At 44.9% G+C, this 134,294-nt stretch overlaps 1 protein-coding gene across 1 annotated transcript; it reads left to right on the forward strand.

Annotated features, from left to right (window-relative positions):
- Positions 1-48,231: 48,231 nt before the first annotated feature.
- Positions 48,232-121,653, forward strand: MUC6 (mucin 6, oligomeric mucus/gel-forming). Its single transcript, XM_084851624.1, has 36 exons — positions 48,232-48,304; positions 60,540-60,605; positions 62,118-62,171; positions 62,929-63,169; positions 65,305-65,431; positions 66,603-66,690; positions 67,473-67,579; positions 68,258-68,465; positions 73,741-73,863; positions 75,399-75,519; positions 76,705-76,843; positions 77,362-77,466; positions 85,989-86,061; positions 86,400-86,537; positions 87,632-87,793; positions 89,711-89,805; positions 93,092-93,224; positions 94,174-94,423; positions 95,451-95,503; positions 95,597-95,706; positions 97,350-97,501; positions 97,761-97,902; positions 101,289-101,399; positions 102,766-102,951; positions 104,561-104,800; positions 106,389-106,545; positions 107,918-108,061; positions 110,354-110,416; positions 111,274-111,312; positions 116,747-116,791; positions 116,903-117,334; positions 117,835-117,907; positions 118,631-118,675; positions 119,748-119,927; positions 121,246-121,290; positions 121,404-121,653. The coding sequence occupies exons 1-36, from the start codon at positions 48,232-48,234 to the stop codon at positions 121,651-121,653; spliced, it is 4,770 nt and encodes a 1,589-aa protein (XP_084707750.1).
- The last annotated feature ends 12,641 nt before the right edge of the window (positions 121,654-134,294 follow it).

Here is a 134,294-nt window from a genome sequence, read left to right on the forward strand (position 1 = left end):
TCACCGTCTGCAGTGATCTTGGAGCCCAAGAAAGTAAAATCTGTCACTGCTTCCATTTCTTCCCCTTCTATATGCCAGGAAGTGATAGGGCCAGATGCCATGATCTTCATTTTTTTAATGTTGAGTCATATCAGCTTTTGCACTCTCCACCTTCACCCTCAACAAGAGGCTCTTTAGATCCTCTTCACTTTCTGCCATTACGGTGGTATCGTCTGCGAATCTGAGGTTGTTGATAATTCTGATGATGATGATACTTATAATTATAATAATTCATTATCAGTATTTTGCCCTTTGTATAGAATTTTTCAATTTACAAATGTTTTAACATTCTGTTCTCATTCATCCTCCCTACTAGTGAATTAACAGGGCACAATAAGAAAGATAAACACTTGCAAGCCTCATTAATTTCAGTGAGAGAGAACTGGACATGGATCATGGCCTGATTACTTATAATCCACCATATCCTAAGGTCTGGAAGCAAGTAGTAAGACTAAAAACCATGATGCTATAATGCTAATGAGTAAAGCTGCATCCCTATGCACTATTACTTGCAAGTAAGCTCTATAGAACACAGTGAGACCCACTTCTGAGCAAATATACCTAGGATTCCTCTGCATAGGGATGTATGAAAGTCACTTACCTTTTCGAAGGGTGACATTCGTGGGGGGGGGGGAGGCGTTCCATCCCTCCCCCCGAAATTCTCCCCAGCCGGTTCTGCTCCATGGCAACTCCACAGAGCCGCCGGCCAGGGCCGCCCGCAGCTGGACATCAGGCCTCTGGGCAGCCTGCACAGGGACGCAAATGGCGGCCACCATAGCTGCCGCCATTTGCGTCCCTGTATTTTGTTGTGATAGGCTACGTAAATATTTTTACCTATCACATTTAGCCTATCACAGCAAAAAAAAAAAAAAAGGAATGCAAATGGCGGTGGCTACGGAAGCCGTCATTTGTATTCCCTTTTTTTTTTGCCGTGATAGGCTACATAAATATTTACGTAGCCTATTACGGCAAAAGACAGGGGCGCAAATGGAGGCCACTACGCCATTTGCGCCCCTGTCTTTTGCCGTGATAGGCTATGTAAATACTTACGTAGCCTATCACAGCTTCTGCAGGGACGCAAATGGCGTCCCTGCATTAGCTGTGATAGGCTACATAAGTATTTACGTAGCCTATGAGGGCTATAATGAAGAAGCGAATGGCGGCCGCAGACGCGGCCACCATTCGCAAAGCAGTGCAAACGGCAGCAGGTAAGTGCTCCGTTTTGCACGCCTTTCACGGGGTGGGGGGTGGGGGGCTTCGTTCCACCATGGATTTCAGGGGTGATCCGTGGCGGAATTCTCTGACATCCCTACCTCTGCACAACATTCCTTAACAGAGCAATCCAATAGTCAAGGAGGGAGAATCCAAGACAGAGGAACTGCAAAATCCAAAGCTATGCCAAGCTCATGGCAGCAGGACCAAGGATGGAAGAGAACATGGCTGGAGGGAAAATAATCCAGGGCTGGCATACTTCCAGGGATGTGTCAGAGGATGGGAGAGCATTAGATCTTGTGGAGTCAAAGCCTCCCCAAATCTTCCCCAGCACACCCCCTTTTTGCCCCTACTGCCATTAGAGCACCAACGGTAGAGTAAGAAGGGCAGTGGAGGGTTCTGTGCCCGCAACAGGGAGGCTTACACATGCAGACCTCCTTCTGTGCCCACGGACATCCTGAGTTCTTCTAAAGAGGTCCCCAACCTTCATAAGTCGGTGGGCACACTTGGAATTTTCAAAGAGTGTCGTGGGCACTTTTACAAAATGGCTCCCATGGGAGGGGACTTGCCCTTCCATAAAATGGCTACCATGGTGAGCATGCATGGTCACAGAACACCCATTTCCCAGAAGGCAAACCGGTGAGGCTAAGTGAAAAATAATTGGCCAAAAACCCAACTAAAAGGCAGAGGTGGGTTCTAAGGTCCAAAAGCACTCTTTTGACCCCAAACAAAGATGGTGCTGGTGGATAGCACTTCACTTTGTATCATGCCAGCCTCCCAGTTTAAAAATAAATGAATAAATAAAGCATTTGAAGAAATAAAATAATAATCAGGACAGGCAGGGAACCTGGCAGGTGCCAAGAGAGGTGTCCGCGGGTATATTGGTACCCATGGGCACCATGTTGAAGACTCAGCAGTAAGCACTATGGCCTCTGTGTCACCGACTCCCAGTGATCATAAGCTTGTGGCCTAACATATTAAATGCAATTTAAAAATTCCTTACACCTTCTTAACCCCAGTGTCCCTGGCCATTAAATGACAAAGAACAAATGAAGAGAAAGAGAAAGAGAGAGAGAGAGACATAATAAAACCTGCTTCTTTTCCTTCTTTTGCTGGGGTGGGGGAAGGTTCTTCTACCTTTTTTCCCATTTACTTTCAGTATATTTCTGTCAATTTGTTTGGGTTATCTGATAAAATGTTTGAATAAGCCACTGTAATGGGGGAAGTGGGGTGGGGAAAGCCTGACAAATTTACGTTCATTTCCATGTATATTCCATCTTTTCTTGTTTTACACTAGTCCTGATTTACGCTGTGCCAAGCACTGATTCTTTTTCTTTAAGAAAACCTATCAAGCACCTATCATGTTCACCTCTCACCTTCCTGCCACATCCCTGAAACCATGAGTTTTGGATTTCACCCAATGAAACAGAAAATGACTGGAACTGTGCCTATTAAAACTGACCTAGGTTGTATAAAATTGCTACTTGGCACTGATTCCACTACTGTATAGTGTAGCCTTCCCCAACCTGGTGCCCTCCAGATGTTTTGGACTTCAATTCCCATCAGCCTCAGACAGCAAGGCCAATGGGCAGGCATGCTGGCAGTTGTAGTCCGAAACATTTGGATGGCACGAGGTTGGGGAAGGCTGATATAATAACTAAAAGAAGTTTGAGTCAGGCTAGCAACTGGTCAGTAAGTTCTCTGAGTGGCCAGGTAGTCTAAAAAAGGAAGAGATAAGTGTTTCTCTGCAGATATCAAGTAGTAAAGATGGAATGTATCATGTCACCTTTTCAAATTCAAACTGCCAAAACATGTGCAACAGTCAATGTACAGATCCAGTTTTAATGTCATGCAAAGGACATGATTTAGAGTGCTCCAGATTTCCATGTGGCAATTCTTCAGATACAGATATGCAAAAACAGAAGGGCACCAAAAGCACTCTGCATTATCTTTGCATGGGGAAGCCTTGAATCCTCCTTGCTGAATGAAGCAGAGAGGAGTGATCATCACAGCAACAGGTTTCACCCTGTGGTGAAGTCCAGCCCTTGGGTGGGGCTAGAGAACAGGAATGCTGACAAAATATGGGGAGTGGGAAATGGCTGCTCTCACGGAAAGCATGAAACATGCCAATGCCATGTACACTATCTCCAGTATGGAATGCCTGTTCTGCACACCAGGTGTGCTGCACCAACTCCAGAGCTCTCAAAATAATAGTTTAAAAAGTGCCCTGCAACCTTTGCAACTCTGGCATTGCTTTCTCTGCAGTCCCACACAGGAGCTCCTGGTTTATATGCCTCTTTATATATCCCAAAGTACTTCAAAGAGAGCATTCAGGGTAAAGACACGATGAACTACTGCATTGTAAAGTGTGCACCATGAACTGGGTCATTTACAATAAACTAGTTTGAGGGCACCGTAACTTATTAACCAATTGGACATTGTTCAGTTTTGTGGTCACAGCCAGCAAGCCTGTCGAATGCAGACATTAACAGGCAGCCTGTTATATTGAAAGGCACCCCAGAGCGCTCTCCTGAAGTAACTCAGATTCACGGGAAATAGATTTTCCTTGAGCAATACTGCTGGTAACATTTTCTATTAGGGATACATCAAGTATTATTTGGACAGAAGATATCTCAATGCATTTGGGGCATCCAAAATCTCTGAACTTATTTGCAGAACCAAATTTAGCCCCAGAGCCTGTTTTGAAAGCCTCATCTGATTATGTGAATTAATAATAAACAGGGCACAATACAGCATGTCCAGAGTGTATTTTGTCACATTGAAACATGTCCAGAGTGTAGTCGGTCACTCCAACCAGCCCTCATATATCTGGGATTAGTTCCCAGGATTTCCCGTTCACAGGATATATCTTGCAGATAGATTTGAACCACAGCACCTCTCATCTTAGAAGTTAAGCACTGCCTTCTTCATGTCATCATTTCTCCATTCTTTTTCTCTTCCTCCCCTCCCCCAGCCCACCAGTTGCCTCTTATTGTATATTTTCCATCATTCTATTGGCTCCTTCCTGTAACTGGAGAGCCTAGGATGCCAAAAGGGGAACACAGAGGTGTGACCCCATGGTACAGGTGAGAAAGAAGCATTTGCTGGATCACAGTGATCTGCCATTGTGCTGGGTGCTGCATGATGGATTGCTCACCAGTGAAAAGAAATCTTCCTTATATGTGAAAACTGACATGCTGGGAAAGTTTATACCATATTCTGCATGAAACACTATTTTTCTATGTGTAAAGGGGGGGGGGTGATAGCACTCAAAACATACAGTCTTCCCCCTGCATCCTGAAATGGTACAGTCTGGAGTGGGAATCATTATTTGATTTTGCTGAGTGTATAAACAGTCCCTAAAACCCAGCATGTCATGACTGCCACATGGAACGCTCCATGTGGGGCATAGCACAATTTGAAAGCTGCTCTCCAGGTGGATTGCATAAATAGTCTCCCTGTCAGCACAGCATATTCTTGGCAGCTGCTGACAGGAAACTCCACACAATTGGGGCAACCCATGTGGTGAGTGCTTTTCAAAAGTTTTAGCCCTTGTGTAAAGCCACTGCCACACCAAGATGTTTCAAATGGCCTCCATGTTAGATTCCACTTGTGAATTAACCCCCTTAGAAACTTCACTGGGGAAAGAGTGACAAAGGGAGGGTGTTGTGGAGCCTAGGCTAGAATTTTATGAGGTATTTATATGCTGGCATGCAGTGATTCAAGGTAGGGGTGTGGAGGGGAAACACTGAGCGCTGGGAAGAGTGTAGACTATAATTATGGCTTGCAGATATATATTTATGATCAATAATTAATCTCAATAAGTTGCAAATTCATCACCAGTAGGCAAAGAAGAAGGTCCTGTGGTTTGTGCAGAAATCAGAGGTATTCCTAAATTATTCAGTTTACTAACACAGCCTTGAGATTTGACATGATATTAGGGGGCTGAGGTTAATGGCTGATGGTGCATGAGTCAACAACCATGAATTGAATAACAATGCTGTGTCTTAGCTTATTTTGTCATGATGTTGGTGGATAATATAGGTACAACCCCTCCCATCCACCCACCCAGTAATTTTTGCTAATGCTACCTGGTATTCTTGTAGCTTCCTACAAAAGTTTCACATGGGAAGGATGCTCCAAATTCGCCTGAAATTTCACATCAGATGGCAACTTAGACATGTGCAAAACTATCCAAAAAATCTCACAAATAGTGTCAAGATGCTTTTAACTTCGCTCAATGTTCCTACAGATATTTGAGTAAAAGGACCCTCCAGTTTCACCTTGAATTTGGCAGCTGTACTGGTGAGAAACGTAATGGGGGACAAATAGCAGGTAAACCATGAGATGTACTTGACATAAGGCTTACCTCCCAGTCCAGGCATTTCTGGGCTTTTTCCATGTGACGAGCCGTTTTTTTAGAAGACCAAGAGATAGAAGTTGTATTTTCTGCCTCAGAAGCTATTTTTTCCCATTACATTTTATTTTGAAATAAAGTTTTAAAAATAAAGGCAAGAAAAAGAATATATACAATAATATAACATTTATTGGGCAAGATCTGACACCTGAAGTTGCAAGACAAGATGAATCTTGTGAACAGAAGCAAGTTTTGTTGAGAAGGGATGTTGGAAATGTGGGTCCAACTCAGCTATCTTCAAAAAGAAAAGAAAAAGACGGGAGTGTCTGCATGGAAAGGGGATAGACAGAGAGAGGACTTCCAAGCTTCCTAGTTTGTCCTCTGATCTGTGCTGACCTGACCTTCCTTCTAATGCTAGATTGATATTCTTAGGGTTGCTGACCACACTTAGAATCATAGAATAGTAGGCTTGACAGGGGCCTATAAGACCATCAACTCCAACCCCCTGCTCAATGCAGGAATCCAAGTCAGAGCATCCCTGGCAGATGGCTGTCCAGCCTCGTCCTGAATGCCTCCAGCTCCAGTGTGGGAGAGCCCACTACTTCCCTAGGTAATCAATTCCACTTCCTACTTCCTGCTTCTTCATGCTCTTGCCTCTCAGAGAGGAGACATCTCTTTCGGTCTCTCTCTCCATCTTGAGTTGGGGGGGCCATCCTAAGCAACATGTATTTCCTTCAATAAATGCAAGCTTTCATATTCCTTTTGACCAAGAGTCTCCAGGGTGATTTATCCAGGGTAAAGTGTGCTCCTTCAGCTAGGATTCCACACAGCTCAGCCCTTGTCAGGTTCTCACTGTTCCTCCAACAAAACAACCTAAGTAGAAAGGAACTCACTGTCTAATGAAATAATGAAAATTCATGTTATACAGCATATAGTGTGTGCGTGTGTCTTAGTCAAAAAAATTACAGGCAACTGAACTTGGAATTTAATCAGATGTTTGGAAGGCTTCAGCATAGGAAAAAAAAATTAACCTAGTCCCGGTACCATGGGAGATGCCATACTGGAAAGTAGAGCTGTGCACAAATGTTCTCTTGAAATTCTCCACCTTACTTGTGGGCAGAGACCTTTGGGAGACAATTTCACCGAATTTTTCCAAGAGGAGGAGAAATTCTCAACAGTTTCTCCCAAGTAGGGCTCCCCATTGGCAGCTCTTGTCACACAGCTTCTTTCTTTTTTTGTTAAGGGGGGGGGCTGTGCTGCAACAGCACCAGGTGTCTTGGCAGGCTGGCCCCCAGTTTGCATCCACTGCAATGCAGGTGGGGGCAGTGTGGTGTCTAGCTCCAGGGATGACGTGGAGTTAGTGCTCTGCCAAAATCTGTCCTCCAATTTCCTGAATTTTTCTCCCCCCCACCAACAAAAAAGAGGCTTCCACTGTTCTGCCTCATTCAAGATGTTTTATAATATATTTTTGTGGTGTTTTTGAGCTTACCTAATCACAGCTAGCCTCCCAGGGTGCCTGCACGTCCTGATCTGAAAAAGCCCTATGCGAGGAATTACTCATGGTGCCTTAAACTGGGCTTTAATTGAAGTGTAGGAAGCTTAGGTGGCCACAAGTCACCAGAGAGATGATTGGACAATGACAAACAGGACACTTGTGCTCATTCGTCAGCCACCTCCTAAGTAAGGTAAGCCCGGAACCCAAACCCAACCCATGAGACTTTCTCCAACATTTCTTCACCATTGAATTTCTTTTTGAAAGCAATGTCTCTTCTATCAAATTGAATGAGGATGGTCAAAAAAATGTGGGAGAAATTTTTGGCATGGCACTAGTGGAAAATATTCTGTATAAGCTGAAACACTCTGCTACAACTACATAGTGAAGAAAGTCTTAAGGTAGGGAAAGGCACATCTGTCAGTTTTGCTTTCTCCTGCTTTTGAATTTTTAAAATCTCAAATTCTTCTTTCCTGAATATGAAGAACTTTGCCAATTTTGAATTCTTATCAAAAATGAACTGAACTGAAATTCTCACACATCTACACCAGCTGAATAGGTACAGCTATTCCAGCATGGAGAGGACCATAATGTACCTGCCTGCCATGTCACTGTTAAAGATGAGGAGCCCTTTGGGGAAAAAAAGAAGTGGCAACTCTAATTAAGCCCTAACATGGATGGATGGCTACCCAGGGATTCAAACCAAAACTTTTAGGAGCTAAACACTTAAAGCCAGGATAGAAAATCTGTCAGTTTCAGTTTCTCCCACAAGCAATTTTTTAAAAAAAATCTCAATCCTTTTCCCCAAAATATGGAGAACCTTGCAAAGTTTAGTAGATTCTTATCAAAACTAAAGAAAAGCAGAATTCTCACCCATCCCTAGTCTGAGCCCTGGCATTGAACATTGGTCCTGGGGCTGAGCTCAGGTGATCCATGTCTCAAATTAAACCCAAGGAAAAGAATCAGGAGAAGAGTAGGGATGGCGGAGAATTCCGCCACGGATTTCAGTGAGGCCGAATGCACTGGCACTGGCATTTGGCCCCCCAAAATCCGTGGCGGAACGGCCCGCCCCCCCACCCCCCCATGGATTCCCCCCGGGACGAGGCTTAACTGGGGTGGATGTTCCGGACGGCGGTGGCTCCGGCGGCAGCTCCAGCAGTGGCGGCGGCTGGTCTTTTGACCGGCTGCCGCAGCTGCCATTGTCATCCTGGTCTTTGCCGTGATAGGCTACGTAAGTATTTACATAGCCTATCACGGCAAGCTAATAAAAAAAAAAAAGGCATACGCAAACGGCGGTGGCTACGGCGGCTGCCATTTGCATTCCTTTATTTTTCATCGTTCTAGCCTACGTAAATATTTATGTAGGCTAGAATGGCGAAAAATAGGGAATGCAAATGGCGGCCACCATAGCCACTGCCATTTGCGTACGCTGGGGTTTTGGGGGGAGGGGGTTAGCCGTGATAGGCTACGTAAATACTTACATAGCCTATCACAGCAGCCTGGCTGGATGCAAATGGTGGCCGCTATGGAAGCCGCCATTTGCGTCCGCACACCAACCCAAACAGGGCTTATAGCTTCAGCCTTGTTGCGCCCTCTGGGGGCCAGAGGCCTGTTATTCCCCCGCCCCCATGCTGGGTTCTGGCGCCGGGTCTGCATGACAGAAAAGGCATTTGAAATTACATAGTCCACACTTGTCATAATGTTAATGAAATTACAGGCAGGGACACAATTACAGGATTCACTTTGTTTACAAATTAGCATAATACTTACAGCTAAAGTGGTAATCTAGTGGGGCAATGAGTGTGACACGCACCATTCTGGAGAGTAAGAACAAGAGAGTATGGCAAGCTCTCTCAGAAATGAAAGGATTCATATGTCATATCCCCTTAGCAGAACTAAGGCAACAATATTCTCACACCAAGGAGATGTGATGACTTGACATCGAGAATGATAATTCTGTTAACTGGAAGGCACAATTCCAAAGAAAGGGCAGAAGACAAAAAACTTGCCTTGCCTCAGAAGTTTCCCTAAACCAGCTTTCCCCAACCTGGTGCCCTTCAGATGTGTTGGACTACAGCTCCCAGGATGGGAGATGCTGGGAACTGTAGTCCAACACACCTGGAGGACACCAGATCAGGGAAGGCTGCCCTAAAAGTCCCAAGTGGCTTTTCCAGGAAACCTTGACTCTAACAGACACAAAACGTAATTATTAGGATCTTTTTTTCTTCCTGATAGTTTTCTATTTCATTTCATTTCATTTCATTTATTTATATTTATATTTATTTTATTTATTTTTAAATTACCTAAACTTACTAAACCCTGTACACAGATGACAAACAAAACAGTCGCTGCCCGTAGGCAACATATATAAGGGCCTTAAGGGAATGCACACTAGCATGATGAGAATCGTGGTTATTTTGTTATTCCCCTTTGAGTCATATTGCAGAGCAATGGCAGAAGCTCAATGACTGAAACAGATGCTCAGGAAACCAGCAACCCAGCATCCTGATTTGTCATTTCCTAGATCAGACATCATGGCAAATGGTGGTTTCAAGGAACTCAGAAAGCTTTGCCAAAGTCCAGCACACCAGGAGGAGGGGAGAGGAGCAGCACGGAGGGAGCAGGTGGCATGCGGCTCATTCCCAGTCCAATAAACCAGACTGCCCCCTTTTTAGCAACAGAAGGTGCTCCAGGACAGTTCCATGTCCGGAGGGGCCCTGAGCAAAAGGTCATCTAGTGGGTCCCCTCCTCTGTCAGCAGAGGAGGCAGCAGTACAAGCAGTGCTGGGCACCTGGGTCCAGCCCCTGTTTTAATGCCCCAGACCTGTGCGGTGCCCCAGATCCAGCCACCTGGCATTGCTCAGAGTTCTGGACAGGAAAAAAAGCAAGGGAGGCCCAGGATGGGTCCTGCAAGGGCCCTGGCACCTTCCTAAGGGTCAGGCAGTGACACTGTCTCCGACTGCACTTCCTAGGAGGAATGGCTAGTCTGTGTATGTGAGAGTGCCCATGGGAGGAGACCTAAATTATGCTTGCCTGGGTCCCCAAAATGCCTGACACTAATCTTGGCTGTTTACTAACATGAAATGGCTTCTAGAAACAGTTAGATTATACTATGTCAGTCTTCACTTTCTGCACAAATAGCAAGAACTCTGCCACATGTGAGGGTTACATCTGCTAAACTCAGAGAGCCAGGGCTACTGTCAATGGTAGGCCTGGTGGGGCACCTGCCGAGGGCTCACACCCGAGCAGGGGCCCACTGAGAAGAGCCCCTCGGACGGGCTCCTCCTCTTCGCCATTGCAACCTGCTTGCTCACCTACCTCTTGCTCTGGCCCAGGCTATGGTGGCGGTGGTAAGGAGGAGCAGTAAATGCCACTGCTCACTCGCTCCCTGCCTGTCAAGCAAGCAATAATGCAATACTGAGTAGCAATAATGAGAAAGCAGATGAGGAGCCATAGCAGCTGGTGACAGTGGCGGTGAGAAGGTGGAGTCACGGAGGGAGGTGGGCCCATTACGGGTCTCTTGCCCAAGAGCCCTCGAAAACCTGGAGCCGGGATTGCAGAGAGTTTTCCATCCACATGTGCAGAGAGCTTTTCATCCACAGTCTAATCAAGGGCCAGATGAGCAGTGGTACAGGACTACGATCATCTGCTTTGCATCTCAATCCAATTCTTCTCTTTTATTCAAACTGTCACAGAAGCCAGATGGCTGCTTCCACAAATCGGGACTATGAGAAATATCCTAAGCCTAGCATAAATCTATTCGTCACCTCCCCTGATTTGGGGGGGGGGGCAGGGGGTTTGTTTGTTCATAAATCAGGAAAAAGGCAACAATCATATCAAGTTGGGCCCTGATTAGATATCTTACAAAATGGAAATATACAATGCATGAGTGTAGAGAGTGGAGGCAAAAATGTCAAGCTACTGTTAGGTAAGCGGGTTTAAACGTGATTATATCTGAAGGAGATCCTGAAATGGTGAAAAGAAATGACACGCATGAAATATTAAGTATACAGTTAATGTAAAGTCTAGGCAGCGCCATTTGTTGACATTATTAATGCAGTTTACAGTTTTCTTAATGAAAAGTCCAACTTCCCAGCAACTGCCAACTGATAACAGACAAGGAATTTTATAGCCTGTGTGCTCTGTTTGGAATGCTGCCAGATAGGTATTAAACATTGCTCAAGCAAAGTACACATTAGAACATCAGTGAATGCAGTGCGATGCCTGCTGTGATCCAGCAAAAGTGATCTCTGTGAGAAACCAGTTGTGAATGATCAGCACTCTCAGCTTTGCTGATGACCTGCTACAGAAGGGAGCGGGGATGAGCACTCCACCCTGTCCCTCCTCACTGCCTAACTGGTGATGAGCATCAGAATGGGCAACACTTACCATCTGTTTGGTAAGGGAAAGGCAGCGTCCCTAAATAATAGCACCACGTGCTCAGCTTTCCACTGCACTCACTTGAACATCTCTGGATTGGGGCCACCATAGGTTGCTGCTGCCGCTGTGTTTGTTTGATTGTCTGTCTGTATAGCTCCATCTGTGTACATGGCACTTTACAAAGAACAGGTTTGACAGATTCCTACCCAAAGGAACTTATAATCGAAAATAGACAGAAGGGAACAGCAAAGGAAAACAGGGAGGGAATAACCATGGGTAAGCAGGGGACAACTATGTGATTATTTCAGTTACACATATGCTGGCTTAGTTACAATATGGTCCAAAAGTGGGCAAAGACATAGTACCTAAGCAGCCCTCTTTCGCCAGGGAATGCACTGGTTCCATCAGGGCCTCCGGCAGTGATGTAGTCAAAATCTTTATATTATTATATAGCTCATTATATAGCTGCATGCCCTTAATAACTGTGTCCAAGAATGCTGCATAGACTGCAATGCCAGTGTGGTGTAGTGTTTAGAGTGTTGGGCTGGGCCTGGGGAGACCCAGGTTCTAGTCCCCACTCAGCCATGAAGCTCACTGGGTGACTTTGGGCCAGTCATAGACTCTCAGCCTAACCTACCTCACAGGGTTGTTGTGAGGATAAAAATGGAGAAGAGGAGGATCTTGTAAGTCACCTCAAGTTCCTTGTAACAGGAAAAAAGGCGGGATATAAATGTAATAAACATAAATGTCAAAGAGTCAACAACAGCAGCAGATTTATTCTCTACTGGCAGGTGACACTGTGAAGGGAAGATTTAAGAAGTCTCAACAGGCTTCAATATTTGCTATCTTATTTAAATTTAAACCTGAAATGAAAACAATAACAGGACAGCTTCAGGGTTTGGTTAGCTTAGTTAAGCATTTAGAGATGCAATCCTATGCATCTTTAGACCAAAAAAGGGAGGCATGCTGGGAGTTATAAACCCCTTTTCTGTCTAAACATGCATAGGATTGCACCCTAAATTTAGTCTGATGCAAAATTGTATTTAAGAAAGGAGCTGTGTAGTCCACACTTATAGAATGGAATGTTATATCCTGGGAGTCATGGCTCTGGCAAGCAGTTATGTATGGAAGCAGACAACCAATTGGGTTTCAGTTTTCCAGAATGATGCTGTGAATGTATCTGAAGGAAATGGGGAAGGCATTTTAACTTATTAGTGTTGATGAGTCTGGTACCAGAAGAGTAACTATAATGTGCACAGAATATCCGTATAATTCAGCAGATAGAAACTGGTAGAGATGGCATCTCGATCTCAGATGTTTCCAAAATATGACACCTGACCCCTTGTGGCAACATTATAGCGTAGAGGCCTGGAGCAGCAGAATTTGGGAAGAATGGGATGAAAAGTCTATGGATGGGCAACATAGGCTGAATCTACACAAAGCAGTTATACCGTTATCATACTGTTATCATAACTATTGGTGCACATTATACCAATGGGCACCAATAGTTATGATAATGGTATAACTGCTATGTGTAGATTCAGCTGTAGAATCATCACACATATAAAAGTGGGAGATCTAGGTGTGTCTGATAGGATGGACTTGGACAATCTGTTTCCATGCCCTCAATAGAAAAGTGGGCCAGAACCTTTGTAAAAGTGGGGGGAGGGGGAGTGGCAAAAATAAAAGTTTGGGGAATTCTGGATCAGAATCACTAGATAGTTTTTTACAGTTGTATCATACTGTGAAAATAGACCCCAAATGAATGGAAATATAGCTAAGGATTCCAAAAAGCCCCATCCACATGTCCAAGTACTTCTGCATGTGCCCTGGAACTATCAGAATGGTTCTTCCCACCTGTAGCTCCTGTTGCTGCTCTTACTTTAAAGGACCCAGAACTGCATTTTTTTCAGGGGACACATGGTGCTGCAATGGAAAAGGGCATAGGAGGAGGCACCCACGTACAGTTAGACGTCCACACACATGGATCTTTGGAACCTGCTGAATTATTTTTGATCCATTGTCTGAAGCACTATGCATTTATTTCATATTTAGAAGTTAGGCAACAAAGACAGCAACCCCATATTCTCAGAGTAGAAGTTCTGATATTGGAAACTCCGCTCCTTCTTCAGGAGGGAGGGAGGACTTACCAGTGGAAAAATCAGGACAGAAACATTTAGCCATGATCTTGGGCATATCTACATGTTTCCTGGGGTTGGGGGCTCCCTCAGATCCTTGGCCACTTCCTCCCTGCCCACTGGAATTCCCCCCATATGCTCAGCCCCCCCCCCATGGTTGGCGTTCCAGCCTCATAAAGGAAGCCACAGTGGAAACCTCCATGGTGGTTGGGAGGAGCCAAGAGTGGGGCTCCAACATTGGGAAAAACCTGCTGAGATCATAGATCTGCCTATGGCCTCTGAAGGTTTTTTCTGAACAATCCTATGGATCCTGGGATGTGGCTTATGGGCTCTTGAATTGCTCTCTACGGCCTATTATTAAAGGAATATTTTATATGAAAATTCAAAAAGATATATCCATCAATGGTCAGTCATTGCTTTCATCTTTTGTATTATTTCTTTGGAAGAATATTCTGGAAAAGCATTACCCAAATTCCACTCTTCACAACAATGTCTTTCCAATGATTTGGAAAGGAAGTTCTGTGACATTCTTTGATTACATAACTCATTTGTAATTGCCTAAAAGGATAATTTGGTGTCAAGGTAAATGCAGCACTACACTCAATGTTGGTATATGTGCAGTGGAGCGATATTGCCATCAGATCCAACAGCCATTATGTGCACAGCTGCAGCCATTTCTCAAATCTATTTCAAATAAAACCGTAGAACTTTCTCCCATGTCAATGGAGCTCTAATAAATTAAGCCACATTAATCAATTAAGGGACAGCCATGTTGAAACAGAAGCAGGCAGGCTTCCTCAAGGATTACAATGGAGAGTTCTAGGTGGGCAATCAAGTTTAAAGAGAAGACCTGCCAAGGCACACGGATTCTCCATAGGATGAAACGGATTTCCGGTCCCATACTGAGGAGGAGCTAAATGAGAAACCTTGGCTCATGACAAGACATAAGAACACCGTGCCATGCCAGTTGTTGCATGAATTTCCACAAATCATGTTAAAGAACAGTGGAGTTTTAAATTGAAGATATACAGTTTGGACTTGCTATAATAGGCTGGTGTGTGTGTGTGTGTGTGTGTGTGTGTGTGTGTAATTTCTCTTTTGCCTAATTGGTAGATGATGCTTGTTTCCTTTTCTTTTTTCTCTTGCTGGGAAAGAGTCCTTTTAAAACACACACATACACACACACACACATCCGTAAAAGGAAATATTAATGTATCTGCATGTGCATAAACACAAGAGGCTGCAATAGACTGCAAGTTATCTAAAATATGTGCTAGACCCATAGAGTTTAGCACTTTAGACTTAGCAATTACGGACACATTAGCAAAGCTCACAGAATCTTGCCAATAGACAATGGGATTTCATCGCATTGTTGTTGCTGGGCATGTTCAATGTGTTACTGAATTGTTAGTGTGCCTCTTCCTTGGGCAATCCCTGCCTATGTGACTAGGCATCTCCTGGCACCCTCTGGCTATGTGCCTGGGCATTCATTGGTTAATACACTGACAGCTGTCAATCAAACCCACCTCCCAAAGACAGCATAAATCATGGTCTAGTACCCCTTTTCTGTTGTCCCTTCCTCATCCCTGTACAGCCATGCGCCTGACGCAAGAAGCTTCAAGAGCTACAAGGGAACCTGAGCATAAGGGAGCAATCCTATGGCCACTAGTCAGTGGCTAGATACCCATAGGATATTTTGTTTTCTGGGAACCAACCGTCTCCCCCTTCTGTACTGCCTCGCAGGCAGTGTGGAGAAGTCCCATGCTCCACACTCGCAGCGGGGCTTTCTGGGGGGGGAGGTCCCGGGGCAGGGAGTGGCTGTCTAGGCAAAAGTGGCTGTCTACTGTCTAGGCAAAAGTGGCTGTCTAGGCAAAAGTGGCTGTCTAGCCAAAAATGCAGGGCAGGAGGAACACGGAGGGAATGATCCTCTCTGTGCTTCTCCTGCCCTGCATTGGATAGGCGGTCACCTCCGAGTTCGGAGGCAGCCACCTATCTGCATAGTATTGCACCCTTACTTATTGATTGATTGATTGATTGATTGATTGATTTAAAATATTTCTTGGCCACCTTTCAGGGAGAAACCCTCCCAAGGCGACTCACAGCAATAAAACACATAAAAATAGTTAAAATATTAAAAGTGATAAAACATAAAAACACTAAAAACAACAATAAAAGCCAACAATAAAACTAGCAATGATGTTAACAGCAATAACAGCAACAATAGCAGTCATATCAAGAGAAGGCTAAGGTAAAATAATATGTTTTCAAGGCCTTCTTAAAAGTTTGCAATGGCAGGGCATGGCAGACCTCCCATGGCAGCTTGTTCCAAAGGCATGGGGCCACTGCAGACAAGGCCCTCTCATGTGTGGTCACCCACCTGACTGCTCTCACGGGTGGGCAAATGGGAAGGGCCTCTCTTTCTGATCTTTAAGTGCGGGCAGGCTGATATGGGTGAAGGCGGTCCTTCAAGTGACTTGGTCCCAAACTGTTTAAGGCTTTAAAGGTCAAAACCAGCACTTTGAACTGGGCTCGGAAACACACTGGTAATCAGTGCAGCTGGCGCTGTATAGGCATTACGTGATCGAATCGAATTGCCCCCACCAATACTCAGGTAGCCGCATTCTGCACAAGCTGGAGTTTCTAAACTGTCTTCAAAGACAGCCCCACGTATAGCGCATTACAGTAGTGACTAGTGCATGGATAACTGAGGCAAGGTCCATCCTCTCCAAATAGGGCCGCAGTTGGCGTACCAGCCCAAGCTAATAAAAAGCACTCCTGGACACTGCAGCCACCTGGGCTTCCCCAGTTAGCTCAGAGTCCAGGAGGGCTTCCAGACTGCGCACTTGGTCTTTCAGGGGGAGTACAACCCCATCTAAGACCAGTTGTAAACCTCCATCTGAAGTAGTTGGTTTTCCAACCCACAGCACCTCCATCTTGTCTGGATTAACTTTCAGCTTGTTCACCCTCATCCATCCCAAAACAGCGTCCAGACACTGGTTCAAGAGTTCCACAGCCTCCCTGGGATGTGCAGATGGAAACGAGAGGTAGAGCTGAGTATCACCTGCATACTGATGACATTTCAGCCCAAACCTCCTGATGACTTCCCCCAGTGGTTTCATGTATATGTTAAAAAGGATGGGGAACAAGATAGAACCTTGTGGCACCCCACAGACTAATGGTTATGGGGTGGAACCAAAGTCCCCCAGCACCACCTTCTCAAACCACTCCTCCAGAAAGGAGCAGAGCCACTTTAAAACTGTGCCTCCCAAGCCCAATCCAGATACACGATCCAGAAGGATACCATGATCGATGATATCGAAAGCCACTGAGAGGGCCAGAAGAACCAACAGGGTTGCACTCTCCATACACATTCCCCGATGCAAGTCATCAACCAGGGCAACCAAGGCTGTTTCCATCCCATAACCAGGCCTGAAACCTGATTGAAATGGATCTAAATAATCAGTTTCATCTAAAACGGCTTGGAGTTGTGAGGCCACCAAACGCTCCAGCACCTTGCCCAAGAATGCAAATTTGACACAGGGTGGTAATTACCTGGAACCATAGGATCTAAATTTGGTTTCTTCAGCAAGGGTCTCACCACAGCTTCTTTCAAAGCTGCGGGGACCTCACCGTCCCTCAAGGACGCATTGACCACCTCAGAAGTTACACTGATTGGCTGCTCAGGCCAGGTTCCTGGTACAGGTTTTGTTTCCTGTGTGCTGGTGTGCCTTCTTTTCCCATACCCTGTCCTTGTCTTTACTTCACTGGACTATTGGGCTACTTACACCTGCTTCATTGAACTGTTGGTCTACAGTGACTTGGACCATATTCCACCTTCCACAAAAGCGTATGCCAAAATAAATTGAAGGTGCCACAAGACCCTTGGTTATTGTTGTGCATATCCAAACATTATTTCCATGCCCATTGAACATGCACACCAATGCACCGAGGAACCAGCATCTCATGGAGTACAATTGCTTTGCTTTATCTAGTCCTTCCTGTTAGTAAGTCACCTAGACTATTTAAATAAGGGAGGAAATAAATCTTTTAAATAAAGCTTTTAAATCAGGAATGGGCAATTTCAGAGGCTCTGGGGAACCAATTCCCATCTCTTGGAACCCCCCAGGGCCACACCATCCCTGCCCAAATTGCCACTACCAAATTGCAGCCAAAATTTGGTGGCCATTCAGTGGAGCCCCCAAAGCCACATTTTCACTCTAAAACAAGGCACACGGGGAGTGCGCGTCTCGTTTTCAAGTGGAAATGGGTCTGCATTGCGGCCGCTGCCACTTCATTGCTGAAATGCAGTGGCAAGTTGGTGGCAGCAGCTTGGAGGGCAGAGGGGGCCACACACAAAAAGACACAATGGTCATGAGTTGCCTTCATTTAAATAAATGAAGTGTCCACAACCGATCCACTATCTGGATGGCAATAAATCCGGCCCCAAATAGAACACACTGAGATGGATTTAGGATGTCCACCCTTTGCAAATAACAAGCAAACTATAGCAAGTATTAAAGGGATTCATTAAATTGCCCTCTCCAACTGTCTAGGATCAAAGGCAGGTAAACATATATTTGGCAAAACGTATGCTTGGGCTGCAATCCTGAACACACTTACCTGAAAGTAACCCCCTTGAACTCAACAGGGCTCACTTCTGAGCAGACATAAGTGCACTGTTAAGCAACATTCATCATAAATGAGATAGAAGAGCCTTCAGAGTCCATGGCAATTAGAATTTTCACTTCAGTATGAAGCACATTTGGGTGAGTCCTGTATATATTTTTATTTTTGGTAAAAACGCCAAAAGCCAGGATTCCAAACATACTTTTTTTGTTCCAGTTAGCAATGTGTTTATTTAGCAAAGCTATAGACATTAAGGAAATTGAGACAAAATGTGGCCAAAACATTTGGCCCAGTCCTATGGATTGCTGTGCCATCAAAGCATCATCCACGATGAGGTGCCAGGACTACAGTGCCAGAACAACATCACAACCTATGACACTATACCAGCCCCAGCAGTATGAGTTCATCCATAAGGCAACAGGGGAGCAATAACAGGGACAACCTGGTTTCAGTTGACTATGCTCTGGTAACCTCCAAGTTAGATTACTGCAATGTGCTCTATATGGGGCTGCCCTTGAAGTTGGTTCACAAGCAGCTCATGGAAAATGCAGCAGACAGATTGATAAGAGGGACATGAAGGTCCGAACATATGACACCGATTTTGGCCCACTTGCTGGCTGCCTGTGTAATTCTGAGCCTGATTCAAGGTACTGGTTTTGACCTACAAAGTCTTACATGGCTCAGGACAACAATACCTGATGGAACATCTCTTCTTGCATGAACCAACCCGTATACTACATTCATCATCTAAGGCCAGGGAACTCCTCCAGGGAACTCTTCCAGGGGAGGCTTGGAAGGTGGCAACAAGGGAGAGGGCCTTCCTAGTGGTGGCCTCCCAACTATGGAATGAACTCCCCAGTGAGGCCTGCCTGGCACCAATGTTGTGATCTTTTTGGCACTAGGTTAAAGCCTTCCTCTTCTCTCATATGCATTTTACAGCAAATGATAGGGTTTTTTTAATCAGGTCATGGGATATTATTTGGATATATGTGTGTATATGTGTGTCTGCTGTTTATATGTTTGTAACTAAACTGTTTTTATAATATGCATAATACTGTATTAAAGTTTTTAATCTTTATAAACCTCCCAGAGAATTTTGGCTACTGGGTGATATAGAAATGAAATGAAATGAAATAGCATGAGCTAGTCCTACTGTGACAGAAGTACAGATGCAGTGTTGTGCAAAACTGAATGTAACAGAGTGTAGAACCCAGTGGAGAGCCAACATGATGAGGACAGGAACTTGGAGATGGGTGATAGGTTCAGTGTGTTGCAGCAGGGGGTGGAGAGAGATGAGTTTTACAAATTTAATACCACCCAAATGGACAAGAGAGGAGCCTTCAAGGAAGCAATTACAGTAATCTAACTGAAAAATGGATGCTGATTTTAACCATAACTATAGAAAGGAAAAGGTGAATCTTGGAAAAGACAAAATTTGGTGAAAGAATTTGGAAAGTGGCAAAATTTGATGATGCCCCCATGGGTATTGAAGACAGGTATGGAGGGGACAAAGGTAATTCCAAGGTAGCATGACTTATGGCCACAACTTTATTTGCATTTCGGCACAGAAACCTGAGCACAACATACTTATGGTTCACTTCATTTGTAAAAAAAGCCATTGTTTAAATAATGGCTTTTCTGTTTAACTATTAGGAAAGGACCAGTCCCCGTGTGTTGTCTTATGAAAAGCAGACATGCACTGTTCACAACTGATGTGAAAACTGAGTATTGTATTTGTATATCTGTGTATGTGTGTGTATATACACAGAATGTATATTCTGTATATATATATATATATTCTTATATATTATAAGAACGTATATTCTTATATACACATTATAAGAAGCACTCCTTCAAGACGTAGGAAATGACAGGAATTCCTTCAACAGAGATTGGGAAGAGAGACTTATTTATTTATTTATTTATTTATTCTTTCATTCATTTCATTTCTATACCACCCAATAGCTGAAGCTCTCTGGGCAGTTCACAAAAATTAAAACCAACAAGCACACAGTAAAATGATATAAAATATAAAAACATTAAAACCACACTATAACAACCAGAATAAAAACAGAATAAAACGTAGCAGCAATGCAGAGATTTAAAATACAAATTTAAAGCAGCAAAGCTAAAAGTCTAGAAAGCTAAAATGCTAAAATGCCTGGGAAAATAAAAAAAGGTCTTCACCTGGCTCCAGAAGGAATACAATGTAGGTGCCAGGCAAACTTCACTAGGGAGCTCATTCCACAGCTGGGTTGCCACAGCAGAAAAGGCCTTCCTCCTAGTAGCCACCCGCCTCATTTCTAGGGATGGCAGAGAATTCCGCCACGGATTTCAGTGAGGCCAAATGCACTGGCATTCGGCCCCCCGAAATCCATGGCGGAATGGCCTGCCCCCCTGCCCGCCCCCCGCGGATTCCCCCCAGGATGAAGCTTACCTGGTGCGGATGTTGCGGCGGCTCCGGCGGCAGCTCCAGCAGCGGAGGCTGGTCTTTCGACCAGCTGCCGCAGCCGCCATTTCCATCTGCCCTTTGTCGTGATAGGCTACGTATTTACGTAGCCTATCACGGCAAGCCAAACCCCCCCCCCCCCCGCGTACGCAAATGGCGGTGGCTACGGTAGCTGCCATTTGCATTCCCTTTTTTTCGCAGTTTTAGCCTACGTAAATATTTACGTAAGCTATTATGGCGAAAAGAAAGGGCAATGCAAATAGCGTAGTGGGCACTATTTGCGTTCCTTTTTTTTCTCGCCGTAATAGCTTACGTAAATATTTACGTAGGCTAAAATGGGGGGGGGGGAGGAACACAAATGGCGCCCACTACGCTATTTGCGTTCCCTTTTTTTCCCGTCGTAATAGCTTACGTAAATATTTATGTAGGCTTAAACTGCGAAAAAAAGGGAACGCAAATGGCGGCCGCCGTAGCCGCCGTCATTTGCGTACATGGGTTGTTGTTGTTGTTTTTCCGGAAGGAAGGCTGCCCAGCGGCCGGATTTCCGGCTGCGGGCGGCCCTGGCCGGTGGCTCTGTGGAATCTCTGTGGAGCGGAGCCGGCCGGAGAAGGATTTCAGGGGGAGGTGCGGAGCACCTCCTCCCCACCGCAAATCGCCTTGTCGAAAAGGTAAGTGACTTTCATACATCCCTACTCATTTCCTTTGGCAGGGGCTCAAGGAGAAGGGCCTCTGAGGATGATTTTAAGGTCCAGGCAGGCACATATGGGAAGAGGCAATCCTTCAGATAACCTGGCCCCAAGCTGTTCAGGGCTTTGAATGTTAATACCAGCACTTTGAATCGGGCCCAGAAATGGACTGGCAGCCAGTGCAGCTGGAAAAGTACTGGCATAATATGAGCTCGCAGGCCAGGCCCTATTAACAATCTTGCTGCCCTATTTTGGACCAGTGGAAGTTTCCAGACCATTTTCAAAGACAGTCCCACGTATAACGCATTGCAGTAATCCAGATGAGAAGTTAACAGAGTGTGGATAACTGTAGCTAGGCTATCTCTGTCCAGATAAGGGCGTAGTTGGTATACCAGCCTAAGCTGATAAAAGGTGCTCTGTGCCACCAAGTTCACCTGTACCTCAAGTGACAGTTAGGCGCAGGTGAAATTTGAGTTTTTCCAGGAAAACTCCCAAAGCAAAGAGCAGTAACTTCTCCCTGTTTCCATGCACGCATGTGAAACCTGGGCCCCACCCTGCCCCCTCAAGAGCATCCCACCCACCAAAGCCCAGGCTGTTTGGCCCACCAGCTTCTGTGCTAAGCGCAGGTGAAATTTGAGTTTTCCCAGGAAAACTCCCAAAGCAAAGAGCTGTAACTTCTCCCTGTTTCCACAGATGTGTGTGAAACCTGGCCTTCTCCCAGCCTCGAGAGCATCCCACCCACCAAAGTACAGGCACTTTGGCCCACTGCTTTTGTGCAAGGCGCTGGTGAAATCTGAGGTTTTCCAAGGAAACTCAGAAAGCAAAGAGCCATAACTTCTCCCTGTTTCCATGGATGTGTGTGAAACCTGGGCCGCTCCCAGCCCCCCTTGAGGGCATCCCTCTTGCCATTCCAGGCACTCTGGCCCACAAGCCACTTGGCTTATGTGCAAGGCTCATGTGAAATTTGATTTTTTCCAGGAAAACTCCCAAAGCAAAGAGCTATAACTTCTCCCCGCCTCTGCCCCTGCCAACACCCTGAAGATGCCTCATATTGGGCTGGATTGCTTTGCCACACATTGGGCTGTTATTGGAATAAGAAGGTCATTAATATAAATACTATGTGTTTTATGTTTTTTCAACACTGCCTTGAAATCTGGATGTTTAGTATTGGTGGAACTACAACCTAGCACACACACAACCTAGCACACACAAGAGCTAAGAAAAGCAGAACTACCTAAGCAAATGACGGGTGTCTTTAATTTATTGTTTTATATTTCATGTTCTTTTATAGAAGGCAGGATAACTTCAAGAAATACAGGGCGATCGCACAGGCAATTAGATAACAGCCAAATCTAACCCTAATTAAAAAATAAACCTTCTTTAATTTCTGTTTTGGGAGGATCAACACAGAGAAGACACAGAAGGTTCACTTCAGCATAGGGGTGGGGGGACAAACACTATACACAGAGGCTACCATAATATGTTGTTCTTTAAGGATTTAGAAAGAAAGAAAAAACTGAATGTTTGAATATGATTTAAGGGGGGGGGGTGCCCAGAAGTCAATGTTTGTTTTTAAAATTCTAAATAAGAGTAAAAATCTAACAGAGACACAGCTGACTGACAAAAAATGACAAGAAAATAGAATAGAGAAAGCAGAAGTAAGACTCAACGTTGCACAATGAACACAGCCTTTTCTGGAATCCAACATCAAGATAAACAAACACAGGAATGGTGGGGGAGTGGGAGTGTGGCAGCAATCTGCAAAGAAAAGCTATGTTAGTTTGAAAAAATATGGAACAGAGAGATAAATCTAATCAAATACGAATAACAAATGAGTTGCAGATACAAAGATATAGGAGAAAGCTGCTGGAAGAGGTGCTGCAAAAGACACTGTCCCAATTAGGGGTGTACGAAACCCCACTTACCTGGCTCCACTGGGGTCTGCAGGTGGGGGGAGGTGATCCGTTCCCCCCCCCCCCCGGAATCCTGCCCAGCCAGTTCCGCTCCGCTGCCAGTCCGCGGAGCTGCCAGCTGGGCCAACCCACAGCAGGGCCTCCACCCGCTGCTGGGCTGCTGCGGATTCAAATGGTGTCCTGCGTAGGGGACACCATTTGCATCCCTACGCTAGCCCATGATAGGCTACGTAAATATTTACATAGCCTATCACAGCTAAAGCAGGGACACAAATGGCGTAGGGGATGCCATTTGCGTCCCTACCTTAGCTGTGATAGGCTACGTAAATATATACATAGCCTATCATGGGCTAACATAGGGATGCAAATGGCGGCCGCTACAACGGCTGCCATTTGTGGCTGCAGCAGCCCGGCGACAGCTGGAGCCGCCACCACTTCATTCGCTGCCAGAGCCGCCGCCAGAGCTGCTGCCGCCGCCACATTCACCACCGGGTAGGTCCATCCTGGGGGGATTCCATGGGGTGGAGGGCGGGGAGGGAGGCCGTTCCACCATGGACTCCGGGGGGCCAGATTCTAAAGAATCTGGCCTCACTGGAGTCCGTGGCGGAATTCTCCGCCATCCCTAGTCCCAATGGGGATGGACGATCAGTGAATGAGAGAAGGGAATGCTCCCAGTACAACCAAGCTGTTTCCTTTTAATTTAAATTCTGAGGAAAGCCTAATGGTGATCAAACACAAAGAAATTGAAGGAACAACACCTAGAAATGCACGTGTGCACACACACACAAACGATCATCTACCCACACCAGCCCTCTCTCCCAAAGACACAGCTAGCACAATGACCGAACGCAGCCTTTCACTGAAGTATATACCCCCTTTCTCCAATGCTCTCTCTGATTGGAGACTGCTAGCGTCGGTTCTGGCTGAGGGTTCTTATTCATCAAAGCACACTCCCTCCTTCTGTGCTCGCCTTCTTACCTCCCCCCGCCTTCTCGCGTCTGCTTGCCTTCTCCCTCCCTCCCTCCCTCCCTCCTCCTCCTCACGCCCCTCCATGTGAGCGTTGAGAAGTTGATACATTTTGGGGACAGCTTGTCTGGACTGCTGAGGCATTCAGTAGAGCTCAAAATATACAAGGCGGAGGATGCGCTTTGTGGGGGGGGGCACTTCACCCCGGGGCCCCTCGGTACTGCTCTGAACCGCCTCGTATCATGAGGCTTTTGCTCTGAAACAGCCCACTTCGCCTCATTATTCGGACTTTGTAACGAGGTGGTGCACAGCCCTACTGAGCACTCTGGAAGCAAGCAATGAGGTGAGGGTATAAAAAATTTAGATCAAAGATGAGAAGAAAAATGGATCAGTAGCTAGAATTCAATAATCCTCTGATGGGAGGCATCATTATAGAAATGACTGCATATTGTCTAACAGATGTCTCCAACATTGTATCAGCATCTGCACTTTGTAGAGTTTCTGACCTCACAATTTGATATTGATATCAACATAACTTAAAATCAATAGTACATAATTGGGGCTTTTTTTATCTATGAACTAACAAACGTCAGGTCCTGGAAACTCAGTTAAAAGTAAACAGCTTCAGGTATGCTACAGTGATACATCCATAATAATACTGATTGTGAAGTCTTAATGTTCAAAATCCTGGATTTCAGATACCTTAAAAATTTATGTTACAATTAAACTTTTCTGGATTATATAAAATCCATGAAGTGAGGCTATTAAAATGTAGATAAATTAGATACAACTTTTTTAAAAAAAATCAACAACCATATCATTATCTCAGGGAACCAAAACAAAACTGAAACGCCAATAAAATGGAAATGCTGTTGGGCTTGGGACATGATCCAGTAGTTTCGCTGTTGTGGGTAGAGCTGCACATAGTTAGATCTGGCTGTATCTTAGGAAACTGAAGTGGACTCAGTGGCCTTCCCCAGGCTAAGCCTAACGCTCCAGCTATGGCCTCTCCTGAACAAAGGTAGTTTGGCCAAAGTTATCCGTTTTTGGTAACATTCTGTTGGGATTAGTGCAATGTGCCATATGTGGGCTGCCCTTGAAGAGCATTTGGAAATGGTTAGAATAGCGATGGCAGGGGATCACACCAAAAAAAGGTGCAAGCTAAGAGTGAATTTGCCCTTGGAGTTTTTAAAACAGTTATTAGTTGCAATAACAATTGTCACTCAGAGTGCAGAGCAAATTCACAGCTCTGGATGTATCAGTGAACCTTGGGTGAAAACAGGGATCACAAGGCATGGATGTTGTCTAGCAGCTAGGGGCAACCAAATAAGTTTCCTTTTAGCCTAGAATTCTTGTGTATAAAAAGACTAGCATGTTCAGTGTGTTCTGTAATACTAGTGGTGGTTTCATTCTGTTATGTATCTGGGGGGTGAGGGAGGTACTGTAGCTTAGTTATTGTTTTGAACCATAGCAGCTCCTGTAGAGATGAGAGCGGGTGGAGCTTCTGCTAAGTTCTTCACTTCTGTGTGTGATAAATAAAGAACAGTTGTGTTCGAGGCCTGCTGATTCTTACAGTCATTCCTTCTACCTATACAACATTTTGTGGTGACGAAGGTGGGATTCTGAGCAGCAAGGACTGTGAATCCATTTACACAGCCAACTGGTAAGCAGTCAGCTAGACCCACTTAAGAACTTGAGCAACTCCTGTGTTGTTGTTTTTTAAGAGAATTAAAATCAAAACAGCTGCTCTCAGACATATTGAAGAGTTTGATGTTAATCAATCTGCTTCCTGGGAGTCTTATGCAGAACAGCTTTCATTTTATCTGGAAGCAAATAAGATAGCCAATGCTGAACAAAAGCGAGCTGTGCTCTTAACTGTTTGTGGGCCACAGCCATTTGCCATAATAAGATCCCTCACTGCTCCTGTCTCACCCCAAACTAAGACATTTAATGAACTTTTAGGATTATTGCAGATACATTTCTCACCAAACCCTTCAGTTATTGTGCAGAGATTTAAATTTCACAAATGAATGCAGCAACCTGGAGAGAGCATTGCCACTTATATTGCAGGGATTTTCTAGAGGATATGTTGAGGGATCACCTTGTCTATGGGTTTTTTGATGAAGCACTGCAATGACGCCTCCTGTCCCAGCCAAACTTGACATTTGCAATGCTCAAGAAAAGGCATTAGCCAGTGAGACTGCATTACTGTATGTCACAGAACTCAAGAGAGATGCAGAGGATGTAAATGCCATTCAGAGCAAGCAGGCTGAGAATTCAGGGCAGCAAGGTCAACAGCTCCACAAAATCTGCAGATAGGCCTTGGCTTACCTATTCCTGCTCAGGTGGAGGACCACATCAGCGATCTCTGTGCAGATTCAAGGACGCTGAGTGCAGGTTTTGCAAGAAGAAGGGTCGCCTTGAGCGAGTCTGCTGTTCAAAATCTGTCAGCACAAGGCCAAGGAACTATAACGAAGAGTCGCTCCACCCAGCGTCTCATGGGGTTGATTATCCACAGGGTGATGAAACTGAACACACAGCTATATCACATTCAGAAGGTCTGTGGCAAGGAACCTCATGATTCTGTGTTGTATGCAACAGTATTGCTCAATGGCTGGAAGTGCAAAATGGAAGTGGATTCAGGGTCTGGGGTATCCATAATTAATAGAGACAGCTTTAAGCACATATTTTCTGGGACCCTTGCTCCAAAGTTTTCAAGTCCATCATGCATTCTGCATGTTTACGATGCAGAGAAGGTTGATATCATTGGATGCTGCACTGTAGATGTACAGTATGGCTCCTTCCAAGGGAAGCTTCCACTTATAATTGTAGAGGGGAAGAGGAAAAACCTCTTGGGGAGAAACTGATTCTCATCAGTAGGGATTAGCATTCAAGGAATTCATGCCCTTACTACAGGTCAGTTTGCAGCAATTGTTAATAAATTTCCAAGGGTATTTTCTGAAGAAATGGGAGAATAAAAAGAGAAGCCAGTGTCTCTCCATCTGGATCCATCTATTGCACCAATTTGCATGAAAGCTAGGAATGTGCCTTTTGCATTGTAGGAACAATTTGAAGAAGAGCTTGAGCGTCTCATCAAGCAAGGTGTGCTAGAAGCAGTTACACAGAGTGGGCTACGCCCACTGTGCCAGTATTAAAGCCTAATGGGAAGGTGAGGCTGTGTGGGGATTACAAGTGCACTGTGAATAAGGCACTTAAGCAGCACCAATACCCAGTGCCTGCTGTCAATCAATTCCTCACTATTCTTGGCGGAGGGAAGGTCTTTGCTAAACTTGATCTGGCCCAAGCATATCAACAGTTGGTCGTCGATGATTCTACAGCAGATGCCCAAACAATAATCACTCATCGAGGGGCATTCTGAGTAAAGCGTCTGCAATTCAAGGGAGGTACTGTGGCTTAGTTATTGTTTTGAACCTTGGCAACTCCTGTAGAGTTGGGAGTAGCAACAGTGGGTGGAGCTTCTGCTAAGTTCTTCACTTCTGTGTGTGATAAATAAAGAACAGTTGTGTTTGAGGCCTGCTGATTCTTACAGTCATTCCTTCTACCTATACAACACATTCCATAGTAATAGTAGTGGCAGTTTCATTCTGTTAGAAGCCTGGCCTGATTTGCTTTGCTGCTTAGCCAGGAGACTTTGCCCTTAAATTTTATTTACAGAAGTCTTATTGTTACAGTTTTGCTTGACTCAGTAAAGTTTCCCAAGCCCTTCACTTTCTGGATTCAGTCTTCTCCGGTCAGCCACTTCTGCTAACAGAAACTACAGTTAGTATAAACATGGCAGCTAGGTTATTATCTGGGATTGAATCCATGGATCACATCTCACTAGTCTTTGAACAGCTGCATTGTCTCCCAGTCCATTTCCAGGCTCAGATCTCAGTGCTGGTCTTAGCCTTTAAAGCCCTAAATTGCTTGGGATCAGGATAATTTAAGGACCATCTTCTCCCACATGAACCTGCCTGGTTACAAAGATCTTCCTAAGAAGCCTTTCTTTGAGTTCCCCTGTCTTCAGAAGTATGTGGCTGGTGATCCATGTAAGGCAGGGGTTCAGAAGCTCAGGTCCAGGGGCCAAATCCAGACCTCCAGGAGTCTCAATTCTGCCTTCCGGAGTTCCCCAGATGGCCATATTCCCTTTCCCCTGACCACTGAGTGTTTTGCAATTTCTCCAGATTTAGTGTAGTCCATCCCCCCATTCTAAAGGGTTGAGATGCCTCCCCTAAAGCTTAGTTACTGGCAATAGCAGCTTGAAGCTAAAATATGCTGGTATTTTTGGTATTTTGGCCCTGCCCTTTTTCCCTTTGGCCCTGGCCAACATTGGAATGCGGCCCCTGAGAACCTCTCTGTAATGGAATTCAGCCCTTGGCTGAAAGAGGTTCGGCACTCCTGATGTAAGGGCATTTTCAGTTGTTGTGCCCCAACTTTGGGCATCTCTACACCAGCCTAAAATCTCACATTTAAAACAGGGCTTTCTGCTTCCATTGTATATGGAGGATCATTACGGACTCCCTTGACATGTGCTTCCTTTTCCCCCACCCCTTTCCTCTTTCTTCTCCCCCTTATCTGAGTCTTCCACGCGTTTCATTGATCTAGCTCTGCTTCTTGCAGTTTTTCCTTTTCTATAGAGGGTACTCAAGCAGAACACAAGTGGGCTAATTTGATACCTCATTATCTCTGATCTATTTTAAAATGGAATAAAGGTCATTTAGTGCAGGAGACACCCTAGAGGTTCACGTCGTCATCTAGAGGGCCCACAAACTTACATGAGTGAGCAATCTCAATAGCAGGATAAAAGCTCCGTGTGAAGGAGTCCTTTGCTCTCCACAGCATCAAGTCTGTTACCCTCTGGGTATCTGGTGAAGACTTTTATTTTTATTTCCCAAACCTTTTAAATATCGAGTCCTAAGGTGTTTATATTTTCTGCTGCTGGAGTTTTTCCGCTGTTTCCATGTAATTGTTTCTCTATTTATTGTAGCTCTTTATTTAAATTGTTAACCACTCTGGGAGGTTTCCACCTGAAGGCCAGGGTAAAAATCTTCTAAATACTATAAACTGTTTTTAAGAATCATCTCAGTGCGCTACAAAAGTAAGAACCATTTTAGAGAACTTCCCATCTTGGCTTCATGGGACTTGTTCCAATAGTCATGTAATGAAAATTGTACTCTCCGTTGTTGCTAACCTGGCTGTAAGCTCCCTGGAGCAAGAATTAGTCCTTTTTGCTTTGATTACTCTGAGGGCCATATTCCTAGTTAGTTAGTTAGTTAGTTAGTTAGTTAGTTAGTTAATTAAGGCTTTCTGGGGGCTGCATACCAGATGTAACAATGTGAAATAACTGTTTGATTCAAACTGAGTGGGTTGTGCTTCCTGGGGGGAACCAGGAAGTGGCTGGGGATAACACCCACTGCTTCTGGCCTGAGGAGAGAGAGGCCACAGCCTGAGAGAGCTCTGTGGAAATGGCTTTGCTTAAATAAAACCTAGGTTTGTTTGGAAGGCAGAGTCTGTTGGAGTCTGTAGGGTGCAGTCCACCAACTTTGAAACACCAGCAGTGGGCAGGGACAAAGCAAAACATAGATGGGATCAGGCTAGAGTAGGTGGGGACACACCTCTCTCTCTCTCTCTCTCCCTCACACACACACACACACACACGATGGATGAGAATTTTATTTCAGTTCAGTTTTGATAAGAATTTTCCAACGTTTGCAAATTTCTGCACATTTGGGGCAAAAAGAACTTGAGATTTTAAGATAAAACAAATGTGGGAGAAACTGAAACTGGCAGATTCGTCCATCCAGGCCCAGGGCTTTGAGTGCCTTGCTCTTGAAACTCTTGGTTTCAATTCGTGTATATTCAACCATGTTGGGGCTTAATTAGGGTTTCCACCATATTTAACAGCTATATGGCAGACAGCATGGTCCTCTTCATGTGGAGAATAGCTGTATCTATTGAATTTGGCTGGTGCAGATGGGTGACAATTAGGGATGTACAAGAATTTCATTACTGCTTGCAAAACATTCGAAGAAGCCCCCATCACAATGCCAACTGCAAATGTGCATGCATTTTTGTAGAAAATGTTCGCTCATTTCCAGACTTGCGAGCCTACTAAAAAATATGCATTTTTTAAAGAAATGTGCATTTCTGGAAAATGTGCAGTGTTCGCACTTTACTGAATGGAGGGAAGTGCACATTTTGGGTATGCACTTTTAAAAATGTGCATTTTTCCTGATAAGGGGGAAAAAAGATGCTTGCAAATGAGGTGAACTAAGCTTCAAGGAGGAATTTGTTGAGAACCTTGACAAGCTCAAACATTGCACGTTCATCCAGCCCTAGTGTGAATTTCTTTCAGTTCATTTTTGATGAGAATTTACCAACATTTGCTAAGTTCTTCATAGGTGGGAGAGAAAGAATGTGAGATTGAACAAATTTGAATATGGGAGAAAGTGAAATTAACAGATTCATCCATCCCTAATACTCACACACCCATGTTCTCATTCTCTCTCACTCACATATGCCCTGAAATACACAGCAATTTGGGTTGAAAAAACCTCCCCACTGAAGTCAATTGGACACGGGAGGCTGGTGGATTCAATTCTGGTGGGGTGGAAATTCTAGGTTTTACTTACAACCAGCCAGGGGTCTAAAGGAGCTATCCAAGGTGCTGGACTCTTTCGGGGATAGGGTCCAGCACCTTGGATAGGTCCCTTAGTCTTCTGGCTGGTTGTAAGTAAAACCCAGAATGAATTCTCTGCCTCACTGAAATCGGATCTACCAGCCTTCCCCTGCAATTGGAGACTTCTTTCAAGCCTAATTTCTGGGCAAGGATAACTTGTGTGTGTGTGCGGGGGGGGGGGAGTTACAGCACACGTGGAGCACGGTTAATCCTTCCTTCTCTAGCTATGACCCCCCCCCATTGCCTCCATGTGCAGCAATTAGGCTTTTTAACATGCTTCCATTGGTACCAATGGACTTTTAAACACACACACCCCTAATTGCAGGATGGGGGGGGCTGTTGAGGAGGGAAATTTGCCAGCCAGATGGTTTCAAACAGGAGTCTTTTCCAGCTAACTTTGGAGATGCTGGGCAGTGGAGGCTGGTGGCTCCGATTTCAGTGGGGCTGTGGATCCATTCTGGGTTTCACTCAGAATCAGCCAGAACTCTAATGGAGCTATCCAAGGTAGTGAACCTATTTTGGGGCTAGAGTCCACCACCTTGGATAGCTCTCTTAGAGTTCTGTCTGGTTCTGAATGAAACCCAGAAGGGATTCACAGTCCCACTGAAATCAGAGCTACCAGCCTCTACTGATGCCAGGGATTGAATCTGTGATCTTTTGGTTGCAAAGCACATGCTTTACTTATCACCGATCTGTGGCCCTTCCTCAACAATAACACTGGAGAACTTTTTCTGTTTTCATTCAGTGAAAAGAGATACATTTTTCTTCCTTATTAGAATCCAGGGTCACCCCATGAAGCTGATTGATTGGTGGGAGATTCAGGAAAGATAAAAGGAAGGACTTCTTCACAAAGAGCATAGTTAAACTATGGAATTTGCTACCACAAGGTGTGGTGATGGCCACCAGTTTGGATGGCTTTAAAAGGGGGCTAGACAAATTCCTGGAGGAAAAGGCTATCAGTGGCTACTAGGCTTGAGGGATGGGTGAGTATTTCATTTGGTTTGTTTTTTGGTAAGAACATACTAAAATCTGCAAATTTCTCCATAAACAGGACAGAAAGAACTTGTGATTTTTTAAAAAACTGAATTTGGCTGGTGCAGAAGGATGAGAATTCTGTTTCGTTTTGTTTTTGTTAAGAATTTACCAAAATCGCAGATTTCTTCATACAGTCAGGACAGAAGGAAGATGAGATTTAAACAATATGAATGTGGCAGACAGTGAAGCTTATTCATCCAATCCTGCCAGTCATGATGGCTGCAAGCTACCTCCAGGATCACCCCCTGAATATCAGTGACTGGGGATGGAACAGCAGTAGGAGAGGGCTGTCACACTCATGTCCTGCTTGTGGGCTTCCCAGGGTCACCTGGTTGGCCATTTTAGGACACACTGGGCCTTTGGTCTGATGTAGCAGGGCTCTTCTTCCATTTTTATGTTCTTACATGTTTTTCCTCTTCATCTCAGTTTACCTGAGGTCAGTGGAATGAGTGGAAGGAAATGGGCTTGAAGTACAGCAAAAGGCTGGCACTGCTTTGTTGACTGGGCAAAGCAAAAGGCTGGGTTCATACTGCTTATATCAGGCCTGGCCAATCCAGGGGCTTCATACTGCTTACCACTGCAGAGCGGGTTCTGCGTATTCCTCTTCCTTTGGATGCCTAAAGAGAGCACTGAGGCCTGAGCATAGGATAGTTCATTAGGTATGTCCCAGTCCCAGCCCCAGGCACCAAGGTTACCAGTTCAAGACCTGGAATCTCTGACAAGCATTTGGATCCTGCATTGAACAGGAAGTTGGACTCGATGGTCTTGTAGGCCCCTTCCAACCCTACTATTCTATGATTCTGATCCATTGGTAGTGCTGCCAACAAACCAGAGGTCGGCTGGTCATTTTTGTCTTGTTTGCTTTGAAGGTAGGTTGCAGAAAAGCAAGGGGAGTTTTTTTCCCACCTTGGGTTTTTTCTTTTTCTTTTTTTTTTCAAAGCTATACCATTTATGTGAATACTCAACATTTGTGTGTGTCGGGCTTTGACCTGAGCCTAGCCAGAACAACTAGACTCCAACCCATGCCCTCCCCAAACCTACAATCTCAGCCTCTGCACCTGCCAGAAACTGCTGGGCTCTCCCTCATGTCTCCATCCCCAGACACACTTGCAGTATTTCACCCCTTCCCACAGATCCCACCATATACCGAAAATGGAGTCCTTGAAAGCACTGACGTTGGTACTTATTACATAATCCTATTATTTTCCCATCAGCAGGAGAAATGCTATCTATAATATGTTGAACCCCCTCCCGCAAAGTAAAAGCATAATGCAGATATTTAATCACTAGCTTCTTGTTACTAGCTCTTAGTATTGTGTAAACATCCTTGTTATTTCCTCCCACGGAAGTGCAGAATCTTGACTTAAATGTAATGAAGCCACAGTTCATAGGACCTGTTTGCTTTGTGTTCTGTGTGACGTATTCTGGTCTGGCATGCTCAGAACAGTGACATATGGAAACACAGGGGTTGAGCTCCTCAGAATAGGGCAAGCCCCAGGTTTGAGGGGACCCTCAGCAAGGTGCAAGTGTTGGGCTTCATTCTATATCGATAGGCCTCTTAGGGCGCAATCCTATGCATGTTTATTTTATATTATTTTTTTCATTTCTATGCCACCCAATAGCTGAAGCTGTCTGGGTGGTTCACAAAAATTAAAACCAAAAAGCTGTGGGATAGGTTTTTCCCACCTTGAGGAGCCAGCAATGCAAGCTGGGGCATGCTGGGAGTTGTAGGCCTTTTCTCTGTCTAAACATGCATAGGGTTGTGCCCTTAAGGATTGCAGGGGGGCGGGCTCACCTTCCAGCATGGCAGAGCAGCAGGCGTTCCCCCCCTTTTCTTCTTTCCCTGTAAGGTGTGCCAAAGCTTCTGGGACACAGCCGCCTGGTAGTCACCCTTTTATTTATCCCACAGTGCACTGGACTGACACAACATTTGGTACATGGGAGAAAAGCAAAATGGTAGCTTCAAGTTGAATTGTGGCCAACAAGGCGCAATCCTATATGAAGTTAAGATTGTTGTCTCCTGGGATCACGGCTTTTTCTGTGATGTCCCCAGAGTAACAAAGACTCTTTTGTTTCACCACACATTTAGAATTCATTGGAGATATTTAGTTTTGTTTGTATATAGTTTCAAACTACCATTTTATACTATTCTAATTAAGGTTTATACTTGTATTTTATATTTTACAAGTATTTTATACTTGTAAAACTAGTGAAGTACTCTTCAATATATATAATTGATGTTACAGCCATGTTTTTTTCTGTTTGGATTCTTACTGTGTACTTAAACTTCTGTTTAAGTTCACGTTCCTTCCTTTTTTCTTCTCAATTTTGTTTGTATTCTTCAATTTGAATTTAATTTTTTTAAAAGGAATGGAAGAAAATACATACAAAAATTAAAATGTTTCATTTCATTCCACCCTGCCCTGTTGTAATGACTTGGAGAACAGATATAATATTGTCCTGATGGGGCAGTATTGTATGATTCCCTTTTCCTGGCAGCAGAAACCAATAATATAAGATTGCAGTAGGGAAACACAGTACCATAATGACATAGGTAAGTTGTTGTAGACATTACAGGGTTGGATTGAGGAATTAAACACATGGGGTTGGATCCAGATTTCGTCATTCTTAGTGTAGACCCACTGGGCAAAATCCAGTGTTGCATGACCAGATTCCCACTTGCACATGGGATTTTCCCTTTCTATCCCTATATTTCCCTGTCCCTCCCCCCAACCTGCTCTGGAGAGTACCTCAACCTTCCAGGGCAGATCCTAAGGATGCAGGGGGGCCTGCAGGTAGTGGGGAAATCACCCCATCCCCACTCCACTAATGGAAGCTATTCCATCTGCATGAGAGATACTACCCATTGAAATCAATGAGACTTAAGTCATGACTAATGTAAGTCCCATTGATTTCAATGAGTCTATTCTAAGCATGGCTAAGTCTGGATCCAATCCATGGTTTCCATTTTCTGCAGTGGCCACACATTTATTGTAATGTGCAGTTCTGGCTTTCTCCTTCAGAACAAAAAAAGAACATGTCAGCCAGTAGGAGTTTGAGAAACACTGGCAAAGTGCTTTACAAGCATAACATAAACCAATTGCTGTCCCAAGGCACACAGTCAAAAATATAAGGAAATATATATTGGCAGAGAATTATTGTGGGAATGAATAAAATACAAGAATTGATTATCAATGTGATTCATAATGTTCAAAGAAATATTGCAGAAATGTCTTCTGAAAATGTTTTGATTGATGCTGGTCGCTATCCCTGTGAACGTGTTCTCTTGCTCAGTGGACCTGCAGCATCTACAAACATCTCTTTCCCTGGGCTGTGGGAGAGGACAAGGTGTGGCTGACACATGTAGTTCCAGCCTCAGAGGTCTAACGCCTATGGAAACGGAGAGATTACAGGCACAGGGCCAACATAGTGAGGCATGAGGCCATTGTCCCTAGGAATTATTTTCAAAATAACCATTAAGTCCCATGCAGGGTAGAGTTCTTCTACAACCAAATGAGAAAAGAAATAAATTCAGCCTGTTAAGCAGTGTAAATTGTTCAGGCATCTTATTATTCACAAATCAGTTAAGCCGGAGCACAGGTGCCTCTGCGACAGCGGGCCAGTCCTAACCCGGGCAACTAAGAGGAAAGTGTGACAGAGCTGTTCTGATTCACAGCACCTGTGTGACCTGTCAGGGGATTTGAACCAGGGATTTTAGAATCAGGTGTGTGTTGCCAGAGAAGACAAACTCAGTTCCATTTTGTCCCCACACTCCCACATTGGTTTCTCAGCCTACATCTTGACTTTAACATTTAGCTAGCAACTGAGGGCAGGATGTGTTTGCAGGACCAGTAGCCACCCTCTATCAACATGGAAAAGGAAGCAGCTGAGCCTCTATGCCTTGGGCTATGGAATTCATGAATGTGCAGAATCAGAAGTTCCTCACATCCTAATCCAATCAGGGCAACCATCTTCCATTCCTTTAACTGATCACTGGAGGCCAAGTTTCACATTACTTTGAAGACATAGCCAGCAACTATGTCTTTCTTTCTCTCTTACTGTAATGTAAGCACAGGGACCTGATCCAGATTGGGACTCCATCATGGAAGGGGAGGGGGCTTTAACCTTTTGCCCCCACTGTGGTCCCAATCCAGACCTGTGCCAGTAATTTTCATTGACGAAAAGTAATCCTATTACTTTAATGGCATGAGGGGCAATCCAGATTGTACCACAGTAGGAGACAAAAGGTTAAAGCCCCCTACCCTCCATATGTGGTCCTGTTCCAGATTGGGTCTCCTGCACTTCTTTTAGAATTAAAAAATAAAGTTAAGAGTTGCTAGCGATATCTTCAAAGTAACACGAATTCTTCTGTGACCTTCCAGCTGGTACCTAAACACACCCACCTTGCATAAAATACCCTCTATTCAGAATGAGCTCAAATGACCGTCCTGTAAAATCCTTGTTCTGCATGAAAATCCTTTTCAATTGTTACTCTGTTTTGGTTTTGGTTTTTTAGAAGACTGCAACTGGTTGAGGACCTCTGACTCTGTGCTCTTCTTTTGAGAGAGGCCCTGCTGGCATTCATGTTTCCCACAGCGCTCTCGCTATCTTTCCCTCCCCTTAAGCTCTCAGCCAAGACATACACACTACATCTCTATTTTTGGACTTTTTGAGTTTTGGAGTGGGTGGGAGTGGTCCAGCAAGCTGAATCCATGGAAGCCCCCATTTGGTGTCTACTTGCACTGCTATACCTTGCCTAGTAAAGCTTTGCCATGACCTGGGAAAGCCTGCTCCCCCTACCTTTAGATTCACTCTCCCACTGGGAATCCCCACCCTTTTTCAGATCCTAATGGAAGGATAGGTAAGCTCTCTTGTCTCTCTTTCACTCCCAGCCTCTCTTTCTTATGGTGCTTTTCTACATGATGCATTTATTGTGCGCTTGTCATTCCCCACTCACAGTTGTTTACAGATTCTTTAGACAATGTTGTGGCCCTCCAGTTTCACTTCTGTTTTTTTAGAGCAGGGAAAATGGAGTATTATTTTTGAAAGCAAAAGAAAATGTTTTTCCCACTTGTGTAATATTGTGCTATTCCACTATAGGACAGTGCCACCTAGAGGTTATGTAGCAGAAAAGCAGGAAAGGAAATGCTTGTATACTGCTCAGATCTCAGTTTTGTAACGAAACCAAAAGTAGATACAGTGGATTAATAGCCTCATGTAAAAAAAGGTCATTGTCAACACTCCTAGTTTATCCCCTCTCCTTCCTCTGCACGCTGAATTATTTTTCGGCCAAGCATTACTATGCAGCTACCTTGAGGGTCCTACCCTTAAAGGTGGCCTAAAAATAATAATAAATAAATAAATAAATAAATAAATACATTTTCCTCCTCTCTAATCTCTCCCCCACCCCCACCTGCAAGAGCCTTTGGTGGATACCTTATAACTTGCCTTTTCTTGTGCTTTATCAATAAACCCTTTTTCTGGAAAAGCTTTCATCTGAGGGCACTCCTTGGCCTAGAGCAGTGGTTCCCAAACTCTTCTTTTTGCAGATGACTTGAAAATTTCTGTGGGTCTCTGCAGACCACTACATAAGCTTTTGTTGTTGCTCTACAGATCAAAGCACATGTGTAACTCATTTTTTTAATAACATGTGTGTTTTTCTTCAGCGCCGGCATCATTGTGGACACAAGCACACACCAGCACCATATTTAAAGATGCTTGAGGAATTTGATGTTTGTGAATTCTGATGTGAGCTGACCTGATCTGCATCTCCAGGACTAATGAGCCGATCAAAATGTAATTATCCTTTGGATTTCGCACTTCTCCAAGTTTTGTGATGCAGTCTCAGCCAAACAATCTACTGAAATGCACTTAAGCAGACATATTTATAAATACTTATTTTGTGGCAACCTATGTTCAAAACTATGTATTTAAACAAGTATTCAAATTTGAATTTTCATGCATATTGTTTCACCACAGATTAATGTGGAAACAGGACAGAATGGACTTATAAATGAATGAACACATGCAAAATTGACAAGGACTGGAAAAAGTATGACCTATCCATCCCTAGCCATGTTATGAAAACCACAGGTATCATTAGACACTAGTGCTAGTCTCCAAGGGGCCATCGACATGGCACCACTTTCAATGTTCACTCCATAGTAACTGCGCAGCATTGCAGCTGCGAATTAGCTTCTGCTGCGGTACATGCATGATTTACTGCAGACTTCTCCAAGGGAAAAATCTGCTGTGCCCTGACGTATGGCCACTAAAGTGAAGTAAACTGCAGCAGTCATGCTACTCTATTTTTTTTACCATTAATTTTAAATGCGCAGCTGCGCAGCCACATGAGGGTGGGGGTGTGACACCGGGGTTTAGTGGCTGTTTTGTACTTAGGGCTTCTTTTGTGTCTGTCCGTTCCTCTTCATTTCTAATGAAGTCTGCTCCTTCATTAGCATGCCCACTGTTTGTATGCAGTCACAGCAGCAATTCTCCAGCCCCACACTCTCGCGATGGTTCGCATATGAGAAGGGGTGTGCCCACGTGAGAGGGATGTGCCTACCCATCATTCCAAAATGAATACCTCTCTGTTTCTGTGCAGCTGCAAAGAAACAGGGAGGAATGGGGAGGAGTAAAAAGGCATCACAGAGTGACGCAATCACTCAGCACGCCTACCCCATGCCCACTGCAAACTGAAGCCAGTTCGAGGAAGGGACAAGACAGCAACCACGGTAAATCCGCAGCAAGCTAAAAAAAAAAAAATTGCAGCAAAACGCCTCTGCAGAAATCCCTGTGAAAAATGTTCAGGCTGCGAAGTGGCGACTGCATTGTATGTCCTGAAGGTCCTCGGATTGCAGCAGCCCTGGAGTAAATGGCTCATGTAGATGGGGAGAGAATTCAGCTTTATCTTTAAAATGTAACCTGCCTCCACTATATGAGTCAATGAGAAAACAAGAAATTGGAGACAGATCTTCTATGATATTTATTAGCATTGGGTGCAACTCTCATTTACAAGAATTAAAACAACTTCCCTTTGGAAAGAGTTTCTTCTCCTAAATGCCAGGCAGTTCACAAATTGTTACATTAAAGTTTCTCCAAAGGGGTAGGGCTGTTTACTCAGTAACTGCAGTTAAGAGATGAGAAGGCTCAGAGTAAAAACAGAAAAAAATGTTGATGGAATCCCTGGGGAAAAATGGGAGGGGAGTCCATTTTTTTCTTGATTTCTCCCCCCTTTCTCACACACAGACACACACATTTTTCTGTTGTTGTTTTTTCCCCATCCTTCACATCTCTAATTGCAGGCACAAACTGTGATTAATAAGAAGCACCATGGAGATTATGTACTGGAGCATTTCCACATTCTTTTCCACAGGCTTCCACAGGGATACCCTGATCCACCTTGGAGGCTGCTTCTGGGCTTCCAAGGCAGGCCCAATCTGCTTTGGGCCAATTTGGGGGGGCTGACTTGCTTCAGCCCCCAGAGTCGAAGTGGGATTCAGGTGTCTGAATCCTGCTTCGGGCTGCCACCATCACACCACGCAAACCCCCAGCTCAGAACGCGCACTGGCAGCCATCTTCTTCCAGGGAGTCACTGTGGCCACCGCCAGCTCTTTACCTTTGAGACACCAAGCAACCATCTCCTTGTTCTGAGGAGCAGGGGCGTACTTAGGAAAGGGCCTACCTGGGCACGGGCCCCAGATCTTTTTGAGCTGTCCCAATTGCCATTTTTTTTTACATTTTCCCATTGACTTTCATTGGAAAACAAAAACGGCCATAACTTTTTTAGTTTGTAGGATAAATATATGGAATTTGGAGGCTTGATAGCCCCCACGGAGCTGCTTGAATATGCCAAATTTCAGGCAGTTAGGTCCAGTGGCCTTTGTGCTAGTCACAGGTAACATTTGCTATTTTCAAGCAAATCTGTCAAAGCAAGGAGCTATAATTTTTTTGTGCTTCCGCATACATGCATGGAATTTGGGGACCTGGCAGCCCCCATAGAGCTCACTGAGCCTGCCAAATTTCAGGCAGGTAGGCTTAGTGACATTTGTGCTAGCCACAGGTAAAATTTGCTTTTTTCAAGAAAATGTGTCAAAGCATAGTGCTATACTTTCTTTGTTCTTCCACATAAGTGTATGGAATTTGGAAATCTGGCAGCCCCCATGGAGCTGATGGACCTGCCAAATTTCAGGCAGTTATGTTCACTGACTTTTGTGCTAGTCACAGGTAAAGTTTGCTTTTTTCAAGAAAATGCATCAAAGCAAAGAGTTATATATATTTTTTGTGCTTCCACATATGTGCATGGAGTTTGGGGACCTGGCAGCCCCTGTAGAGATGACTGAGCCTGCCAAAGTTCAGACAGGTCTAGTGGGTTTTGTCCTAGCCACAGGTAAAATTTATCTATCGAGTGTGTCAAATGACAGCTTCTCGTATAACCTTTTAGACGTGGAACGACTTCTGCTTGTCATTCCCATGCAACAGATGTGCACACATGTATCATCTGAATCAGGGTATGTCTTAGTTTGATTGTTCTTATGTAGCGATGTCAGAACTCACCCTAGTTCAGTTCTCCGTGCACTTGCCAAAGCAGTGTCCCTGCTCGCTTCCCCCCCGAACCTGTGCTCGAGCCACCCACAAGTTCAGTGAATTCCCCAGTGCTCACCATGAACCCGTTTGGTGAGCACCACTATTTTTGTGCCTTTGCTTTCTAGGAAAAACAGGAAGTTTAAAAAATGCGCTTGTTCAAATATGTGCGGTTTGGAGCTGGGAAAGCTAAATAAGCGCAATATTAGAGGGATTATACCTTTAATATTGTGTTTATTTAGCTTTCCCAGCTCCAAACTGCACATATTTGACTATGCGCATTTTTTAAACTTCCTGTTTTTCCTAGAAAGCAAAGGTGCGAAAATGGTGGAGCTCACTGAACAGGTTTGCAGTGAGTACTTCGGAGCGTGAGCAGGCACGAGAGGGGGCAAACAAGGACAGCGTCTTGGACAGCACAGTTCGGGGGGCGTGGGTGGGGGTTGCTCAATGAATTCCCGAACCCCGAACTGTGCTCACAACTTCCCTATTCTTACGTCCCCAAACCCCTTGAAGAAATGGTTGAACGAAGCCCATATTGTCCTGTTCCTACCAGATGACAGGGATATGCATACTGTTGGCTGGAGAGGGTTTGAAAAGATCCATGAATAGTATTTCCATTGCCTTGTTCCCTTCCCCTGTTGACATTCTGCTTTCTTTTCTCTTATTATCTTTTCTCCTTTCTCAGATGCTGCCTCCAGTATCAGAGGCAATATGCCTATATATACCAGTTGCTGGTACAGGTGTCTCAGGAGTCAAAGAGGGGAGGGGACTCCAGCAGACTCCATCCCTCCCGCTCAGCCTCCTAGACTCCAGTCCACAGACTGCCGCCATTTACCTAGCCCTGTTCAGCTCCCTGGCTGAGCTGCCAGACAGTACACTGGCGCCCAACAAGCGGCCACCTGACCCCTCAGCGAGCCACCATTTTGTGTAAAAATGGTGGCTTGTTTTTTTGACATAAAAGGCCTTTTATGTAAATAGTGGCCATAATAAAGCGGCCATTTGTGCGAGATTACAGGCGTGAATGGACCATATGAGTTTATTGCAGAGATATCATTTCAAAGAAATGCACCAGTAGCCTTGTCCATGTTTCCGGTGAATAGAGATCCTCTTGCTCAGAAATGAGGTCTCTTTTCAAATGCCCAAGTGGTATGTGGTGATGCCTGTGGCTTGGAACTGTCCAGTAACATTAGCTGATTGGTTGGCTGATTCAGGGTTTGAATTCTCATAGCAGAGGATACTGTGGGTATAACTATGCTGCAAATGTATATAAATCTTACACGAATTTAACTGTCATGACTTCCCTCAAAGAATCCTGGGAATTATAGTTTTGGTGAGGATGCTGAGAATTCTGTGGCAGAGGTCCCTAGCCCTCTGCCCCTCTCACAGAACTACAGTTCCCAGGGTTCCTTGAAGAGAGGGAATTACTGTTCAACAAATGTGACTTTGTAATATAGTAGAGGTGGGCAACTTGTGGCCCTCCAAATGTTTTGGCCTACAACTTCCATCAGCCCCAGCCAGCATAGCCAATAGTGAAGGAGCATGGGAGTTGTAGGCCAAAGCATCTGGAGGGCTACAGATTGCCCATCACATCCTGTAACGACATGACAGAATGTTCCATATGGGATCCACATGGCTAATTTTTCAACAGCGGAACATCCTTTGAAAACAAATGGGTATTGTTATGATTTCTGAATTTAATAGATCTGACACGACAGAAATAGTAGATATTTTCGACAGCACAATAAAAAGGCTTCGTATTGAGAAAAATATAGTTCCTTTTTAGCAGCAACTCTTAAAACAGCACCCAGAGGCCGACTTACGCCTGACATTTTTGCCTTAATCTATGAGTTACCTATATTTCGTTTGCCTATTTAGTTTCATTAATTTTTGACAGTAGTTATTTAGAAGGCGAACAGTCCAGTCCAGTGCATGTTTACTCAGAAATGAGTTCCACTGCATCCAATAGGGGGCTTAGTGCCAGGTAAGTTGTGCACAGGGTTACAATGCAGCCCATCTCACAGGTGCCACTGGCAGCCTCCACACAGTTACCTCAGCCATGCGAGATTGCTGTCAGGCATGTGGTCAAGCTGTGCTCATCTGGAGGCAGCATTTGTGGGAACTGATGCCTGAGTGCCATGGTGGTATCAATAGTGATGTCACCAGTGGTAGTAGCTCTGAAAAGTGCCTCTGTGCTATCGTGAACATCACGGTGGCCACCAGCACAGTACTTACTTGGAGATGACGGCTCATACTACTAGAGCCTCCTCATAACCGCGAGCCTGCCATGAGGCCAACAGCATTCCTATGGGATCACATCAGGGTTACTATCATGTGTGAACTGGGCTCTAAGTAAACAGTCCAGTGAATGAAATGCATGTGTAGAAACAGATTTATGTACATAGATCTCCTGCATGTAGATGCAAAGTTATGGAGAAATGCTTCATAAGCATGGAACAGAAAAGGCCTCTATGTCATATATCGTATTACTGTTTCAAATGTATTTTCAACTCTCCCTTGAGCCAATTTTTTATCTGAAGAGGAGTAAATATCCTTTGCACTGATCCCAGGATCTGAATAAGTTATTCACCACAGTATAAGTGATGTAGGCTCTAGCATTAGAAACAAAAAATACTTTCAAAATCCTACCTCTCTGCAAGTAAAATAGTAGAAAGAAATGTTCTAGCCAAGCCTGCTCCCTACTGTGCTAGATTTCTACTTGCAGGGAAGTTTCTCATAGGGAAGTTCCAAAAATATGATCCCTGACTTGCAACATGAAGTACGTTTTACACATAAAATACCATCTTAGTGCCAAACTAAACGTTCTGCTAATCACACATACTGCAGCTCTGTGTGATAGTTTTCCTTACTCTTGTGTAAGTGCATGCAGCCCTGATTTGGATAGGGACCATGGGGCTCCAGAAGGGGGATTAAGCTTCCCCCCACCTATTCCCCCCCCCCAAATTCCACACACACCTGAAGCAGGGGTGGGGAGGGAGGAAGTCTCAATTGACTACAATGGATACCCTTGAAAAGTCAAATTTCAGGGAAGAATGGGTGGGGGAGGTTTAACACCCCCGCTCCTGGAGTGCTGTGATCCCAGTCCAAATCAGGGGCCCACACACTTACATAAGAGGAAGGAAAAGTATCATGTGAGCAACACTATGTGTGATTAGCAGAACGTTTAGTTTGTCCCCAGAGAGACGTCTAGAGTGTTCTAGAACCTCAGGAGAGCACAATCCACTGCAAAATTATCCTGCTCAGCCCCACTGAAATTAATGTGAGCTGCACAATAATACACTGCCTCTTCATTTCCATGGGACTTAGATAGGAGAACTTCATGTGGTGGCTTGTGTCCAGGCCTGGTATAATGAAATTGCATTCAAATGGTATTTTTATTACAGCTCTGTAAACTGAAGTACATTCCCCACAATTCTGTTTGTCCAGCCCAACTCCAGGAAACAAAAATCATTGCTCAGAGCTGAAAAAAATGTTTCTTCCCACTATGGGTGAAAGCATAAACACTGATGAAAAGAATGAGATGTTTAAAGGAGATAAGGAACAGTTAATCATAAAGTTCTCAAAGCAGCATGAGCCTTGCCTATTTTATTCTCTCTCTCATTCTCTTTCTCTGGCCTTATTGCCTGCTCATACAGCACTGCAGGACTGCCAACTGTAGGGGTGTTTGGGGATTTCGTTCTGTCTGTATTTTTAAGCAAACCAACAACATTTGCAGTGCACTTCCAGGACTAATGCACAAACCAGAATTCTTTGGTTTTCACCCTTCTCCAAATTTTGCAATACAGTTCCCATTTCAAACAAGGTACTGAAATGTGTATAAAAATGGGTTGTTGTTGTTGTTCAGTCGTTCAGTCGTGTCTGACTCTTCGTGACCCCATGGACCATAGCACGCCAGGCCTTCCTGTCCTGCGCTCTCTCCTGGAGCATGCTCAAGTCCATATTATTGGACACCTTCCGACCTGAGGGGCTCATCTTCCGGCGTCATCTCTTTTAGCCTTGTGATACATTCCATGGGGTTTTCTGGGCTAGAATACTGGAGTGGGTTGCCATTTCCTTCTCCAGTGGACCACATTTTATCAGAACTCTCTGCCATGACCTGTCTGTCTTGGGTGGCCCTGCACGGCATAGCTTATGGCTTCACTGAGTTACGCAAGCCCCTTCGCCACAACAAGGCAGTGATCCATGAAGGGGATAAAAATGGGTATTTAAGGCTAAAATGCCCACAAAAATGCATGTTTGGGTTTTCTTTTAATGTTCTAAAATAATGCACATTTTATGTGGTTTTTAAAAGAGACATCACAGACTGATGTGGAAATGGGACAGAATGGACTTGGGAATGAACACATGCAAAACCGACACAGCCTGTAAATAGACTGATCCGTCCATCCCTAGCCAATAGACTATGGGTAAAATGCAATATAAGTCCTACTTAGAGTATTCCCATTGAAATGAATGGGATTTAAGTTAGGCATGGCTAACTTAAGTCCCATTCCTTTCAAGGGATCTTAGGGTGGATTTTACCCTCTGTGTTACATGCTATCTTATTAGGAGCTGTCAGGTCTTGTACATAACTGATCTGCATATCTTTTGGACTCAGTGTTATACTTTTAAAGTAAATATAGGTACATGGGGTTGCACACCAGATCCATTCAACTTGCTGTGGAAAAGTGATAATGAAGCGAAGGAAGTGGGTGTGTGTTTTCTTTCCTTAATGGCACTGAAGTATGCTGAACCTGATAAAGTGAAGATCCTGTTTGGCGGCTACTTCACTTTGCCCAGCTGTGGCCATCTCAGAAAGTGCATGGGAATAAGGGAGGGCCTTGCAGTGCTATATATAAAGCATCCAAGCTTGAAAAGGTGAGGCTAAAAAGTGGCAGCTGCAGCACTGCCCATTTTGAGCTGATGGGGAGGAGGAGAGGTCTAGGGGGGAAAGACTCTCCATTCAGGGTGGACACCATGCTTTGGGCAGTACTGGTTCTCCTGTGCAGCATCCTGCACTGCTCAGGTAAGACTAAAAGCAAGACTAGAATGAATAGATGCAAGGGATTGCTTTCAATTGATCACTTTTCTAAACCAGGAGTCAAAGCATTCAATGACATACATGAATAGGAGGCAGTGGTGTTATTATTATAGAGGATTCTATTGATAAGTTACCTGGTAAATCCATCACATTGTTTTTGACACTTTCTGGCTGGAATGCCCAGTAAATATTATTTTCCAGAAAGAAGGAAAGGAAAGGAAAGGAACACAATGTGATTACACAGTGGCAATGGGTGGTTTGAAATACAGTCTATTAAGGCAAAATTGAATGGTTTGATCTTTCTGTCCTTGTCTGTTGCACTTTGCAGTACTTCTTGGGTCCATGGTTCCTTACTTTCCATGCCACTGTTCCTGACTTGGTTCCCTACTTTTCATGGCACTGTTGACCAGACAATCTCTTTCTTGATGTATAGAACCTTAAACTGAATACATTTTCGTCTCTGTGAACTGCAAACAAAACAAAATGCCAACTTGCAGTGATCCTAGGGGCAGGTCCCCTCCTTACATCATCCTCAACATTCTTGCATGAAACTCTTCTAGGCTGGAGCCCAACTCAGTAATGAAACTTTTTTTTTTTAATGTTGCACATTTCCCTTTAAAGATGCTTCTATGTAAAACTATAAATTCTTCAACTGTAGTCAATTTGAAAATTAAATATGTTCCATGAAGTTTTTGAAGGACATACAAATTGTCTCGCTGGATCAGTCCAAAGGTCCATGTAGTTCAGGATTCCAAGAGTGCATAGATGGATTCCTGTAGAAGCCCATGAGAAGGTCATGAAGGTGATGACCCTGTAGTTTCTCCCTAGAATCACAGGTATACTGCCTCTGAACACAGAGGCTCTATTTACTTATCATTGCTACTAGCCATTGATACATTATGATACTCCATGAAGATAGACAGTTATACTAACTCTTCTGGCTTCAAAATATATTTTTCATATTCTACCTTGAAAGTTCTTGTTTCATAAATGACTTTTTTCTTATTTCTCAGATCAGAACCATTTGAGTCCTTCAGGCAACTTAGTAGGTAAGTCTATGGAACATGTATTATTCTGCCTACTTACCAAAAGTATGCAGTGCATTATCTGACTCTCTTGTGGTGCATATTTCGGTTCTTCTAGGTTGTGGTTTCTTATTTGTCCTTTTTATTTTCCACCTGTAATTATTTGCTGTTACAATTGCTCCCAAGGCTGCCAAAACCATTTGAAGCACATAGTTTAGGTTAAAAAAAAACAACAACACTTAGTCTGAACAGTCCTAAATTTGTTCCTTTTGTATTGTCTGCTGCACCTAATGACCCATTTGACAATAACCACACAAGAGAACGTATCCTTGGAAGATGAATTTGTAGAACAACTCTGTAAAGAAATATGTACAATTAAAGTTTTCATTTAAACTTCACAGGCTAATTTGTAGCCCTGTTTACAGCACAATCCTATACACATCTACTCAGAAGTAAGTGCCACTCAAGGGGACTTACTTCTGAGTAGACACATATTGGATTGCGTTGTAAGACATGGCAAAGGGACTGTATCAATATATCCAATATAAGAATCTGGCTACAGAATCACAAAATTAACTGTGATACTGTGTTTTGCTATGAAAGTTGCTGCTAAATAACTTTTCAGCCTCATATCCAGTAGTAGTTTTGGGTTCCATAAAAAGCTACAGGCAAAAATGTAAACAAGAAGGTAATGAATCTTAAAATATCCATCCTGTATGTCTTGCCAATGGCTTCTTTGAGCTTAAGTATGTATTGGCCCTTTCCCAAGAGGTACAGGTGTTCATTGTTCACTGTTCATGATGAAAAAGATGTGGATAAACTAAGAATAACACAAATCGTCATGTCTGTTTCTCAGATTACAAACCAGCTTATACAGAAGCCCTACACAGGAGTTCACCTGTAACACGAGTGCAGCTAGGCTAGGATCAGGATGGGACACGGGCAAGCACACAAGCCCCGCCCACCCCCAAACACACCCAGCTGCATTAAAGGCAATACACTGAGAGTGGAGATCTGAACAGGGGGTTGTAAGCGCATTCGGCTGAACGGGTTTGCAGGTTTTGTAATCACAAGAACTTCGTCTTTCCAATTCCAGAAGCTTTGTAGCTGCATCCAACTGTGAAAGCAGCGAACGTGCTTACAAACCCCTGTTCAGACCTTTGTGTTCAATGCTCAAAGATCTTTAACTCAGCCAGGGACATTCCCGGCTGGGGCTTACATGCTGACCCAGGTCCCATCCCACTTTCATTGTACGTGCGTTGCAGGCCAATGCTTCCATTGCCCTATAACAGGGGTAGGTAACTTCTGACCCTCCAAAAGTTTTGGCCTACAACTCCCCTCAGGCCTAGACAGCATAGCCAGTGGTGTGGGATGATGGGAGTTGTAACTTCTGGCACGTCAGATGTTTTTGCCTACATCTAAAATCTTCATGTTAGGGCTACATGATGCTTAAATGCACTGAGATGATAGATGATAGACAGACAGACAGACTTTAAATTGCAGTCACCGGGTCAGGGACTGATCACAACCAGAACCACAGAGCGTGGGGGGGAATAAGCATTTAACCCACTCCTCCTGGAGTGCAGTCCCAATGAACCCTCCCCTTCAGTTGCTATGTGGCTGAAGAAGGAAGCTCCTATTGACACCAATGAGAACTTCCCTCCTCAACCAAATAGGAGCTGGGCAGGTAATTTTCCTCAAGACCATGGCATGGCTCATCCTGATTGGGCCTCCCCACGTCTGGAAGTTAAAGTGAAAAAGCAATACAGGAAACCTCAAGTGATGAGTTTAGCATCAGCTGTATTTTGGTCTAAATATGTATTTGTCAGGTGTTGGAGCTTTGAAAATCTCATAATTCTCCTTTGTGAATTATGATGTCAAATATTCTTCAGACCTTCTCTTTTTCCTCAAATATCTGAATATTCAGCAAATATTCACCACTGCATTTTCCACCCAATGATATTTGATTTCAGCATTTAATATTTCAGTTAACATTCTGCGGCATTTGATTGTTGACAGGCCATGCCATTAAGAATGGAACAGAATTGACAGCTGGTATGGGATAGTACGTCACTGTGGTTTTCAGACTTTCTACCTTTAGGGAACTCTTACCACACTGACATCTACCAAGACACGTCCACATGTCTGCACTTCAGCACTGCAGAGGACTCTGGTCATGTTCTAGGACAGCCTTCCCTCACCTGGTGCCTTCCAGATGTGTCAGACTACAAGCCCCATCATCCCCAGCTGGCATTTTGTCCAACACATCTGGAGGTCACCAGAAGGAAGGCTGTTCTAGGATGCCAATTCAGTTTGTGTGGGGCACTTTGGGGCTTCACCATTGCCTATTGTGAACTGACAGCATGTCCTAGAACATGGCCAGCATTCTCCAGTGGCTGCACACTGCAGCAGCAGATCAGTTCAGATCAGGCTTGAGCTCTAATAGCATTGAGTGCTTGTTCCGGGAACATGCCTTTGCAGAACTGAAATATGCACTAAAAGTGATGTTTTCTACCTAGTCTTAAGGTCTGCCAGGACAGAACAGGCATACAGACTAGAATAGAACGTATCAGCAGCTCTAGTTCTGCAGCATCAACAAATCTGATGTTACACCCAACACTGAAATAGAAGTAGGCCAGCCTCACAAGGAGATATATTTGCACCACAGTTTAGGGTTGATGTGTTTTAGCTCACTCAATAAAACTGGAAACAGAATAGGTGAATTGAATCCCTTTTGTGCCCTTTTAAGTGAACTGTGGTGCTGCGAATGTAATTGCTACTGTTGTTGTTGTTGTTCAGTCGTGTCTGACTCTTCGTGACCCCATGGACCATAGCACGCCAGGCCTTCCTGTCCTGCGCTCTCCTCCGGAGTGTGCTCAAGTTCATATTCATTGCATCGGTGATGCTATCTAGCCATCTCATCCTCTGTCGTCCCCTTCTCTTTTTGCCTTCAGTCTTTCCCAGCATCAGGGTCTTTTCCAGAGAGTTTTCTCTTCGCATTAGGTGGCCAAAATATTTGAGCTTCAGCTTCAGTATCTGTCCTTCCAATGAGCAGTCAGGGTTGATTTCCTCTAGGATTGACTGATTTGACCTCCTTGCAGTCCAGGGGACTCGTAAGAGTCTTCTCCAGCACCACAGTTCGAAAGCATCAATTCTTCGGTGCTCAGCCTTCCTTATAGTCCAGCTCTCACAGCCATACATTACTTCTGGGAAAACCATAGCTTTGATTAGACGGACCTTTGTCGGCAAGGTGATGTCTCTGCTTCTGACTATGCTGTCTAGGTTTGCCATAGCTTTCCTCCCAAGGAGCAAGCGTCTTTTAATTTCATGGCTACAGTCACCGTCTGCAGTGATCTTGGAGCCCAAGAAAGTAAAATCTGTCACTGCTTCCATTTCTTCCCCTTCTATATGCCAGGAAGTGATGGGGCCAGATGCCATGATCTTAGTTTTTTTAATGTTGAGTTTCAAACCAGCTTTTGCACTCTCCTCTTTCACCTTCAACAAGAGGCTCTTTAGATCCTCTTCGCTTTCTGCCATTAGGGTGGTATCGTCTGCATATCAGAGGTTGTTGATAATTCTCCCGGAAATCTTAATTCTGACCTGTGATTCATCCAACCCAGCGTTTCTCATGATGTACTCTGCATATAAGTTAAATAAGCAGGGTGACAATATGCAGCCTTGTCGTACTCCTTTCCCAATTTTGAACCACTCGGTTGTTCCATGTCTGGTTCTTACTGTTGCTTCTTGACCCTGGTACAGGTTTCTCAGGAGACAGGTAAGGTGGTCTGGTACTCCCATCACTTTAAGAATTTGCCACAGTTTGTTGTGATCCACACAATCAAAGGCTTTAGCGTAGTCAATGAAGCAGAAATAGACGTTTTTCTGGAATTCTCTTGCTTTCTCCATGATGCAGCGAACATTGGTGATTTGATCTCTAGTTCCTCTGCCTCTTCGAAACCCAGCTTGTACTTCCGGTAGTTCTCGGTTTGCATACTGCTGAAGCCTAGCTTGTAGGATTTTGAACATAACCTTGCTGGCATGTGGAATGAGCGCAATTGTGCGGTAGTTTGAACACTCTCTGGCGTTGCCCTTCTTTGGAATTGGAATGTAAACTGATCTTTTGCAGTCTTGCGGCCATTGTTGAGTGTTCCAAATTTGTTGGCATATTGAGTGCAGCACTTTAACAGCATCACCTTTTAGGATTTTAAATTGCTCAGCTGGAAGACTGTCATCTCCGCTAGCTTTGTTACTAATGCTTCCTAAGGCCCACTTGACTTCACTCTCGAGGATGTCCGGCTCAAGTTCAGTGACCGCACTATCATGGCTATCAGGGACATTCAGATCTTTCCTGTATAGTTCTTCTGTGTATTCTTGCCACCTCTTCTTAATCTCATCTGCTTCTGTTAGGTCCCTGCCTTCTTTGTCCTTTATCATGCCCATCTTTGCACAAAACGTTCCCTTGAGATCTCCGATTTTCTTGAAGAGATCTCTAGTCTTTCCCATTCTGTTGTTTTCCTCCATTTCTTTGCATTGTTCATTTAAGAAGGCCTTCTTGTCTCTCCTTGCTCTTCTCTGGAACTCTGCATTCAGTTGGGTATATCTTCCCCTTTCTCCCTTGCTTTTCACTTCCCTTCTTTCCTCAGCTACTTGTAAAGCCTCATCAGACAGCCACTTGGCTTTCTTGCATTTCTTTTTCTTTGGGATGGATTGAGTTGCTGCCTCCTGAACAATGTTACGGACCTCTGTCCATAGTTCCTCAGGCACTCTGTCTATCAGGTCTAATCCCTTAAATCTATTCCTCATCTCCACTGTATATTCATAAGGGATATGATTTAGGTCATACCGGAATGGTTTAGTGGTTTTCCCTATGTTCTTCAATTTAAGCTGAAATTTTGCAACAAGAAGCTCATGATCTGAGCCACAGTCAGCTCCAGGTCTTGTTTTGACTGACTGTATAGAGCTTCTCCATCTTTGGCTGCAAAGGACATAATCCATCTGATTTCGATATTGACCATCTGGTGATGTCCATGTGTAGAGTCGCCTCTTGTGCTGTTGGAAAAGAGTGTTTGCCATGATCAGCGTGTTCTCTTGGCAAAATTCTAGTAGCCTTTGTCCTGCTTCATTTTGTACACCAAGGCCATGCTTGCCTGTTATCCCGGTGATTTCTTGACTTCCTACTTTAGCATTCCAATCCCCTATGATGAAGAGGATATCTTTTTTTGGTGTTAGTTCTAGAAGGTGTTGTAGGTCTTCATAGAACCGATCAACCTCAGCTTCTTCGGCATCAGTGGTTGGGGCATAGACTTGAATTACTGTGATGTTGAATGGTTTGCCTTGGATTCGTACTGAGATCATTCTATCATTTTTAAGATTGTACCCCAGTACTGCTTTTCCCACCCTTTTGTTGACTATGAGTGCTACTCCATTTCTTAGACAGGATTCTTGCCCACATTAGTAGATACGATAGTCACCTGAATTAAATTCGCCCGTGCCTGTCCATTTTAGTTCACTGATTCCCAAGATGTCGATGTTCAATCTTGCCATCTCATGTTTGGCCACCTCCAGCTTTGATTCATTGATCTGACATTCCAGGTTCCTAAACAATATTGTTCTTTACAGCATCGGATTTTCTTTTCACCACCAGACACATCCACAGCTGAGTGTCCTTTCGGCTTTGGCCCAGCCGCTTCACTCTTTCTGGCGCTACTTGGAAATACCCTCTGCTCTTCCCCAGTAGTATATTGGACACCTTCCGACCTGAGGGGCTCATCTTCTGGCGTCATCTCTTTTAGCCTTGTGATACGTTCCATGGGGTTTTCTTGGCAAGAATACTGGAGTGGGTTGCCATTTCCTTCTCCAGTGGACCACATTTTGTCAGAACTCTCTGCCATGACCTGTCCGTCTTGGGTGGCCCTGCACGGCATAGCTTATGGCTTCACTGAGTTACGCAAGCCCCTTGGCCACAACAAGGCAGTGATCCATGAAGGGGAATTGCTACTGTAGAGCCCCATAATACTATAAATATTTTTTTGTCTTGTGAACATAACACTTCTGGCTCATCACATATGATGGACACCGTCTCTATATTACTGCAACGTTTCACCGCTCTTTCTGTGCTAGAAAAGTATCTTCTATAAGAAAGATATAAGAAAGCCTGAGCTGCCAAGCGATTAGGCAAATTGTGTTAAACTCATAAATTGAGTATTTTTAAATTCCAGAGGGGTTGCTGGTGCGTTAGGCTGCTGCAACAAAAACAACAGAGTGTCTTGCGGCACCTGGAAGCCTAACGGATTTACTGTGGTGGCATAAGCTTTCATAGTCTAGAGTCCAGATCATCAGAGGCATGTTGTGTTCTCCTCACCCAGCAGTTATATACAAACATGCAGGGGTATTGAGAAAACAGTTGTAAACCATGGGCTCAAACAGCCATGAAATGCAAGAGGTACACACCTTATTCAAGCATTATCTTCTCATATGATGATTGACACGTGAGGGGAACAGTGGGGCTGTGCCATCATGACCCCTGCTGGCCCCACCACTTGCCATCCACATGTTGGAGGGAAGGTCTGAACTCGGAGCAGGCCTGAAATGATAGGAGCTGTAGTCCAGGTTGGAGAAGGCTGCTCTGCTCCATGGAAGCTTATTGCATGATCAGTTTCCTAAGGTGCCACAAGATTCTTTGCTGTTCTTGTGTTTTTAATTTACGTTTAAGTGTACTGCAATATTCCACATTCACAATGACCACAGTCCAGCATAGAGCTATGTACATTTAAATGCAATACTTTCAATGGGAATTAAACATTCATTACTGTACATTGGATTATGGCCAACGTCTATTCAAATATCCAACTAGATTTAGTAATAAAAAGATTTATTTTGAACGGTCATTATGGTATGCAACCACGGAGATTTCAGATTTTGTTTGGCATGTAGCTATGCCAAGGAAGCTGAGCTAGATAATCTTAAGATCAAAGTTTATACAATCACAAAGTAACCTGTTTAAAAACCTTATAATAATTATTATAATAATTTTACATGTCAGCTTGTGTTGTGTTAGTTTATATTATGCTGTACTGTACAATCCTATACATGTCTGCTTAGAAATAAGCGCAACTCTAGACAAATCAGGAGCAAACCTATCACTGGCAACTGTGCAGCTCATGTGAGTTAAAGTTAACCTAAACCATTATTGGTTTTAGGTTAAATGTGGTTTTGAATTTGGCTTTAAGGGTTTTTTTAGTTTTAGTTTTTATTTTAGTTTTTCACAGTTCCCTATGGGATTAGCAACTTTTATCTGATGCTTTCTAGTCTTTAAATGGCAGCTGGTAACTCTTTCATTCATTTGAAAAGACTGGGAGGCAGCAAGCAGACATAGCACAGAGAGATGCTATCACTGGCAGTCAGCAAAGAGTTAGAGGCCAGTAATCCCATGTCCTAAAAAGCACTGGTGGGGAGTGGAACCTGCCTATCTGCCTGGGGAGTGGTTGCATTTGAAAGGACAGGAGAGAAAGTTAAAAGAAAGAAAAAAAAAACCCTCTTTTGGTCCAGAATGCAAAGGGAACATTTCTCATTAAAGTACTGGCAACATATGGGCATAGGTTTTAGGGTCCCTCCTTCAGGTGAGCAGCAGCTGTGGGAGAACACATTGTCTAGTTTTTCACTCCTTCAGTTGGGCAACATCAGCATGAGGTTCCAATGGCCAGTCTCTCTCCTTCAGGCAGGCAGCATCAGCATGAGGCCACGATGATTAGTCATCATTAGGCAAGGAGCATCAGCATGAGGTCTCAATGGCCAGTCTTTCTCCTCCAGTTGGGCAGCATCAGCATGAGGTCCCAATGGCCAGTCTCTCTCCTTCAGTTGGGCAGCATCAGCATGAGGTCCCAATGGCCAGTCTCTCTCCTTCAGTTGGGCAGCATCAGCATGAGGTCCCAATGGCCAGTCTCTCTCCTTCAGTTGGGCAGCATCAGCATGAAGTCACAATGTCCAGTCTCTCTCCTTCAGGCAGGCAGTATCAGCATGAGGTCCCAATGGCCAGTCTCTCTCCTTCAGATGGGCAGCATCAGCATGAAGTCACAATGTCCAGTCTCTCTCCTTCAGGCAGGCAGTATCAGCATGAGGTCCCAATGGCCAGTCTCTCTCCTTCAGATGGGCAGCATCAGCATGAGGTCCCAATGGCCAGTCTCTCTCCTTCAGTTGGGCAGCATCAACATGAAGTCACAATGTCCAGTCTCTCTCCTTCAGGCAGGCAGCATCAGCATGAGGCCACAATGATTAGTCGTCATTAGGCACAGAGCATCAGCATGAGGTCCCAATGGCCAGTCTCTCTCCTTCAGTTGGGCAGCATCAGCATGAAGTTCCAATGGCCAGTTTCTCTTATCCAAGAAAGCAGCATCAGCATGAGGTCCCAATGGGCAACATCTCTCCTTCATGCAGGCAGCTTCGGCATGTGGTCACAACGGCCTGTCTCTCTTTCATGGAAGTAAACATCTGCAGCAATATATAGGCACAGTGGCCACATGTGTCTCTGTCATTGGAATGGGCACCAACATGTGAGCAGGGTAGTGGTGAGCAAAGAAAGGAGGAGAGTCAGCAAGAAGTCATGTGAGCTATTACAGAGCTTCTATTTACAATTAGCATATCCTGGCACAAAAAGACAAAAAGGTGGACAGAGGAACATTGGCAGAACCTCAGATATAACAGGGCAACAACTTGCAGCAGCTGCCACAGCTGGGTACGGCGTCAGTGACAAATTGGCAGCTGCAGGCCCGCAGAAGAACTGTCATGGCACCCCAGATACAATAGGGCTTCGCCTTTTGGTGGCTGCAGTACAGGAGGCAGATTAGAAGAGAGACCAGAAGGCAGTAGGTGGAGTAGGAGTACTGGGCAGGGGTAGACATTGGCACCCCAAATACAGTGGGACTCAACTTGCAGGACCTGCTTGCAGGGAGGCAGGTGAGAGAGAGAACAGCTGGCAATTCATTGACACAAGAGCAGTAGAATAGAGAGAAGAGAAGGAAGAAGTAGGCAGGCTACGGAGCTACGAGCAACAGGTTATGAGAGGTTATCTGGGGAGGGCACTTCACGACTGGGAATATGTGTACTACTCCCCCCCTCCCAAGTCTCAATGGAGGGTTAACCTTCAGGAACACCTACTGCTAGGGAAGGGAAAGGATTAGAAATAACTGAGAGTAGGGGAATGCACACAGACAAAGAGAATGAGACCAGGATGAAATCAGTTATGCCAAGAATTATCTCTGTATGTTTCAGGCCTTGCCTTATGTAGTTTGCATGGCAACTGGCCAGCAGGGATGTCCCCCTTACAGTACAGACTTGGTCAAAGGAGTGAACGCAGGCCTCTATCCACTTCTTCCATACTTGTTAGTGTGCCTCAAGGTTTTTATGGGGTACTACATCCTAGTTATTTACAGCCATAACAAGGCTCGCGGAGGGCCTCTACTTTGGCATGGATGATGAGCAATAAAATGTGGAATAGGGACTTTGGTTTCACCGTTTGGTTTGGTTGTTTGGATGAGAGAGCACTGGCAATTTATCATGTCCTGGTAATATTTGTTTATGTAGCAACAAGCAGGCCATAATGGAAGCAATACTTCCAATGACATACCTGCAGAAGACAACAGAACAGCTAATCCTCCACCAAATGCCCAAAGAGCACAGCCCACCCCACTCAGGCAGCTTCTAGTCCAAACTGAACTCACTGCTCTCTGCTTCTGCTCCACGCTCTCTCGAGATGCAGACAATTTACAGTGTTTCTCTGCTTCTCCCACTAGCTCTGATGTCACATTCCAAAAGCAGAGGCAAGAAATTCCCAGACCTTTAATAAAAAAAAACACAAAACCATCCTCAGTTATTAAAAAATATTTACTTTCTTTTGTCAAGTCCTGGAGTATCCATTAGTCTGTTGGATAAAACTATAGCAATAAGCCCATTCTTGCTAATCAAGACAGCAAAACTTATCTTCTTATCTTCGTGTGTGTGTGTGTGTGTGTATGATCATATTATAGTCAGGGCCAGAAATATTGGAACAAGGACAACTGTTTTGGCAGCTGGCCTCTGTACACCACCACATTGAAGTTGAAGGGAAACACACCCAGATGGGAGCGAAGTCAGGACTTTCAGCTGTAATTCAAGGGGTTTGACAAAAGTGGGGCACTAACCATTCAGGAAGGACAGCCAGTGGCATACACACACACCCATCGTTGGTGGCTCATAAGTAATGGAACAAACCAACATCATTTCAAACTTAAGGATCGCCTTTAATATCTGGATGAAAATCCTTTGCAGTCAATGACTGCCTGAAGCCTGGAACCCATGGAAATGACCAAATGCGGAGTTTCCTCCCTCGAGATGCTTTGCCAGGCCTTCACTGCAGCTGCCTTCAGCTGCTGCTTGTTTGTGGGTCTTTCTGCCTTCAGTCTTGTCTTCAGTAAGTGAAAAGCATGCTCTATTGGGTTGAGATCAGGTGACTGACTTGGCCATTGAAGAACATCCCACTTCTTTGCCTTGAGAAACTCTTGGGTAGCTTTTGCTGTATGTTTTGGGTCATTATCCATCTGCAATATGAAGCGCCGTCCTATCAGTTTGGCAGCATTCTCCTGAATCTGAGCAGAAAGTATAGCCCTGTACACTTCAGAATTCATCCTGCTGCTTTGATCAGCAGTCAGGTCATCAGTAAACACCAGTGACCTGGTTCCATTGGCAGCCATACATGCCCATGCCATAACACTGCCTCCACCATGTTTGACAGATGATGTGGTATGCTTTGGATCATGAGCTGTTCCTTTCCTTCTCCATACTTTTCTCCTCCCATCATTCTGGTACAAGTTAATCTTGGTTTCATCAGTCCAAAGAAACTTATTCCAGAACTGGGCAGGCTTTTTTAAGTGTTTGGTGGCAAAGGCTAATCTGCCCTGTCTGTTCTTGAGCATTACCAGTGGTTTGCATTCATAAAGCCGTCTCTTGACTGTAGATGTTGACAATGACATGCCTACCTCCTCAAGAGCGTTCTTGACCTGGCTAGATGTTGTGAAAGGGTTCCTCTTCACCATGAGCAGAATTCTGCAGTCATCCACTTTAGTTGCCTTCCGTGGTCTTCCAGGCCTTTTGCTGTTGCTGAGCTTGCCAGTTAATTCCTTCTTTTTCAGGATGTTCCAAACTGTTGTGTTGGCCACTCCCAATGTTTTTGCTATCTCTCTGATGGGTCTATGTTGTTTCCTCAGCCTAATGATGGCCTCCTTCACTCGCATAGACACCTCTTTGGACCTTATGTTGGGAGTTCCAGTGAACAGCTACCAAATGCAAATGTAACACTCAGAACCACCCGCAGGCCTTTTATCTGCTTGATTGGTCATGGAGTACCCAGGAAACAGGCCACACCTGGCCATGCAGCTGCTTGTCAGCCATTCGTTCCATTATGAGCCACCAATGATGGGGGGGGTGTATGCCACTGGCTGTACTTCTTGAATGGTTAGTGCCCCCCTTTTGTCACACCCCTTGAATTACAGCTGGAAGTCCTGACTTTGCTCCCATCTGGTTGTGTTTCCTTTCAACATCAATGTGGTGGTGTACAGAGGCCAACCGCCAAAACAGTTATCCTTGTTCCAATATTTCTGGCCCTGACTGTATATTGTATTCTATTATATATAAACAGAAGTTGTTTGTATGTCCTCAGTGGACTTGAAAATCGTACATACTATTGTTATGAAATGTTCGTTATACCTCTATCTGGGATGGTTTTAGGCATAGTGAAACTTTCATCTGCCATCTTGAAACAAAATGGTGGCCAATCAAAATGTTTAAAGATTTACTGCATCAATATCATTTGACCGATTTCAGCCAAACTTCGCATGCTGATTTAGCACTGCAGAGAACAACTTTTAACCATACATATTAACCATATGATTATCTATAATCATAAAAGAGGATGTGTCTCTGTCTGTCTGTCTGTCATCACCATAGCTGCAGGACTGTAAAAGTTAGACACCTGGAATGTGGCATGTACACTAGGGAGACTGTAGGAATTTGCACTTCAGGGTTGTTTTGTTTTTAAAATGCATTAATTTTAATTTATGTGTGTCTGTGTGGTTGAAGCCTGAGGTTAGATTTTCAGCCACTAGGGGCAGACTTCACTAACTAGCACGTAGCTTTGCACTCCATACAGTTTGAAGCCACAACTGATTCATAGGTTGAGGGACTCAGTTATACACCTGACTGTCTCCCTGCTATGGGGCAGCCTCTCTCAAGAACAGAGCCCTTCCTCAGGGGGCTTTAGGGGTACACTATGGCGGGGACTGTGCTTAGGTATGTCAGTGGGCGTGGCTTCACTCATATGTGGTGGGTACAATGTGTCCAACTCTGTCAGCTGTGTAAGTTTCCTTGAAGGCTTCAGTGTATCAACATAAAGGCTATTCCCACCCATGTGACCTGGGTCCATTCATTAGAAATAGTATGACCCTTGCTCCGAAACTCTTTTCTGTTGCTTATGTTTTTAAAAGGAATTTGAGGAATAGCTAACCACAGAACTTGCTGATGCTACAAGCACAAACTCTTAAACTTACAAAAGTGTTATTTAGTTGAGTCAACAATCTCAAAATGGATTCAAATGAATCCCTCTCCCCTGCGCCCATTGTACAATTACAGGACAGGGCATGGAACTATGTTGTCTGAAAGTGTCCTGGCCCACGATAAACTCAGATGACACCATGGTTATGACAAACTGCTAAAAATTACTTTCTGAAGACATGATGGTTTCAAAGTCCGTCACATGAAACAATCCAGTTCCACATGAATGTCAACATGATTCAAAACAGGAACACCCAGGTCATCTCTGAAATCACCCTCAGCACAACTCCATTTACTTCCAGGCATCTCGGAATCCCAGGAATAAAATGTAAAATGCGCATTATTTCCTTCACAGGGACGTTGAAACAATAAAGATGTTATTTATGAAGTATTTCACAACAGATTATTGTTATATTCATCTGGCTTCGCCTCCAGGAAGTATTTGAAGACTGAAGTACTTTTCCGGTAGTACCTGCATACAGGAAAATAGTACACCCCACTTAGCCAGGTTAAAATGTCAAGTCACTTCTTGTAGTGAAATGGTTGATGCATGCTGGATGTATCAATGGCAAAACCAATACCGTTGGCAAATGTAGTAGGAAATGAGCAAACTCAGTCCTCAGACCAGCCCTTCTCAATCACCAGGACTGCCAGATTTAATACAGGGCAGGGTTCTTGTATAAATTAAGTTAATAAATTAAAAGATATTTGTTGCATGAAATGGAAAACATTGACAGATGCCACTTCTGTTGTTGCAACATTGCAATAGGAAAAATTGCTGCATCTTTGATGCAGCTGTTAAAGAAGTGTGAGACTGCTTCATCACAAACCTAGAAACCCTACCACTGGACTCAGAAGATTCTGGTGCTCCTTTTCTCCCTCCTGGTCATTCCGAGTGGAGCTTCACTGCAGCTTCCTGCTACATTTCTGTCCTCCACACCTCCTGTCCTTCCTATTGACAGAGTCATGGTTCCCAGAGTGATGGGCTTCCTTATATTTGGCCTTTGGGATAATGGGGTAAATGAATTTGCCAAAATTTAGCTCATTATAGGTAGGCTGTGATATCTCTCTTTGTAGATTATCTGTGTGAGTGACATTTAGACATTGTAGATCTTTGATTTACTAGCAACAATTTTGGGAGTAAGCTATCAAGAAGTAATATAGTTTAAATGCAGACAATATGAACTTGGCCAACTTTTTTTTAAAAAAACAACAACTCCTAAGTAATTCTTGGATTCATGCGTTTGTTTAAAATCTGAATGATTCCAACACTATTTGAAAAAAGTTGTGAATTTCAGCTAATTTAATATTTATTGTGTCTTCGATTTCCATTTTCCCCAAAGGTTTTCACAAGGAAGCCTCTTTGGCACAACAGATTTTGCAAAGGCGGGAGGTAGCCCCAGAAAAAGGTAAACATGCATATTGAACATGGATTTATCCTGGTTCTTATGTGACAAGGGTGGTGTGTTTGCTTTTTCACCCTTTAAAATAAAACAAAACACTATGCACTGTTTTCTTGCAGCATTCCACCAGTGGGATTTACAATTCAGTGATGGGGTTCAGCAATAAATTACAAGGTGTTTTAATATTATTCCTATATACATGTCAGATATTATTAAATATATATACATATATTTGCTTCTCTTTAGACAAAACGAGTGCTGAATGGCTTAATTTGGGTGAGTATTTCTTTTCCTGCCAGTAGAACCAACAAAGACTATATTTGCTAATCAAGAGAATAGAAAAATATGTTCCTTTCTGTTCCCCCATTTGAAAAATGTTCATACTTTTCAAAAATGTGCACAAATATGCTTTAATCAATAGGACAAGAATGCATACATTTCAAAGATGCACACAATTGATGTGTACATTTGGAAAAATATGCACAAAAAATACACGGATTTTCATGAAAAAAAAAAGCTTGCAATCTGATATGGATTCGAGTCAGAATGAGCTTTACAATGGAATTTGAAGAACATCAGCAAGCTCAAGTTTTGCTGATTCACACATCCCCAATATAGACATTTTAATTAAGGCTGCAATCCTATACATATTTATGTAGGAGTATGTTTCATTGAATTCAGTGAGCCTTACTTCTGAGTAGACGCATATAGGATTATATTATAAAGTATTGCGGTAGTAAATAGAACTTAAATACATGAAAACACTTTTTCATTCCTGTGTCATAGCAAACATAACCTTAGGGAATCTGGTCCCCAGGACCTAGAGAATGAAAAATACAACACACCCACCCTGATTAACCCACCCATGTTATTAGGACAATGCATGGTTTGATTTGAAGGTGAATCCTGAGGTAAATTTGATCATGTAAAAATAATTCCATCGCTAGTAATGTTACTGTTGGATTGCAGTTAAAATTAATACCATGAGGGCCATTGGTAATATCTATACCGCTCAAATCTTTCTAAACCACATACTTTGTTTTCTAGGATTTCCCCATCTCCTGATAATGAGATATTTCAGTAGCCATTATGGGGCATTCCAGAGAACTGATCTGAAATATAGAATGTTATGGGACGGGGCAGCCCTAGAGTTAGGCAGAGTGAAGCAGCTGCCTCAGGTGACAGATGCTGACGGGCAGTGAGATATTGGAGGACAGAGCTGTGTGTGCCACTTGGCCTACCCTGCTCCCCCTAAGCTAGCCTGCTGCCTTGAGATGGAGTGGAGAACACTGTCCCATTGCCAGGGGCTCAACTCCTAGTCTGGTTGACTTCTGTATGTGGAATGGGGAGGCGCCATCTTGCCTTTGCCTCAACTAGTAAAATGTCTTGGGCCAGCCCTGTTCTGGGATCATAGTTTCAACATGACAATGCAGTTGCTTTGATTGCAGAATTGTGGAACATAGTAACATCTTGTGAACATATGCAAACTTGACAAATGTACCTTTTGCTATTTTCTAGAAACCCATTCTGATGAGCTGAGAAGTCTAGATGATCCCAGTCTTCATCATACAGGTATTTTTGCCCTAGTTTCAATAAAATACCATGATAACAGGTTTACAGTACTTCAAAAGGCAGATATATACAGAGGATTGTGAACTTTATGTTGAAAAATAATAATAACATTCTTCACTCACACAGTCCAAATTTGCACCAAGCAAAGCTGAATTCTGTGACCTGTATACATTATGGAAATTGTGTACATTTGCACGATTTCTTTTGTTTTGTATCATTTATTCTGACTTTCATAGTTATGGGGAAATGCTATGCAAAGCACTGATGCCTTACTTCCACACATAAGTGGAAATCTTATTCAGCCTACCTTCTTGGCTTCTTGAGATTTCAGCACACATTATTCACACTACAGACAGGCATTTATTCACACTGTGAGGTCTAGAAACTTTAAAAAGAAAAGAAAAAAGGAGGTGCTTGGGAAGCTGAATTCTACATTCTGGGCTACATTCTGTGTTTCACTACATTCACGTCTCTTTCTTTCAATAAGTTTTCCTTTCAGCAAGAGAAACTCAGTGCATCAAACTGTGGGGGAGTTTAAAAAGCAGTTGGGATTCGTAGGGGGCATCTGCTGCAGATGGAAACTCTCAGAAGAATTGTTATTGGCACACAGAGAGTGCATGTGCGTGCTTCTGAATCATGGGGAACAAATCAGCTGTAGCATTTGTAAACTAAAGTATATAAAACAGCATTTACAATGGTCAACAGATGCATTAAAGACCAACAGAACCTCACTATGCCTTTGTGTACTTTCTTTTAGCTGTGAACAAGGGCTCCTGTTCCACCTGGGGCACTGGGCATTTCTCAACCTTTGACAGCTACTTGTATGATTCCTCTGGGATTTGCAATTACGTCTTTGCCACAGTGTGCAATGACATCTCCCCAGATTTCAACATACAGTTCCGTCGTGGTCTGAACAAAACCATTACAAGAATCATCATCTCAATAGGACCTAATTTGATCACCAATGAAAATGGTGTCATATCAATCAAAGATGTCGGGTAAGCCTCTGATGGGAAAGTGCTTTACATCAATTATATCTCAGCTGCAGGCTGAAAGATTTTCCGTAAAGAAGGGAGAACCTGGCAAGCATCTCCCAATGATTTGTGACTTCAAGGATCAGCTATATCCACATGCTTGACATGGGACTCCTCTTAAAGTATTGGGAAGGTGGTGCTGGAGCTGAAGGCAGCACCCCCGTTGCATCCCTTTCAATGGGATGTGCATCCAAAAATGCATCCCAACCCACATTCTGTCTCAACTGATTATTCCGAACTATGGGTAATTAGAGTTAGAACGGGACGAATGTCTTGCTATGTATCGATAGTGTTGGCAATGAAACTGCCAACATAGCACAAGGAATTTTCCTTCCCCTGAATTTAGTGGTTCTGATTGATCTTGTCTTGATCCCAGAGCAGCACCAGTGGCTTTGGATTCTGCTATTCTTCCAACTTGGCCTTCCAGGATTTGTAAAAACCATGGTGCAGTTTGACCCATACTTTCCAATCCTTTTTCCCCATGTACATTTTTCCCATTTGAGGTAGTCCAGCACAGGAACACTAATTTGCTTTAAGGAAGCAATCCTATCGACACTTACCTGGAAGTAAATCTTACTGAACTAAGTGGGGCTTACGCCTGAATAGACATGTATGCAATTGTGCTGCAAACCACTTACATTTGAATTTGCATTTTAAATCACCTTTTCTTACATTTCAGCTTCCTCATTGTCATTATTTATTTGTATGCCGCTTCTCCACAAAATTGTGCCCGAAGCGGCTCACAACATAACAAATGAATAACAGTAAATATAATTTATAAAATATCAAATGGCAATATATATAACAATATCCAAAAATACAATAGAAACAATTACAAATAACCATAATGTTGGCAGGTAAATACAATTTCTGCCTTTTCACTGCTATTTGTTTAGCAGTGTTCTACCCAGGGCTCAGTTTCACAGTGCAGTTAACTTTTCCCTGCTTAGATTGAGACGCTGACCGCTTAGCTACTGGCCGACACATCCCATCATTACTATCTCTCCACCCCTGTTACTACTGCCACCCTCAGTATTACTGGGGGCTTAATTTCTCCAGGGCTCAGCCAGGATTTAACCTGGGGCGGGGGGGAGAGAGAAGCTATAATGAAGAGTACTTTTGAGCATGTGCAGAGTGCATTTCTAATCCTTTTGGATAAGTATGTGGAGTGGGAAATAATTGCACTTAAAAAAAAATTTTATATTCCTATATTGTCCTTCAATACGCTTATCCAGAAATACAATTCCAGGGAATTAAGCCTGTGAATAAGGAAATAAATGGGTCGGTAGAAAGCCCCCAAAATTTTAGGCTTGCGTAACGCAGGGGACAGCCTGAGGAGGTTGCCCATCCAGCCTGAAGAGCTTGGGCTCCCTCCATGGACCTCGCCTCCTCCGTTCCCCAAGCCCTGCCCCCTGCCCAAGCTCTGCCCCCTGGCCTGAAGGTGACCAGAAGCTTTATGTGGAGGTGGGGAGAGGAATCCACTTCTTATCTCCGTCTGTGATCAGAGGTAACAAGGGGATTCCCCTGCACGCTACTCCCCCTTGCAATGGAGGGCGAGCAGAGCAGCACACAGGGGAATCCCCTTGTTATGTTTGATCACAGATCAGAGATAACAAGGGAAAATTGGGGGAGTGGTAGTTTCGCCTGCCCCGTGTCCTCTCCCCAGTGGGAGAAGCTGTGGGGCAGGTGAAGTGGCTTCCCTGTGCGTGGGTCTTGCACTGGGAAAATGTGCCTGCTGGGGACCAGATGACATCAGTGGTCATCATTCAGCTCATATGCAGCCCCCCGCCCCATTCTGTTTGCCTGCCCCTGGCCAAGCAGGTAAAAGCAGCATCAGGTAGATTGATCCCTATCATACGTTCAACAGAAAATAAGTAGAGATACCCCAAAGCCCTACATGTTGTTCCACTTGGTGAGCCCAGGGGGTGATGGCTCAGAGAATGAGAGAGCTGTGAGATGTGACATGGTATGCTGGCTAAGCCATCTGTAACATATAGAGCGAAAGGACAGCTTTTTGTCTTTGAAGAGGAAGCTTATGGGTTCCTTGGAGTGTCTAAGTTTGTGTGTTTTCCCCACCCTGCTCCCCACTACTGCCATAGTATAATCAAATTGCCGTACACCCGAAATGGAATTCAGATTGCACCTTTTGGACACACCATCCGCCTAGTGGCCAAGTTGATGGAGATTGAGCTTGCTGTTTTCTGGAACAACAATGACTACCTCATGGTGAGTAAAGTCTTGTGGGGGGGGGGGTTCCTATTGATCATATTTTTGGAATTCTGAAAATCCCACACCCTTGTGAAGAGAATTATTTTGCATGTATCCTTCAGTCTGGTTACAACTTCGCAGCATGGAAAATGGCAAAGTAAAAAAAGGATAATGATTTCATTGGTCAACGTTGTGATGATGGGATGAGTTAAGGCACATTGCGCACTCAGCTGGGGCAAGGTTACTAAGCTGCAGCTTAACATGGGAAGCATGGCAGAAACAGCACTCAAAAGTAGTATGTGAGATGGTGTGGTGACTGGATGTGCCTAAAGTACCTCTTTGGATCCTTGACTCAGATCCCCAAAATCAGACAACTGCAATCATCTTACGGCTGAAAGTAAACTTTCGAAAATTTGCTCTGGAGCAGATGGGGGGGGGCACTTGTGCTGCTGCAGGGGGAATCTGTTCTACCAGCAGTTTCCATTCTGCTGGCAGATGGCCAGTATTGGATACAACACAAGCTGTTTTACAGCATGCTGTGAGTTGGCTTTTATCAACCTCCCTGCACCTATAGGAAAGTTAGGGATAAATGGCATAATGTCTGGCTGACTCTGGCACCATATGACAAACTCTACGCCTGATTAGACCTGCCAGATAGACCATGTTCAAGCAGTAACCACATGGTAAGTGGTCATCTGTCTTCACCCAAAGGAAACCTGATTAGGAGGAAACATTTACATTCCTTATGATGACAAATTCCACAGGGAGGGCCCTGTTGGCTTGTTATAGTGAGAACAAAAAGGAGTCTTGTTGTGGCACCTTCAAGACCAGCAGATTTATTGTGGAATAAATCTGTCAACATTTATGGTGCCACAACAGGACTCCTGTTTAAATTCCTCGTCAAATTGAGGATAGTCTCACAATTAATACTGTAACATGGGTCAATCTGACCTGGACTGCAGCCCATGGAGTAGTTCACAGACATTTTGCTGAGCATGCTGCTGTAGTAATTCTGGTCAGTGCTGACCCGAGTGTGCACTCCACTGGCAAAGATGGCACAACACTGTGTTTTATTGTGTTGTGCACACAGTCATGGAGCGAGCTGGACAAATACCATGGGGTATTTTACCAAGCTATCATATCATAGTTATTTTCCAGTTAACTTGATTTTTTTTATTATTTTTTTTAGGTTTTGATTGAGCAGAAGTACATGGGCAGAACATGTGGGCTGTGTGGGAACTTTGATGGGCAAGAATTAAATGAGTTTCTGAGTGATGGTAAGTTTTTCCTCTACAGAAATAAACGGCACAGAGACTACTGTCAAGGCTTGGGGTTTCATGACATCTGGAAGAAACTAGACACTAAGCCAATTAAAAAAAAATAACCTTCTAAGCTTCTGTTTTGGTCCTTGAAATCAGTGACACCATGTGATGAAGTGCTAACATCCTAGTATTTTATCTACCTCTGGGGAATGCTTCCTCACACATGGCAGCCAGGCCCTATGTTCTTATCTTCAATCACTCTTCTATGATGATATAGGGTAGTATCCTATTGTACCCATGAGCTCATGGGACCCACCGCTCATGCAACAGGGCTTTGGCACTTCTACAAGCAACCCAAAAAGAACAGAAATGCTCATTTCTGGAATGGGACAGGTCAGTAGAGCTACCAAAAGGAATCTACAGTGACATGTCCCAGTCCAGAAATGAGCATTTCTGCTCATTTCTGAGGTTATTTTTTAGAAGTGCCAAGGCCCCATTGTGCAATGGAACCATTGGAGGCGAATCGGCCCCATTGGATACTGTCCACAATAAGAACATAAACACATAATTCAACAACATTTCTTCTTCTCATGTTATATTTGTCCAGACATTGATGACTCCCACAATCTTCTTGTCTGTCTTCACACATGCACAGTTGTCGTGTATGAAAAATGAATCCAGCACACAACTGGATTACAGAAGATCCTGCATACCCAAAGGACTCTTGCAATTTATAGGTCCCTCTAGACTGGACTCTTTACTAACAAGCTCAATTTAATGTCTACTTCAATTAATAGGTAAAGTTCTGGACCCGTACAAATATGCTGCCTTACAAAAAATTGATGATCCTGCAGAGATCTGTCCATTTGAGCTGGCAGCTCCTAACGTTCCCCACAAGAAATATGTAAGCACCATATCATTTCTCTGTGTTTGTCTCCCTTTTGAATACCTTGGGGTAGAGAGAGTGATTGAGAAAACATTGCCATAATTGATGGAACAAAAGTAGATAATCTCAGCAAATCTGAAAAGGTCTTGGGAGGAACAGATGGGATGTGCATACTTTTTACAGTCTTTTAAAATTAAGTTTTCCAAAAATGGGATTCTCAGCAGTGCAAGACTTTGGCTTCGGGAGAGCTGCATCTTCCCCCACCCCTTGGTTAGTTCTCCACTTCTGCCATACTCCAACTTCAGCAGGATGAAATGGTAATATTACAGCAGCCTTCCCCAACCTGATGCCTTCCAGATGGTTTGGACCATGATCCCTGATCATTGCTCATGCTGGCCAGGGTGTATTGGTGAACTCCAAAACATTTGGAGGGCACTAGGTTGGCTACTCCTGCAACCTAACCTATATGATGATACTGTGAGGCTAAATGAGCAACTATAGGGGCACATGTTTACTCAGTACTTGTAGCCTGGGTATTATTATTATTATTAGGTGTACTACAGAATGGAAGTCTCTATGGGATTTTTGTGGTAATGTAAAGTTGTTAGTACAGTTCAGTTTGTAGCACAATCCCATCCTGTCTCAAAACGTATCACATACACAGAAATTACCTTTATTGTTGTTTTTCCCCTCTAGGCCAAGATCTGCTCCCAACTTCTAAGTATTGTGTCTCCATCTTGCAATATCTCAAGGAAAGGGTTTGTCATGCGTTGTCAACTTGACATGCAAGAGTGTCGCTATCCAGGGCAGAACAACTGTACTTGTGCTACCCTTTCAGAATATTCCAGACAGTGTGCTATGTTCCTTCAGGAAGTGTCTGATTGGAGGAGCAGTGAATTCTGCTGTAAGTTGCAACACTCCAGATCATAATGATACATGTTGAGCTTAAACTACACAGTGACCAACAGCTGTAAAGCTCAGCTTTAATGTCCTAAAATGAACTGGGCTTACTTGTTAAATAGCACTTCACCCACTGACATGTCTTGAGAAAGGGGATACGAGTGAGGACAGGAGGCAAGTATGCTCTCCTGTTAATGGTTCTTCTGCGCTTTCTTTCTTGCTGCTGCTCCTTACTCCCCTGGTAGCTGCTCCCCATGGCTTCTGCCTCCTGACCGCTTCCTGCCTCTTTGAGATACTTCTTTCATTCCCATCTGTCCCCACTTCCACAAAAGCAGTAGCAGCATTTGGGCACAATCTCACTCTTACATAGGGATGTTGGAGGAATCTATTTGGAGGGTGGAGCTCAACGAGTTTTGTTGGCTCAGCCCTCCAAGACTTCAATTTCTTTTCTGCTAACTGACCCAACTCAGTATGCAGCGAGACAGGCCAGTCAGAGGATTTTCAGTGGGTTTTTTTTAAAAAAAATTGTGCAAATTATAGTTTATGCAAAATGCACAAAGTACAGCTGCAGTTTGTGCCAGCGATGCAAACTGCTGTTGAAATTTGTGCAAATCTCTATTAGCGCAAATTGTGGCCTGACCCCAAAAATCAAAAATATGGGGAAAGTCTCCAAATTTGGGGAAAACCTGTGGCTGAACTCGCAAATGCGAGCTGAGTCAGGCAGGCAGTGGAAGTTTGTTGAGCCCCAAAACGGTTGGATTTCCAAGCAACAGAATCCCTATTCTCACATGCACACACAGAGTTGGCAGGAACAGGACCATATGAGCACAGGGCTTTTTTCATTGAGACAACATATGCAAAGAAGATTTGGGTGCAGTTTTGCTTTTTCAGGTAGACAAGGGTAGCATCATAGCAGCCACAAATGTCTCTCACTGAAACAGGCAGCAAAGTGTAGGCAGAGCAGCAGCAGATAAGGAGGAGATTCAGCAGGCATTCTATCTATGACGCAACATCTTCTTACAGAAAATATCCCATGATGGCCTGGGATACACTGTGGCCATATATTTTACTGCAGTAATAAGGAAGCAGTTTTCCTCTTAAAATTTGGCTGAAACACTGACACTTAGCTAATACAATTAACAGGCTCATTGTCTTATAAGATGTCATGCTGACCACAAGGAAGTCACAAGTGGGTTAAAATATTAGCTGGTTTTTTATATGGGCTTGGATCCTAACTTTCAGCTCCGTGAACAGAAGGAGTTCCCAAGAATGGAAGGAGAGTTGCGCTCATAGAAGAGGCCCTTCCTGAGCACCTATCTCCTTCCATTCGCAGAGCTAAAAGTTAGGAACTGGGCCACAATAAATTACTAAAGATGACAACATATTCCCCCAAAGAGCTCCTTCAGAATGACACTCATTACATCAAACTGTTCTATTCTCCTAAGTTGTTGTTGTTCAGTCGTTAAGTCGTGTCCGACTCTTCGTGACCCCATGGACCATAGCACGCCAGGCCTTCCTGTCCTCCGCTCTCTCCCGGAGTGTGCTCAAGTTCGTATTCATTGTAGCAGCGATGCTATCTAGCCATCTCATCCTCTGCCATCCCCTTCTCCTTTTGCCTTCAATCTTTCCCAGCATCAGGGTCTTTTCCAGGGAGTTTTCTCTTCGCATTAGGTGGCCAAAATATTTGAGCTTCAGCTTCAGTATCTGTCCTTCCAATGAGCAGTCAGGGTTGATTTCCTTTAGGATGGACTGATTTGACCTCCTAGCAGTCCAGGGGACTTGTAAGAGTCTTCTCCAGCACCACAGTTAGAAAGCATCAATTCTTCGGCGCTCAGCCTTCCTTATGGTCCCGCTCTCACAGCCATACGTTGCTACTGGGAAAACCATAGCTTTGAGTATACGGACCTTTGTCGGCAAGGTGATGTCTCTGCTTCTTACTATGCTGTCTAGGTGTGCCATAGCTTTCCTCCCAAGGAGCAAGCGTCTTTTAATTTCATGGCTACAGTCACCGTCTGCGGTGATCTTGGAGCCCAAGAAAATAACATCTGTCACTGCTTCCATTTCTTCCCCTTCTATATGCCAGGAAGTGATGGGGCCAGATGCCATGATCTTAGTTTTTTTAATGTTGCATTTCAAACCAGCTTTTGCACTCTCCACTTTCACCCTCAACAAGAGGCTCTTAGATCCTCTTCGCTTTCTGCCATTATTCTCCTAAGTACCTTTATTTAATTCCACTGGTGGCTAACAGGTGGAATAAGGTGATTTTACAAGAGCAGCCTTGTCCACTTCCCCCCTTGGTATACTTCTGCACTGCATGGCTTCCTTAACTTCCATAATTTCAGTATTTTATATTCCTGTCTTCTTTGGCATCCCCTGTTTATCACTAATTCCATATGCTGCTGTCTGATAGTATCATCCTGCTCTGCATGAACCTCTGTTCTCAAATGTGGCTGTGCTTTTTTGGTCTTCTTCCAGCCGTCATGCTCTGCTGCTCTCCATCTCATGCATCCAAAGTCATGCCTCTTTCAACCATCAAAACATTTTGTGTGGGGGTGGTTGTTGATTTTGCCAAGTCCCTCTGCTTTTTGTGTCTTCAATTGCGATTTCTTCAATTAGTTGCTTTCCTTTCCTCACCAACAGCCCCTCTCCATTTTGAGCAATTTGCATTTCTGTTTCCTTATCTCTATATTTGTACAATTCCCACAGTGAGACTTTAAATATACTTCAATGGAAGTTAGATTTATATCACAACTTCAATGCTGACAGCTTTTTCTCATTGTTTTAATTATTTTATGGATGTCTCTGCATACTGGAATACTTCTAGGTGTTACCAAAAAAAAAAAAAAGATCACTATAGATGTTGGTGCATTTAGTAATCGGTAGAATACAAACAATTAAATGAAGCATATGGCATCTCGGTAACCCACAAATATATGATTGCAATCTTATGGGGGCTGGAATTTGTAGGATTCGTTACTACAACCTTATCCAAAGAATCGTAGTTCTGTGACTCCCTGGGAAAACAAGAGCTCTGATGTGCATGTGAAGCTTTCACATGAGCAATGGCTTTTCAATATATTGTAGTGTCTTGATTGAACAGCTTTGTACACAGCAAACACAAAGCTGTCATCAGTACTGAAGAGAGCAGAAAGTCCTTTTTCACTCAAAAAAAAGGTGTACACATCAAAGCAGCCACAGATCTTTGGATCAGCCTGATGGTGTTGAATTATAATTTTGTTGTGCTAAAACCTCAACCTTTTTTTTTTTTCAAGGTAGATTTTCATTTACACCCTGATCCTAACATTTTTGCCTGGAATATCTGTTTTCTTTGTGGTACTATGGGAGTTATATCAATGGCAATGTAAAATCATGGGGCAGTATCCAATACTGCCGCTGCACCTCCGCTGGTTCTATTGCACTCGCAGGACTCAGTGCGAGTGCAAGAGGAACTAACTTTTCCTAAGAAAACCCCAAATGCTTGTTTCCAGAATAGGACAGGTCAGTGGAGCTCTCTTCTGTAAGCTCCGCTGACCTGCGCCATTCCAAAAATGAGCATTTCTGCTTGTTTCCCGTTAATTTGGGAAACGCTAGGTTCTCATTGCACTAGCAGTAAATCCCACTAGTGCAGGCCATATTGGCTAATGCCCACGACTGGAGACATTACAGTAGCATAGTTGTAGATATGCCCATCCTAAAGTATTAACTGCTGTTGCAATGAGTACTTGTACTAATGGACCATTAGTTATGCATATAAAATTTATATGCATAACTAAAGGTCCATTATTATTAGTGCTCATTGCAACAGCAGTTAATGCTTCGGATGGGCATATCTGCAACTATGCCACTGTGTTAGAAGATGTTAAAAGCTGGAACAATTCTAAGGACATGTGCTAAGATGGGAGTCTCATTGAACTCAGTGGGACATACTTCCAAATAAATATGCTGTTGGGGCCCAAATCAAAAAAGTGCAAGGGAAGAATTTACACATGCATCAGGACCTTATTTCATCTTTTCTAAACATTAGCATCTTGCATTGCCTTGCAAGATGCTTTTAAATTAAAAAGAGGTTCCAATTCAGAACAAGAAAGCTTCTGTTCAGGAAAAGTAAATAGACGTCCTGCTGCATTTACACAAACCCTAGCAGAAAAGGAGTTTGCTGGACTGAAGCCCAAATCTGTATACAATATCAGATTTAATAGATGTGACTTTTTAAAAAGAAAGAAAAGAGAAAGTGAAGAACTATAGACCTAGGGTGCCTAAAAAAACTATAAGCCTAACTGCAATATAGTGAGCTGCAAGCACTATATTTTAAATAAATTGTTTAAAAGACATTTGGAATAGTGCAATTGTTTTAGAATGGAATAGCACAGCTAATATTTTTTTAAAACTGGACACATTTGTGCATTTTTTTTACTGGAGCACATGAGTGGCAGCAAAAGTTGAATGATGTCTCCTGCCCAGGATTTGAGCAAGCAGGATGGTGTTTTAGTCCATCAGGAACTGTTAGCTTCAGGAGGAATGAGCACATTGCCTGGCTTCAGTCCTTTGCTCCTGTGGGATGTCTGGCTACGTTATAGCATTTAGGCGGGGGGATTCTCCCGATGAGGCATTTACAGGTGAAACTGATGGGACTTACATTCCATCATAAACATGTTTACTTGGAAGTAAGGCTGCTTCAAACTGTCAGAAGAAGGGAGTATATGGCAACCATGGTTGAGTGGGGAAAGGGGAGTGGACAACAATGCCCACTCGTCCTGCCCACTGTGTGGACGAACATAGTGCAATGGACGAACATAGTGCAATGCACACACCAAAAAAGCGCTAGACCTCCTAAGTGGACAGCTTACAGCTGAAAAGCAATTATTTTGTAGTGCAAAGAGCCTCCCATCTGGAATCACCATTGAAGTTAAAATGTTCCTGAAGGTTAAAATATTATAATCTAAGACATCTACTTCTCATGGTTGGACATGATGCCTAAGTGGGGCAGTAAATGTGGATGCAGATTCTCATATTCTAGCAGGCAGTGACAAATCCTAATACGTTTAAAAGAGATTGTGAACTGCAATGACCTCTGGCCGTCACGACTGGCTAGAGGTGATTAACGGTTAGTTTTAAAGGAATAGGAAAACGGCATGAGATAATGTGTATTTTTTTTGATGAACACAATTGATACATTAGGGCTGAGACAGACTCATCTCAAAATTGTACCATAATTCCAGTGCTGTATTTTGTCCAAATATAAAACGCAATGAAGCTCTCTGAACCATTATGTTCTGCAGCTCTTGGAAGATGTCCAGCTAACCAAATCTACAAAGAATGTGGTTCTCCCTGTCTCAGAACATGTTCCAATCCGGAATACAGCTGCTCCAGCTACTGTACATATGGCTGCTTCTGTCCAGAAGGTAAATGGACATAAAAAATATACTATTGCCTTGCTATGAGTATATCTATGCTGCCATGGATTTGTTTGAGATACATATTTGTTTGAGATACATATCCCTGTAGTAGAGGCTTTTTAATCAAAGCACTAACATGGGGTAATGGACACATTTGATATCACAGCAGTTTGGGCATCATCTCTAGGAATAACTCCTTCACCCATTCCCAAGTATAATATGTAATGAATGATTTTATAGAATCATAGAATAGTAGGGTTGGAAGGGGCCTAGAAGACCATCAAGTCCAACCCCCTGCTCAATGCAGGAATCCAAGTCAGAGCACCCCTGACAGATGACTGTCCAGCCTCTTCTTGAATGCCTCCCATGTGGGAGAGCCCACCACTTCCCTAGGTACTTGGCTCCATTGTTGTATTGGTCTAACAGTCAGGACATTTTTCCTGATGTTCAGCCGGAATATAATGTCTATTTTAATTTTCCTGTAATGCACACTATAACAGTGCATTCATCTTATAAGCAACTATTACCGTGTAGCAGTGCATAGGACTATAAAGCTCTTACAACCCACTAAAATCCAGATGTTTCTGCCACGTAACATGGTGACTCTAATGAGACATTGCAGCAGATCTCATTAGGATCACTACATTACATGTTAGAAATGTCTGGATTTTAGTGGGTTGTAAGAACTTTATGGGCCAGTCCTATGTGCTGTTACACAGCAGCAGTAGTTAAGTGATGGATCCCAATATGATTAAAATAATTTGTACATAGACCCAGACTCAATTTGAGAAGCAGCAGCCCACAGGCTCTAGTGTGCTATTAGTTTACTCCTGGGGCAAGCAAAGCTAGCTAGTTGCTCTTTACACAGAATCCTGAGCACCATTACAAAGGCCCCCATACCCCTTGCAACAGCAAACTCCGTTATCATGTGTTTTCTATTGAAAGGGACTCTGGGTTTTCTCATGGGCTAATGGGACAGAAATGCATGGTTCTGCTCCACTTGAGGCTAGGGCATCACTTTACTTGCATCAGCACTAATCACTATTTGTGATCCTAAAGCTAAGCCAGGTTCTTAGGACAAGAGCTTTTGTTGTTGTTGTTCAGTTGTTAAGTCATGTCCGACTCTACATGACCCCATGGACCATAGCACACCAGGCCTTCCTGTCCTCCGCTCTCTCCCGGAGTGTGCTCAAGTTCATATTCATTGCATCGGTGGTGAACTGTGTCAAGTAAATATGTGTACCGTGCACTTTACATTTATTTGATCACCTACAGTTTCTGGTCTCTGTTGGAATTTCACTATGTGGTTAATGAATGATCCCCACATAAACAGTGATAATATCTATTTTTATTGCTATTAAAATTGGAACACAAAGAAGGGATTTGTCCATGACATCAGCATCACTTACATGAATTACCCAATCCTGAATTTATTCAAGAAAAATAACTTATGAAGTTCTGAAGCTTCGTGTGCTGTTTATTCAAGATGAATTAAAATGCCCACCTTTTATTTCCTTCCCCCTGTTTTCTTAACTTGACAGGTACTGTTTTGGATAACATTTCAAGAAACCAAACATGTGTTCCTGTTGAACAGTGTCCATGCACACTGAATGGGGAAAAATATACTCCTGGTGATGTGATGAAAGCAACATGCAGAAGCTGGTGAGTACTGAATTATCCAAATTAAAGAATAGATCATCAAGAAGGTTAAGAAGCCTGGCACCCATCTACACTAAAAGCCATAATTAAAATTCCTGTAATGGCTTCATATTTTATATGAGGTGAAACTGATATTCTTTTACTAGTAGAGAGTTATTACATTCCAGGTGCTGTGTGAGATAACCTGTAAACATAAGCATTCCACAATGGATGTGTTTCCATCCATATGCAATTCATTTTTCTCAATTGACATGAACTCCATGTCTCCTACTTACAGAAAAGGGCATGTGGAAACTGTAAATATCACCAAACTACGTGCCCAGAACACATCCTCACACTGTAGGTTTTGAGTTTGCTTGCACCGGCAGGAGTGTCCCTGAGCTGAGTTCTGCTCACAGAACACTCCCACCAGAGGAATAGAGGGAGGCGACTTTCACCATTTTTCCCCTTCCCCCTGTAGCCTCTGGTACCCCTTCAAAAACTGTTCTGAAGGTTTGGGGGGACCCTTTGGGACAGTGGAGGGGGGCTACAGGGGGGAGGGGAATCAGAAGACATTGCTTCCCACCCTTCCATCATTGGGATTCTCCACTGGATTTCAGTTCCATCCATGAACAGGAGCTGCCCTTCCATTTGTGGAAGCTGACTTAGTATCCAAGCTATTGAACAGTAGCTGTGTTTTGAAACTTCACATTTGAACTCTGTGCGTGAGAGGATGGAAGATTCCACTCCAGCTGGGGATACTGGTGTTCCAGTGGGAGCTGGCAGGTCCTCCAGAAAATTGGGGGGGGGGACTGCAAAGAAAACAATGGTGGCCACAAGACCTTTGAAGAGACAGCAACAATTTATACAGGTTCTAGTTTGATAAGCCAAGAAGATTTAGACAACCCTACTGGCAGCTTTTCTGACCATTTCAGGAAACATTCCTCTTAATATTTAGGTGAAATAGGATGATGATGTGATGAAGCACCTATGACAACACACAGATAGGCATGCATATATATCAGCATATGACATTTGTTTTCATTGCCTTCAGAAGTCTACTTTGGCTTTTCATGCTTAACGTTCATTGACTTCAAAATCTTGTTGCATAAAATTGGAGAGAAAGAGGCATACTGCATTAAGACAATCAACATATGAAGTCATCTACTTTTCTGGTTAACAGCTGACATGTACATTTCTTTCCACCAGTACATGTATAATGGGTCAGTGGAGCTGTAGAGAACTACCATGTCCTGGCAGATGTTCCCTGGAGGGAGGTTCATTTGTCACCACCTTTGATTCTAGGCGATACCGTTTCCATGGAGTTTGCACCTACATTCTTCTGAAGGTATTCTACATAAAGACCACTGTGATCCATGTTTGTACAGGGGTCTTGATTTTCCCCTTCTGAAAGCTAAATATCTGCTGTAGGCCAGCATTTATCTTACATTATTAACAGAGGACTGGATCACACTACTAACCATGACATCTAACTCTATATTAATCTATTTTACACCATATGCAAGGGTTAAAAGCTTAGAAACAAGAGGTGTTGGGGGTGAGGCTTCAAACAAGTAGGAGATGTACATTTTATACCCTATCCATTATACTCTCCTCCCCCATGCTGTTTTGTTGTTCTTCTCTGCTGCTTATATGTGTACTATTTCTTAATGATTTGTGGATACTTTCTCCTTCAGAATTCTAGTCCAGTATTTGTGTGTGGAATCCCATCCTTTTAAGAAAATAGGATGAAACCCAAACTTTTGGTACAGCATGTACACATTCTACAATGATGACAAAAGGGGATGTGGGGAAAAATATTCCTTCCACAGATTTTGCATTGTTTTGCTTTCTCTTTCCTTCTAGAGTCCCATGTTACCACACAATGGAACCCTGATGGCTGTGTATGAACAGTCTGGTTATTCCACTTCAGAGACATCACTGACAGCTATCATTTATAGCTCAGAAAAGGTAAGTGTTCACCCCATAGAAACATAGCTGATGGCATACTACAAAAATAATCAAGCAAAGCAGGCAGAATCCAGCACAGAATTAGGTGCACTTCAAAGCCCCATTGATTTCATTTGAATTCAAATCTGTGCACTTGATTGTGGGCAATTAGAAATAAGCAAACAAGCATACAACTATAAATAGGTCAAGTAATAATAATATACTTTTATAACAATATGAACACACAATGAACGTAATGGGTGTTAGTGGTCTATTTAAAACAGATTGTTGTTGGAACAATATAATTATACATATGAAAACAATATGAATACAATTGTACATACATATATTGGAAGATAACAGAAGCATCTATATCACAGGTATATACATATAAATAGGAAAGGAAGGCCTGGCGTGCTATGGTCCATGGGGTCACGAAGAGTCGGACACGACTGAACAACAACAATACATATAAATATTATAATTGGTTCAAGGATCTCAAAGTCCGTCCAAAAAGTCTTACAGGAATCAGGTGTAATCCTGTGTCGCATATTAGTTGCTTCTTCTGATAAATAATAACTGTGAAGATATTCAGATCTATAATCATATATATATAGGCACACACCTGTGTGTGCATGCATATGCCCATACGTACATACACAGTATTTGTTGCATTTATATTCACACTAGTTGTCAGTTATTATCCTAATATATACATGTACAAAAACATTATTTCAAATAAACACAAACGTTCTTGTTAGGAATGGTTGCCATAATCTTATCAAAAATTATTTACATGAAAGCGGGGCTGTACTTTATAAACAAGGAAATTATTTCAAATCACTGTCCTTAGACGCAACAAAAAACGCTGTGTCAGTACTGTAATCTGAATAGTTTTTCGAAAGAAGCCACTTAAACTGCTGGCATAGCTTGCATTTTATCTTGATGCGTTGAGTCAGCAGCTGTGAGCACACCAATTCGTAGCAGGTTTTAAATACCCAGTGTTGAAAAAAAGGGCTAAGACATCCACATTACTATTAAAGGTATAGTGTTGGCTTCACATGCCATCAGGAAAATATCCCCAATACAAATGCCTTTATATGTTACACAAAAGATGCCAGATCCAGAGAAGCATTCAAACCTTTAGGGATCACAGACCATAATTTGAAAATCCACTCCGCCTTCTTACATAGCAGTAAGTTATTATAATCTGTCCAATTTGTGGAATTAACATCCATAGTTACCAAGACAGCCTCTGGAGGAATTTCCATGGCCTCCACCTTATTAATAAAGGCCCTGGTGTCTTTCAAATATGAAGGAATCTTGATGACCAAAGGACATAGAAAATAGTCCAGATACTGTGATACAGGTTCCAAAATGGAATTAGAACCCGAGACAATCAGGTGACCGGGAGGTGGAAAATCAGGCTTTTTAATTTTAGGAAGGGTATAGATTACAGGAATACGTGGATACGGGTTCTGAAGGAATTTGGAGGTTTTTTTTCATTAATCAGCCCCAAAAGCATTGCTTCAGTTACCCTAGTAGTAATGATAAAAAAAAAAAATGTTTGGTAGGGTCATAGGAAATAGGTTTATAACAAGAAGAATCTTGTAATTGTCTATGAACCTCTTGCATGTAATCTTCCTTGTTAAGCACCACAATGGCACCACCTTTGTCTGCGTCCTTGATCACTATAGACTGATCCTTAGCCAATTCTTTCAAAATGTTCTGATCCTTCCTTGATAGATTATACCATCTTTTCATGGGCCTATGTTCAATATGTTCTATATCCCCAAGGACCAACTGTTCAAAAACTTGAATATGGGGATGAGTGATAGCTGGTATAAATCTCGACCTGTGTTGGAAGCAAGAAGATCTTGACTGTTCACTTTCACTGAAGAACTCCCTCAATTTTAATTGTCATATAAGTCGAAAAAAATCAACACGGGTATGAAAGGCATTATATTCGGGTGTGGGAACAAAACTCAAACCCAAATTCAGAAGTCTAAATTCATCCTGCAATAACTCCCACGATGATAAATTAACAACTAAATCCTGTTGCGTACCTTGCGTTGTGGACGAACAGAGGAAAAATTACTTCTAGATGGACGTGATCTTACCAACTGAATGCTTCTGCTGGGACCCTCATCACCCAAGGTTGCAGATGATTCCTCACCTGCTTCACTGGCATCTAAATCCATGGGGACATTCGAAAGATCTTGCCAAGAAACCCACTTTTTATTTTTCTGAAAATGTTCTTTAGATAACCATTTTTAAACATTAGATTCTGAGTAATCCCATTCATCCCTAGAAAATTTCTTAATTTTTGTGAATTTTAATTCAGATAGAAACAAATTGAGTTCTTTCTCTAAAGCTTGACATTTATTGGTAATCTCATCGGTGGAAAATTGTTCCTTAAATTTAGATTCAAAATTGTCAATATGCATGTTAACTTTTTCTGTTTCTTGTTGAGCTTGTATAATTAACAACATTAAATCAAACGAGCATTTATTTAATATGAATGCCCATTTCATCTTAAAATCCATATCATCCAAGAACATCATTGGAGCTTTGTCGATTCTTAGACCCCTCGGGATTCTCTGGGATCTACAGTAATCCATTAAGGAAGTAGTATGTAAATCATCAACATTTTGAATTACATCATTTTTCCAATTGTGCAACCAAGCAAGTTATTTATGTTATTATTTGCCCATGTGGGTTATTGTATGTAGGAAAAACCTCTCGTACCATTCAAACTAGGATTATTGAACATCGGTCCAAATTAAGAAACTGCATTTTGGATGCTCCCTTGGGGCAACATTTTGCAGAACAGGCTCATATGCACGAGGACTTTTAAGTTCCTAGTTATAGATAGAATTTATTCTCACAAACACAACTGGACAGATTATAATAACTTACTGCTGTGTAAGGAGGTGGAGTGGGTTTTCAAATTACAGTCTGTGATCCCTAAAGGTTTGAGTGCTTCTCTGGATCTGGCATCTTTTGTGTAATATATAAAGGCATTTGTATTGGGGATATTTTTCTGATGGCATGTGAAACCAACACTATACCTTTAACAGTAATGTGGATGACTTAGCCCTTTTTTTTCAACACTGGGTATTTAAAACTTGCTATGAATTCTTGTGCTCACAGCTGCTGACTCAACTCATCGACTTTAGAGCAGGAGAAATTATCAGCTTGTGGCTTGAGGTTTGTTTGGTTACTTTGTGTCTCATTTCAAAGCAATTTTTTTCGGTAATGTACCGATATTACCCCCTTCATGCATCACTGCCTTGTTGTGGCCAAGGGGCTTGCATAATTCAGTGAAGCCATAAGCTATGCCGTGCAGGGCCACCCAAGACGGACAAGTCATGGTGGAGAGTTCTGACAAAATGTGGTCCACTGGAGAAGGAAATGGCAACCCACTCCAGTATTCTTGCCAAGAAAACCCCATGGAACGTATCACAAGGCTAAAAGATATGACGCTGGAAGATGAGCCTCTCAGGTCGGAAGGTGTCCAATATACTACTGGGGAAGAGCAGAGGGTATTTCCAAGTAGTGCCAGAAAGAGTGAAGTGGCTGGGCCAAAGCCGAAAGGACACTCAGCTGTGGATGTGTCTGGTGGTGAAAAGAAAATCCGATGCTGTAAAGAACAATATTGTTTAGGAACTTGGAATGTCAGATCAATTAATCAAGGTAAGCTGGAGGTGGTCAAACATGAGATGGCAAGATTGAACATCGGCATCTTGGGAATCAGCGAACTACAACGGACAAGCATGGGCGAATTTAATTCAGGTGACCATCATATCTACTACTGTGGGCAAGAATCCCTCAGAAGAAATGGAGTAGCTCTCATAGTCAATAAAAGGGTGGGAAAAGCAGTACTGGGGTACAATCTCAAAAATGATAGAATGATCTCAGTACGAATCCAAGGCAAACTATTCAACATCACAGTAATTCAAATCTATGCCCCAACCACTGAGGCCAAAGAAGCTGAGGTTGATCGGTTCTATGAAGACCTACAACACCTTCTAGAACTAACACCAAAAAAAGATGTCCTCTTCATCATAGGGGATTGGAATGCTAAAGTAGGAAGTCAAGAAATCACCGGGATAACAGGCAAGCATGGCCTTGGTGTACAAAATGAAGCAGGACAAAGGCTACTAGAATTTTGCCAAGAGAACACGCTGATCATGGCAAACACTCTTTTCCAACAACACAAGAGGTGACTCTACACATGGACATCACCAGATGGTCAATATCGAAATCAGATTGATTATGTCCTTTGCAGCCAAAGATGGAGAAGCTCCATACAGTCAGTCAAAACAAGACCTGGAGCTGACTGTGGCTCAGATCATGAGCTGCTTGTTGCAAAATTTTGGCTTAAATTGAAGAACGTGGGGAAAACCACTAAACCATTCAGGTATGACCTAAATCATATCCCTTATGAATATACAGTGGAGGTGACGAATAGATTTCAGGGATTAGACCTGATAGACAGAGTGCCTGAGGAACTATGGACGGAGGTCCGTAACATTGTTCAGGAAGCAGCAACTCAATCCATCCCAAAGAAAAAGAAATGCAAGAAAGCCAAGTGGCTGTCTGAGGAGGCTTTACAAGTAGCTGAGGAAAGAAGGGAAGCGAAAAGCAAGGGAGAAAGGGGAAGATATATCCAACTGAATACAGATTTCCAGAGAATAGCAAGGAGAAACAAGAAGGCCTTCTTAAATGCACAATGCAAAGAAATTGAGGAAAACAGTAGAATGGGAAAGACTAGAGATCTTTTCAAGAAAATCGGAGATCTCAAGGGAAGGTTTTGTGCAAAGACGGGCATGATAAAGGACAAAGAAGGCAGGGACCTCACAGAAGCAGATGAGATTAAGAAGAGGTGGAAAGAATACACAGAAGAACTATACAGGAAAGATCTGAATGTCCCTGATAGCCATGACAGTGCGGTCACTGAACTTGAGCCGGACATCCTCGAGAGTGAAGTCAAGTGGGCCTTAGGAAGCATTACTAACAACAAAGCTAGTGGAGATGACAGTATTCCAGCTGAGCTATTTAAAATCCTAAAAGATGATGCTGTCAAAGTGCTGTACTCAATATGCCAACAAATTTGGAACACTCAACAGTTGCCACAAGATTGGAAAAGGTCAGTTTACATTGCAATTCCAAAGAAGGGCAATGCCAAAGAGTGTTCAAACTACCGTGCAATTGCGCCCATTTCACATGCCAGCAAGGTGATGCTCAAAATCCTACAAGCTAGGCTTCAGCAGTATGCGAACCGAGAACTACCGGAAGTACAAGCTGGGTTTCGAAGAGGCAGAGGAACTAGAGATCAAATCACCAGATTCGCTGGAGCACGGAGAAAGCAAGAGAATTCCAGAAAAATGTCTATTTCTGCTTCATTGACTATGCTAAAGCCTTTGATTGTGTGGATCACAACAAACTGTGGCAAATCCTTAAAGAGATGGGAGTAGGGGTGGACAAAAGTCACTTACCTTTTGTCGAAGCTTGTTCGCAGTGGGGGGGAGGCGCTTCGCTGCTCCCCCCGCGAAATTCAGGCCGGGGGGGGAGGCTTCCCGCCTCGCCCCGGCCGCGAACTCGAAAGTTTTTTTTTTTTTAACGCCCCCGTGATAGGCTACGTGATGATTAACGTAGCCTATCACGGCTAGATCTGCAAAGTCAGCCGTGATAGGCTACTTAATCGTCACGTAGCCTATCACGGGTGACTTTAAAAAAAAAAAAAGCACGTACGCTAATGGCGGCCCCCATAGGGAGCCGCCATTCGCGTTCCTCATTTGGTCGCTGTAGTCTACGTAAATCTTTATGTAGACTACAGCGACCAAATAAGGAACGGGAATGGCGGCTCCCTATGGGGGCCGCCATTATCCGTACGCGCTTTTTTTTTTTTTTTAAGTCACCCGTGATAGGCTATGTGACGATTAACGTAGCCTATCACGGCTGACTTTGCAAATCTAGCCGTGATAGGCTACGTTAATCGTCACGTAGCCTATCACGGGGGCGTTTTTTTTTTTTTCTTTTATTGGAACGGCGGCAGCGGCAGCCGCTCGAAAGTCCGGCTGCCGCTCCCGCCCCGCACGAACACCCGCCGAACTGCCGGCCGGACCCGCCACCAGGAGGGACATTCGGCGAAGGTAAGTCCCGTCCCGGGGGGGGTGCGGGGGGCAGGGGGGGCGGAGGATTTCTCCCCGAAACTTGTTCAGGGGGCCGAACACGTTGGTGCTTGGCCCCCCGAAGTTTCGGGGAGAAATTCTCCGCCATCCCTAGATGGGAGTACCAGACGACCTTACCTGTCTCCTGAGAAACCTGTACGAGGGTCAAGAAGCAACAGTAAGAACCAGACATGGAACAACCGAGTGGTTCAAAACTGGGAAAGGAGTATGACAAGGCTGCATATTGTCTCTCTGCTTATTTAACTTATATGCAGAGTACATCATGAGAAATGCCAGGTTGGATGAATCACAGGTTGGATGAATTAAGATTGCTGGGAGAATTATCAACATCCTCAGATACGCAGACGATACCACCCTAATGGCAGAAAGCGAAGAGGATCTAAAGAGCCTCTTGTTGAGGGTGAAAGAGGAGAGTGCAAAAGCTGGTTTGAAACTCAACATTAAAAAAACTAAGATCATGGCATCTGGCCCCATCACTTCCTGGCATATAGAAGGGGAAGAAATGGAAGCAGTGACAGATGTTATTTTCTTGGGCTCCAAGATCACCGCAGACGGTGACTGTAGCCATGAAATTAAAAGATGCTTGCTCCTTGGGAGGAAAGCTATGGCAAACCTAGACAGCATAGTAAGAAGCAGAGACATCACCTTGCCGACAAAGGTCCGTATAATCAAAGCTATGGTTTTCCCAGTAGTAATGTATGGCTGTGAGAGCTGGACTGTAAGGAAGGCTGAGCGCCGAAGAACTGATGCTTTCGAACTGTGGTGCTGGAGAAGACTCTTTCGAGTCCCCTGGACTGCAAGGAGGTCAAACCAGTCCATACTAAAGGAAATCAACCCTGACTGCTCATTGGAAGGACAGATACTGAAACTGAAGCTCAAATATTTTGGCCACCTAATGCGAAGAGAAAAGTCCCTGGAAAAGACCCTGATGCTGGGAAAGATTGAAGGCAAAAGGAGAAGGGGACGGCAGAGGATGAGATGGCTAGATAGCATCACCGATGCAATGAATATGAACTTGAACACACTCCAGGGGAGAGCGGAGGACAGGAAGGCCTGGTGTGCTATGGTCCATGGGGTCACGAAGAGTCGGACACGACTTAACGACTGAACAACAACAACCGATATTACATGCTGAAAGTGTTGTTCTTTCTTAGCTCTGGCCTCTGGGAAGTTCTGTGAGATAAAATGCAAGCTATGCCAGCAGTTTAAGCAGCTTCTTTCAAAAAACTATTCAGATTATAATACTGACACAGCATTTTTTGTTGAGTCTAAGGATGGTGAGTTGAAACAATTTCCTTGTTTATAAAGTACAGCCCTGCTTTCATGTAAATAATTTTTGATAAGGTTATGGCAACAATTCCTAACAAGAACGTTTGTATTCATTTGAATGTTTTTTGTACATGTATATATTAGGATAATAACTGACAACTAGTGTGAATATAAATGCAACAAATACTGTGTATGTACGTATGTGCATATGCATGCACACACAGGTGTGTGCCTGTGTATGCATACGTGTGCATACATATATATATATATATATATATATATATATGATTATAGATCTGAATATATTTACAGTTAGCATTTATCTGAAGAAGCAACTCATATGCAGAACAGGATTACACCGTATTCCTGTAAAACTTTTTGGACGGACTTTGAGATCCTTGAACCAATTATAATATTTATATGTATATACCTGTGATACAGATGCTTCTGTTATCTTCCAATATATGTATGTACAATTGTATTCATATTGTTTTCATATGTATAATTATATTGTTGCAACAACAATCTATTTTAAATAAACCACTAGCACCCACTACGTTCATTGTGTGTTCATATTGTTATAACATTATAGTATTACTTGACCTATTTACAGTTGTGTGCTTGTTTGCTTATTTCTAATTGGTTTTTGCAACTGTGGCCCTTTTTTGTATTTAGTATACACTTGATTGTGGGCAACATCTTCAGATACTAGTACATCAGAATGGACCAGACTGGAAGGTGAGAAAAGTACCTGGATGCAATAGCCACAATATGAAAAGTTCCTCCTGAAAGTCAGTGTTTTTAATTTCCTGTGAGATGTCAACTCTCACACAGTTTTAACCTCTAGAACAGGGGTGGGGAACATGTGGCCTTCCAGATGTTTTGGCCTGCAACTCCCATCATCCCTCACCACTGGCTATGCTGGCTAGGGCTGATGGTAGCTGTAGGCCAAAATATCTGGAGGGCCACTTGTTGTCTACCCCCATTCTATATCTATCCTGATTCATGGAAAGGTTTTCTTTAGCCCAGGTTGGAGTCTAACCCAGCTCTCCATTGAGGATTCTCTTTTCCACACAGGGCAAACTTAAGATTTCAAAAGAGGGCACTTTAACTGATGAAGATAAATTGAAGTGGTTACCTTATAAAGCAGGTAAGATAAGAAGGGAGAATATAGACCTTGCACTCACTAAATGGACAATCTTGACAATGTTGCATACGTTCTATATATTTTATATTATCTGTGTTAAAATATGTTGTTACCCAACCTATGTTTTTGGGACAGGTGGCATACAAATTTAAATAAATAAACAACCATCCATCCATCCTATCATAGTAGCAAAAGTGTGATCACGAGATAATGCAACATTTTAAGTACAAAATAGTCTACGTACAGGAATGTGTACGTGTGTCTGTATGTGTGTGTGTCAATATATTAATTTAAAGAGATAAGCCATAGTCAACAGTTTTGAATTATTTAATTTCTTTTAGGGGACATCGCCATCTTCAAACAGTCATCTACTCACATTCAAATGCACACAGCCTTTGGCTTGGATTTGGTAATTCAAACTGCTCCAGTGTTTCAAGCTTATATTAAAGTTGGACTTAACTTCAAAGGCAGAACCCAAGGTAAACCAGATTCCATTGATCCTTGGCTTCAGGGATTGAAGGCTGTGAGTCTTTTATCAAAAAATAAACATAACAAGGAATGGATCCCATCCCCACCCACCAGCCTTGTTTTCTCCTTCCACTGCAATTAGAGGTGATCTGTACTTGTTTAGACTTTCCATAGATTTGACGTTGGACTTGGATAAATGTCATTTATTGTTAATAAATGATAATAAATGACAATGCCATTTATTGTTAATACTCTTCCAAGTTAGTTCATTAGTATGAACTAATTAGCTCCCATCCAGGAAGGAAGAAACACATGTGGAAGCAGACTTCTACACAGGGGTGATTGAATCAGAAATTGCCAGTGCCACACAGAATTGATGCAGCTGCACATCTGGATTCACACCCAGAAACAAGGCATCAAATGTGATTGCCATCTGTACTGCAATATACATCATCTTGGGACGCTTGTTGTACACAGCTAGTTCTGGAATTCTGTCCTAAGGATGAAGTGCTTGGTTGAAGGTGGAGCTTAGTTATATCCATCATATGGTTGTTATTTCTATTTCATAGAAGCACATCCCTGTAATGATATATGCTGCCAAATTCCTCATGAACTAGATCTCCGGCTAGGTTCTGGATGGAGTCGACTGAATTCTTGGATCTGTTCCAAATCTGACCTGGAAATTGTGTGAGATGAAAACTAGCATGGCCTGGGGACATCTTCAGATTGTGATAGGCTTCTCCATATTGGAACAAAGGCCTTTGGTGCAGTGGAAGGGTCAAATATATCACTGACTTGCTCTGCCATGGAGGCTTTCTAGACTACTAGGGATTGGAGGCACACTGCATGCCTCTGCACTTTGGCAGAGGCTATTTCAGATATATAAGTATCTGCAAAAACCATTTTGGGAAGACCAGAATGTGTTTGCTCCAGGCTCCACAAAACCTTTATGGAGCAGAAACCTGCACATTGCTTCTTGTAGTGGTTGTGTATGGTACAGGTGTAGTGCACTGGCCTAACACAGAATTAACAAGACACTTTTCATTGTTACTATAAGAATCTGTCCCTTGCTTTTCATTCCACCCATGTCTTTCCATGTCACCAGGGCTGTGTGGTAACTACAATAGAGAAACCACAGATGACTTCATGACCAGCATGAATATTATTGAAGGAACAGCACCACTCTTTGTGGATTCTTGGAGATCAGGGCATTGCAACCCTGCCATCGAAAGAGATACAGATCCTTGTTCTATGAGTCAACTGAATAGTAAGCAAAATGGCCTCCCTTTATCAGATCTCTCTTTGGGGAGGGGGGGGTGATGATCATGATAACATACATACAAAAGCAGGACAACATCCTGAAGATTAGCTGAGTAGCAACAAGTTTGCTTCTGCTTTCAGTTTGTGGGGAACAGAAGGAATAATTGTCAGTGGGAGATGCTGTGATTAGCATCTCCTGCTGTATTGGTTTTACTGATTAGCATCTCCATGGGGCTACTTTGAGGATCAAAGGAGTGGTGATTTTGAGAGTGCTTAACACTTTCCTCCTATGCCCTTTCCCCAATCTAATTCTTTCTACCACCACTACCAAAATAGCAATAAGCTTTGTGGGTTACCGATGCTGTACATATCTATTTTGGCCTTCAATCTTCTCTCTCACACAAGCCAGTGCTAAGAGACTGGGGCTGTCTTCACATTAAAGAAAAAATCCACAGTCCTACCATTGTGGAGCCTTTCCACATTCACAGCAGGCTCCCAGACAGCGACCACGTGATTGCTGAGAGGGGAAGCTTTCAGTTTTCAAGGTTCCATAGAACTCAATGAAACAGCACCATCTAGTGGCTGTTTTACTAGCAAAACAATCCAAGTTTTTTTGAGACCTCATTTTCTCCGGATCTTTTAAACATGGAATAACCAGGAAATACCTCTGGATGTGCCCTGGAGGTTGACAACTTCATGAAAATGACCTGCACGCTTCCGTGAGTGAGCAATCTCAATAGCAGGATAAAAGCTCCGTGTGAAGAAGCCTCAGGAGTCCCAGCTTATCTGTTGGGCTATTTAGTGACTTTTGCCTCTAGGTGCTGGATAACCTCAAACAGTGTACTCTTCTTTTCTTTTTAACTGAGATTGCTCCATGTGCAGGAGAGAAACGGTTTAACTGCTGTGTACTTTTCATCACCACAACAACCATTTCTTATTTATACAAGCATTTAAAATATGCTGGGCACTGAACACAAACAGTGTGATCCTATATACAATATGTCTATTTAGTAGTAACTTCCACTGAATTCAGTGGGGCTTGCTCCCAGGAAAGTGGATATAGGATTGCAGCCTAAAATGCACAGGTCCCTGCCCAAAGGCTCACATTTTTTATATCACCACCACCCCGCTCAAAGAACAAGGATGTTCAGACTGCTTCATCTATAGATCAGTTCTGCATCAGTTCAGAATTTGCATCTATAAATGCCACAGACAAGATATCTCTGTAAACATATAAATCGCTCTAATAAATTTGCATTCCGTTTGACAGTCCCTTCAACCTCACTGTGATACTGAGTAGAACGCCCCTTTTTCATTTCTTCTGTGCAGATCAGTCGTAATAGCAATTGGCTTTTCTAACCTTACTGTGTTTGAAGAATACTTTTCTACATACATCTCACTTGAACCTTTTAAATTGTCTCAGTAACATACAAGGACATCCCCACTTACTGATGGTCCCAGACCTATGATATAATTAATATTTTGTTAATCCTCTTATGAACAAGTCCAATAAGTTAAAACGGAACAAATTCCACATCCTTTGAAAAGTCATTGTGGGCTGTATCTTCAGAGATGCCTCTGAAAGTAAGCTTTCAGATCTGATGGCCATGAAAGAGGCTGCAGATTTGCTTCAGGTAGAGTCAAAATGTACACAATATATAAATATAAATGTTGCCTGAAAAAGCAGACATTTTATACTTAAATGCAAATTAAATTGGAATTGGATATCCATGAAAAGCATAGCAAAATTATAACCTTGTCATGAGTACTCAAGAAAATAAGCCAAGCAGGCCAGAAACTTGGCTATAAATGTAATTATATTTGTATTATCTCTGAAGTTCTTTTAATACATCTTGTCCATTTTAAGGTTGGCCCAGGAATACATGAAATTGTCTAATACCATTGATTGTATCTTGTTGCCTAGAAATGTGTGCAGAGACCCACTGCTCCAATCTTATAAAGACAGGTACAATATTTGAGAAATGTCATCCTGTAGTGAATCCTGCTCCCTTTTACAAGGTAGGTATTTCTTGCAAAGCAGCTAGACATTCATTTGTGTCTGATATGGTTCTGTAGCAATCATTATTTGGAACCTGATGACTTCACTCTTTCTTTTAAGTAATGAAATTTTAGCATCAGGTAAAGTTTCAAAATCCATCTAACTTAGCTCATATGATATGAGGAGGCAGGGTGAATTAGAGAAGGAAGAATAAGAATTGAGCGAAAGAGGAAAGACTCAACGCTATTATATAGAGAAGCCCAAGTACTCAGTCCCAATCCATCAAAGAAGAGGTTGCAGGAAATGTATTCAAATTCCTGGTAAAGGAAACATAATGAGCTGGAACCCACACAGACCTATTTCCTAACCTTTGTGCTATGATAACATCAGACATTTTTGCTGGGTTCTCTGAAGCATGTTCTGATTTCCAAATGTTAAGCAAAAAGGGGACAAAAAACGCCTTTCCTATGTTAACTGGCCAACCGCACCAGCAAGTTCTATCCATAATAGCAGAAGGACATGGGATAAAAAGGGTCAGGCTATGCCTTCTTTCTTCATGCCTGTCCCCACAGATGTTCACTGTAAAGCATCTCCAACTTGACCCATGACTTCTGTGCAATTCAAGTCAGCCTCAATTACAAACACCCTCTTTTTTCTACCCATTAAGCCAGGGTTTAATGGCTTAACCCTGGGCTGCTTCATAACAACTCCTATCAACAAGAATGGATCATGTTTCATTATTTAAGTTTTTTCATCTGGTCACCTCAGCCAGACCATATTCCTCAACTTCCCCAGTTTAAGAAAAATTTGTTGTTGTTCAGTCATTCAGTCATGTCCGACTCTTCGTGACCCCATGTACCATAGCACGCCAGGCCTTCCTGTCCTGCGTTCTCTCCCGGAGCGTGCTCAAGTCCATATTCATTGCATCGGTGATGCTATCTAACCATCTCATCCTCTGCCGTCCCCTTCTCCTTTTGCCTTCAGTCTTTCCCAGCATCAGGGTCTTTTCCAGAGAGTTTTCTCTTCGCATTAGGTGGCCAAAACATTTGAGCTTCAGCTTCAGTATCTGTCCTTCCAATGAGCTCTCAGGGTTGATTTCCGTTAGTATGGACTGGTTTGACCTCCTTATGACCCGGTGCTTGCACAGGAGGAAACTTTCCTTTCCTTTAAGAAAAATAGCAATGAGCAAAATCCTCTTAGTTCAGTTCATAATTAAGTCATTGTGAACATCATTGGAAACCACTTCAAAAAGCATTCTGCACAAGAATTCTCTAATATCAGTTGCAATATTTCATATTGACATAACATTTCTCGTGTGCGTGCGTGCGTGTGTGTGTGTATAGTCCCAGAGAAAAGGAAAAGTACCAATGAGGTTTTGATCTATAGGGAGAACTTGGTTCCCCCCCCCCCCACTTTTCATGGTTCACATTCAGAGCAGTTACTGCTGCCGTTACTGGGAAACATAGCCACGAAAAGCAGGGGAGAGCCAAGATCTCCCCTATCTGGACTTTCTGGAGACTCAGGGAAGTGCTGAATGGAAGCAGGATATGAACAAGTGTCAGTTCAGCACTTAAAAGGGAGAAAATAACCTTGCTAAGTGGGTGATATGGTCCCCCGTCTTTTGTGCACCTACTTCTCCTGATCATTCTCCCTTTTTCAGAGCTGTCACTGACAAGTGTGCGCAAATTAGTCTCACCATGTCAATTTCTTTGATTCTCTACTGCACTTCGCTTCCTTTGACTGCTGAAACTTACAAGGACGTTGATAAGGCAAAGCCACACATATCGGACAGCTGTAAGTGTGCGCTTGCAAAAGACCAACAACAAGAAGAATTTTAAAATTAAAAAATTATACTCCATTTGCACAAATTTCTGTGGCTGGATTTTTAAAAAATATATTATGGTGCCATTTGCGCAAATTTCTGAGGCTTAAAAAAGTGCCAGGGAACAAAAGGGCGTAGCAATTGGAACAGAGAGGGGGATGGGATGGGCAGATAAGATGGATTTTGGTGTGAAGTTCACTGGCATACCAGCTGGAGGACTGAGGGGGAAGGAGGGGTAGAACAACCCACAGTGAACCCAATTGTCTAACGGTTTAGGATTGGAACCTTAAACTAAAAGCACGTTCTATGCATGGCCTGAATCTCACTTGACATTCTGAGCTGTAGAAGAATTTCTCAGGGCAATGATGCTGTATCTGTTCAAACATACAAACAAGGCAAATTCATATTCTGAATCAGATAATTACAAAGTTTGGCAGGATCACTACAAGAATACTACAGGGTTGTTGTTGTTTTCAAATGATCTAGACCAGAGGCTGATGAAGAGCTTGTGTTGAAGACAGTGACCCAATTTGAAGTGATCATCCATGATTTATATTTTTAAATTACTTGACTTTATTATTGTATATGTTTAGGACATATAATAGTTAGATTCCAATAGAAGTACAATTGAAAGTAGGCTATTTTGTTTCAATGTTTTGATAAACGTTCCCTCACCAAAAAACCCCAAAATGATTCTAGGCCATGGTTTCACTTTTCTGGTCACAGCACTCAAATAGTATGCCTACCAACTATATTGTATCTTTTTCATAGGCACAATGCCTACTTCTTCATTGTGTATGCATATTGCTGGTTTATACTGCATTTGTAACCAATACTGCAGATTTCCTTCCTGAATAAATTTTGGGTGGCATAATATTGGCTGTCAGAAGCTGTATCTCACAAACTTGCTAGAGAATTTGAAGTCTTCAATATTTTAATGTTGTCAAGATATCTGTTATGATCATGAAAAATCGCTTAAGTCATGACATCTAAATGCCAAAATGTGCTCTCTTAGATTATAAGGAACTGTATATTTTGGAGCTAATATTTCAAAAAGTCTTTGTCTTGACACATGCCACCAGAACTTCGAGAAGCAAGCATCACACCTTGTTTATTTGGAATACAAATGTACCTTTGTTCTTCTGTCAAATGTTGACTGGTATGATGATAAAGAACCACTGCTTTATATGGTGTTTTCCCAACAGTTTTGTTTATGCACTAGCAAAAGGCTATTTCACCATGCGCATTTACTGTTTGATAACCGCATTTTCAAATGGCAGTGTGTGTGTGTATGTGGGTGCACGCACATGTGAATGAACCATCACAGATCAAAGACCAAAGATGGAACATTCATATCAACTCAAATGCAGTGCTTTTCAATGGAATCAAGTGATGTACATGCATGTACGGACCAGCTCATGTGCTCTATCAGTCCACATTTCTGATCTGTTATTAACAAAAAGCATCCTACATATTCATTTCAGAGATGTATATACCAAGCTTGTAACTATGAAGAAACTTTTCCTCATATTTGTTCTGCCCTGGGATCATATGCCCGTGTGTGTGCTTCAATGGGACTGTTTCTTGGGGATTGGCGGAGTACAGTCAACAACTGCAGTAAGTAATCTCGAACTGATTGTTAAATATTTGAAGATACCATACCGTCATTAGTCTTGCTTTAAACATTTGTAGAAGCTGACACAGCAGAGGCTGGTGGCTCCGATGTCAGTGGGGCAGTGAATCTGCTCCGGGTTTCAGTCAGAACCAGTCAGAATTCTAAAAGAGCCATCCAAGGTGCGAAATCTGGAGCAAATTCACTTCCCCACTGACACCAGCCTCCACTGAGCTGACATTTCTACCAGTGCAGCTCAGATTAGATGTACATTATCTTATTGTCCTTCCTTGGGTTTGGGGGCTCAAGCCTCAGCACAAGGGCAAAACTATGGCCCCATCTTAAACACTGCCCCATGATAAATGATAGAACTGTGTTCGAAAGATTACCATTGGAATACTCAAAGCCAGTGCACAGAAATTCTTCCATGCATGATACATCCTTGCTGAACCCAAGAAGCATTCATTTAAGAACATGATGTGTGGTGTGGCCTATACAATGGATATCCTCATAAATATCCACAGATATTCAATTCAGTTTCTTTAACATTGAACACATGTAGTCTAGCGAGCAGTGAAATTCTCAGTTTTCCACTTTGCAGAAGGGTGAACTCATGTGAGTTTCCTGCTCTTGCATTATCTATGTTGCTCAAATGATCAAATGATTTGTGGAAGGGAGTGGCTGGCTGATCACTGGAAGAATTAGACAAGTTTCACTGAGGACTTCCTGCAGATCTTCTAGCTACTGCACGATCCATAGTTCACTTGGTAAAAGAACAGGAAGAGTTGTTTCCCACTTATGCTTTTGGTAGCTCATTTAACTGAGCTGCCTGCTATTTAGTTCCTGGTCCCCTGCATGATAGAGAAGTGAGAGAGGGAAAGACTGTTTGAGTTAAGGATCACTTGAAGGTTCTTGAGGAGCAAAACCTAATGACCCTCCTTCTTCTATTGGCAGCCATTTATTGTACTGGAAATCAGACATTCAGCTATAACACTCAAGCCTGTGACCGGACATGCCTGTCTCTTTCCATGCGAGAACTAGAGTGCCACCCCACTGACATCCCCATCGATGGCTGCAATTGTCCAAAAGGAACCTACCTGAACCACAAAAACGAGTGTGTCCGTAAATCCCAGTGTCCTTGCTACTTGAATGACAGGCAGCTCATTCAGGCAGATCAGTCAACCGTCATTGGTGGAATTACCTGGTAAGCATCTATTACAGCAAACTAAGATGCTGCATGGATTTTGTTAGCCTATTAAGGTTTCCCTGAATACATGTTCTTTCCAGATCTTGTTAAAAAAGTAAACATTGATGGATCTTTTTATTTTTGAAAATGTTATGATTGCAAAGGGTGTCAAAAGAACTTGAAACCACTTGCAGCACAATCCTAAGCATATTTACTCAGAAATAAGTCCCACTTACTTCTCAATGGGGCTTACTCCCTAGTAAATGTGCTTAGGATGGCAACCTTCGTTATGTCCCATTCTTGTCCAAGTTTGAAAAGGTACACATTGTAGGTACATGCATTGCATCCCAAATTTAAATAGCACAACTAGGTTGCAGAGTATGGCCTCTGGTCTGAAGGCACACGATGCACCAGTCTTGCTGAAGCTAAGCAGGTCTAGATCTGTTCAGTTACTATATGGGAGATCTAAGATCTATATGGGAGATCTAAGAATATACTCTTGAGTTCTATCATGGAAGAAAAGTGAGATATAAATGTAATAAATAAAAATACCTATAATAAGGAAAGGGGGAATTTGGAGCACAATTTTTAAATAATATTCTTGTGGAACCAATCAAGAAGGAAAACTGAAGGAGTAAAGATCTTTTACCTCTCCCCTTTCATTAATCATTTACTGTTCCCCACCTACTCCATTTCTGCCTTTGTCTTCTCCATCTAATTTTGATTGTCAGTTCATTCACAAAATCATGTTTCTATATTGTGTATAGTATCTCTTGCATACAACTGATGCTATATTTATTTTCCTATTCAATTTCTATCCCGCTCCTTCCCAAGTATTTGGGACAGGTAACAACAATAAAACAAAATACCCAATTAAGTTGATGCTATTCCCTGTCAGCTTAGCCCTGGCTGTTAAACGCCAGCCAACCCAAAGAAGAAAGTTGTACAGGTATTCCAGAAATTATTCAGGCACAGACTTGGAGTAAGAATACTTGATCCTATGCACTTCCTTGGTGTATTCTAATGTATATATATTCTATTCTAGCTATTGCATTAATGGGAATCTGAGTTGTACTGGCAAACCTGTAGACCCTGCAGGTATGGATCTCATTATATTTTCTTTTCAAGAGTACCTGTTTTCCCTATGTTGCAAACATATCACTTTGCAATTGTCTATTTCCTTTCTCCTAGAAAACTGCAGGTCTCCCAAAGAGTATATTTCATGCTCAGAACCCTCAGAAAGCAAATATGGAGCTGCCTGTGCACCAACCTGCCAGATGTTGGCCACTGGAACTGAATGTGTGAGCTCAATACTTTTGCAACAATTATTGTGATATCAAAAGCATGCAATAAATTGCAGCATTTGTCATTCATGACATGTTCTCATTCTTTGCAGAGCGGGCCGTGTGTCACCATTAAATGAAACCTTGACAGTGCACCAACAAGATTAACATATAGCTATGAAAACTATTTATATTCCTTTTTTACAAAAACAAAATAATGCTAAATAGAAAAAAATAGCAGTAATAATTCACAACTACCTTAATGCCAGGGAGGCAGGGTGGGGAGGGCATGTCACTCCAGGCTATTTCTGCTGCTGCTGCAGAGCTAAATTAGAGCTGCCCCTCCCTGCCTGCTCGTGGAGGGTTATGAAAGTGAGGCTTTCATAAGTAAGGGAGACAATAGCCTTCCTCCCAGCCGATAACTTGTATTCATTCATCATTTAATTTGTATCTGCCTTTCCACTAAAAATAGTGCTCACCCATGGGAGAAGCTATGGAATTGCTCACTTTGGGGCTGCAACCTTGCCACCACAAGCAAGGGAGACAACAAAAGCTCTCTTCCCAACCCCCATCCTATCAGCCATAGACTGCAATAGCAGCTTAGTGAATGAAAGGCAGGCCTAGAGCAGGAGGGCTACAGTAGTCCATTAGTACAGCTCAAATTTGAATTGAAGACTCCAGCTGTTAGGCTGCAATCCTATACCCACTTATCTGGGAGTTCACATACCACTCCTGGTGGGGTTCCAATTCTATTGCAAAGAGCCATGAGATCAGTCCTCACTATAATATTAGTCATTGAGGCTGCAGACCTATACCCATTCAATTGGGAGTAAACCCCGTTGAACTCAGTGGGTCTTCTGTGTAAACATGTAGAGCATTGTGCTGTTGTTCATGTACAGTGCCATGTACATTTTCCCAGCCATGTGGAGCTGTTCAGAGCCCCCCACACAACTGGGAAGATATTTAAACAGCACCTTCCTTTGAAGTATTTCTATGATAATCTGCTTCCCCAGTAACATCAGAGCTGCATTTACTTCCAAGAAATGAAGGGATGTTGTCTTGATCAATCACTTTTTTAAAAAATCAGGTTGTTACAACAGATTCTGATAAACCACATTTTAAATCAACATTGGGGTGGGTGTGGGGTGTATGCATGTACTTTTTAATTTCACAAACTCCGGCACAGCACTAACCTACCATAGAATCTCCAAAGTGATTTGTAAAATCTGTAACTTGTAATAAATATAGAGTAACTGCTTGACTGAATGTGATCAAGTATTCAGGTTTTCTATTGTTTTCTCTGGGTTTTTTTTTTTCTAAATTAAACTCACCTAGAGGTCAATCCTATTGCTATTTGGACGGGGGGGGGGGGGGAATCCTACAACCCCTAGCATGGCTGACTGGGGAATGTTGGGAGTTGTAGGACTTTTTTCTTTCTAAACATGCATAGGATTGCACCCCAAATGCCCACACTTCATTATTTTTTTAATAGGACTGTTATTTAAAGTTGCCACATAACAGCTTAGAAACCTTATCATAGGCAGATGGTAGGCTGGACATGGCTAATACAGAAGCCAGGTGTATCCATGCCAGAGACATTCAGCTTTCTACATGCATCTCATTTTTAGTGACTGAGTTTGGAATTGGCTGATATTTTCCAGGTCCCCAGCAAGTGTGAATCAGGGTGTGTTTGTGCTGCTGGACTATATGAGAAACTAGATGGTACATGTGTGACCCCTGATGAGTGCCCTTGTGAATATGGTGGCATTTCGTATGCAAAAGGAGAGGAGATTCACACCGACTGCAAGACCTGGTAAGGCTTTCTCTTTCCATCCGTTAGTATTCTTGGCTAAACTATGCAAGTATGCCATCCAAATACTTATTAATAAACCTAAAAAAGCCAGAATTCACACAGTTCTGTTACATTACATTTGCACTGAAACATAGCCAAACTGAATATGTGACTTCAGGAAACTGTGAATATCACATGAAGGCATCAAAGAAGTTGGTAGCACAACTACAGTGTGCTAGCTTTATGTGCATTTTCTGACAATTTTTTTGTGCTTTGTCAGCACCTGCACAAGAGGAAAATGGAAATGCATCCAAAGTTCCAAGTGCTCTTCAACATGCAGCCTGTACGGGGAAGGTCATGTCACTACTTTTGATGGACAGCGCTTTGTGTTTGATGGCAACTGTGAATACGTACTGGCTACGGTAATATCACTTTTATTGCACTTTGCATACCTATGGACAATGTCCTTGAAAATGTGATACTGCTAGTTAATATAAACGTATTTGAATCAATATTACACTTCAAATCAAGCCCCATAGTCCAAAGAATGTCTTGAAGCAAATACAACCAAAGGCTTAAAATAGGCAGTGGGAGAACCTTTATATCACTTGTTCCCTTAATTCCACTTCTGGATTTCAAAAGTAGCCTTCTGTGCAACCAGATCTTCCCTGCAAAAAATGTTAAATAAATAAATAAATAAAATACTTCCCAACATAGCCCATAGGAGCAGTATCCTCCTAACTCAAGTATCTTTGCATGGCTCTCACTGCACAAGATGCATTGCACTGTCATTGCTGGAGTGTCATTCCTTAAAAAAACAAAATATGTGGTCAATGGTTCTTCAACAAATAATGTAATCTAAGAATATAACACTCTGGCAATTCTTTCCCCTAGCAAATGGCATGATGGACGGGATAATAAATATATTTGAACTGTCACAGGAAACAATGTCTTTGGGACTTCTGCATAAAAAAATATTCTGCACTGATTTGGTGTGGCATTGCATTTTAAAAGGCAGAATGAACTGCACAGTCCTTTTAACTGAGAGGACCCCTGTACTGTATTTAGGTTGTTGTCTAACACTAGGAGGCAGCTCTCTGAAGTCACATCTTATACACCACTTCTAATTTGTAAAAGTGCTTTCCAACCATATTCAGCTGAACTGAGAGAGGAAATAATGTCTAGAGAACACGTGACTAAACAATCCAATGAATACATACGGAGGATCTACATTGTGTCTGCTAGCGCATTGAATTCGGTAGACTGGCAAGTTAAATGCCATCACGTTAAAACGTTATTCACACTCACCCTGTTTCTCCATTCCAGTACTTCATCAAATGCACAAGCATGGTTCATGCTCGAGCGCTGTGCTGTTTTCCTGCTCTTAAAGAAGGCGGATCTCATTGGAGGAGCAGAAACCCTTCCTGTTTCTGATTCCCCGCCCACCGTCCCTCTCTTCCTCTATCCCGTGTGTGTGTAGGGATGGCGCGAGCATCCTGTTGGGGCTCAAAGCCCGGCGAGAAGTTACCACTCCACCCCCTCCTCAGACATCAGTTCCCTCAGCAAGAAAAGAAGAAGGCAGCGCCTCTCGTCCTCCCCACATGATTGCTACAGCAGCAGTGGTGTGGGGGAGGCTGGTCATTTTCTGTAAGTTCTCCTGGCCCTAGGGAAAATGACCAGTTTTTCCCTTGCCGTCACTGCTGTAGCAGATGGGGGTGGAGGGAAGAAGGAAGCACCTATCCTCTTCTCCCCCCCCCACCTGCTGGAGGTCAGGACGAGAGGCTGGGGGTGTCTCCCAATGCTCTTTTCCCCGCGCCAGCCCTTGACAGCAGGCGTGAGGAAGAGGGGCAGTGGCGACAGCACCCAGCACTCAGGTTTCGGGCGGGACTGCTAGCGTCTTCGAAGCTTCAAAGACTGCCCTGTTTTTGTCCGCTGCTCATGACGTTAAAATTGTCCATGGACATTTTTATTCATGTTAGTCAGTGAATAGTGTTGATTATCTGCCTGGATATGTGTGTGTCTTTCTTTCCATGCTGTGAGCATGGAGGGGACTGTGAAAAAAATTATGCTCGCCTGGGCTTGCCCAGGCAAGTGTGCAGAGAAATCGGGCTGGAGTAGCTACGATTCTTCAAAGATTTCAAGATTTGAAGATAGTGCCTTAATTTAAAAAAAAAAAAAAAAAGGGAAAAAAGCCAAAGGAGAGGATAGAAGGAGGTAAAACTTAGTGTCATTTGAAGGGATAGAACAACCCCCTGCTCAATGCAGGAAGCCTGATTCCCAGGCGGTCTCCCATCCAAGTACTGACCAAGGCTGACCCTGTTGAGCTTCTGAGATCAGACAAGCACGCGCATATCCAGCCCTTTGCTTGTTGGTGATGAAATGAGTGCTGAGGAAGCTATGCAATCAGTAGCCCAAAGTCCGCATGGGGGTGTTGAGAGCTGTGATTGGACAGGAGAGAAATACAAACACCGCCATATATGGGCAGGTGTGGGAGGGGATTACGACCTTATACAGTGATGAACACAGAAGAGCAGAGCACATGAATGGGAAATACCGGAATATTAGGGTATTGAAAGTGGTAGTAGGGAAGCTGGAAATTGCGGTTCCAATACGAATCAGGGATGGCGTATTGTGAAAGACGGGGGGCGAAACCTCATTGGAAACGTAAAAAACCATAAGTGTAGATCAGCCCATAATTAATGGCTCTCTTGGTATTTTTTCATCTGCCTTAAACTTCTGCACTAGGGGGGAAGGAGGAGGGAGAACCAAGATAATCTATGATGAGCACTACAATGGCCACTTCAGCATTGCCAGAAAAGAGGACACAGATTTGCCCGAAGTGTGCCTATGCTAATTTACACGTATAGACGCAAATCTAGAAATAATTACTATAGTTTAAATAGGAACACAATACACTTTACCACAGTGGGGAAGACAATGGCCAAGTGACCTGTGTGGCTGCTTGGTCTGCTGTCCAGGTGGTAGCTGTTGATGAGCCCCTCCTCTGCCTTCTGATGGTTCTTTGACTTTAAACCAGACTTGGACCGGACAGCCCTTTAAACAGAGGATGCAATCAAATACAGGGCCATCCTCTGACAGCCCTTCAAATAAATGACTGTCCTCTGTAAAGTAGGCCATCCTCGCTGAGCCTCAACCAAAGGACACCCGAGGGGCCTCCAATGTCAAGGCCTCATTAATATCATGCTTGGACCAAATGCCCTCCCATTTGTTTTGCTCCAGCCTTCGGGAAACCTAGGCGGTTTCCTAGGTTTGAATCCTAGGTTTAAATCCTAACATACTGTTACACTCCTGCACCCCACTTCTGAAGAGGTGGGAAGCTTCAGGGGCTTCAGCACTTACTCAGACTTCATTTTCCTGAGAAGGAGAACACTGGAGACTTGTGGTGTTTCTTTCATAAAAGGTTTATTTATCTTGTGCTCAAGATGAGGGTCCACAACAGTAGCAGTCCAACAGCTTCCTGCTCCCACTCAGCTGGTAGGGATCTACTGCAGAGAGCCAAAATCAGCTCTCTCCTCTATCTTAGAGCCACTCTCCACCAGCCTGACTTTCTCCTACTCCACAAGCCTCACTTGGCCCCTCCCCTTGGCCTATTAGAACAAACGTTACCAGTTTAAGAGCGTTAGAGTTGGGGAGAATCCTCAATCTCTTGATAATGAGAGGCACTGAGTTGTGAGGGAACCCTAGAAGGCAATTTAGACTGACCCCAAGCACACAACAATACATTTTGCTACCCTGCATTCTGCTAATTACGCTGCTTATCATTCTGTGCCTGTGCTTCTCTCCTTAGGATGGTTGTGGCATTGGTGGCTCTCCCCACACTTTTAAAATAGTGACTGAGAATGTTGTCTGTGGAAATACCGGGGTCACATGTTCCCGAGCAATCAAGATCCAGCTTTGGGTAAGGATAATATGTAGTTATTGTGTTACCATACACAGGTGAGATGCCCTCACATGCACCACAGTAGAATGTGAGGAAACAAGCCAAGACTTGATGCAAATGCTGTCAGTTAGTAAGGGAGCTGATCAGGGATATTGGGCAGTATCCAAAGGAGAGGCCCAAGCCTTCTGGCTCCGGTGCTTGTGCGGCCAGCCCTGCCAGTGGCGGTGTGCACACAACCCCACCCACTGGCGGCCACGATGTGGCACTTCCAGGGGAAAGCGCCGCAACGAGCAGAAGCGCTCATTTCTGGAAGGGGCAAGCTGCGCCCCTTCCAGAAATGAGCATTTCCACTCGTTGCAATGCTTCCCCCTGGAAGCGCTACACTGTGGCTGCCAACAGTAGGGGCTGCATGTGCACCGGGGCCAGTGGGCTTGGCCTACCCATGCTAGGGCTCACTTGGATACTACCCTAGGTATACAGCCTGTTTTGGATAGGATTGCACTCCTCTTGAAAATGGGTTCACATGTTCGTAGTGCTCTTGGATCCAGCAATGTTCCTGGATGCCCATGTGGTAGCTGTGGTCAAGCGTGCTTTTGTACAGCTTAGGCTGGTGTGCCAGATGCAGTCTTCTCTAGAGAAGACAGACCTGGCATACCAGCTCACAAGCAGAGGCCTTCCCCAACATTGTGTTTTAACCGGTGATACCATGGATTGAATCCGGGTTCTTCAGTATGCAAAGCCTGTACTCTTCCACTGAGCTAGGGTCCCTCTCTTCATGCCCAGTCACATCCAGGTTGGATTATTGCAATGTACTCTATGTGGGTCTGCTGTTGAAATGGGATTGAATGTTTCCGCTAGTACAAAATGAGCAGCAAGAGCTGTGGCCCGGGCTGGCTTTTTAGATCATGTGACTCCACTGTTGTATCATCTGCATTGGCTCCTGCCTTGTTTCTGAGCCCATTTTAAGGTCCTATTGATTACCTTCAAAGTCCTAAATGATTTGAGACCATGGTACCTGAAGGACTGCCTCTCCGCTCCATGGGTCTTCCCACACATAGGTCTTTGGCAGAGGCCTGCTGTGTTGCACCACAGCTACGACTTGGTGGGTGCATATGTGGGACACAGACTTCTCTGTAGTGGCACTCTTTACCCCAGGTGGCCAAGCTATTCCTGACAATGGCAGTGATTCAACACCTCATAAAAGCAATCTTATTTCACCATGGCTACAGACCTGACATTGCTATTTTGTTATGCTGCTTTATTATTTTGTTGTGTGTGTTTTTATTATTGCATTGTGTACAAGAAAATAAGTCACTCTTAGCAGACTTTATAGTTGGAGGTTCTGTTAGATAGCTCTTCTAATGGCGTGTCATTTTCCTTTCAGAATACGACTATCACTTTGGCAGACAGAACATACACCATCTCTGGTGAGAATACTCTGACAAAATTCTTCATAGAAGAGAACGCCCTCCACTTGATTATTGAGATCACAATCCCTGGGAAATATGATATGAAGCTTATCTGGAACAGGCACATGAACCTATTCATCAAGATATTCAGAGACACAAAGGTAACGTGGCATAGATTCCTAGTAGGTGTTTCTTTGCCTTCCCTAGGGAATGCATTTCTGACAGCATACACATTAAATTGAATAGGTAGTCACAGGGCCATGGTATCAGATTGTAAGCAGAGATCTTCTAGCAGGAAGTATTGATCTGGGGTTCTGATTCTGTCAAGTCCCAGTCAAAGTAAATTTGTTTGATTACCAAGATAAAACGAAGCCACCTGTGCAAAAGGATGGCAGCTTGTTGTTAGAAAATGGATGCAGAATAGATATGCAAAGAAAGCTCACACCTCTCTTCAGTTGACAAAGCAGCTCTCTGCCACACTGTTTGTATTCTGGGGGGGCCCCAAGAGAGTACAAGCAGTCATTCCCCCAGGACTGGCAAAAGTCCTCTAAGCTGGTAGTGAGCATATTGCCCCTTGGAGTGAGACCAAAGCGCAAAGCCTGTGGATCGGATCTTATAAGCTTTTCCACTAGATGCCCACCTCTAGCTCATGAGCTGACAGGCAACCCCTCTCCCCCTCTCAGGAGCTAGCAGCCAAGCACACACACATTCAGGAGAAGGGGGGCTTCCCCTCCCCAAAGGCATTCGAAGCATCGCAGGCTGGGAAATCAATCAACCCTTCTCTGAGACCAGGGCCTCAACATTCCAGCTCCTGGGAGGGGGAAGTCCCCCAGCTCTTCTGTGTGAGAATCCAGGCACGACACACTTATCTCTTTCACTTCATGAGATAATTGGGCAAGGCTTAACAATGTACAGTTGTTGACATATGGGGCTGTACTTGCTTGGAATCAGTTAAGGCCTGGTGTAAATGGCCTACTTACTTAACCACAAAGCTGCACATTAAGCCAAACTACAAAGTCTCAGATAGCATATAGGAATGCTGCGAAGTCCACTTTTTTGCTTACTAACCAACTCACTACAGTGGACTAAAAACTCACTCATCTCCACAGAGCAGAGGTAAGGCTTGCAGTTCCATGATCACTTTTCCAGGGTTTATTTTTGAAAGCAAAACATCTGTGGTGTCTTCAGACTGAGCAGATAATGGGGGGACGACGACGACAGTTTCCTTGCCAGCCCTTTCTATGCTCAAACCCCCCCAAAGGAGAGAAATGTCTCAGGATGCAAAGATTTTATTAAGGGAAAGCTCAACATGTTTTGGCCTCTTGTTTTGACTTTGAGGCTTTCTTCAAGTGACTGTAGCAGTACTATTACAGCCCCTTGAAGAATGCCTCAGAATAGGAAAAGAGGCCAAAATGTGTCAAGCTTTCCATTAATAAAATCTCTGCATCCTGAAATATTTATCTCCTTTTGGGGGGGGCGTACTTTGGATGCTCACCAGCCTTTGTATTCCCTCCATGGTTTTCTCCATGAGAAGGGAACAGCCCCTACCCCCATATCTTCACCCCATGTGGGAAAGCAATTTAGGGGAGAACAAATGGCTGGCAAAGAAAGGGTTAAACAGCTTCTCCTGTCCTCTCCCCTCCCCCCCAGTTGCTGGCCATCCACTCAACTTGCAGTTTCCCGTGGCTCCTTTGTGCTTTTCCCCCCTCAAACCAATGTTTTATGGACTGATATTATTTCCATGACTTATTTTATTTTATTTTAATCTAGGATCACCTCTGTGGTTTATGTGGTAATTACAATGGGAATATACAAGATGATTTTGAAACCCGAAGTAGATATGTGGCATCCAGTGAACTGGAGTTTGTGAATTCCTGGAAAGAGAATCCCCTTTGTGGGGATGTGATGTCCTTGGCTGATCCATGTAGCAAAAATCCCTATCGCAAAGCATGGGCAGAGAAGAAGTGTGCCATTATCATCAGTAATGTATTTGCTGAATGCCACAGCAAGGTAAAAGCATGGATTCAGTCCCTCTTTAGTATATCCTGTGCTTCAGTACCTGATATTAGCACAAGAAATTACTATTTTCCCTACACATGCTTTCAAATTCCAGCTTCTCCTTCTCCTTCTTCTTACTATTATTATTTTCAATGTTAACAAATCATTCAGACCTTGACTTTTGAAACTAGCCAACACAGAAAGGCAGGATCTTCAAATTTGGTCAATAAAATCTATTCCATTAACATGTGGCCACTTTACTGTTCAGTATTGTTTAGTACTATCAATATTTTCATTATCAAAATGTTTATATTGGGAGTGTATATTGGATTCAAATGAATCCAGAGTCAAATTGGGCACTTCAGAGAGTTTTGTTGGCTCTCCATGGATAAGTAGGATTCCCTCTTAAGCAATAAGAATAAATCTGGACCTTCTTGAAACATTGAGACCATTTTTGCAGTTTGGAGGGATGCAGAAAGGCAGACATTTGCCTGGTTCTCACACATGAAAGTGGTTAATAAGCCACGGTGGCTTATTAATCACTCCTGCTCATGCCAGTCATGTGCCAGCTCATTTCCCTAATTACCCTTGCCAGATATGGGTTGTCATGACGTCCAAACCCGGCAAGGGTGGCTTGTTGAGGTGGTTAGCAAACTGCCCAGAATCAGTGGCCTGTTGTAGGGTTGTGGGATGGTTTCCTAACCACCCAAACAAGCCACCCTCGCCAAGTTCAGACATCACGAGATGTTGCAGTGGGTGAATCAGCAACTTGGCACCCACGGATACCACAACCCACCATGGCTTAAATAAGGCTTAAATAAACCATGGTGGGCTGCAGTGATCGTGTGAACCAGGTCACTGTGTCTGCAAAATTTTCCTGGTTTGCTTTCACTTTTCCATATATGGAAAATGCCAGGGTGAAGAGAGTGGGAGAAAGAAGAGCTGAGTGACTGACAGGTCTACCTTCTCCTCATACGGAACGGTTTGGCAGAGCTTTCCAAGCACAGTGCTTTGTGGAAGGGATGTTGAGTCTTATATAATGCTTTCCCCCAAATCTCCTCTGAAGTCTTTGTTATTTATTTACAATATTGTAAATAAACACTGTAAATAAACTAACAATATTGTTAGTTCTGTCTCATCTAAGCAGGGATGTTTAAAGAGCTTTGGAGCAGTAAGAGAAGAGTTGTTTGTGGCTTTTGTACCTTCCTGATTTCTTATCCTTCCAACCAATCCTCATTTTTTCAACCAAACCTTATTCTAGCTTTCTAGTTCTTTTCCTAAATACTCCCTTTTCCATTCCAATCCATTTATTCACATCTGCCTGATTCTTCCTCTAAAAGTGAAGTTTCATTTATTGTTGCTTTTTCTTGCTGAAAAATAGCAAGCAACTATTTTGGAAAATAGTTTGGTTTGCCAAGCCCAATTCCAGATTAACCCAAGGTGAGTTCAACCATCACTACCTGTTAATTCAGCAGATTAATACAAAAGGCCGTTTTGTTTGATTAGTGGGTATCACTTGTTTGGTCCCAATGAAAGTGTACAAAATGGAACATTTTACTTACACATACTTTCTGCTTTAATTCTTCTATCCCTGCTATAGGTATACCACACACCTTATTATGAAACTTGTGTCCGCGATGCATGTGGATGTGACACTGGCGGTGACTGTGAATGCATGTGTGATGCTGTTGCAGTGTATGCGAAAGCTTGCATAGATGCTGGCGTATGCATCGACTGGAGAACCCCAGACTTCTGTCGTACGTTCCTTAATATTGCTTTTAAAAAACATGATCTTTTAAAAGTATGTTGGCAATTTTAGATGTTAATGTAATAATACACAGAATTGGATTATACTTTTTCAGTTTACAAAACTAATAGAGAAGGAAGCTTTACATCTGTTGAGGAGCTTTTTCAAACTATATTCCTAGGAACCCAAACATCCCTCAGAAGCTTATCAGGGCTCCCCAATGAGAGGATCAGTAATGGGTGGGCAGATTCCGCTACAGACAGCTTGTCCTCTGTAGCAATCTGTCCTTGCCATGTGGAGCCACAGGAGAGAACCGAATGCCTTCTATGTGTAACTGCATCCACCAGAGAATGGCAAGCACATTTTGTGTGCAATTCCAGGCACAGCATAGGTGGGGAACTGGTTTTTTTTTGGGGGGAGATGACCCCCCCAATGAGCCCTCCAGGGCCTGGATGATGTCAAGGGGCAGGAGCATGCCCCCTGAAATAATCCGGCTGCTGGCCAAAGTGCTGGTTGTAGAAAACCAGCTATTATCGCTGATCACTGATTGAAGATAACAGTGGGGGTTCTTCATACTACCCTTTAGGGGCAGGGCTACGGGGAGGGGCCTCACCTGGGCCCCGTAGTCTGACCTGGCAGGCCAAATTTGGCTCATGGGCCAGAGGTTCCCCATTCCTGAGCTAGAGGGAGAATGTTGGTCATGCTGTAATGAGGCTAATCAAGCCTGCCCCTTAGAACAGGGATGGGCAGAAAATAGCTATCAAAATGTTTTAGATTTCAATTTTCAGCATTCATGACCATTGGCCATGCTGGCAAGTCCAAAACACCTGGAGATCTTCCTTCTGCCCGGCCCTGCCTTGGAGCATGTCCCAGAGTTCTTTGCCATGGGCAGAAATTCCTCAGTATCCAAATTGATTTGCAATGGGTTCCCTGGGTTTAGGAAGCTTAACATCCACTGTCTTAGTGCACTGTTAAAAATAGAATTCTACACAGATTTCTGTACACCTCAAGTCAAACCACAGCCAAAGCTACCTGGCGAATTGGAGAAGATATGGCTAAGACTTCATTCATTTTTTAAAGAAACAATGGCCATGCTGACTCCCTTGACCCTGTGGGGAGCAGCTATCCATTTGCGGCTACACCTGGTTTCATCAAGGTAGACTATGGGTAGTAATCCAGTGTGTGAACAGGTGACATACGCCCACAACCTCCATGGGTATAATCAAGTATATGTACTTTCTCATCATAAAACAAAAATTAATAAAGCTGTTTCACTAGATACTTTGCCACAGGGGAAAGCAAAGCCTTTTTCTCTCTAACACTTTTCTTTGGGGAATGTAATTCGATAAATTTAATAACAATTACCTTCTCCCCTATTTTAGCTGTCTACTGTGACTATTGGAACAGCCATCCGAACAGTGGCATGAAGGGTGCCTATAACCCTGCCAAGGAATACAATTGCACCTGGCATTATCGCCCCTGTAAATGTCTAAACATGCCAACACCGACTGATGTCAACACTGAAGGTAACATTCTTTGCCGTTTAAAAATAGAAACAGTGTTACCCAATGATATAGCAAGTGTGTTGCACAAAAGGCTGCCAGTCAAGTTTCTTTTGCCTGCACACAGGTGACATGTGTCACTACCATTCTCAGACATATCACCATTCACTAATAACTACAGGCACCAGTTCAAATTTGTTTAGAGGTTCAAGTACTCTAAAGTACTGTTTGTCTCAGTGTTCTTTCTTTTCTTTTTACCTAATGTATTAATTTTATATCCCAATGTCCGTCCCATTGTGCATGCCAAAAGTCTTTATAATGGGCTTTATAAGATGGAATGCATGTAATTGCTTCTTCCTTTAACTCCATTCCACCCCATGCTTGATGGAAGTGAGGAAGGCTATTCAAGTCACTTATTTGTCCAGAATCAAACAGTAATCACTGGCAAAGATATGGTTTCCATGAAACATGCAGAAAAAGAGTAAACCAAAGGCATTGAAGTCCCACCAAGTTTCAAAGAGGCCAGGTAGCACACAGATAACAGAAAGTGGCCATGAGGGTTCAGTGGTCAAATCTGTCAGTGGCAGCTTGTCAACTCCAAGAGCAGTGGCTTGTCAACTCCAAGAGTACAGAACATTCATATTTTCCATTGAGGAGATACCTCACTGAGATAAAGGGGGGTGTCAAAGAGGCCACACTGGGCATGCTCCATCCCACTGCTTTGGTGCCAGGATGGATTGTTGAAATGCTGCTATGTGCAGGAGGTGCCCCTTACTGTTGTCATGGGCAGTCAAAGACGTGGATGGCTACCCAAGCCTTTAGTCTTTCACATTTCTTGGCATCCCCAAGGAGCAGACAAGGTGAAGCTAAGGTAATCCTGTGGATAGTTGTCTCAGCTATAGCAGTGGGGTTTCAGGAAGGGAGGGTCTGGTACAGTTGTTTCTCCAAGTTAATGCCTCTCAGAGAAAAGGACAGGGCCTTTTGATCTCCCCCTAGGTCCCAGGCCCATGTCTATGCCCCAAAGTGGTATAAAATGGGGATATAAGTAATGATGTAGGCTTACATGTCAAAGTCAAATCATGATTTTTCTTGTTGTTCAGTTGTAATTCAAGTCCAGCTATGTCTAGAATTGTCTCAGTGTGTTTCTGTTCAGGGCAATAATATTAGCACAAATAGGTTCCATGTCACCTCATGTGATTAATTTCAATATGATTCACATTATCACACTGATTTCCAGAGTGAGTTAGAGAAAGTAAATCAGCTGAATTTGTCTAACCCAGCCTTCATCAAACTGGTGCCTTCCAGATGTCCTAGACTGCAACTACCATAATTCCAATGGCCATGCTGACTGGGAATGATGGGAACTGTAGTCCATCACATCTGGAGAGCACCAGATTGGAGAAGGCAGGTCTAATCTCTAATTTCTTGGGACTACTCAGCTAGTCCCAATCCCTGGACTTAAGGGATCCTTCTTATCTAACCACCACAGATGTAATTTTTCTGTAACCCTTAGTTAACACTGTTTAACAAACAACTGCCTATATGATGGCCCTTAGATCAAAAGTTAGAGATGAAAGGTTTCAGCAGTGACATGAACAGCTACAAGGACTAGCTGAGCATCATAGCATGGCAGAGAAATCCTGTCTTCTTATCTTTCCTTCACCAGACATTTGTCCTTGCAGGCTGCCAGAGTGGACACCATCATTAAAGCAGCAGGTCTCTATCTCACTTAGTGCTTTCCAGAGCATGGAAGCCTGGCCAAACCCCAAATGTACTTAAAAAAAACTTCTTGAATATTAATGTGCTCATGTCCTTCTGCATCAGTCAACTCCTGATTATGAACAGTAACCTGTGTTTTGTTATAGTTGTTTTATTTGATCTGATTCAACAGACATTTTCAAATAATACTTCAGAATCTATTCCAGCTTGAGGAAAATTAAGGTGCATTGTATTCAGCTTCAGTCTTGACACCCTGCCACCCATATCCTCCTTGCTAATTATTAGCACAACTGCAATATTTTTTGAAACATTAAATTTCCAAGGGTTACATTATCAGGAGACTGTCCCACCAGAATATCAATAGGAAGCTTGCAGAAAGTAGGGTATAAATCCTTTTGTAAACTTTTTACAAAATGTTTTGTAGAAAATAATAGGCCTGAATTCTCATGTTTGGAAATTTGGATCAATACTTCATTCTCTGAGACTTCTTTGCAAATGACAATAATTCTTTCTCAAACCTTTTCTAAGGCCGGAGTTTACCTAAAATGTTTGCTGCATGCATGATGAACAATATATTTCTTTGTCCTTTGCTCCTAGGCTGTTACAACTGTTCACGGGATGAATACTATGATCATAAGCTGCAAGCCTGTGTCCCTTGTGGTAAGGAAAGAAACCCACTTTCAAATACCTTGTTCACAACAGTTCCAGTATTACGAAAAGCCATTTTCAAGGCAATCCTATGCATTTCATTGGGATTTCTCCCTAAAAAATGTGTGTAGGATGTAATCAGTTTATTTCCAGAGGTCTTCTTTTGATCCTAAAAGCTGTCATTGAATGTTAACTCTTTGTTCATCCATCTATTGTGCTTAATTTTAAGAAATGTACCATCTACTATGATTTAGGTGATTTAGACAATAGCTGTATACATTGGCTGATGGACATATAGGTTTTTTTTAAAAAGCTATTAAACAATTCTTGAATTTGATGAAAAGATATCGAGATGTAACTGCTGGGCATTTTCTAGTAACCTACCACTTCTAAAACTATATAAATCTTGGAATTCTAGCTTGTACTTTCACTATAGAAATAGAAAAGGAATATGCTTTGCATCAAATCCTCATTATGGAAAAGTATACAGCTATTATATATTATATAATTATTACTATTATTATTATTATTTAACCATTTCTTATCATAACATCAACAATGAGTTACTTCATATTTAATTATTTTTCTATATGGATGTAACTTCCATGTAGGAAAACCACATGTACACAAGTCTATATCTACGTTGACTACAATTTGCTGAATCTTTGCAAATCACATACACTACTTGGTGAAAAAGGACACATGTGTTTGCTGCATATGATGCATTCACATGGGGTCCTGCCACTTAGGTTATATGCATGGACAGAGTCAAAATGAAGCATACTGGTGTCCACAAAAATCTGAAGCCCCTTGATTATATAAAGCATGTTATATTCTACATTATGCTCTCATGTTTGTCTTTTCACCAGGAACCCAACCCATAACTACTCCATCACCATTAACAACAGGTGAGTATAATTTTTTTAAGTGTATTTTTTAAAGTATATGACCCTGAGTTTAATTAAGAGGGTTGGATCCCAACTTAGCCTTCCACAAATGGAGAGGCTCCTTCTGTCCATGGAAGACTGTTGATACAGTGGAAGATCCCACTGGAGGAATGGGAGAGGAGGTAATTTCACTGCTTCCCCCCACAGCCCTCCCACACTATCCCAGAAGGTGTCCTGTCCAGCTTGGTACAAGGCACCCAGAAGGGATGTCTGAGAATTCCGCCTGGATTTTAAATGGGCTCGAATTCTGACAAATCTGGTCTGTGGAATCCTCCTTGGAACAGGGTGGCCAGGTCGACCCGGACTGGAGCTCATGTGGACCCAATTTTTTTTTCTCTGCCAAAGGGCGGATTTTTGGAAAATAATTACGGAAATAAAAATGTAAATCGGAAATGGAGGAAGAAAGACCGCGAGCGGCTTTACCCTTTTTATGAGGCATTTTCCAGAAGCTTTCTTTCGCTGGGGCTGAGTCGTCCATGGAAATCCTCCCATCTTTTCTGTTTATTGTCTGTGGAGGTGAGGTGAGGTCAGGTCAGGTGAGGTCAGGGCAGCTCCAGTGAGGTCAGGGCAGCTCCGGTGAGGTCAGGTAACCAGAAGTTACACGGGGAATTCCCGCGAAGGGCTTTACTCTTACGGAGACTGAGGGTGCGCGGAAAGGATTTTTTGGCAGGAATTACAAAGGTATTTATGTAAGTTCCGGAGCCGGAAAAAAAACAGGGGCGGGGAATCCGGGGCAGGCAGATGGCGGAACGGGGCAGCCCTCGGCTCTGCGGCATCCTCGCAGAGTGGAGCTGCTCTGCGAGGATTCCAGAGGGGAGGAACGGATCGCCTCCCCCCCACCACAGATTCCCCACCGGAACGGATGGTGGGGAATCTCTACATCCCTACCCAGAGGTGCTGAAACCAGCAAGGAATATACAAGAAAGGAGGGTCTACACAATACCCCCATCAGGGCAAGTCTGGTCACATCCAATCAGGTCAGGTCAAGTGGGATCAAATCCCATGGTGTCAGGTCAGGTCAAGTCAGTTTGGTGTGCTGAATAGCAAGGCAAGGTTAGACTGGGCTGGGTCTTTCAGGAGCTTGGCCAGCTCCAAGTTAGCTGCCTGAGACTCAGCAACAGTCAAAGGTTTTCTGAAGCCTTATAAAGGCCAGCAGCTCAAGACCTGCAATTAGCTCCACCACTTCAGTGAAGCAGTTTGTTTCTTAAAGGGCTTCTGACTGAGTTATAGCAGCTGGCTCCTGAGGAGTGGGAGTGCTGAAAGTTGTAATGGGGAAATGTCCTCTGCATCTGAGGAGTCAGGTAGAGGCACATCCTCTGGCCTGGAAGGCCCTGGCGTAGCAGGAGCTGGGTTGATGGAGGGAGTCTCCTCTGCCTCTGAGTCCTCTTCAGAGCCAGAGAATGGGTCAAGGCTGGGGAACATGCCAGAAGGTCCCCCAACCCTCCAGAGCAGATTTTCAGAGAGCACAATGGGCTGTACAGGGAAGGAGGACTGGGTTCCTCTTCCCCTTCTGCTGGCGAGAGTGTTCCCTGAGTGGAACTCTGCTCAGGGGATGGTGCTGCTGGTGGGATCAAAGTTTGGATCCAAGCCACAGTGAAGGTAAAGTATCTATTTACTGGTATTGTCTAATAATAATAAAGATCAGAAGATAAATATATGTGTCCTATGATGTGGATTGGAATGTTATCCTCTTGTTACTAGTTGTGCATAATTGAGCATGTGTCAACACTAGGGATGATGGAGAATTCCGCCACGGATTTCAGTGAGGCCGAATGCACTGGCATTCGGCCCCCCAAAACCCATGGTGGAACAGCCACCCCCCCGCCCCCCCGCGGAATCCCCCCCGGGATGAAGCTTATGTGGGGCAGATGTTCTGGTGGCAGTGGCAGCAGCTCCGGCGGCGGCAGCGGTAGCAGCTGGTCTCTTGGCCAGCTGCTGCGGACTCAAATGGCGGCCACTGTAGTGGCCACCATTTGCGTCCAGCCAGGCTGCCATGATAGGCTATGTAAGTATTTACGTAGCCTATCATGGCAAAGGCAGCCATGCAAATGGCCACCACGCCATTTGCATAGCTGCCTTTGCCGTGATAGGCTACGTAAATACTTACGTAGCCTATAATGGCAAGCTAAAAAAAAAAAACACAGCGTACACAAATGGCGGCAGCTACAGCGGCCGCCATTTGCGTTCCCTTTTTTTCGCTGTTTTAGCCTACATAAATATTTACGTAGGCTAAAATGGTGGGGGGAAAAGGAATGCAAATAGCGCCCACTACGCTATTTGTGTTCCCCTTTTTTTCGCTGTAATAGCTTACGTAAATATTTACATAGGCTAAAACAGCGAAAAAAAGGGAACACAAATGGCGGCCACCGTAGCCGCCGCCATTTGCGTACGTTGTTGTTGTTTTTTTCTGGAAGGCTGCCCAGTGGCCGGATGTCTGACTGTGGGCAGCCCCGGCCGGCAGCTCCGCGGAAACTCTGCGGAGTGGAGCCGGCCAGATTAGGATTTCGGGGGGAGGTGCAGAGCGCCTCCCCCCCACCGCGAATCACCCCGTCGAAAAGGTGACTTTCGTACATCCCCAGTCAACACCCTATTGCATGCAACTATCTCTGGGCTGGAGCCAGAAGGGCATTTCATATATAATGTTCAAAGTGAGTAAACAGTGGTGCTAGTCCAATCTTTTGAAAGGCGAAGAGTTTAGTCCAAATTTAGGGGAGGGTTCAATGGTGAAAGAAGGGGTGAAAACATCTCCCTTCTTTTCCAGGAGCCTGTCAGCCATTTTAGATTTCCCAGAATGCTTATATAGCGCCACAAAAAATGGCAGTCCTTCACTGCGCCTCCGCCCGCCATTCCAAGGAAATCCTAGAAAATCTAAAATGGCGTCCTCCATCCCAGTGGAGATTTTAAGCATTTTATTTATTTATTTAAAACATTTTTATACTGCTTAGTATTTTTAAAAGAATCTCAAAGAGGTTCAAAACATTCCTTGCTTTGTCGCTAGTGATTAGTAGGGATGTACGAAAGTCACTTACCTTTTCGCAGCTTGGCTTCGCGGTGGGGGGGAGGTGCTTCGCTTTTGCCCCCGAAGTACAGGCGAAGGGGGGGAGGCTTCCCGCCTCGCCTGGCTGAAATTCAAGCCAGGGGGGAGGCTTCCCGCAAATAGCGTGCCCTTATTTTCGCCATAGTCTACGTAAATGTTTACGTAGACTAGACGTGCCAAAATAAGGAACGCAAATGGCGGTGCCCATGGGCCGCCGCCATTTGCGTACGCGCTTTTTTTTTTCCCCAAAGTCACCCGTCATAGGCTACGTGACGATTTACGTAGCCTATCACGGCTGACTTTGGAAATCTAGCCGTGATAGGCTACGTAAATCGTTACGTAGACTATGCACGGGTGTTTTGGTTTTTTTTTACTTTAGTTTTTTTTTTTTGCAATGGCGGCGGCGGCAGCCTGTCTGGAGACTGGCCGCCGCCCCCGCCCGCGACAAAACACCACCGAAATGCCGCCGGGACCCGCAGCTGGGAGGGACATTCGCCAAAGGTAAGTCCCGTCCCGGGGGGGCGGGGGGGCGGAGAATTTCATTGCCGATTTCGGGGGGCCGAATGCGTTGGCGCTCGGCCCCCCGAAGATTCAGGGAGAAATTCTCCGCCATCCCTAGTGATTAGTATCTGAAAGAGTCATAAAGGAATAAAGTCTCGGAAAGAATTCCTCATCGTTTGTGTCCTGAGTTGGCTATTGGTGGGGACTGCAAAAGGCAGCTGGGGTGCTCCTGACAATTTTTTCTGATAGAAAATGCAATTTTGATAAGTTTTTTAAATGTCAAAAGAAAACATATCTAAAGAGTTCAAACACAGTATCTTAATGTGCCAGTGCAAATCTACTCTTGAAATTCAAACTAGAAAGAATTACGATTTTAGCCACACCCGTATCAATGAAATTGTATTTTGGTACTTGGTGCTATTTATTTATTATACAAAGTTAGCCACAATAACTTTGAAAACAACTACAGAAAAAAAGAAGCCCAACTAATACGATTGCAGTGGCAAAAGAATGGCAACTTCAAAACTACAAACCCCTCAAAATTGACAAAATACTAACAAGTAAAGAGTCTTTGACTGCAGTCCTATGCATACTTACGTTGAAGTAAGCTTTGTGGAACTGAATAGTTCTTACTTCTGAGTACACAAGGATTGGATTATGATACTTTTCTGCCCAAGGACTGTGCCACCTCACAGCAGGGGTGGGGAACTTGTAGTACTCCAGATGTTTTGGCCTACAACTCCCATCAGCCCTAGGTGGCATAGCTAATGGGGAGGGGTGATGGGCATTGTAGACCAAACAACTGGAGGACTTCAACTTGTCCATTTCAGGGAACCTTGCAGAAAGAGCATGCCAGAGATGGGTGACCACCCGCTGCAAAATGTGAACGGAGTCAAAACTAAAGTGGGTGGGGCCACCTTTATGCTCTGTCTCATCCATACATAACACACACAACACAAATCCTTTAATTCACACACAAACATCAATATTCACACATAGCATACACACATATTCACACGTAACACACATTCATACACATGACCTTCTCTCTTCTCTTCCCATCAAAACCACCACTCTCACACACATAACACACACTTGCATATAACACACACACACACACACACACACTCAAAAAGATCCCACAACCCCATCCCATCCCAGTACTACAGTTAGGCTTGAGAAAAGTCTTCTACTGAAGTCAAGGGGAGGCTTTTTCTAATTCCAACTGAAGCATGGAGAAAGGATTAAGGTTTTGCAGCTTATGAGGAGGGAAGGCTTCAAAGTACACTCCCAAGTTGCAAAACCCTAAACCCCCTCGCCCAGCTCTGCAATTAAACTTGGAAAAAGCCTTCCATTGCCTGTGAACACACCTACTGGTTCCAAGCCAATGAAGACAACCACAGGTTACCTCACTACACAAACTGCACCATCATTGGTGCCTCCATTTCCACAATCACTCCAACTAGAACAGCCATCACCACAGGTCTCACAGTCACAACTACTACCTATAACATCAAAGAAAATACACTAATGCACCTGCTACAACCTTTGTGTCTATAACCATCAAAACCACCAGTAATATGGTTTTGCACATCACCTTTTAATGCCATTCAAGTCAACAAATTTCTTCCTCCTCTGAAAAGTTCCTGCACAATACACAGACCCCAAGGACTACCTGGGATGACAGTTCACATTCCCTAACAGGAAACTTTTCTACAAAATGGGGAAGTTCATTTTAAGTATGACTGCAGGTTCCCCCTCATTTGCTCAGGTGGCAACCAAGAGCTCACAGACTTGTTTCTTTTCTCTTTTCCAGTGGAAACAAACATTATTTTATTGTACTCTTCTGTCTTACAGCAACACTAACGACCACAACTCCAGTCTCGACATCAATATCAACAGGTAAGCACATGAATCATATGGCTCAATGGTTTGTTAATCAGCTTTCCTTATCTCAGGTTACCATTCCAAATCCTCTGCAAGCCTCTTCATTCGCTAACTTTCCGTTTCCAGCAACCAGCACTCCAGCAACGCCACCTCCCAGAAGCACACGAAAAACAACAGCAACCAGTTCGATCTCCACAATCTCAAGAACCACTACATCAACAGAACCACCCATGACCAGCACACCTAAGACGACTCCAATGACTACAACGCCAAAGACCACCACCACAATCTCTACACACTCCATCAGTACACCAGTAACCACAGCAACTACTACAGTAGTCCCCACAATTACCACCACTGAATCAACAACATTCAGCAAACATAGCCCAAAAACAATGACCCGAATGACCTCCACCACACCTACCACTTCCTCAAGTTTGAAGACAACCAGCCCAGTCTCCTCTACACCGATGACACCATTAACAAGTATCACAACAGAAACTACCACTACTCTGCCCAAAAGCACACCTGTAACAACCACAGTTGTAACCACCACTGGTAAGTTTACCTCACCGCCTTCAACAGGTTGATATACAAAAGTACAGAAATGAAATAAAGAAATACATAGCTAAACCCTCAATAAGAGTCCGCATCCACCAAAACAGGCTTCAATGACGTCCATTGTCCAGTAAAAATTGGAATCCGGACTACAAATCCCTGATAGGAAAACGCTCACAAAAACACAGAAGCCAGCACGGTTAGGAAGCGTGCAGACTGATCCCCTATTGCTCAAGAAAGTGGTTCACTTATCAACCCACACTTCATGTGCTGACTGGCTGCTTTCCTTGCTCCTTTGGCATGGGTACCAATTTTCCATTTCTCTCCCCTTCGGTTTTGCAGCACCACCAACGTCCACCGTTACGGTTCCAGTCCCAAGCTCGACAGGTAAGCAGCTCCATCGTAAGGCATAACCGACTTTGCTACGTACCCCTTTTTTTCTTGGCCCACCATTCCTTTGCCACTTTAACCCTATGGTTTGTCTTTCTATTCATTTGCAGTCAACACTGCGACACCAACGCCAGCACCCAGCAGCACACGGAAAACGAATATGACCACTTCCCTCTCCACAACGTCGAGAACCAGTGTATCAATAGAGTCATCCACAACCACCACGCCCAAGACCACTCCCACCCCCGGGCCCCCCATGACCACCACCATGATCCCGACCCACTCCATCAGTACACCAGTAACCAAAGTCACCACTACAACCGCCCCCACCACGACCTCCATGGAATCCACTTCAGTTAGCACACACACCCCAACAACGGCACGCACGCACTCGAGCACACACACCACTTCCAAGACAACCACCCCGGTATACACAACAACCCCACAAACGCCAACAGTATGCTGCACTATGAGTTCAACAACGACCTCAATTCCAACCACACACCCCACCACCACTCTCACTACTACTACCCCTGCCACAACTGAAACTACCACTACTCCGGTCACAACCACACCTGCGACCACCACCGTCGTAAGCACCACTGGTGAGTTGGGCTCATCGCTCTTACATGGCTAGCCCCTCAAAAAGGGTCTCGGTCCTCCAACCACGGCCTTGCCTAATACACAGGCTCACGAGAAAGGCGCATTCCCACCTCCATATCCCTGATGGCACAACCCACACTGAGGCAGGAAAGCTGTCCCGCTGAGTATGCCAGCAGTCTTCTCCCTGTTTGCTCAAGCAAGGGGTTCACTTCTCAACCACCACTTCATGTGCTGACTGGCTGCTTTCCTTCCTCCTTTGGCATGGGTACCAATTTTCCATTTCTCTCCCCTTCGGTTTTGCAGCACCACCAACGTCCACCGCTACGGTTCCAGTCCCAAGCTCGACAGGTGAGCAGCTCCATCGTAAGGCACAACCGACTTTGCTACGTACCTAGGGGTGTCAAAGAATTTCTCGCTGAAACTTCGGGGGGGCAAGTGCCAAAGTGTTCGGCCCCCAAAGTAGTTTCAGGGAGAAATTCTCCGCACCCCCCCCCCAGGATGGGACTTACCTTTCCCGAATGTCGCTCCCGGTGGCGGGTCGCAGCGGCAGTTCGGCAGGGCTTCGACAGGGGCGGGGGCGGCAGCCGGTATTTCGACCGGATGCCGCCACTGCCATTCCAAGAAAAGTAAAAAAAAGTAAAAAAAAAACCGTGATAGGCTATGTGACGATTTAGGTAGCCTATCACGGCTAGATCTGCAAAGTCAGCCGTGATAGGCTATGTTAATCGTCACATAGCCTATCACGGGTGACTTAAAAAAAAAAAAAAGCGCGTACGCAAATGGCGGCCCCCATAGGGAGCCGCCATTCGCATTCCTTATTTGGTCGCTGTAGTCTACGTAAAGATTTACGTAGACTACGGCGAAAATAAGGGCAATGCAAATAGTGTTGCCCTTATTTTCGCCGTAGTCTAAGTAATCTTTACGTAGACTACAGCGACCAAATAAGGAAGGCGAATGGCGGCTCCCTATGAGGGCCGCCATTAGCCATATGTGCTTTTTTTTTTTTTTTAAGTCACCCGTGATAGGCTACGTGACGATTTACGTAGCCTATCACGACTGACCTTGCAAATCTAGCCGTGATAGGCTACGTTAATCGTCACGTAGCCTATCACGGTGGCATTTTTTTTTTTTTCCGTTGAAGTTCGCGGCTGGGGAGACGGGCGCTTCTCCCCGGCCTGAATTTCGGCCGAGCGAGGCGGGAAACCACCCCCCCGGCCTGAATTTCAGCCGGGCGAGGCGGGAAGCCGCCCTCCCGGCCTGAACTTCTGGGGCAAAAGCGAAGCACCTCCCCCCCACCGCGGAGCAAGCTGAGAGACCAGGCAAGTGACTTTCGTAAATCCCTATACGTACCCCTTTTCCTCTCGGCCCACCATTCCTTTGCCACTGCAACCCTATGGTTCGTCTTTCGTTTCATTTCCAGTCAGCACTGCGACACCAACGCCAGCCCCCAGCAGCACACAGAAAACGACGACAACCACATCCCTCTCCACAACGTCGAGAACCAGTGTATCAACAGAGTCGTCTGCGACCAGCACGCCCAAGACCACTCCCACCCCCGTGCCCCCCACGACCACCACCACGATCTCTACCCACTCCATCAGTACACCAGTAACCAAAGTCACCACTACAACCGCCCCCACCACGACCTCCACGGAATCCACTACAGTTAGCACACACACCCCAACAACAATGGCACCCACACACTCCAGCACACACACCACTTCCACCACCTCCAAGACAACCGTCCCGGTCTCCTCTAGCCCGGTGACACCACGAAGTCCTGTCAGCACGACCGCTCCTCCGACTACGCCCCCCACCACCACTCTGACGACTACTACCCCTGCCACAACTGAAACTACCACTACTCCAGTCACAACCACACCTGCGACCACCACCGTCGTAAGCACCACCGGTACGTTGGGCTCATTGCCCTTCCATGGCTCAGCCCTCGAAAAAGGTCTCGGTCCTCCAACCACGGGCTTGCCTAATACACAGGCTCATGAGAAAGGCACATTCCCACCTCCATATCCCCAACGGCACAACCCACACTGAGGCGGGAAAGCTGTCCCGCTGAGTATGCCGACACTCTTCTCCCCATTTGTTCAAGAAAGTGGTTCACTTCTCAACCCACACTTCATGTGCTGACTGGCTGCTTTCCTTCCCCCTTTGGCATGGTTACCAATTTTCAAGGGATGGAGGAGAATTGCTCCCCGAAACATCGGGGGGCCGAGTGTCAACGCATTCGGTCCTCCGAAGGTTGTTCGGGGAGAACTTCTCCGCCCCCCCGCCCCCCCCGGGATGGGACTTAACTTTCACGAATGTCCCTCCCGGCGGCGGATCCCGGCGGCGGTTCGGCAGGTCTTCGTCAGGGGCGGGGGCGGCAGCCAGTCTTTCGACCGGCTGCCGCCGCCATTACAAGCAAAGGAAAAAAACAAAAAAAAAACGCAAATAGCGTTGCCCTTATTTTCGCCATAGTCTACGTAAATCTTTACATAGACTACAGGGACCAAAAAAGGAACGCGAATGACACCTCCCTATAGGGGCCGCCATTTCCGTACGTGCTTTTTTTTTTTTTTTTCCTAAGTCACCCGTGATAGGCAACGTGACGATTAACATAGCCTATCATGGCTGACTTTGCAGATCTAGCCATGATAGGCTACGTTAATCGTCACGTAGCCTATCACAGGGGCGGATTTTGTGTTTTTTTTTTACTTTTTATTTCGCAGCCGGGCGAGGCGAGGCGCCTCCTCCCCGGCCTGAATTTCGGCCGGGCGAGGAGGGAAGCCTCCCCCCCCGGACTGAACTTTGGGGGCAGCAGCGAAGCGCCTCCCCCCCACCGCGAAGCAAGCTGCGAGACCAAGTAAGTGACTTTCGTGCACCCCTACAATTTTTCATTTCTCTCCCCTTCGGTTTTGCAGCACCACCAACGTCCACCGCTACGGTTCCAGTCCCAAGCTCGACAGGTAGGCAGCTCCATCGTAAGGCACAACCGACTTTGCTACGTATCCCGTTTTCTCTCGGCCCACCATTCCTTTGCCACTGCAACCCTATGGTTCGTATTTCTTTGCATTTGCAGTCAGCACTGCGACACCAACGCCAGCCCCCAGCAGCACACGGAAAACGACAACAACCACATCCCTCTCCACAACGTCGAGAACCAGTCTATCAACAGAGTCGTCTGCGACCAGCACGCCCAAGACCACTCCCACCCCCGTGCCCGCCACTACCGCCACCACGATCTCTACCCACTCCATCAGTACACCAGTAACCAAAGTCACCACTACAACCGCCCCCACCACGACCTCCACGGAATCCACTACAGTTAGCACACACACCCCAACAACAATGGCACCCACACACTCCAGCACACACACCACTTCTACCACCTCCAAGACAACCGTCCCAGTCTCCTCTAGCCCGGTGACACCACGAAGTCCTGTCAGCACGACCGCTCCTCCCACTACGCCCCCCACCACCACTCTCACGACTACTACCCCTGCCACAACTGAAACAACCACTACTCCGGTCACAACCACACCTGCGACCACCACCGTCGTAAGCACCACCGGTAAGTTGGGCTCGTCGCCCTTCCACGGCTCGCCCCTTGAAAAGAATCCCGGTCCTCCAACCACGGGCTTGCCTAATACACAGGCTCATGAGAAAGGCGCATTCCCACCTCCATATCCCCGATGGCACAACCCACAGTGAGGCAGGGAAACTTTCACGCTGAGTATGCCGGCGGTCTTTTCCCATTTGCGCAAACAAGTGTTTCACTTCTCAACCCACACTTCATGTGCTGACTGGCTGCTTACCTTGCTCCTTTGGCATGGGTACCAATTTTCCATTTCTCTCCCCTTCGGTTTTGCAGCACCACCAACGTCCACCGCTACGGTTCCAGTCCCAAGCTCGACAGGTAAGCAGCTCCATCGTAAGGCACAACCGACTTTGCTACGTACCCCTTTTGCTCTCGGCACACCATTCCTTTGCCACTGCAACCCTATGGTTTGTCTTTCTTTGCATTTGCAGTCAGCACTGCGACACCAACGCCAGCCCCCAGCAGCACACGGAAAACGACGACAACCACATCCCTCTCCACAACGTCGAGAACCAGTGTATCAACAGAGTCATCTGCCACCAGCACGCCCAAGACTACTCCCACCCCTGTGCCTCCCACGACCACCACCACCATGATCCCAACCCACTCCATCAGTACACCAGTAACCAAAGTCACCACTACAACCGCCCCCACCACGACCTCCACAGAATCCACTACAGTTAGCACACACACCCCAACAACAATGGCACCCACGCACTCCAGCACACACACCACTTCCACCACCTCCAAGACAACTGCCCCGGTCTCCTCTAGCCCAGTGACGCCACGAAGTCCTGTCACCACGACCGCTCCTCCGACTACGCCCCCCACCACCACTCTCACGACTACTACCCCTGCCACAACTGAAACTACCACTACTCCGGTCACAACCACACCTGCGACCACCACCTTCGTAAGCACCACCGGTAAGTTGGGCTCATTGCCCTTCCATGGCTCACCCCTCGAAAAAGGTCACGGTCCTCCAACCACGGGCTTGCCTAATACACAGGCTCACAAGAAAGGCGCCTTCCCACCTCCATATCCCCAACGGCACAACCCACACTGAGGCGGGAAAGCTGTCCCGCTGAGTATACCGGCAGTCTTCTCCCCATTTGCTCAAGCAAGTGGTTCACTTCTCAACCCACACTTCATGTGCTGACTGGCTGCTTACCTTCCTCCTTTGCGTTGTGTACCAATTTCCCATTTCTCTCCCCTTCGGTTTTGCAGCACCACCAACGTCCACCGCTACGGTTCCAGTCCCAAGCTCGACAGGTAAGCAGCTCCATCGTAAGGCACAACCGACTTTGCTACGTAACCCTTTTGCTCTCGGCACACTATTCCTTTGCCACTGCAACCCTATGGTTCGTCTTTCTTTTCATTTGCAGTCAGCACTGCGACACCAACGCCAGCCCCCAGCAGCACACGGAAAACGACGACAACCACATCCCTCTCCACAACGTCGAGAACCAGTGTATCAACAGAGTCATCTGCGACCAGCACGCCCAAGACTACTCCCACCCCTGTGCCTCCCACGACCACCACCACCACGATCCCAACCCACTCCATCAGTACACCAGTAACCAAAGTCACCACTACAACCGCCCCCACCACGACCTCCACAGAATCCACTACAGTTAGCACACACACCCCAACAACAATGGCACCCACGCACTCCAGCACACACACCACTTCCACCACCTCCAAGACAACTGCCCCGGTCTCCTCTAGCCCAGTGACGCCACGAAGTCCTGTCACCACGACCGCTCCTCCGACTACGCCCCCCACCACCACTCTCACGACTACTACCCCTGCCACAACTGAAACTACCACTACTCCGGTCACAACCACACCTGCGACCACCACCTTCGTAAGCACCACCGGTAAGTTGGGCTCATTGCCCTTCCATGGCTCACCCCTCGAAAAAGGTCACGGTCCTCCAACCACGGGCTTGCCTAATACACAGGCTCACAAGAAAGGCGCCTTCCCACCTCCATATCCCCAACGGCACAACCCACACTGAGGCGGGAAAGCTGTCCCGCTGAGTATACCGGCAGTCTTCTCCCCATTTGCTCAAGCAAGTGGTTCACTTCTCAACCCACACTTCATGTGCTGACTGGCTGCTTACCTTCCTCCTTTGCGTTGTGTACCAATTTCCCATTTCTCTCCCCTTCGGTTTTGCAGCACCACCAACGTCCACCGCTACGGTTCCAGTCCCAAGCTTGACAGGTAAGCAGCTCCATCGTAAGGCACAACCGACTTTGCTACGTAACCCTTTTGCTCTCGGCACACTATTCCTTTGCCACTGCAACCCTATGGTTCGTCTTTCTTTTCATTTGCAGTCAGCACTGCGACACCAACGCCAGCCCCCAGCAGCACACGGAAAACGACGACAACCACATCCCTCTCCACAACGTCGAGAACCAGTGTATCAACAGAGTCATCTGCGACCAGCACGCCCAAGACTACTCCCACCCCTGTGCCTCCCACGACCACCACCACCACGATCCCAACCCACTCCATCAGTACACCAGTAACCAAAGTCACCACTACAACCGCCCCCACCACGACCTCCACAGAATCCACTACAGTTAGCACACACACCCCAACAACAATGGCACCCACGCACTCCAGCACACACACCACTTACACCACCTCAAAGACAACTGCCCCGGTCTCCTCTAGCCCAGTGACGCCACGAAGTCCTGTCACCACGACCGCTCCTCTGACTACGCCCCCCACCACCACTCTCACGACTACTACCCCTGCCACAACTGAAACTACTACTACTCCGGTCACAACCACACCTGCGACCACCACCGTCGTAAGCACCACCGGTAAGTGCGCTCATCGCCCTTCCACGGCTCGCCCCTTGAAAAGAATCCCGGTCCTCCAACCACGGGCTTGCCTAATACACAGGCTCACGGGAAAGGCGCATTCCCACCTCCATATCCCCAACGGCACAACCCACAGTGAGGCAGGGAAACTTTCCCGCTGAGTATGCCGGCAGTCTTCTCCCCATTTGCTCAAGCAAGTGGTTCACTTCCCAACCCACACTTCATGTGCTGACTGGCTGCTTACCTTGCTCCTTTGCATTGTGTACCAATTTTCCATTTCTCTCCCCTTCGGTTTTGCAGCACCACCAACGTCCACCGCTACGGTTCCAGTCCCAAGCTCGACAGGTAGGCAGCTCCATCGTAAGGCACAACTGACTTTGCTACGTATCCCGTTTTCTCTCGGCCCACCATTCCTTTGCCACTGCAACCCTATGGTTCGTCTTTCTTTGCATTTGCAGTCAGCACTGCGACACCAACGCCAGCCCCCAGCAGCACACGGAAAACGACGACAACCACATCCCTCTCCACAACGTCGAGAACCAGTGTATCAACAGAGTCATCTGCGACCAGCACGCCCAAGACCACTCCCACCCCTGTGCCTCCCACGACCACCACCACCACGATCCCAACCCACTCCATCAGTACACCAGTAACCAAAGTCACCACTACAACCGCCCCCACCACGACCTCCACGGAATCCACTACAGTTAGCACACACACCCCAACAACAATGGCACCCACACACTCCAGCACACACACCACTTCCACCACCTCCAAGACAACCGTCCCGGTCTCCTCTAGCCCGGTGACACCACGAAGTCCTGTCAGCACGACCGCTCCTCCGACTACGCCCCCCACCACCACTCTGACGACTACTACCCCTGCCACAACTGAAACTACCACTACTCCAGTCACAACCACACCTGCGACCACCACCGTCGTAAGCACCACCGGTACGTTGGGCTCATTGCCCTTCCATGGCTCAGCCCTCGAAAAAGGTCTCGGTCCTCCAACCACGGGCTTGCCTAATACACAGGCTCATGAGAAAGGCACATTCCCACCTCCATATCCCCAACGGCACAACCCACACTGAGGCGGGAAAGCTGTCCCGCTGAGTATGCCGACACTCTTCTCCCCATTTGTTCAAGAAAGTGGTTCACTTCTCAACCCACACTTCATGTGCTGACTGGCTGCTTTCCTTCCCCCTTTGGCATGGTTACCAATTTTCAAGGGATGGAGGAGAATTGCTCCCCGAAACATCGGGGGGCCGAGTGTCAACGCATTCGGTCCTCCGAAGGTTGTTCGGGGAGAACTTCTCCGCCCCCCCGCCCCCCCCGGGATGGGACTTAACTTTCACGAATGTCCCTCCCGGCGGCGGATCCCGGCGGCGGTTCGGCAGGTCTTCGTCAGGGGCGGGGGCGGCAGCCAGTCTTTCGACCGGCTGCCGCCGCCATTACAAGCAAAGGAAAAAAACAAAAAAAAAACGCAAATAGCGTTGCCCTTATTTTCGCCATAGTCTACGTAAATCTTTACATAGACTACAGGGACCAAAAAAGGAACGCGAATGACACCTCCCTATAGGGGCCGCCATTTCCGTACGTGCTTTTTTTTTTTTTTTTCCTAAGTCACCCGTGATAGGCAACGTGACGATTAACATAGCCTATCATGGCTGACTTTGCAGATCTAGCCATGATAGGCTACGTTAATCGTCACGTAGCCTATCACAGGGGCGGATTTTGTGTTTTTTTTTTACTTTTTATTTCGCAGCCGGGCGAGGCGAGGCGCCTCCTCCCCGGCCTGAATTTCGGCCGGGCGAGGAGGGAAGCCTCCCCCCCCGGCCTGAACTTTGGGGGCAGCAGCGAAGCGCCTCCCCCCCACCGCGAAGCAAGCTGCGAGACCAAGTAAGTGACTTTCGTGCACCCCTACAATTTTTCATTTCTCTCCCCTTCGGTTTTGCAGCACCACCAACGTCCACCGCTACGGTTCCAGTCCCAAGCTCGACAGGTAGGCAGCTCCATCGTAAGGCACAACCGACTTTGCTACGTATCCCGTTTTCTCTCGGCCCACCATTCCTTTGCCACTGCAACCCTATGGTTCGTATTTCTTTGCATTTGCAGTCAGCACTGCGACACCAACGCCAGCCCCCAGCAGCACACGGAAAACGACAACAACGACATCCCTCTCCACAACGTCGAGAACCAGTGTATCAACAGAGTCGTCTGCGACCAGCACGCCCAAGACCACTCCCACCCCCGTGCCCGCCACTACCGCCACCACGATCTCTACCCACTCCATCAGTACACCAGTAACCAAAGTCACCACTACAACCGCCCCCACCACGACCTCCACGGAATCCACTACAGTTAGCACACACACCCCAACAACAATGGCACCCACACACTCCAGCACACACACCACTTCTACCACCTCCAAGACAACCGTCCCAGTCTCCTCTAGCCCGGTGACACCACGAAGTCCTGACAGCACGACCGCTCCTCCCACTACGCCCCCCACCACCACTCTCACGACTACTACCCCTGCCACAACTGAAACAACCACTACTCCGGTCACAACCACACCTGCGACCACCACCGTCGTAAGCACCACCGGTAAGTTGGGCTCGTCGCCCTTCCACGGCTCGCCCCTTGAAAAGAATCCCGGTCCTCCAACCACGGGCTTGCCTAATACACAGGCTCATGAGAAAGGCGCATTCCCACCTCCATATCCCCGATGGCACAACCCACAGTGAGGCAGGGAAACTTTCACGCTGAGTATGCCGGCGGTCTTTTCCCATTTGCGCAAACAAGTGTTTCACTTCTCAACCCACACTTCATGTGCTGACTGGCTGCTTACCTTGCTCCTTTGGCATGGGTACCAATTTTCCATTTCTCTCCCCTTCGGTTTTGCAGCACCACCAACGTCCACCGCTACGGTTCCAGTCCCAAGCTCGACAGGTAAGCAGCTCCATCGTAAGGCACAACCGACTTTGCTACGTAACCCTTTTGCTCTCGGCACACTATTCCTTTGCCACTGCAACCCTATGGTTCGTCTTTCTTTTCATTTGCAGTCAGCACTGCGACACCAACGCCAGCCCCCAGCAGCACACGGAAAACGACGACAACCACATCCCTCTCCACAACGTCGAGAACCAGTGTATCAACAGAGTCATCTGCGACCAGCACGCCCAAGACTACTCCCACCCCTGTGCCTCCCACGACCACCACCACCACGATCCCAACCCACTCCATCAGTACACCAGTAACCAAAGTCACCACTACAACCGCCCCCACCACGACCTCCACAGAATCCACTACAGTTAGCACACACACCCCAACAACAATGGCACCCACGCACTCCAGCACACACACCACTTACACCACCTCCAAGACAACTGCCCCGGTCTCCTCTAGCCCAGTGACGCCACGAAGTCCTGTCACCACGACCGCTCCTCTGACTACGCCCCCCACCACCACTCTCACGACTACTACCCCTGCCACAACTGAAACTACTACTACTCCGGTCACAACCACACCTGCGACCACCACCGTCGTAAGCACCACCGGTAAGTGCGCTCATCGCCCTTCCACGGCTCGCCCCTTGAAAAGAATCCCGGTCCTCCAACCACGGGCTTGCCTAATACACAGGCTCACGGGAAAGGCGCATTCCCACCTCCATATCCCCAACGGCACAACCCACAGTGAGGCAGGGAAACTTTCCCGCTGAGTATGCCGGCAGTCTTCTCCCCATTTGCTCAAGCAAGTGGTTCACTTCCCAACCCACACTTCATGTGCTGACTGGCTGCTTACCTTGCTCCTTTGCATTGTGTACCAATTTTCCATTTCTCTCCCCTTCGGTTTTGCAGCACCACCAACGTCCACCGCTACGGTTCCAGTCCCAAGCTCGACAGGTAGGCAGCTCCATCGTAAGGCACAACTGACTTTGCTACGTATCCCGTTTTCTCTCGGCCCACCATTCCTTTGCCACTGCAACCCTATGGTTCGTCTTTCTTTGCATTTGCAGTCAGCACTGCGACACCAACGCCAGCCCCCAGCAGCACACGGAAAACGACGACAACCACATCCCTCTCCACAACGTCGAGAACCAGTGTATCAACAGAGTCATCTGCGACCAGCACGCCCAAGACTACTCCCACCCCTGTGCCTCCCACGACCACCACCACCACGATCCCAACCCACTCCATCAGTACACCAGTAACCAAAGTCACCACTACAACCGCCCCCACCACGACCTCCACAGAATCCACTACAGTTAGCCCACACACCCCAACAACAATGGCACCCACGCACTCCAGCACACACACCACTTCCACCACCTCCAAGACAACTGCCCCGGTCTCCTCTAGCCCAGTGACGCCACGAAGTCCTGTCAGCACGACCGCTCCTCCCACTACGCCCCCCACCACCACTCTCACGACTACTACCCCTGCCACAACTGAAACTACCACTACTCCGGTCACAACCACACCTGCGACCACCACCGTCGTAAGCACCACCGGTAAGTGCGCTCATCGCCCTTCCACGGCTCGCCCCTTGAAAAGAATCCTGGTCCTCCAACCACGGGCTTGCCTAATACACAGGCTCACGAGAAAGGCGCATTCCCACCTCCATATCCCCAACGGCACAACCCACAGTGAGGCAGGGAAACTTTCCCGCTGAGTATGCCGGCGGTCTTTTCCCATTTGCGCAAACAAGTGTTTCACTTCTCAACCCACACTTCATGTGCTGACTGGCTGCTTTCCTTGCTCCTTTGGCATGGGTACCAATTTTCCATTTCTCTCCCCTTCGGTTTTGCAGCACCACCAACGTCCACTGCTACGGTTCCAGTCCCAAGCTCGACAGGTAAGGAGCACCATTGTAAGGCACAACCGACTTTGCTACGTACCCCGTTTTCCCTTGGCCCACCATTCCTTTGCCACTGCAACCCTATGGTTCGTCTTTCGTTTCATTTGCAGTCAGCACTGCGACACCAACGCCAGCCCCCAGCAGCACACGGAAAACGACAACAACCACATCCCTCTCCACAACGTCGAGAACCAGTGTATCAACAGAGTCGTCTGCGACCAGCACGCCCAAGACCACTCCCACCCCCGTGCCCCCCACGACCACCACCACGATCTCTACCCACTCCATCAGTACACCAGTAACCAAAGTCACCACTACAACCGCCCCCACCACGACCTCCACGGAATCCACTACAGTTAGCCCACACACCCCAACAACAATGGTACCCACACACTCCAGCACACACACCACTTCCACCACCTCCAAGACAACCGTCCCGGTCTCCTCTAGCCCGGTGACACCACGAAGTCCTGTCAGCACGACCGCTCTTCCCACTACGCCCCCCACCACCACTCTCACGACTACTACCCCTGCCACAACTAAAACTACCACTACTCCGGTCACAACCACACCTGCGACCACCACCGTCGTAAGCACCACTGGTACGTTGGGCTTATTGCCCTTCCACGGCTCGCCCCTTGAAAAGAATCCCGGTCCTCCAACCACGGGCTTGCCTAATACACAGGCTCACGAGAAAGGCGCATTCTCACCTCCATATCCCCAACGGCACAACCCACAGTGAGGCAGGGAAACTTTCCCGCTTAGTATGCCGGCAGTCTTCTCCCCATTTGCTCAAGCAAGTGGTTCACTTCCCAACCCACACTTCATGTGCTGACTGGCTGCTTACCTTGCTCCTTTGCATTGTGTACCAATTTTCCATTTCTCTCCCCTTCGGTTTTGCAGCACCACCAACGTCCACCGCTACGGTTCCAATCCCAAGCTCGACAGGTAAGGAGCACCATTGTAAGGCACAACCGACTTTGCTACATACCCCGTTTTCCCTTGGCCCACCATTCCTTTGCCACTGCAACCCTATGGTTCGTCTTTCGTTTCATTTGCAGTCAGCACTGCGACACCAACGCCAGCCCCCAGCAGCACACGGAAAACGACGACAACCACATCCCTCTCCACAACGTCGAGAACCAGTGTATCAACAGAGTCGTCTGCGACCAGCACGCCCAAGACCACTCCCACCCCCGTGCCCGCCACTACCGCCACCACGATCTCTACCCACTCCATCAGTACACCAGTAACCAAAGTCACCACTACAACCGCCCCCACCACGACCTCCACGGAATCCACTACAGTCAGCACACACACCCCAACAACAATGGCACCCACACACTCCAGCACACACACCACTTCCACCACCTCCAAGACAACCGTCCCGGTCTCCTCTAGCCCGGTGACACCACGAAGTCCTGTCAGCACGACCGCTCCTCCCACTACGCCCCCCACCACCACTCTCACGACTACTACCCCTGCCACAACTGAAACTACCACTACTCCGGTCACAACCACACCTGCGACCACCACCGTCGTAAGCACCACCGGTAAGTTGAGCTCATCGCCCTTCCACGGCTCGCCCCTTGAAAAGAATCCCGGTCCTCCAACCACGGGCTTGCCTAATACACAGGCTCACGAGAAAGGCGCATTCCCAACTTCATATCCCCAACGGCACAACCCACAGTGAGGCAGGGAAACTTTCCCGCTGAGTATGCCGGCAGTCTTCTCCCCATTTGCTCAAGCAAGTGGTTCACTTCCCAACCCACACTTCATGTGCTGACTGGCTGCTTACCTTGCTCCTTTGCATTGTGTACCAATTTTCCATTTCTCTCCCCTTCGGTTTTGCAGCACCACCAACGTCCACCGCTACGGTTCCAGTCCCAAGCTCGACAGGTAGGCAGCTCCATAGTAAGGCACAACCGACTTTGCTACGTATCCCGTTTTCTCTCGGCCCACCATTCCTTTGCCACTGCAACCCTATGGTTCGTCTTTCTTTGCATTTGCAGTCAGCACTGCGACACCAACGCCAGCTCCCAGCAGCACACGGAAAACGACGACAGCCACATCCCTCTCCACAACGTCGAGAACCAGTGTATCAACAGAGTCGTCTGCGACCAGCACGCCCAAGACCACTCCCACCCCCGTGCCCGCCACTACCGCCACCACGATCTCTACCCACTCCATCAGTACACCAGTAACCAAAGTCACCACTACAACCGCCCCCACCACGACCTCCACGGAATCCACTACAGTTAGCACACACACCCCAACAACAATGGCACCCACACACTCCAGCACACACACCACTTCCACCACCTCCAAGACAACCGTCCCGGTCTCCTCTAGCCCGGTGACACCGCGAAGTCCTGTCAGCACGACCGCTCCTCCCACTACGCCCCCCACCACCACTCTCACGACTACTACCCCTGCCACAACTGAAACTACTACTACTCCGGTCACAACCACACCTGCGACCACCACCGTCGTAAGCACTACCGGTAAGTTGGGCTCATCGCCCTTCCACGGCTCGCCCCTTGAAAAGAATCCCGGTCCTCCAACCACGGGCTTGCCTAATACACAGGCTCACGAGAAAGGCGCATTCCCACCTCCATATCCCCGATGGCACAACCCACAGTGAGGCAGGGAAACTTTCCCGCTGAGTATGCCGGCAGTCTTCTCCCCATTTGCTCAAGCAAGTGGTTCACTTCCCAACCCACACTTCATGTGCTGACTGGCTGCTTACCTTGCTCCTTTGCATTGTGTACCAATTTTCCATTTCTCTCCCCTTCGGTTTTGCAGCACCACCAACGTCCACCGCTACGGTTCCAGTCCCAAGCTCGACAGGTAAGGAGCACCATTGTAAGGCACAACCGACTTTGCTACATACCCCGTTTTCCCTTGGCCCACCATTCCTTTGCCACTGCAACCCTATGGTTCGTCTTTCGTTTCATTTGCAGTCAGCACTGCGACACCAACGCCAGCCCCCAGCAGCACACGGAAAACGACGACAACCACATCCCTCTCCACAACGTCGAGAACCAGTGTATCAACAGAGTCGTCTGCGACCAGCACGCCCAAGACCACTCCCACCCCCATGCCCGCCACTACCGCCACCACGATCTCTACCCACTCCATCAGTACACCAGTAACCAAAGTCACCACTACAACCGCCCCCACCACGACCTCCACGGAATCCACTACAGTCAGCACACACACCCCAACAACAATGGCACCCACACACTCCAGCACACACACCACTTCCACCACCTCCAAGACAACCGTCCCGGTCTCCTCTAGCCCGGTGACACCACGAAGTCCTGTCAGCACGACCGCTCCTCCCACTACGCCCCCCACCACCACTCTCACGACTACTACCCCTGCCACAACTGAAACTACCACTACTCCGGTCACAACCACACCTGCGACCACCACCGTCGTAAGCACCACCGGTAAGTTGAGCTCATCGCCCTTCCACGGCTCGCCCCTTGAAAAGAATCCCGGTCCTCCAACTACGGGCTTGCCTAATACACAGGCTCACGAGAAAGGCACATTCCCAACTCCATATCCCCAATGGCACAACCCACAGTGAGGCAGGGAAACTTTCCCGCTGAGTATGCCGGCGGTCTTTTCCCATTTGCGCAAACAAGTGTTTCACTTCTCAACCCACACTTCATGTGCTGACTGGCTGCTTTCCTTGCTCCTTTGGCATGGGTACCAATTTTCCATTTCTCTCCCCTTCGGTTTTGCAGCACCACCAACGTCCACTGCTACGGTTCCAGTCCCAAGCTCGACAGGTAAGGAGCACCATTGTAAGGCACAACCGACTTTGCTACGTACCCCGTTTTCCCTTGGCCCACCATTCCTTTGCCACTGCAACCCTATGGTTCGTCTTTCGTTTCATTTGCAGTCAGCACTGCGACACCAACGCCAGCCCCCAGCAGCACACGGAAAACGACGACAACCACATCCCTCTCCACAACGTCGAGAACCAGTGTATCAACAGAGTCGTCTGCGACCAGCACGCCCAAGACCACTCCCACCCCCGTGCCCCCCACGACTACCACCACGATCTCTACCCACTCCATCAGTACACCAGTAACCAAAGTCACCACTACAACCGCCCCCACCACGACCTCCACGGAATCCACTACAGTTAGCACACACACCCCAACAACAATGGCACCCACACACTCCAGCACACACACCACTTCCACCACCTCCAAGACAACCGTCCCGGTCTCCTCTAGCCCGGTGACACCACGAAGTCCTGTCAGCACGACCGCTCTTCCCACTACGCCCCCCACCACCACTCTCACGACTACTACCCCTGCCACAACTAAAACTACCACTACTCCGGTCACAACCACACCTGCGACCACCACCGTCGTAAGCACCACTGGTACGTTGGGCTTATTGCCCTTCCACGGCTCGCCCCTTGAAAAGAATCCCGGTCCTCCAACCACGGGCTTGCCTAATACACAGGCTCACGAGAAAGGCGCATTCCCACCTCCATATCCCCAACGGCACAACCCACAGTGAGGCAGGGAAACTTTCCCGCTTAGTATGCCGGCAGTCTTCTCCCCATTTGCTCAAGCAAGTGGTTCACTTCCCAACCCACACTTCATGTGCTGACTGGCTGCTTACCTTGCTCCTTTGCATTTTGTACCAAT

Source organism: Heloderma suspectum, chromosome 1, assembly GCF_057233095.1.
Source record: "Heloderma suspectum isolate Gila_16-S chromosome 1, 16-S_ref, whole genome shotgun sequence".
NCBI classification, from domain to species: Eukaryota; Metazoa; Chordata; class Lepidosauria; order Squamata; family Helodermatidae; genus Heloderma; species Heloderma suspectum.

Coding starts and splice junctions, on each gene's coding strand:
- MUC6 (XM_084851624.1), top strand. CDS start 48,232: ATGTGGCTGAAGAAGGAAGCTCCTATTGACACCAATGAGAACTTCCCT. Junction 48,305..60,539: donor ACCAAATAGGAGCTGGGCAG/GTAATTTTCCTC, acceptor TTTTCCCCAAAG/GTTTTCACAAGGAAGCCTCT. Junction 95,707..97,349: donor TGGCCACTGGAACTGAATGT/GTGAGCTCAATA, acceptor GATATTTTCCAG/GTCCCCAGCAAGTGTGAATC.